General features: G+C 44.9%; 1 pseudogene; it reads left to right on the top strand.

Annotated features, from left to right (window-relative positions):
- The first annotated feature begins 19,262 nt into the window (after window positions 1–19,262).
- On the top strand, window positions 19,263–82,484 carry LOC137648408 (zinc finger protein ZFP2-like; annotated as a pseudogene).
- The last annotated feature ends 25,016 nt before the right edge of the window (window positions 82,485–107,500 follow it).

The raw sequence follows: 107,500 nt of genomic DNA on the forward strand, positions 1-107,500 counted from the left end.
AGTTGTGGAAAGTCTTGGTGGATTGTTTGGCTACCATGTGCATGTTTTTTTTTTTAGTTAAAATGTCGTTCATCACCACGAGGACCTTTTTACCGCGAGTGCCCCTTTTTCATTTTTTTTCATTTTTTTGCCAAGTCATTTTTCCGTAAGATATTGCCAAATAGTGTCGTAAAACTTTTGCTTGTTTAGTGTTGGAAAGTGTGTCTAGATGATCTGGCTACCCATGCATGACTTTGTTTTTGTTAGATACGACGTAGTTATTGGTATATTGGGTATTTAACTGCGGTTACCAATTTCTGTTTTTTTTTCAATATTTGTAAAAATTACTACGTAGTAAGGAATTGCCGTATATTATTCATTTTTTTTTCATGTTTATGTGTTAGAAAGTGTGCCTTGATGGTTGGGCTAACACGTGCATGTCTTTTTTTTTATCTGAGATGTCGTATATTAGAATGTCGGGCATTTTACCGCGAGTGTCCCTTTTTAATTTTTTTTAATTTTTTTGCCAAGTCATTTTTCCGTAAGATATTGCGAAATAGTGTCGTAAAACTTTTGCTTTTTTTAATGTTGGAAAGTGTGTCTAGATGATCTGGCTACCCATGCGTGATTTTGTTTTTGTCAGATACGACGTAGTTATTGGTATATTGGGTATTTAACTGCGGTTGCCAATTTCTGTTTTTTTTTCAATATTTGTAAAAATTTACTACGTAGTAAGGAATTGCCGTATATTATTGATTTTTTTTTTCCTGTTTATGTGTTAGAAAGTGTGCCTTGATGGTTGGGCTAACACGTGCATGTCTTTTTTTTTTATCTGAGATGCCGTATATTAGAATGTTGGGCATTTTTCCGCGAGTGCCCCTTTTTATTTGTTTTGCATTTTTTTGCTTAGTCATGTTACCGTAAGGAATTGGCAAGTAGTGTCGCAAAACTTATATTTTTATAGTGTTGGAAAGTGTTTCTAGATGATCTGGCTACCCATGCCTATTTTTTTTTTAGCCAGATATGGCGTATATATAAGTATGTGTTCGATTTTCCTGTGATTGCCATTTTTTCGTTTTTTCCCATTTCTTTCAAAATTACTACGTACTAAGGAACTATCACAGAGTAATATTTCATTTATATGTTTATTTGTCGGAAAATATGCCTTGATGGTTTGCCTAGCACGTGGCTGAATTTTTTTTTTTCTGAAATGCCGTATATTAGAATGGCCATTTTTCCACGAGTGCCCCTTTTTATTTGTTTTGCATTTTTTTGCTTAGTCATGTTACCGTAAGGAATTGGCAAGTAGTGTCGCAAAACTTATATTTTTATAGTGTTGGAAAGTGTTTCTAGATGATCTGGCTACCCATGCCTATCTTTTTTTTAGCCAGATATGGCGTATATATAGGTATGTGTTCGATTTTCCGGTGATTGCCATTTTTTCGTTTTTTCCCAATTCTTTCAAAATTACTACGTACTAAGGAACTATCACAGAGTAATGATTCCTCTAGATGTTTATTTGTCGGAAAATTTTGTTTACTTTTTTTTTGATTGAATATCATCAAATTTTTTTAGCTAAAATATTGTTTTACATTTTTTTTTTCGATTTTATTTCCCTTCAAAAAAAATTTTTTGGGTCAGAATTTTAATTTTATAGTCGTAAAATAATCGACAATTATCCAGCAACCCACCATACAATTTTTATGCATATCCAATAATAATTAGATTAGTAAATAACACCTTGAAATTGACATACCCTTCCTACATTTCAAGTGGCAGATTAGGGAGTCTGAGTCAGTGTGGTTGGCGGCCATTTTGTGGACATATCCGAAGCGTAAGCTGCCCTATCTATATATATTCTTGTTCCCTATAGAATTTGTGATATTTTGGTATATTTTTACATGCATAAATATCATATTATATATTAAATATATGTATTTTTTTACGAAATTTCCAAGTACTCAAAAAATTACCTTTAGATATGGCCCCTGATATAAATGTAATTTACAAAATAATGAAGATTTTTTTACATATTTCTATTTTAGGATAACATATGTTTATTCCCTAAAAAAATTAGCCACTTCCTATTTCATTTGGGTACCCAAAAAAACTCATGAAATTTGGACAATTTTTTTTGGCCAAAAAAAGTTACCCTTTTTTTCTCATTTCAGATCTTCACCTCCATGGGTCTGAATTCATCCAAAATACATCAAGATGTGTCCTAAACATTCAAGAATCAATTCCTAAAAGGATTTGTGTATATATGTATAAACTTTTTTTTTATGAATTTTTATGTCAGGTCTTTTTTTTTCTACTTAATTTTTTAAAATATTTATAATAAATAGTTTTTCTGCAGATGAGTAGTATTTATCTTTACAGTTGTTTTAAGCATTCATTGAAGTTTTTTTTGGCAAAAGAAAAAAGGAGGTTACTGCAAAAACTGATTTTTCAAGAATTTTTTTTGGCGTCGGGGTCGTTCGCGTCCGAGTATACCCTTAAAGGGGTGTCCGAGGACCGTACCTATCCAGGGTTAAATAGTTTAAAGAGTAAATAATGAGCAGGGTTAAGGGGGTGACAGTTATAGAAAACAGATTTTGACACAGGAAAAATCATTTTTTTTTCTCTGTGTGTGAGATAGCCATGTCGTCCTGATGGAAGTTCCTCATTGGCCGCTTCTACTTAGGATATTTCTACGTGTGATATACCAGAGAAATTCTATCTTAGAGGTATCGATGTAAGACATCGAATTCATTTCTGTCGCTTCCGGATCTAAGTATGATGCTACACACCAGTTAAGCTTCTTGTTGAAGCCCGTGGTAAAGAAATTGATTTGCAGTTCCGGGACTTGCCCTAGAATGAAACAGAATGATTTTGTGTCCAGAGACCATTCTGTTCCCTGAGGATTGGATCTCGACAGGGCGTCCACCGTCCCATTGCGAATCCCATAGAGGTCAACTGCTGAAAGATGAAATTTCCTCCTTTTTGCTAAAGAGAGAATGGCTAGGATTACATGGTTGATCTGAGGAGATCTAGAGCCCTGTCCGTTGACGCAGTGTACTATTGTATTGTTGTCGATGACTAATTTGATGTGATTTCGTCTTTGGGCATAGTCTCTTCAGAGTCAGACACAATGCTATAGCTTCCTGAACATTGATGGGAAATTTATGAAATGCAATCAAACACTGACCCTACAATTTTTTGGAAGAAACATACTGCTGGGGAACCGTGTACACAGTCTGAGGGATGGCGGCAACTGAGGCAAAGCGACAGGAGGGGATTTCCTTCCCTTAAATTGACTTCTGGGCTTTTTCTCTTCAGGTTAAGGTTCTTCATTGGGGATAAATTTCGGTTTAGAGAACATAACCCACTTGTCTATAAAGCTCTTATTCTCCTGAGCTGCTTGGTCCATGACTTCTTCAACCAATTTTTCAGGGAAGAGATCCTTCTCCCAGATATTAGAGTTAATCAGATTTCTAGGTTCATATCTGATTGTAGCAGCGGCTAGGACGTGTTCTCTACATTATCTCCTGGCTAGGAAGAAAGCATGTAGAACCCTATGAAAACATGATTATTTGAGTCTTCACCAAGATAGGGAAGAGATCAGATTTGGAATAGTTTCCAAGAAGCATCTCTAGATAAGATTGGAAGGCTAAAGAAGCAGAAAGTCTCTTTTTAGCTCCCAATTCTCCATTTAATAGGGATTTGAGATTTCTATGCAGTTTTTCATTAAGTAGTTTGCCTCAGATGTCTTTATATAGTTTTCCAACAGTGAAGGTATGTTGGACATCCTTCCAGTTTTTCAAATCATAAGGAAGGGCTAGACAGACAGGTTTACATTCCTGTAGCACTGGGAATGGCCTGCTCTCCATTATTGCTTTCATCACGCCCTCTAAAGTTTAGAGGCAAAAGGGAAGACAATATCCTTGGGTGCCACAAAGGTGGCCTGTTTCCTGCCAATGGCAAAAGGTTGGGTATTGTTTAATTCAGCAGTCTTTAACTAACTAAAAAAGAGAGATTGAGCCTTGCTATGGTCTAGAATGATTGTTTCCTTAGGGATTGTATCATCACTAATGGACGCTTCCGAGTGCCTGGTAGTAAGGATAACTATCGATCGATGCAAAGCATTCCAAGTCTGAAACTGGCTTAGTACCCAAACCATCCCCAATATGGAGGAACCCTTCAGTTAAGGCCATATGCTAAGCCAAGGGTTCTTAACTGTGCAATTTGGTAGGCTTGAAGCTGGGATTCCTTAGAAAAAGGTGCCTTTTGTAAAGCTTCTATCCTCGCTGTTAGCTCCGCTTGAGAACGTTCATTTTTGGCGGTTAGGTTCTCCATGAAAGCTTTCTTGAATGCCATTAATTCCATGTTACTAGGAAGGGAAGGTTTGTCTAAAGTTGGAATCATGGTGGAGGCCGAAGCTGGTGCTTGAGCAGCAGTGATGGGAGAAAGTAAAGAGGCACTAGGAGCTGTACTCACATGATGTACAGCCAATAACTCTTCTGAGGCTTCCGTGGTCAGTAGGATCCTCTTCCTCTCTGACGACACAGAGGTAATAGTCGACATGTTTTCGGCATCCAGGCTCATGACTTGCAGAGCGTCACGGACTTCATCATATGCATGATCTGCTTGTACCGTCGGGAGTTGAACCTTAGGTAATTGATTACCAAATGCAGAGGTCACCTCAGCCTTGGGAAAGAAAAGGTCCTTCAGTTCCAGGGAAGGAAGATAAGGGACATTTTGTTGAGAGTTCTTCTGGAAGACTCCTACTCAGTGTCGGAGCATCCTCCGACTTTGATCTCGAACGTCCAAGGAGACGTCATTGGCATAGATGGTGGTGTTAAGGAGATCCGTGTAAACCTGGCATTTGGTAGGTTCCTAGAATGCAATGGATCCCTTGGAAATAAGAAAATCAGCATGTTTATGGAAGGTCTTGTGACTGCAGGGTGACTTGACCAACCTGGTACAGGCGACCTGTAAAGAATAAGCATTGCAATGAGTACATATCATTAAAAATCATATTTTCCTAAATAGAACCCATCCTAACTTAAATAAACATACCACCTAAAAAATGGCTAAAGTTTGAACATAATCAGAGCACATGCAAAACTGCCCAGAAATCAATAGAGATTTATGAAGCAAAATATAATAACAGTGTTGTAGGAATATGGAGGAAAGGTTCAAATCAGAGGGACGCCAGAACCTCCAGAGTAAGTCTATTGGAACAAGCTAAGAAGGCAAGTTCACACATCATACTGTCTAGACCTGCTGTCAACAGCTGCCCCAACCAAAGCTGGGTCAAGGCAGCAACTATTTCTAGTAGCCAATAAACGACCGACCAGTCAATATCCCAGGCATGTCTACATAAGGTGGCAGACCCATTATAAAGTCAACAGGGGGAGAGTGAACAATCACATAGGGAAGGGTCAACACTTAGGAAAGTACAGGAATGAAAGGCAGCTAATAAATGAACCTGCCAAGACCTGATCATTATCATTAACTTATAAAAAGTGGGGTGTAGCCGGTAAGATAATAAGAGCCGTACAAGTCAGCCAAGATGCTAAGACTTAGAAATTCAAAGGATTTCCTGACAACCAGGCAGGATCCAATCGAACAACTTCAGAGGACAATATTCCTCAGGTGTGTGATAGGAAAGAGCAGATGACTAATCTAAGGCTGCACTTAAGGTAGCGAAGGGAATGACCCATAGCCAACACACAGGCAGTGCTAGAAGAACTCAAGCTGACAAGACAGGAAGCAGAGACAGAAGGCAGCACCTCTGTCTAGATAGGCTAACCAGGCAAGGGAGTCAAGACTCAATAGCAAGAGGGACAGCACAAGAAGTGAGACTGCAGACATAGAACAGGCTCTGCAAAGGCGGCAGAAGAGGACCCCAAGGGGTACCAACTCTACATTTATATAGGGTTAGGCTATAGGGAGAACTGTGCAGGCAAACCTAGCCTACTGAGTGGGTGAGGGAAAACTCAAAAGCTAGGGTAAGATGACTAGACAAGAGGAACATAGTTCCCAGTACAGTCAGGTTATGGCCTAACTAGGAAGGGGAAGGGGCAGAGAAAACACCAAAGGGTGATCTCTAAAGCAGCAGAGAGATTTTGACCAGGGGAGGTGAAAATCTTACCTACATAGGGTAAGGAAAGAGCTTAAAAGTAGGCACACTAACAGGCACAAGGATAAGGGAAGAAAGGGGTGGTGATGGGAGACTTGGTAAATGGTGAGGCGGCATAAGAAGGCCCAACAGCGACATTAAAGCAGCAAAATTTTTTCAAGGGGCTGCCATGATAGTGCACTTAGGAGAAGTCCTCATAACCAGGCATAGCCTACCAAAGACTAATAGGGAAGCCTAATAATTGTTAAGGTGACACAAGGGGGTCTACTAGCTAGCATCAGAACAGGGAGTAATGCGATCCAATGTGTAAAAATAAGTAGACACAGGGAACAGCATCCCAAGAGCCGTGCCACCTCGCCAAACATATAGGTTAAGTGGAAAATGAAAACCGTCACTCTAGGGCAGCTCAGAACACTATCCAACTACAAGAAGGACCTTCAGGACCGCAGCTCCCTGCCATGACGAATCGTCAGCATGGGAGGATAGACAGCCTCACCCAACCAGTGAGATTTGGTAAAAGAAGAAGGGGATGGTGCATGAGTGAAAATTTACCAGGCATGACCGCCCGCTAGCGTAGGCTAGCCTAAGTCAATTAGGGAAAAATCTCATAAAACACTGGATGGTGACGCAAAATTCTCAACTCAGTTGATGAGGAAGAAGCTGATGCATTCATGATAAAATATCATTAAAAAAAACCAAGAAAAACAGGCAGAAACTCTCCCAGCGACCGTCAAAAATGGCGACTGCGAAGGGGTATGTATCAACAGGAAACGTGTTAGTTGTAGTACATTGAGATTGCGAGTTGTAACGTCTTTCTTGCCCACGTATTCTACCTTTACCTTATACTTTGAGGCAAGGTTAACTCTATTCGGGGAGGGATAACCATAGCTTCTTATTAACACATTCCTGATTTATACCGGATATCTCTCGGGATATTCGTTCCATTAAAACTACGTTGATACCTCAGAGGTAAAATTTTTCTGGTGTAACACTCGCAGAATTATACCAAGTAGAAGCTGCCAATGAGGAACTTCCATCAGGACGATATGGCTCGAGCCCAAAAAAGTCAAGGATGAAATGATACTGATGGTTTAATGTTACATTCAACCATTATACATAATGTAGGTTATGCAAAATCTACTAATAAACTTTACTCGACAATAGAAAAACATTAACAGGAATATGAAGATAATAGTCAGCGAACAGAAAATAAAACTATATTTAAGATGTATCATATTGTAGAAATTTACAGTAGTACACAAAAATCCACCGAATACTCACAGCCTACCAAAACTAATGGATAAATATACAAACTTGCTACAAAGTAGAACGAATTGTCTTTCTACAGCAAGGGACAGATGGCGTTGGATAGTTTCAGATATAAAAGGTTGACAGAAAGTAAAATGTCAGCCACTTATAAGTAATAGAAGCTTTGCCTGAAAACCAATCTGCTTACAGAAAACTATGCTCTATGGAGACAGCCATCTGCTCTGTTGTAAATATGCTGGAAATGATGGATGAAAATAAATATGGTATCTTAATTCTGCTCGATCTCAGTGCTGCTTTTGATACATTGGTACATGAACTGATACTAAATGATCTACGGTCCATCGGCGTTGAACATCAAGCCTTCGAATACCTAAAAGACTACTTAGGTGTTAGAAATTACTGTGTACAAATTGAAAACTCTTATTCATCTTATGAACCTTTAAACAGAGGGGTACCCCAGGGGAGTGTACTTGGCCCAGTCTTATTCTACATCTATACTATTGGTCTATCGAAAATACTACAAAGGCATGACGTGAAGTTTAAACTATTTGCTGATGACACAAAATTTTACTTCTCCATAAATGATATACATAACACTACTGAAACTCTAAACCGAATGCTTGATGGTGTTAGAGAATGGATGACATTTAAACAACTAAAATTAAATGAGAATAGAACTGAATTCATGGTGGTGGGCAAGAAAAACCGTCTGAGAAACTTAGATGATATTCAAATGAACATAGATGATAACTCGGTGCTGTTATCTAGTAAAGTTTGAGATATAGGTGTATTTCTTAACTGCAACCTATCTCTAGATGCCCAAATAAATATTATAATAAAAACTGCTGATTATCATCTAAGAAATATTGCGTTTATAAAAAAGTACCTAGACGAAAACTCTGATAAGAAACTTGTGATAAATTGTTATTACCAGGATTAACTATTGCAACTCTATCTATTACAATTTACCAAAAGTGCAGCTTAAGAAATTACAAAACATAATAAACAGAGGAGCAGGACTAATAAGAGGCGTCCCACCTAGAGACAGGATGACCCCTATAGGCCTACTAATTGATTTACACTGGCTGCCGATTAAAGCGAGGATTGAATTTAAAATATGTAGGTAATTGTTTACAACAGCACGCTCTCCATTTACTCTAACATATGCAATCCTGCAGTGCTTATCTTCTTGAGGGTGAGAAAGGTATAAGAAATGAGTTACCAGCTACAGTGGATATAAATGTGTTAAGGTGGTTTGGCCATGTTGAGAAAATGGAAACTGGCTGTCTGCTAAAGAAGGTGATGAATGCAAGAGATGGTGGGAGAAGTATAAGAGAAAGGCCAAGGGTTGGATGGATGGATGGAGTGAAGAAAGCTCTGATTGATAGGAGGATAGATGGGAGAAAGGCAAGAGAGCGTGCTAGAAATAGGAATGAATGGCGAGCGATTGTGATGCAGTTCCGGTAGGCCCTGCTGCTTCCTCCGGTGCCTTGGATGACCACGGAGGTAGCAGCAGTAGGGGATTCAGCGTTATGAAGTTTCATCTGTGGTGGATAACGAGGGAGGGTGGGCTGTGGTACCCTAGCAGTACCAGCCGAACTAGGTTGAGTCCCTTGTCAGGCTGGGAGGAATGTAAAGATGTGAGGTCCCCTTTTTTTGTTTCATTTGTTTGATATCTGCTAACCCCCAAAATCATGGGAAGTGCCCTGGTATATGTATGTATGTATTATCATTGACACAGATAGCCGGCATAGGCGGCGGACCTATAATACATCACTCTCAAAAGGGCACTTTTAATACAGTAACAAAAGGGGCAGGCGCTTGGACACCCCTAGTACCCACCCACTCTCTGCACGTCCCTGAAGTAGAGTAGTTATTAGAGTAACTAGATCTTCCATTCCTCACTAACAACAACAGGCCCTAATAACCAGTCACAATGAAGATCCATACGATGCAAGTGAATACTAAGATTGCCCCTAACCCCACGAACGGAAGCATACTTCTCAATAAACAAATGCTCAATCATAGGGACAAGATCCCTCAAAACGAGTGACTGGGCACAACCAGTATCACGCATGATACAAACAGGGTGCAGTGAACCACCAGCAGCAGCAACAAACCCCTTAGCAGTGCATGGGTTGTGAACCTTATCAACAGGTCTGGAATTGACAGTCTTCCTGTCAAAAATGTGGTAATTTCTAGTGTTAACTTCTACTGGTAGCACACCATAACGAGACTTTGGTAGAGTTACAAGATTCACAATTTTATCTTCTTCTTTCCTCAACGGCAAACATTCAGACACTGTGTGACCTGGTTTCTTACAATATTTACGGACTATATAACTGCTAGTAATAGAATTAGTATTAATTAAAACTGCTTTTAGACTTGACATGTGAATCAGAATTAGACCATTGATTTACATCATCAGTACCTATATGATTATCTGTATTCCTATAGTCTTTTGATCTATTAAACCTTTTATCACTATACCTATACTCTTTATGGGCCAGTACATAGCCCTCAGCACATACGGCTTTTTGCAAAGGGTAGATAACTTTCTTTCACTTGAGCATACCTTAATGTTCTCACTAACACATTTCTTAAACTGTTCAATTAAAACAATTTATCTTAATCTATCAAAATCATCCCTACATTCTCCTGCTTCACACCATATATCAAACCAGTCTGATTGTTCTATATTAAATTCTACATATGTCTGCTTATTTTGCTTTGTCCAACTCCTAAACTTCACCCTATAAGCTTTGGGTCTTAATTCATAGGCTTGTAAAAAAGCATTTTCCAAGATTTCATAATCATGTAGGCCTACTATATACTCAGGAATAGAAGCATAAACTTTTTGTGCCCTACCACACAAAATCCCTGATAACATATACAACCAAGTTTCTGCTGGCCACTTACATTTCTTAGCTTTTGTCTCAAAACAGACAAAATATTAATTTAAATCCTTTTCAGTAAAAGGAGGTACAACTCGATCTTCATTAAAAGAAAATTACTTACCTAGATTTAGCTGGATCACTAGAACTAGTCTGCTTATTTTTTCAAGTTCTAACTCTCTTTGAACATTAAGCTTATGAAGCTTTATCTGAGCTTTCCTATCTTTGAGTCTCTTCTTGGCTTCTAGTTGTTCACGTTTTAACTGTGCTTTTCTTCTCTCATGCTCAGCCTGAGCTTCTAACTCTTTTTCTCTTAAACGAGCTTCTATTTTAAGCCTTTCAAGTTCCACCACAGGTAAAACAGAACACACTGATTCTCTATCCATTGTATCTAAGACATCATGAGGTGACACATCGCCTTTAACCAAATGTTTAACTAACACATGTTTAATATCCCTTTCCTTCATTGAACTTTTAACATTAAGCTCAGGATGTTTGCCTAAACTCACTAAGCTAGATTTCTTGAGATCACTTAACTTCTCAATTTGTGGATCCTCATAAAATTCGAAAAAACACGATGGTACTAAACTCTGACATGTTTGCTGGCTATTTTAACAAGTAACAACATACGTTTGCTTCACGAACGATGTTGGAATTACAAACAGAATAACACTTCAGATACCAAACTAGGCCCCCAATTCTGTTACGTTCATCTATTGTATACGACGTAGATTATGCAAAATCTCCTTAAAAAAATTTTTTAAACAATAGCAAAAATTTAACAGCAATATGAAAATAATAAACAACAAACAGAAAATAAAACAGCATTCTAGATTTAACATAAATATTTACAGCACTACTGAAAATTCACAGAACACTCACACCAGACCAAAACTAACACATTTTTGACGGGCTGCCAACGCAAGAGCCCGTGTCCAGTAAAATGCTGGACAATCTACCAAGCAAGGTTAAATATCCCAACGCACGGCCGATGCAAAAGCCCATGTCCAGCAAAAGGCTGGGCAATTTATCAAGCAAGCAAGGATAAACATATGAACTGCAAAATGGAGGAACTAGGAATTGCAGCCCAGGAAGCAATGGGAATACAAAAACATCAGGGGCACAGACCTACTACACTGATAGTACTGTAGATCCTGATATTCAGACAATAGGAGCTGCAGTATATTCCAATAACTTTTTGGCTTGCTGGAGAACATCCAACAATGCCTCCACTATGCAGACAGAGCTTGTTGCAATAAAACAAGCACTAAAAAACTCCATTGAAAATGTAGGACCTGTAGTCATCCATACTGACTCAAGATCCTCATTGCAAGCCTTGCAACAGGAGAAGAACAAGGAAACCAAGCCTCTACTAGCTGATATCAAAGCCCTCCTATATCAACACAATTAAAGAGACAGACCTGTGACTCAACTGGATTCCCAGTCACATTGGAATACCAGGGAATGAGAAAGCAGATGAGCTAGCCAAAAGCACCAGACACATAGACAGAGTATAGATACACATGGGCCACGGACCTAGTGCCTCCCCCATTGACAGACATAAGCCAAGAGAGCAGGCTATATGCCTCCAAAGATTCAGGCTGGGGTATGAAGCAAATTGGGAGATGTTGGAAAATAATAATGAAAGATCCTGTGAATATTGTGACCTAACACCACAACAGGCCCTCCTGCACTACCTGCTAGAATGTAGAGAAACAACAACGAACAAACGAAAGTTGTTACCCAGCAGCACGAGTTGACTTTCCAAACTTTTATAAAGCAAGGGAGAGATGGCGTTTTGTAGTTTCAGATATAAAATGTTGACATGAAGAAATATGGCTCCTTCTTCTAATGATGAATACTGATTCAGTCTTCTTTGTATTCTTCAAAATACTTTATCGGTATGTGTAGTTATTAAAGTCTAGAGTTACAGAGGGTGTAGCTGAAGAAGGTCTCCAACACAAGGAATGTTCAGTCAGATCTCTCTCGTTTCTGCCTCTCCCTGATCTCTAAAATAGGCTGCAAATGGGCAGCATAAGGCTGTATACTCATAAAAGCATCTAATGATCTTTTTGCAAGCTCAAGAACTCTCCTATCGAGTACAAGGAAAACAACCAGCTCTGTGCCAGTTTGGTGGCAGAAATTTTCAGCTCTGACATACACTGTTGACTTTCCAATAAGCTCTTATAGCGAAACCTTCATCTGGTGTTTCTGTTATAGCAAGGAGCACCAGCACAGTCAAGACTTCTGTCATTTTGACAAGAAAAATGCAAGGAATGTACTTCATACTATGATCACAAGTGAAAATTTGTGTTCTTTGCTCTCAAGCTGGCTGCCGAGCTGGGCTTGCAGCTTGATTGGGACTGTGTCCAGCACAAGATATGGTGCAGATACATTGATTAGAATCTGTACCACGACATCATATAACACCTTGTCACTAGAAGGAATAAGGAGCCTCCATTGCACAAGAAAGCCTTATAACTGAAACTCATCAACATTGAGTTCCCTCACTTCTATACCCCAGGAGTTCTCTAGAAGATGCTGAAGACACTTGGCAGGCCACCTAGAAGACTTAGTTTTAAACCGAATACAGATATCAACTGCATGAAGACTGCACCTAATAGATATTATCAGGAATGTGATCGTCCTGTTCTTGACCCCTCTCCTCAACGAGTGAAGATGCCACCTGCCAAGAAGAAAAAGAGTAGAACAACAGTGAAACCACCTACTGCCACCTCCAATGCCACACTACCTACTAGCACTCCAACAACAGAAGAAGAAGCGTCAACCATGGACCTGGATCCTTCCAAAGGCACTCGCCCTCCTGCTTTGGCTGATACACATCAGCCAGACAGCAATTGCACATCTAACCTAACACAGCTACTTACTGAAGTCACTGCCACACTCACCCCAACTGTTGGGCTTACTCCAGAACTTGCTAAAGCCACTGCAACACTCACTCCAACTTTTTGAGTCTGCTCCAGAGCCATGGCCCACCTCTATGGATCCAAAGCACTTGCTAAAATTCAAGTTACCAGCCGTAGAAGGCGTACCTTCCTATGCAGCAGTTGCTGCCATTGCGGCCTCGAACCCAGGAATAAAGATATCTGCCAGAGCCAATCTAAAGGGTGACATGATCATTACACCTAAGGATATGGATAGGGCTAGCCTTTTCCACAGAGAAACCTCCCTGGCCTATCTTGATCCTGTCAGGAAATTGAGGAAAGCAGTTATCTCCAAGTATTCTGTCACTATGCCACTATCCTTCATAACTGACTACAATAATGTTGCCCATGCTGAACACCATTTGGGCAGCCATAAGAAGCCTACCAAGAAAGTCACACTCACCTTCATTGGGCCAATCCCACCGTCACTGGACCTCGGACTGTGGGAAATTTTCCCCATAGAGGAGTTAGACATCGACCCGCTACGCTGCTTCAACTGCCAACGTTTTCGCCACCACAAGGAGAACTGCAGGAGCCCAATGGTCTGTGGAGTCTTCAGCCGCTAGCATCACACCCAAGAATGTATTGACATCTAAAAGAACAGGTTAGAGACCCATCCGAAGTGTCCCAATTGTGGTGGATCTCACCATGCTTGGAACAGGTGTCCAGAGCAATATAGAAGATTGACAGCATTAGCCTACAGACCGTCCCACCTACCATTGCACCAGCTGCCCCGCCACAGCCACCTAAGACCCAAAGAGCTCCACGTTCCAGGACTCCATGTTAGACTTCCACTGATCCTGACCTAGTCACCCCCACTCCTGTCACTGCGGTCATGCTCATGGGGCTGAGCGACTGCACCTCAATACGTACATTTATACCCGTGGGGCTGAGCGACTATAGGTCCTTTCTGAGGGCATGTCTTGGTTGTGTATGCTCGTGGGCGAGCTGATTCTCTAGCATATGTGTCTAGTAAGTTTGAAAATTAAGATTGCTCTGGTCAGAACAATACACCTGAGCAGATTGTCATGAGCCGAGATCTAGTAAGACCCTGACCACACTGATTGGGTCTTCCACCTTGGGGGCTACGACTGACTGCCTAAGAGCCCCAGCATGGAATAATATCCGGGCAATCTATGTAGGCACGCACGCACCTGTCTTTTTATATAAGGAACAATACTCTAGAGAATTCTGGATCATTCAAGACTAACATTATGCAATAGCGATGCTCCAGGAACCCACTCTCGAATCATCCTCTTGAACTCACGGTAGTCAGACGGCCGGCGCCGAAGTACAGTAGTTATGAAAAGTGTCTAGAACTCCTGTTCCAGAACACAATGATATTTTGAGTTACAAATACATTAACATATATAAAAATTGATAATTTATTTTCTTATTTTTACATCAACATATATGAAATAAAACGAATTGTTTTATTTTTATCTCAACATACATGAAAAATAAGCCATTTACACAAGTTTTGTAATATAATATACATAAATTTAACCTAACATATAACACTTAGGAGTATAAATTAATTATAAAATAATAGAGAGCCTTGGCTTACTTTCTGGATCTATTATTAGTCCTGAAAAGGAAGTTGAGAGCGATGCCTCGAATTTTGTTTTGAACCTTGTTTTTGTTGTTCTTTTGGGTAGACAGACGGAGACTGTCTCGAGACAATTGCAGTTCTCTAAAGATTGTTTTCCAGATCATTTATTAAGGTTTTACAAGAAAACGTCATTTGAAAGGAGATTTATAATCTTCCAGAATCTTCCAGTATTCCAAGCAAAAAAAAAGAAGGCTCTGACTCGAGGAGAAATGTGAGGAAAAAGATTCGTCCTGGAAAAGTCAATTGGGAGGAAAACGTGGATTTTCTTCAAAAGTGTCTCAAACAATAAAGTTATTGAAGGATCCATATTATGGGTTCGATGATGATGTGGTTATTAATTGGGGTGTGCAGGGGGAATCTAGAAGAGGAAGGGAAGAGCCTTTTGGGAAAGAGATGTTGATCACTAAACCATCATTCTTGAGATTATTTGATAGGTGTGAGAGAGAGAGAGAGAGAGAGAGAGAGAGAGAGAGAGAGAGAGAGAGAGAGAGAGAGAGAGAGAGAGAGAGAGAGTTCTTCTGCCAAATGATATTTCAATTTTGTAACTAAGAACATTACTACTTCCATGAAACCAAAATACTTGATGTCATTGTTGTGAATTACTTTGAGCCTTTTATTGTGAAATTTATTTCATGAGACTCGTTTCAATTTCCTGTGTGATGGACGTTCTTATATTTTATGAAACCCTTTGGATGGGAGGATGCAAGTTGCACGATTAGACTGGTGCCTTTGAAAGTCTTTGCTTCTGACTCTTATTGACTAATTGGGGTTTGATGATCGAGAGAAGTAAGTAAGGAAGGGAGAAATGAAGGAAGCAAGCAAGGAAGCAAGGAAGGAAGGAAGGAAGGAAGGAAGGAATGAAGGAAGGGGAGAACATTCAGAGACATAATCAGCTGTTTTATGATTGACACTCCGAGTATTGAATAGAAATGATGAAAATTTGATACTTCGGTAGATTCACATTTTCCCCTCCAAGTTAAAATAATAGAGACAAAGTTTTTTTGTTAGGAGCTTTTTTATACTTATGTTACATCTTATCAAACTTTATTTTTCTATCTTCTTTATTCTAAGGTTTGTTTGGTCCTTGTGTCTTTGCAATCTGGAATAAAACAATTGATTTATCTGTTTGTATCCATATATTCAACCAAACTTATTCATAGGGAGATTTTTCCTTTGCAATTGTAGTGTTTTATTAGGAGTGGTGCTAAATTCGCTGATATTTAAAACCAAACTCAGGAACCATCATTGGAAATTTCCTTCTTACAGTTCTCCAAAGGTTATTCCTGTTGGAGTAGACCCATCTGCTTCCTCTAGGACATATCCAGTAATATTCTATGTTTGTTAGTGTTTGTTATTTTTAGTATGGGATAAGATGATATAAGCTCTTCTGAGAGTTCATGTTATAATAGGGGAAATGTTGGAGTTCTGTTCCTAAGCAGTTTGTATGGCTCGAGAGTTATTTGATTTTCAAAAACCTTTACTGTGAATCTGTTATGTCTTCATGATTTACCAATGTACCTGTCAATATAGAAGACCATTATATTTGGATAATTTAGTTTTGAAGTAATATTGGTGTTTGTGTTTGCCGACGAGAATATATTTTGATGTGATGATTCAAATGATCATCTCATCTTTTATTCGTCAATAATTCTGAAGGAAGAGACAAGGGAGTTTGTGTTATGGATGTTACTCAACGTTCAACACCTTAATGAATATCTGAAGTTTAGACATGAATAAATTCCATAAATGATTTCTAGAGAAAAACGTAAAAGTTAAATCAAATAAGTTCGGTTTGAAGAAAACTAATCTATGACCAATGAAAAGCAAAACAAGGAAGCGAGGAAAGATAGAAGAAGTATCACATTTAAGGAATGACCAAAAGGAAAATATCTAAATGAGCAGAAGAGTCGAATAGTGTTTGTTGCATAACAGCATTGGTGTTGCTGCAGGCGAAGAAACCATTACTACTAACTCACGAGAAGTTGCAACGATAGAAATGGAAGGATAGAAACAGTTGAGGAATATAAATACTTAGGAAAATGGCTCTACTCAGAAAAGAGAAACTATAGTCGTAGCATAAGTGAAAGAGAAATAAAAATCGAATACATGATGCAAGAAGTCAGGAAGTAATAGAGTAGGAGATTTAATGACATTGCTGGTGAGAATAAAGATCCACGAGACAGTAATAGTACCTACAATGTTTGCAGATATTAAGACATGGGGTGTAATAAAAGAAAAAGAAATAAAAGAACTAGAGGGTGTACGGTACAAAATTATGAAATAAATGTTTTGACAGGCTAGCTACCACAACCTATTGGGGGCTAATAGCAGCAACACAAATATGGCCAGTTGAAAAATATGAAAGAGTATAAAAAGGTGATGCTTTTTCATAACATCGGGTGATAAATGGCTACTAAAGGAGATAGTGGAAAAGAAAATAAAAGAACCATATGGAGAATGTTGGGGAAAAAGATCATAGAAATATGCCAAAAATATGATATTGAAATTGAAGAAGTAAGAAAGTATAGAACTCAAGAAATAATAAAAAAAATGGAAATAGCAAACAAAATGGAAAATAAAGGTAAAAGAAAAATATAAGAAAATAAAGCAGAAATGACCAAAATGAGGTTTCTGAATAGTAATGGCAGAAGAAATTACATAAAAGAACTTACCACTAAGAAAGCAGGAATAGCTATGAAAACAAGGTTAAATATGCTAGAATTAATTTATAGAAACAGGAATGATCAGGATAGACTTTGTGTGTTGTGTAGGGAGGCAGAGGATACTACTGAAAATATTTCTAACTGTAATGAATTAAGAAAATTTAGAAATAATAACATAGAAATCGGGAATTTAGTAACCTCAACTAAAGAGGTCGCTCGGTGTAATGGAAAGGTCCTGGAAGTTCGAAGTAAAAAAATGCAAGCTGTGCTGTCTGTGTAAGAGGTGATTAATGTTGATGAAATTTCAGCAGATTGCAGCATTTTGCACCTACTACGCTTTATATAGTTTTGTGCCCACAATCATAGTGTGATGGAGATAGTAATGAGGAACCTGGAATCAGACACGTTTCCAAAGATAATCAAGATTAGCGATTTTCTTTACCAAAAAAAAAATGAAAAATTTCAATTATTTTTGTAATCTGGCTTAAATACATTTTATATGTTGAAAATTTAAAATCTAAATGATAGTTATATATTAGACAAGCATGCTAGCATGAGTTTTTAACTACTCTATTGAAATAAATTTATCTTTTATATAATTCTCATAGTATATGGATATCGACTTGAAGCTGATTAAGAATATATACTTATTATTTTAAAATATGTATTTTTGACCAAAAATGTACAAATATTTGCTATACATCAAAGGTATTATCTCCATTCTTTACAGAAGTTGACAAATACTCTTTATTTCATTGTTATTATTTATAGTTATTTCAAATCTCCATAGCTTTCTCAAAGTCGTTATTTTCACTTGAGAATTTGGCGCTAAATTCAAACTCTAACAAAAGATCTTAACTATTCCAAATTATGAAAAAAATATCTAGCTTTATTATCCACTTTTCTTTATCAAACTTAAACATTGATGAAAACTAAAGCAATTTTATTGAAAATTTCACTATGTTTTATCCAATTATTTTTTTTATTTTTTTTACCATGTGTTCTTGCTAAATAGTCAGCTGGTTTTGATTTTACAAACTGATATTTACAATGTACCTTTAAATTATCGTGTTTTAAAAGTAAAGGGAGAATTATTGGCTTAGAATATATAATAATACGAAATTTCAAGGTACATTTACGACATATCCTCTAAAATAAACATTTATTAGGGATAATTCTAAAGCCTATACAATAAGTATATTATAAGCAATGTAAAGTTGGCAATTTTAGTTGTTTTAACTGTCAATAAGTGTCCATAGCATCACCGTGTCCATGGATATTTTTCATGTTCCCAGCGTAAGGAATATATATATATAAAAATATAGCTTATTAATCTAAATATATCAGAGATACGTTAAAATTTGATATTAATAGTATTTAAGAGTTGCATTCAATATTTACAGTATATGTGGTTTTGATTGTATTTTGTCTTTAGGCTTGTTGACAGCTTCTATAGGTCTCTCTGTCATGGCGTCTGCTTCTAGGGAATTCTCCCCAAATACGGAAAATCTGGTATATTCAGGGACGAGTTTTGTTTAAAAATTATGCTGCATTAACCGAAATCTTAGTGTTTATTGTTACAAAAAAATCTATGAAATCAATTAGATTCTATATTGTAACTATAAGATACAATAGCATAAATGAAACGTATTTTACATTGCGCTAAAGACTGCTAGGGGGAAATTTGACGGTTCTTTCACAAATTGTCAGTTTGTTTAGGGAGTCTTCTAGAAGTTCTAGGGATTAAGTCCGACTTCATTCTTCTCTGTATAACCATAACAATAAGACAGGTTATGACGTCTTTCTCAAATTACCTGCCAATTAATTTCGTTGATTCTTCGTTACTTCACCCTATATTGTGCACAAAAGTAAGTTTATATTGCCAATGAATCTCTTTAGTGTTGATTATAGTTACGTAATTACAAAAGTACAAGTTAATTTTATGACAGGACTGACTGAAGCCCTTATGATGACCCCAAGCAACATTGGATTGATGGCGTCCATTGGTCCACAACAGCATCTGTGCCTAGTGATTACTTTTGCTTGACCATTTCATGCAATTTAAAGGCATAACTAACTGAGTGGTGGTTGCAAATTCACGAAATGGTCCATATTCAATTTTCACTTATTAAATTTCAATTGTATTTTTTGTGCCATATTGGTTTTATTATAGTTTAGTACAATATTAATTATGACATCATAAATTGCAAAATCTTATGTCCTCTCTAAATACAATATTTTCAACCCCATGACCTACTGTAGGCAGCCATTGTAATGTGGATACAGACTTTAATAATGAATATATATATATATATATATATATATATATATATATATATATATATATATATATATATATATATATGTATTGTTATTTAAAATTTTGGATTTTATTATAGTTACGGACAGAGAGAGCTTTTTTACTGACAAGTGTTGCCAATAGATGTAGCCCATTTTCATTGAAAATGCCCCTTATTTTCACTGCAAACATAAACTCGATTATCTAAGAAACTATAAACAATGGGTTAGCGTGTGCAGCTCAGCATGTACTGCTTCAGTATGTGGGAACTTGGTATTTTTCTTCTTCCGCGAGCGCACGGCGGAGCAAAAGACATTAGACATCTAAAAAAATAAAATATTCTTGTTCTTAGACGGTCCAACATGTTTCCGGGTATATTTGCTGTTGAAATAAAGTTCAGATTCAGTGAAAACTCATTATTTACTTCAGACAAAACTTTCCTGTTCAAAAGGTTGTTCTGTCTGTAACTATAATTTTACAAAATTCTGTAAATTGTACAATATTTTTAAATATAGAACTTTATATGGGGTGTGTGTTTGATAGAGGCCACCTGTATGTATGATGGCTAAGAATATGACAGTGTAACGGGGTGTCCCAGTGCCCGTTAGCACCCCCATTAGGTAAGTAGGTAAGGACACAACTTGTATGTTAGGTTAGGGGGTGGCGGGGAGTTTAGGCTTGTTGGTGTCCATATTTAAGGCTCGTTGGAGGAACTGGCGCTGATATACAAAGGTTCCACTATATGTTATTTTAGTTGCTTCTGCTTTGATAACTTAAATCGAGCAAGACTAGAATTTGAGACTTACTATCCAAACAATACACGACCCTAATGTTTTATTATTAGTTTCCACGCCAGTTTTGAGTTGGACGCTGATAGCTGCTGTTCTTTTCGGTCGACCATACAGCTATTTTGAAATGGCCGAATCTTTTGCATTTCAAAAGCCTCGGCCAATCACCCAAACCTTGAAATTTCCAAAACAGAAAAAAAAAAAAATTCAATCAAAATCAGCAGGTTAGATTCCTCCCTCCATTCTCGCTTTCCTCTTCACTTTAGGGACTTCCTGAAATTTACTGGTTGATTTCAACATGTTTATTGGCTAACATTTCTATTACTTTTTTTTATTGTATCATAACTGCAAAATACTCAGGCGTCCATCATGACAAATTGTAAGCGAAACCATGGCAGATCAGCTACCAATTTTAAAAGTGTTTTGAATGTTTTTGATTGCGACAACTAGCTGAAACCGATGGTCTTTAATTATGGTAGTTGACTCTCCACAACTCAAAAACTTTTAAAATTAAAAGCAGATAATATATTTGTATCAACTCACATGAAAAGTAGCAGTAGAGTTATTTTGGGGTTTAAAATACATCTAGTGCTACTGAAAAATATTATTTAAAAGTAGGCTACATAAGCTATTTGACATTAGTATACCATTATCAAACTCAAAAAAGCAGCCAAATTTGAGGTTAGGTTAGGCTTAGATTAACTTAGATTCTTGTCTGTCAACAGTTAATGCAAGATAGGCTACCTTAATTAAAAAAATAATTTGTTCTCTAACCGAAATACAAACCACGCTATTTACATAGGGTATTACTTTCGGCGTTGCTGAAATGACGAGCCATTAGATTTTTAAAGAGGGTTAACTACCCTCTCGCTAGCTAGCGAGGGGGTAGGGGAGGGGTAGCTACCTACCCCTACCCCCTCACACACCGGTGAACTGATTACAGTAACTTCGCTTTTGGCTCGGACGGTGGGCAGACGTGTCTGTTCCCGTCCTCGCATGGCAGCCATTAATGTTTTGTCTTTACTTAGTTACTTACTTTTCTTATACTTAATATATATATATATATATAAACATTCTTATGTTTATGTATATATTTAAGTATAGAAATACAGTAAGTTTAATTTCAGAGTTTGTTCTGTGTGTTTAGTGTACGACAACAACTCCGTGTAGTTCCAGGCCCCCGCGGTGACATTTCATGGGTCGCGATCTCTCCCTTGGTCCTTCGGTCCGTCTTTCAGCTTTCGATTCTCGGGCGCCGTGGGGAATCGTCATCGCTGGACTTTATTTATTAATCTGTTTTTTCCGGTGTTCCTCCTTCCCTACGGGGAACGTGGATTATCAGTGAAGGGAACATGGGAGTTTAGTTTGACTACGGTCTCTCTCTCTCTCTCTCTCTCTCTCTCTCTCTCTCTCTCTCTCTCTCTCTCTCGAGGTCGTTCACCTTTTTATTACTACTACGTATTACGGTAGCTTCCTCCCCGTTGCGGGTTGAGTTGCTTCTCCGTTTATTTTGTCTCAATTATTTTAATGAATCTAATTGTATTTGTTAACTTTTCAGCTTCTGTGTAGATCGCTTCCCTTTGGGGTTCATTCGTTCTTCTTTTTTCCGTAACTGAAATACAAACCACGCTATTTTCATGTGGCATCTACTTCGACGTAGCTGAATGACGAGCCATAAAAGTTTTAACGAGGGTTTACTACCCCGCCGCTAGTTAGCGGGTGGTAGGGAGGGGTAGCTAGCTACCAACCCACTCACACACACACACACACACCGGTGAATGCTTTATTTTACTTTTGGCTCGGGAAGAGAACAGACCTGTCTGCTCTCTCCCTCGCTTTTACTGCCATATTTAATCTGTTTTTGCCTTTTCTTTTTCAGTGTGTTTGAAGTTGGCCTCTACTATGTGTACTTGCCCTGGACTTCCCAGCTGCCCTTGTGGGAGCTTTATGTTGGCGGTCGACACCGATCCCCACACCTTATGTCCTCACTGTAGGGGCCAGCGGTGTGATAGTGGTAACGTGTGATTAGAATGTAGGGAGTGGTCTACTTCCCAGTGGGAGAGGTTTGCCCGGCGCCGGAAGAAAAAGTCCAAAAGGGATCTTTCTCCTTCAGAGGCTTATTTGAAGAGAGAAAATTAGACCTCTCTGGGGATCGTTCGGGATCCTTCGGATGATGGTCATCCTTCGGGACACAGTGACCAGTCTCCCTCCAGACCTGCTGACTTGCCGTCACCCTCTGATGTTCCAGATGCGCGTGGCGCGCCACCTGATCCTGCCACTGCGCAGGCATCGGGCCCTTCGGCGCTGAAGGGTTTTGAGCGCAAAACCGCGCCTCTTGCCCTCAAGCGCCAGGTTCTTCCTGCACGCCCTCCTGCTGCTGCCGCTGTTCCTGCCTTAGCGCCGCAGTGTTCACCTACGCGCGTGGACGCCCCTGTTCCTACTACGCGCCAGTGTTCCCCTGCACGCTCACATCCTTCTGCGCCCTGGCACCCTCCAGCAGTTCCTGTGACAGCGCGCCAGCGCCCACCTGCGCACACGCTTCCACATGCGCTCAGCGTTCCCTGGGGCCTGCCTCGTCGCGCGCAGTCCAAGAGGTTCCTTCGCTAGCGCACAGGCGCTCACAGGTTCCTCTGGACTCACAGTGCCCGTCTGGAGTTACGCGTGAAGAGCACCCAAGCGCAGTTCCAGTTCCAGCGCTCGCCAACGCGCCAGCGCGCTTCCACATCACAGCGCGCCGCCCAGGAGTCTCCTAAGCTAGTGCACTGGCGCTCACTTGCACCCCAGGGCTCTCCTTCCAGACAGCGCGATCCTGCACACGTTCCAGCCACGCACGACGCTCCGGTTGCGCGCCCCGTTCCTGTCATCAAGGCGCCTCATGCAACCCTCCAGCGCACACCTGTGTGCCCTCATCAAACCGCGCGTCCTGCTCGCCCACCGCAGCAGCACACACCAGTGCGTCCACATCCTGATGCGTGCCATGCGCGACCACGATCGCCTGCGCGCCCACAGGTGAGCTTGCCTTTCCTGTCGGACCAGCGCCGACGCGCCATCCCTTCCTCGTGCTGTCCTGAACCGGCGCTTACGCGCCCCCGCCCTGTTCTCCCGGATACGCGCTCAGGCACCCCTGTTCTCTTGCGCCCTCCAGGGCCGCATCAGGATGCTGCGCGTCCTGGCATCCAGCCGACTCCCGTTCCGGCTCCTGTGCCACACGCCCTCGCCATCTACTACGCGCGCCCGCTCCAGCTCCTGCGCGCCCACGTGCGTGCTCCAGCTCCTGCGCGCCCACGCGCCTGCTCCATCGGCAGCGCGCCAGCGCTCCCACGCTCCTGTGACCTCGCCTACGTGCCACCCCGCTTTTGCGCCCGCTTTCGCCCATGCCGATGCGAAGATTCCTGTGTCACGTGATCCTTTCACGCGCAACCCTGGCCATCGCCCATCATGTGACCTCCAGCACGAGCGCCGCCAGGCGGACAGGTCTTCGTCTCGTTGCCCTCCCCGCAAGCGCAGACCAGCGTGCTCGCCGGAGGAGGGGCGCTTCCCGGACAGGTCTAAGGACTTTTCCTTTTCAGCTTCACAGGCGAACTCGCTTTAGTCGACTCCTCCAAGGGATCGAACGATCCCCTTCCCTCCAGAGGGAGTGTCTGACAGCGCGACTGTCAGCCGGCAGCCCTGGTTCGGTACCCTAGTCAGAGCTCTTGTGCAGGCGATGAAGCCCGCCCTATCTGACATGGGTCTCAAATCAGTTGCAACTTCCTCCCCCCTGAAGAGGAAGAGAGGAATCTCTCCCGTGGAAACACCTCCAAGGCCTATTTTGTCTCCTTGCAGATCCTTGCGCAAGGCTCCCCCCTCCTCTAGACTTTCTCTCCCTCCCCCGCGGATGAGGACTACCCATCCCCAAGAGAGTCTGACGAGCTGGACTCCGCCTCTCCCTGAGGAGTCTTTTCGTCCAGGGGTGGAAAGGAGCCTGCACCCTTCGTTACTCGAGTCCTGTATCCCGCCCAGGAAGGAACCGAAGGACTCTAAGTAGATTCCTAAATCGTCAGCAAGGATCAAGCAGGAGCCATCTAGACCTTCCGAGGATGTCCACGAGTCCCCCCAGGAAGAGCCACTGGGGACGGGAGACTTCGCTGCCAGTCCTTCAGGAGGAGAGCACCAAGAGTCAGAACATGCATTCTGGGAAGTCCTGACCCTCATGAGGAACCTCAACGGAATCCCAGACCCTGAGATTCCTCCTCGTGAAGGTAAGGACACGGTCCTGGACCACGTCTACGGCACCCATAAACCCTCTAGGGCCAGTGTAGCCTTGCCCTGGTCTCAGGGGAGGAAGAGTGCCAGGGACAAGGTCAAGGGCCAGCTCTCTGAGCTTGCCTCCTCCAGCAGATCCAGCGCCGGTAACAAGCTCCCCCCCTCCTCCTCGAGTCCATCAGAGGAGGTACTTTGAGATCCTTGAGGAGTCTTGTTTGGGCCTTCTGATGCATCATTTTCTGGAAGAACTCACCAGGGGAGTCCCTTTTGAGAGACTCTCCAACCGGCACGTGTCCTTCTCGGCCACTGAGATCCTTAGCCAGGAGAAGGTCGCTAAGTGTGCCATGCAGGCAACTTCGTGGCTTGACATCTGGCTGGGGTCTCTGGGCATCCTGGTGCAGTCTGAGGACCTCTCCAAAGAAAATACCAGGAAGGCACTGGAGACTTTCTTACTATCAGGCACACGGACCATTAAGTTTCTGGCCCACCAATTCTCGTGCTTGTGGGCCAATACGATTCTCAAACGTCAGTACGACGTGGCTGAGAGGTTCCACCAGAAGGCTCCCAGTTCGGAGGTTAGCAGGCTCAGACACACTTCCGTGTTCGGTAAGAGTTTGTTTGAGCCTAAGGACGTGGAGCTTACCGCTGAGAGGTGGAGGAAGTCCAACCAGGATTCCCTCATCCATAGGGCCCTGACATCGAGGCCCTACAAACCTCCAGCGGGTCAACAGCCCCATCCAGCTAAGGACACGATGAAGACCACTGCAGCGAAGCCGAAGATGTCTCAGCCCTTTCCTGCCAAGAGCAGAAGGAGCAAGAAGTCCTCCAGGGGAGGCAACAACCCTAGAGGTAACAGCCGAAGCCGTAAATGCTAGGGTTGGCAGTACCCCTGCATGTCTACCAGTGGGGGGATGCCTACAAAGTTGCGCGACAAGGTGGCAGCAACTCGGGGCAGATGCCTGGACGATTTCCGTGATCGCTCTGGGTTATCGCGTCCCATTCACAGCCTCTCTACCTCCCGTGACAGCGAATCCAGTGTCGTTGAGCTCTCTTGCCATGGGATCGGCAAGAGGGCAAGCCCTTTGGGCAAAAGTCCAGACCATGTTGAAGAAGGACGCTCTCCAGGAGGTTGTAGATGGGTCCCCAGGCTTCTACAGTCGACTCTTTCTTGTGAGAAAGGCGTCTGGAGGCTGGAGGCCAGTCATCAACCTCTCAACCCTGAACGGGTTTGTCAAGCAGACTCCGTTCTGTATGGAGACGGCAGATACGGTCAGACTCGCAGTGAAACCACAAGACTTCTTGTGTACACTGGACCTGAAGGACGCGTACTTCCAGATCCCAGTCCATCCGTCTTCAAGGAAGTACCTAAGATTTTGCCTAGACAACATGATCTACCAGTTCAAGGTGCTGTGTTTCGGTCTCTCCACAGCCCCTCAGGTGTTCACCAGAGTGTTCACCCTCATCTCTTTGTGGGATCACAGGATCGGCATCCGTCTCCTCCGTTATCTGGACGACTGGCTGATCCTAGCAGACTCGTAGGCGACCCTTCTTCGCCACCGAGACAAGCTCTTCGAAATTTGCCAGGATCTACAGATCATGGTAAATCTCGAGAAGTCCTCTCTGCAGCCCTCCCAGAACTGATATATCTAGGCATGATCATAGACACCAATCTCCACAAAGCCGTCCCATCAGACGACAGGATAGCAAGGCTGAGGAAGGTCGCGAGACTCGTCCTCAATCGAGAAGAACTCCCAGCCCAATCGTGGCTACGTCTCCTCGGCCACATCTCCTCCCTGGCCCGTCTCGTTCCCAACGGTCGCCTCAGAGTGAGATTCCTCCAGTGGCGACTCAAGTCCCGGTGGAATCAAGGTCACGATTCCCCGGACATTCTGCTCCCTATGGGTCCTGCGGAACGGACGGACCTCCAGTGGTGGGTGGCGGACGAGAACCTACGAAAGGGAGTGAACCTTCTCATCCTTCCTCTGGATTTGATGTTGTTCTCGGACGCATCAAAGAAAGGGTGAGGGGCCCACGTTTTGAACCACAGGACCTCAGGCCTGTGGTCAGAATCAGAAAAGTACCTTCACATAAACCTGCTAGAAATGAAGGCCGTGTTCTTGGCGGGCTACTCTGTGGTGGCGATGAGCGACAACACCATGGTGGTGGCTTATATCAACAAGCAGGGAGGTACCTTTTCGGAACAGCTATCCCATCTTGCAGTAGAGATCCTGAGATGGTCCGAAGTCCACTCAATCTTGCTAGCGGCTTGCTTTATTCCAGGCAAATGAAATGTGCTCGCCGACAGTCTGAGCAGAGCGACGCAGATAGTGAGTACTGAGTGGTCTTTGGATCCTCAAGTAGCCAACAAAGTCCTGACTTTGTGGGGTTCCCCGTCGGTGGACCTGTTTGCTACACCACTGAATTTAAAGCTCCCGCTGTACTGCTCCCCAGTCCCGGACCCCAAGGCTCTCTGGCAGGATGCCTTCCAACAACGGTGGGACAACGTCGATGTGTACGCCTTCCCCCCATTCTGTCTGATGAGGAGAGTGCTCAACAAGACCAGAATATCGGTCAATCTTCTAATGACCCTGTTAGCTCCGCTATGGCATCACGCAGAATGGTTCCCAGACCTTCTGCAACTCTTCACGGAGGTTCCGAGAACTCCATCCACGTCACGAGCTACTCAAGCAACCACACGCCAACATCTACCACAAAGCCGTAGCTTCGCTTCGACTTCATGCCTGGAGACTATCCAGCATCTCACAGAGAGAGGATTTTCGCAAGTTACGGACAGGATGTCTGGTCACCTGCGTAAGTCCTCCGCAGGGGTCTACCAGGCAAAGTGGTGAGTCTTCTGTGGTTGGTGTCGTGTGGTCTTTGGACTCTCCAGTACCCAACAAAGTCCTGATTTTGTGGACCTGTTCACGACAGCCTTGAACTTCAAGCTGCCGCTGTACTACTCCCCAGTCCCGGACCCCAATACACTCTGGCAAGATGCCTTCCTACAACGGTGGGAAAACATTGACGTCTACGCCTTCCCCCCGTTCTGTCTGGTGAGAAGGGTGCTCAACAAGACCAGAATATCGGTCAAACTGTCAATGACTCTGATAGCTCCGCTATGGCATCATGCAGAGTGGTTCCTGGACCTTTTGCATCCCCTGACGGAACTCCCGAGAGAGCTTCCCCCCACGACACGTGCTACTCTAGCAGCCATACTGCAACATCTACCACAAAGCCGTAGCATCGCTTCGGCTTCATGCCTGGAGACTATCAAGCACCCCCACACAGAAAGGGGCGTCTCGCAACAAGTTGCGGAGCGGTTGTCTCGACACCTGTGAAAGTCATCCGCAGGAGTCTGCCAGGCGAAGTGGAGAGTCTTCTGTGGTTGGTGTCGTGGGAGAGGTATCTCTCTCCTCGATGCCACTATCCCAGCAATAGCAGAATTATTGTATACCTGCGGGGAGGAAATGCGCCTTTTACTCTCGGCGGTGAAATCCTAGCGCTCAGCCTTAAGCCTGGCCTGCAGGCTGAGAGGAATAAACATTTCCTCCTTGCTGGATCTTTCTTCGCTCATACGAAGCTACGAGCTTACCTGCCCCCAGTCGGAAGTGAGACCTCGTCCATGGAACATGGTTCGGGTTCTTAGGGCTCTTAAGAGACCTCGTTGCGAACCATTATGCCAGGCTTCTGATCGTCACCTGACTTGGAAGGCGGTGCTCCTGCTCGCTCTGGCCTCGGCCAAGCGTGCCCATTTAAGAGGACAGGGGGAGGTAACATTGAGGTTCGTCCCTGAGTTGGTTACTAGACTCAAAATCTTGAAGCCCGGACCCTCATTCCGACTCCTTTAGGATTTCGAGTCTCCGTTCTGTAACAGATGACCCAGACCATCTCCTACTATGCCCAGTAAAGAGTCGGAGGTGTTATCTTAGAGAACAGCTGCAGTTCGTCCTCACGTGCAAGCCCTGTTTGGGAGCACAGGAAAGACGGAGAGGAGGGTCACCAAGAATACCTTTTCAGCCTGAATTCGAAGGGTCATCCATCACGTCCTGAATCCAGACCCTCCTCCGTCACGTCGCCTTAGAGCACACGACGTCAGAGGCATAGCGACGTCCCTGGCCTTCAAGAGGAACTACTCTGTGACGCAGGTGCTACAAGCTGGAGTCTGGAAGCATCAAATGACCTTCACAGCCCACTACCTGGAGGGCGTGACCCACAGGAGCTTCGATACATTTTCTATCGGCCCCGTGGTGGCTACACAACAGCTGGTCTAACCTCAGGCTCCTTAATGGACAGGTAGCAGAAGGTTGAGGGCATTGTTACCCAGTTTTAGTCTGCATGAATGAAAGAAGTATGTCTAGCCCTTACTTCTTTCTTCATCCTCCCCTCTCTTGGGGAAAGCAGCCTCCTGAGTTCTCTGCATAGCTGACCTCAAACCTCTGCAGGTAAACCATGCTTCCTTATGTTCCTAGTATTAAGATAATGCTGTCGCGTCCCCCATACCCTGACGAGGTGGTATTGGGAATGTCCTCCGAGAATTCCATCTAAGGGACTTCAGGTCAACTTCCTAGGACAACTCGCACTTCATCCCTCCAATCACAAGCTTACGTAGGCCGCACGTTCCTTGCGAAGCAAGGAACTTGCGAGGTGCAGGGACTTTTTCTCGAGTGCGGCTCACTCGGATTCTGAGCCCCCGAGCAAAGCCAAAGCCAGTAAGGCTGGGGCTTTCCACCCTTCTTAAGGGGTAAGTCACCCCATGTAAATAGCGTGGTTTGTATTTCAGTTACGGAACAAATGACAAATTCGGAGATAATTTGTATTTTTCCTAACCATACAAACCTTAGCTATTTACACATATTTGCCCGCCAGCCCTGTCCCCCACGTCAAGTCCTACCTCTAAGCGAAGTAAATCAGTTCACCGGTGTGTGAGGGGGGAGGGGTAACTAGCTACCCCTCCCCTATCCCCTCACTAGCTAGCGAGAGGGTAGTTAACCCGTGTTAAAAATCTAATGGCTCGTCATTAGCTACGCCGAAAGTAATACCCCATGTAAATAGCTAAGGTTTGTATGGTTAGGAAAAATACAAACTATCTCCGAATTTGTCATTTTCCCTAACTACAATTTGGATCAACGTCTTTTCAACATACTTGCGTTGACGTTTTTGCAGCATAAATAATATAGCAATGCAGATAGAGAAAAACTGAAAATTGCATCAGTAGAATAAATTTTCCATACAGTTGCATGAACGACGGATCTTTGACATGTTATGTTTTAAGTGTCTTATCTAAGGGAGGTTTTACTATCTGTAGTAATGTTGTTCTGTTGCTCAAAAGTGGCACAGCCCCTTGAATTATTTTAACTAATTGCTAATCACCTACAAGATCTAACTATAAATGGTCATGCAAACCAATTTTTATCCTGGTGTTTCGTTTTCTTTTTTTTTTCTCCATAGGAATAAATCCTTTTCCGAGACATGACGGGAAGTCTGTGGTTTAATTAATCTTAACCATGCGTTGATCAAATAGATTTGCAGCTTTCTCAGGAGAGACAGTACAAGAATAACGGCCAAACTACAGTGGTGGATTGTGAGTAAATCTTATAGAAATTTTTTTGGAAGTATATAGTTCATTTCTTCGTAAATATATTGGATAATTGGATAATTTTGTACTTATTTTGCCTTTTTAGAAATTTTGCTTTTCTATTTTCAATTACTTGAATGGTTTTTTGCCAAGTACTTTGGGGGAACCACTGATGGCATTGGGACCACAAGCAGCCACTTAGTTTCCCTATGCCTTGATCCATCCCTGGATCAGGATACATTATCAATCAGGTTATATCTATTTGACGCTGAATAGACATTGTTGGTAGCAATAGTTTGCCAGCTGACTAACTTCACGAATTCATTTGCTCCTATATGAATACAAACCTTCGTTCTTTATTAGTGTGTCCTATCAGCATGGCTGGAATTTTGACTTAAAATTTATAATGTGTCAGTAATTATTGGCTGTTGGCCTGGAACCCCCTCATACAGTGTTGCTCAACCCATCACCGAGGATGAAGGAAGACAGTTGAGATTACGAGCTACTTTGCTTGTACCCAAGAGTGGGTTACTATGTGCTCGACTGCTTCTAGGAGAGCACCACCTCTTCTGTTCACGATTATATACTCTTATACTAGACCAATCTCACTTGTCAGCAATCCTGCCACTTCTGTTCACGATTGCACGCTCGTAATTGAATGCCACCGCATTTGATCACACCCAGAAATGGGAGCACCTCCTCTCATGCTTGCAATGGATCACTCACTATCACAGCTGTTTGTGAGAACACTCCCCTTCCTGAGCTCCATTTCTCATTCATGACACTTATAGCATTCACATGCTCGCCCGCTACTATTTATTCGTGCACAAGTGGGCTCACCTGTTGGCATGCTATCTACTTTTCCCACGCAACCTTCAAGAATGCTATGCTCATCTGAAAAGAGCTCATAATTGCCTTCTAGTAAGGCGAGAAACTTTATAAATCTTTGTTCCTAACAAATTTCGCTAGGCTAGAGATTTCTTAACAAGAACATTTCTTCCCTGAAGATACACATTGGTTTTTGATACAACTAACACACCGGCTACCTTTCCTCTCCTTCTAGAATGAACATAAACACTACCAGTAGGATTAAGGGCTTTGCCCTTCTCATCCTTTCATGCACAAGTATCCCTTAGCTTTTAGGAGAATGAAGGGAAAATATGCGTACCAAAAGTTGTTTCTTTTGGGAACACGTCATTACACAATGTTTGCCAACTGTTGATCTCAACCAAATGCTACTGTATATTTTTTGGTGACTTGCATGCTCTTCCATTATACAATACAATAGAAAAGGGACCTAGGACCCTTCTCATTGCTTGTAAATCCTACGAGAGCTTACTGGCATGAACCCAAGGTTTCCCTGTGCCCTGCAGTTTTGTGATTTGAACTTAGGGGAACATTCGGATTGTTTGCTCTCTGCAAGACATGTTGCTTGCCTCGCCCTTGCTCTTCACAATTGGCGTTTTTCCTTAGGATTAGTAGTTTGTTGCAATTGTCAAATTTATGAGATATGGAACTCCACGATCATTTATCAATTGAAAACACTACTTGTCCCATAACTGGAATACAAGCCTACGCTATGTTTTTAAACACAAGACTTACCCGGTTGTTATATATATAGTTTACGTCCCCGATGTCAACGGCAGAAAATTCGAAACTCGCGCCAAGCGCCAGTTGGATAGCCAGGTGTACCACCCCTGTACCCTAGCGAGGTACCTGGGAACCATTCCAGTGACCCTCATATATTCCCTGCCATCGCTAGCGGCGACATGTGAATTCTACTCCGTCATTACTGATCGTTTTTTTTGGTGAAGTACTAATGTTTGGTTATTGACTCCCGTTTGTTATTGATCTCGCTTTGAGTATTTCTTGATTTAGATTGGATTAGAAGATTTTTGACCTTTGCTTGTCTGAATTTTCTTTAAAATTTCAAAATGGCCACCCCGCCCCCATAACTTTTAGGTTATGTGTGAGTAGTGGGTGTAAGACCCGAATGGCTAAAGCCTCACTTGACCCCCATTCTCTCTGTGTTGCATGCAGAGGTAAAGAGTGTGATTTAGGTGATCACTGTGATGAATGTGTTTTACTGTCAGAGCATGAATTGATTGAGTTTGATAGATACAGGCGTAAACTCAAAAGGGATAGATTGAGGCGTAGTTCTTCTCGCTCATCTAGAGATATTTCCTCTTCCCATGTCATTAATCCTATTCCTTCACCTGTAGTGGTAGATCCCGATCCCACTATAGCAATTGCTAATGAACCATCACTAAAAGATATGTTAGTGGCGATTCAAGCTCTTGGCGCTAAAGTTATATCTTTGGCTGCGTACAGGACACAGTTGATGTCCGATGTGCTACAATTGAAAGGTGAAAGTGCAAGTGCAGTGGAGGGTGCGCCTGCTCGTGTCTGTCGTCCTACTAGTCTTAGACCTCTTCCAAGCTCCCCAACCCCTGGGAGAAGGAAACACGAAAGGCGAAAGGAGACGAGAGGCTTTAATATATGAGCAGACGTCCCCTCGAACGTACCTGTGGGCGCCTCCCAAGACGTTCGCTCTCACCAATGAAAAGGTGAGGTTGTGTTTTTCGTCGTCTTCGGATGACCCCTTGCCTAAAAGAGGCTGGAAGCTTGCTTCCAGACCTCTTAAGAGGACCTATGATAAGGCCTATCAACATCCTGCTAGTTCAAGACCTGGATGTAGTCACTGGGATATTCCAGAGCCATTAGAAAGTCCTTCGATAAAACGTCGTTATAGAACGCTGGACGTTTCCAAGGATCCTTCTATGCAGTCGGGAACAGGCTTAACCTCATTCCAAGCTCCCAAGCAACCTTCAGACTGGTTTTCGCCTTCTAGGCGCTCTGTTCCGTTTAGCGATGAGGAGAACATTGTGATTTCATCACCGATTTCACAACGTTCGGATCCTAACTTTGCCATGCTTCAAGACATGCAAAGCAGGCTCTCGTCCTTTATGCAAACCTACCAGTGTAGCGACAAATCTCATATCAGCACACGTGTCAGTTTTGGTCGTGATCGAAACAGCGAACTAGGACGTATTCTCGAACGCCCTCGTAATCGAGGATCTAAGCTTCCTGCTAGCCGCTATGAACGTCCTTTAGGAAGTGATCGTGATCGTTCTCCTAAGTCCGCAGTCGACAGTTCTTTTATTGATCGCGAACGTTCTTACAAGAGCAAGGAGATCCTTCCTTCAGACAACGTTCTTCAAAGAAAGACGTCGGACATCCTCTTAAACAGGTTATTGTACATCCTTGCAAACGTGTTACCGAACGTCCTGAGAAACAGTCTGGTGTTCGGTCTTCGAAAAAGTCTTTTGAACGTCCTTCGATACAGGCTCCTGGACTTCCTTCGGAACAGGCTTCCGTCCGTCCTTCGGAACAGGCTGCCGAACGTCCTTACAAACTGGCTGCCAAACGTCCTATAATTCAGGAAGTTTCTCTCTCCGCTAATTATTTTAGTGAACATCCTTCAGGTCGTGTTTCCGAAAGGATAACAGTTGAACGAGTCGCTGAATAACAAGCGGTTCGTAGCACTGAATGCTTGTCAGGAGTTGACAGCAAGCGTTTTTCAGAAAATGATCCTGAACGTCCTATCCTTTATCATATTTCGGATGTTAGTTTGGATTACGATGAGGTTCTCTCTTTTCAAGACATCGATTCTGTTCAAGTGCAGGAACTTCCTGTCTCCGATCGAGCTGATCGTGAGCGTTCGGATGAGCTGCAAATGACTCTGCCGCCTGATTCTATTCGCAATGAGCCTATTTCTATTGCTGTTGGCACTCAGGATATTTTTGAAAGAGAAACTGCTCTTAACCCTACTGCTCCCGAAGAAACGTTGCAAGAGAAGGAAGTAGAAGGCCAGCTTTCTCCTAGTTCGATGGTGTTTCAGAAGACGAGGACTCAGTTTCTTTCAGTCATTCTGCCGATCTGAAAAAGTTAATGAAAGTTTTTACGGAAGAGCTCTCAGACTTTTTTGTGCCTATGGCTCCACGTTCACCTCCGTCTGAGTTCACTGTTGGGAAAGCCTCTAAGAAAGCCCGCTTTACTAAGATGGTATTATCGCACTCGTCTAAGAGAGCTCTTAAATTGATGGGTGACTGGTTACAGTCTAAGAAAGCCTTAGGAAAGATAACTTCTTCCTTTCCTCCGGCTAGACTGGCTTCGAGGTCGAGTATCTGGTACGAGACAGGAGAAGTTCTCGGCTTGGGGATTCCTGCCTCTGCCCAGGGAGATTTCTCAAGCCTCGTCGGTCGGCCATGAGGAAGACCAAGATTTCTTGGTCTACTTCGGAGATGGACCACCTACTCAAGGGAATTTTTCAAGCCTTTGAAGTTTTTAACTTTTTAGACTGGTCACTTGGGGCTTTGGGTAAAAAAGTTGAGACTTAAAGAGGGGGATACTTCTGCCCTGGTCAATTTGATGTCGTGCATGGACAAAGCTTTAAGGGATGGATCTAATGAACTAGCAGCTCTATTTTCTGCAGGCATTCTTAAGAAAAGAGATCAACTTTGCTCTTTTCTTTCGCCGGGGGTTACTCCCTTCCATAAGTCCAAACTTTTGTATGCGCCTCTTTCTCCATTGCTGTTCCCACAAGAACTTATCGGGGAGATTTCTGCAGCCTTAGCTCAAAAGGCTACTCAGGATCTTGTCTCCAAGACAGATAGAAAGGCTCTTCCTCCCTCATTTACAAGTCGCAAGCCTAAGGAAGATGCTTTTCCCAAGTTTTCCCAGCCCTTTCGAGGGAGATCTTCCAGGAGGGGTAGTTCCAGACCTGATGCTAGAAGGAGTAAGAGAAGAGGCTTCAGAGCAGGGCAAAGCAGTGTGTGACTGCTTTCGCCTTCAGGCAGTAGGTGCCAGACTACTCAAATTCTGGCAAGCGTGGGAGAAGAGAGGAGCAGATCAGTGGTCTATCCAGATCTTGAAGGAGGGTTACAAGATCCCCTTTCAACCTTTCAAGGGAGCCCTCCTCTGGTCTTAGTTCCTGTGGATCTCTCTCCCAGATACAGAGGAGGTGGCGAAGAGACAAGCTCTATCAAACCAAGTATTTCTTATGTTAGAAAAGGGGGCTATAGAGAAGGTACAGGATATTTGTTCACCAGGTTTCTACAACCGTCTATTCCTGGTACCCAAGAACTCGGGGGGATGGCGTCCAGTTCTGGACGTGAGTGCACTGAACAAGTTCATCATGAAAACGAAGTTCTCTATGGAGACTTCGAAGTCAGTGCTAACAGCAGTAAGGAAGGGCGACTGGATGGTCTCATTAGACCTTCAGGACGCGTACTTCCACATCCCTATCCGTCCGGGCTTCAGACCTTACCTAAGGGTCGTCTTCATGGGAGATGTCTTCCAATTTAGAGCCCTATGCTTCGGCCTTTGCACAGCACCTCAGGTCTTTACGAAGCTCATGCTAAATGTGGCAAAGATCCTCCATTCAAGGGGCATAAGAGCCTCCCTGTATCTCGACGACTGGCTTCTCAGAGCGCACTCTTACGATCACTCCCTGAAGGATCTTCAGACAACTTTGGACCTTGCGAAAGAACTGGGTCTCCTTGTAAACAAGGAAAAGTCTCTCTTGGTTCCATCTCAAGAGATTTTATATTAGGGGATGACGATACGGAGTCAGATTTTTCGGGCTTTTCCGTCTCCCTTAAGGATAGAGCAAGCCAAGTTGAAACTAACATAGTTTTGAAGCAAGAAAGTATGCTCAGCAAGGAAGTGGATGAGTCTTTTAGGAACCTTCTCCTCCTTGGAACAATTTGTTCCACTAGGAAGACTGAATCTTCATTCTCTCCAGTTCCATCTCAACAGCCATTGGGACAAGGAGAGGGACTTAGAAACGATGTCCATTCCTATCACGAACCCCATCAAAGACTGCTTTCGGAGGTGGGAAGAACCAAACAAGTTCCAGGAAGGTTTCGACTTATCAGTAAAGAGCCCAGACCTTGTGTTATGCTCCGACGCCTCGGACACAGGATGGGGAGCAACCCTAAACAAGTTAGAAGTCTCGGGACTATGGTCAGAGATCCAAAAATCCTTGCATATAAACCGCAAGGAGTTGTTAGCAGTGCTATTAGCCCTCTAAAGTTTTGAGGAATTAGTCACCAACAAAGTGGTTCAGGTCAATGCGGACAACACGACAGCATTGGCGTACATCTCAAAGCAAGGGGGAACACACTCGATATCTCTGTACGAGACGTCAAAGAATCTCCTTGTGTGGGCAAGAGAGAGGAACGTTATACTGCTGACAAGATTCATTCAAGGGGAGAAAAAAGTAATGGCAGACAGCCTCAGCAGACGAGGTCAGATCCTTCCAACAGAGTGGTCTCTCAACCTTCATGTGTGCAAGAGCTTGTGGCGTCTTTAGGGTCGCCCATGCATAGATCTCTTTGCAACCTCGAATACGATGAGGTCAGAGGCATATAGCTCCCCTGTTCCGGATCCAGAAGCAGTCCACATAGACGCTTTTCTTTTGGACTGGTCCAATCTAGATCTGTACGCCTTCCCACCACACAAGATCCTGTACAAAGTAGTACAGAAATTTGTAACATCCAAAGGAACCAGGATGACCCTAGTGGCTCCCTATTGGTCGTCAAGAGAATGGTTCACAGAGGTACTGGAATGGGTGATAGACACTCCAAGATACTTCCATTAAGAGTAGATCTACTCAGACAACCCCACTTGGAAAGATTCCATCAAAATCTCCACGCTCTTCAGCTGACTGCCTTCTGACTATCGAAAGACTCACTAGATCTAGAGGCTTTTCGAAGGAGGCAGCTCAAGCCATTGCAAGAGCAAGAAGAACTTCGACTATCAAAGTCTATCAATCTAAGTGGCAGGTTTTTAGAGAGTGGTATAGAATCAACTCTCTTTCCTCATCCAGTACCTCTTTAGCTCAAATTGTGGATTTCCTGCTATATCTTCGAAGGAAGTGCAATTTCTCCTCCTCTACTATTAAAGGCTATATGAGTATGTTAGCTACTGTGTTTAGGCATAGAAACCTTGACCTTACTTACTATAAGGATCTGCAAGAACTTCTCAAGTCTTTCAAGACTACAAAACAACGAAACCAAGATTCTCAAGCCTGGAATTTGGATATTGTTTTGAAAAATCTTATGAGCGACAGGTTTGAGCCACTGGGTTCAACTTCTATGAAAGACCTTACTATGAAGACTTTATTTTTGGTCAGTCTTGCAACAGCCAAAACGGTGAGTGAAATTCATGCGTTTAGCAAAAACGTTGGATTTCGTAATGGTAAAACTGTCTGTGCCTTACAATTAGGCTTTCTTGCCAAAAATGAACGCCCTTCTCAGCCTTGGCCCAAAGCATTCAAGATTCCAAATCTTACAGATCTGGTTGGAAAAGAGGTAGAAAGAGTCTTATGCCCAGTAAGAGCTCTGAGATGCTACTTGGATAGAACAAAATATTTACGAGGCAAGTCTGAATCTTTTGGTTCTCAGTCAAAAAGCCCTCTTTACAGATGTCTAAAAATGCCTTGTCATATTTTGTCAGGCTTTTGATTAAGGAAGCACATATTCATTGTAATGAATCAGACCTTGGACTTTTAAAGGTCAAGACTCATGAAGTCAGAGCAGTAGCAACGTCGGCAGCATTCAGGCAGAACAGATCACTACAAAGCATAATGGACACAACCTTCTGGAGGAGCAAATCCGTGTTAGCATCATATTATTTGAAAGATGTTCAGACTTGTTACGAGGACTGTTACACTCTGGGTCCATTCGTAGCAGTGAGTGCAATAGTGGGTGAAGGATCCACCACTTTGTTCCCATAATCCCAATAACCTTTTCTTCTCCTGGTACTTTTAATTGCTTTTTATGGTTGTTTGTGGAGATTGTGTCAGTCTTCCACGATCATTGATTTTATCAGGTGGTCAAATTTGTTCCTTGAGAGCGTCCGGAACTGGTTATTGGAGGAGGTTCTGTCATAATGAGATTTTGACACCGGTTCGACAGTCCCTTCGAGATCTTCAGCCCACTGGGAGGATTGCTGGATCTCATAAGGCTAGCAGACATAATGAGGCAGAGTATCATTGAAGTCAGCTTCCTTATCAGGTACGAACCCTTAAGTTTGTTTTAATTAACTCTTAAGTAGATTTCCAGATATGCTAGCAGTCTAACCCTTCACCAAAGGTGTTAATCAGCTATATATATATAACTACCGGGTAAGTCTTGTGTTTGAAAATGATTTTTTCGGTAATAAAATAAATTTTTGAACATACATACCCGGTAGTTATATACAATTTGTTCCATAACCGAAATACAAACCACTCTATTTAAATATGGTATTACTTTCGGCGTAGCTGAATGACGAGCCATTAGATTTTTAACGAGGGTTAACTACCCACTCGCTAGTTAGCGGGGGGGGGGGGGGGTTGGGTGGGGGGGGTAGGGGAGGGGTAGCTAGCTACCCCTCCCCCCTCATACACCGGTGAACTGATCCACTTCGCTTTTGGCTCGGGTGATGGACAGACGTGTCTGCTCTCATCCTCGCATTGACAGCCTTAATCTTTTTTGCTTTCTTTTTCAGTTTGTGTGTTTGGAAGTTGGCCTCTCTCCTTATCATGCGGAAATGCCCTGGTTTACCCGACCGCCCTTGTGGAACTTATATGTCGGCGGTCGAGACGGACCCTCACACCTTGTGTCCGTTCTGCAGAGGTCAACGATGTGATAAGGATAAAGTGTGCAGTGAATGCAGGGAGTGGTCTACCTCACAGTGGGAGAGGTTTTCCCGGCGACGGAAGAAGAAGTCTAAGGGCGATCTTTCTCTTTCAAGGGTTTCCTTGAAGAAGGAAAATTCCAAGGACTCTTCTTCCGTTGCCCGAACCTCCTCCGAAGCTCCCTCTCGATCGGTCTCTCGTGAGAGGCCGTCGAGTGGTAGCGTAGGCCGTTCTTTTGTTGACCGACCTCGGAGTTCGGGAGAGGGAGTTGCCTCCCATAGCGAGGCAGCTCCTCCTCCTCCTCCTGGGGAGGATTTATCTGTTTCTGTTTATAATGATGATATATTGCAGCTTTGGGCTTCCCTGGGGCTTAAGGGTTCTCCCTCCAGGGAAGCCCTGTTTGACTTGATCCAGTTGGGCGCAGCTGTCAAACAGTCGCCGGTGATAGCGGAGGTTCACCCTCTGTCTATCGTCGACGTTGTTGTGGCAGAGGCTTCCGACGGGTCGGGTCAAACCCCTGTCTTGGGTGCTGATGTTGCTGAAGGGTCAGTTCCCCCCTCCGAACATCCTTCGATGGAGGAGCTGAGTCCAACGGTCTCTCCTGCTGGTGAATCTCTCCGTTGGGGGAGTTCATTGACAGAGACTCCTCTTCGGGGGACCGACGATGGTGTTCCTGCTCCCAGAGGACGTATCCGTTGCAAGGCTCGCCCTCCTCTTTGCAGTAGAGGCCTTCCTTCTCCCCACAAGGGAGTTAGGAGGCGCCTCTTCGGCTCCTCACCCTCGCCGTCCCCCGCAGAGGATCCTCCTCGTCGTGAGTCGACCGTTGCAGCCGCATCTCTGGACCTCTCTGCAGATCGTTCGCGATCTCCTACGCCTGCCAGATCTGCTGATCCTCCTTCTCCATTTGTGGCAGCTGATGGGCAGTGGGCGCCCTCGCACCCCGTTATTCAACGGGCACCGGTCCCTTCAGGGCAAAAGGGCTTGTCTCACAATGTGAGCAAGTCCCTTAAGTGCCAGGTTTTACCTGTGCGCTCACGATCTCCTGCGCGCTCGCTCGCAAGCCTTCTCCTGCTCCTGCTGTTGCTGAGATTCATCCTGTGCCGGAAACAACATGCCATCGATCTCCTACGGCAGAGTCGACATGTCAGCACTTTCCTGCTCGCCATCGATCTCCTGCTTACTAGTGCTCTCCTGCTCGTAAGCGCTCTCGTACACGTCAGCGATCTCCTGTATGCCAGCGATCTCCTCCTTGCCAGCGCACATCTGCATACCCTGATCCTGATATGCGCCACGCGCACCCACGATCTCCAGCTCGCCAGCAAAATTCCCCTGTGCGCCATTGCTCGCCCGCGCGCCCACGATCTTCGGATCTGGGCGTAGAAAAGAAAGCCTCATCCTTCGCCTTCTCGCCAACGTTAACCTGCGTGCCCTCAGAACTCGCCCCCTCGTTAACCCTCGCCTACGTGCCATTGCGCGCAGTCACCTTTGCGCCCACAGGTTCCAGCTCCTACCTTGCGCACTTCAGAGGTGGACGGGACAAGACGTGCCCACGAGCAGTCTCCTTCACGCGCTTCTAAGTCTGTCTTCTTCAGATCGCGCATCTGCACGCCAGCGATCTCCGGCGCCTCAGCGGGCCATCACTCTCCAGCTCACCCACGTGCCCACGAGCCTGCTCGCAGAAGATCACCCGCACGCCCATGCGCAACCTCACCTGTGCGCAGTCGCTCATCTGCTCGCCCTGCGCGCCATCGCTCTCCTGTGCACCATCGCTCGCCTGCGCTCTGTCATTCACCTACGCGCCGTCATTCTCCTGGTCGCCAACACTCGCCCGCGCACCCTCGCCTGCGCGCCCATGCGCACCCACGCGCACAATTGCCCGCGCACCCTCGCCCACGCCTCCATCTCCGTGCACCCGAACCTGGGAGTGTTCCATCGCTCAAACGCCAGCGCGAGCCCAAGCGCGATTCCCTCCAGGTTTCGCAACGCGAGCTTCCTAGCGAGTCTTCTGGAGCGAGAGCAGTCAGGTCATCTTCTTCATGGTCCCCCCCCAAAGGCAGAACAGCGCGCTCGTAGGAGAAGGGGGGGGGGTCTTCAGAGGGGTCTAGGCACCAATCATCTTCCCTTTCTTTTCAGGCAGGCCCTGTTGTATCTACTCCGAAGGATCGCCCGATCCCCCTTCCCTCCAGTGGGAGTCTCTGACACTGCGTCTGTCAGTAAGCAGCCATGGTTTGGGTCCCTTATCAGAGCTGTCGTCCAGGCTGTTAAGCCTGCCTTCGCTGATTTGGCAGCTCTGACCCCACTGAAGAGGAAGAGAGGAGTAGATATCGTGGTGACTTCTCCCAGGGTCAAACTGGCTCCTAAGAAGTCCGTAAGGAAGGCTCCTCCCCCCCCTCAGACGTTCTCTCCTTCTCCTGTGGACGAAGCTTTTCCGTCCTCGGGAATCTACCGAGGTGAGACATTCTCCCACCGCACCAATGGGAGAAACCCCACCTTGAGTAGGAGAATCGTCCCGTGTTGGGGCGGAGAAGAGCCCTCAGACTTCGTTGCTGGAGTCCTGCATCCTTCCTAGAAGGGAACCAAAGGACTCGAAGACTATCCCGAAGTCTTCTTCCAGGATTCGACCAGAGCCAGCGAGACCCCAGGAGAACGTCCAAGTGTCCCCCCAAGTAGAGCATCTGGGGACAGGAGACTTTGCTGCCAGTTCACCAGGAGGAGAGCAGCAAGAGTCAGAACATGCTTTTTGCCAAGTCTTGACTCTGATGAGGCATCTCAACGGGTTCAAGGACCCTGAGATCGCCCCTCGTGAGGGCAAGGACACAGTCCTGGATCGAGTCTTTGGCACTCAGAAACCCACTAAGGGCAGTGCGGCTTTGCCTTGGTCCCAAGGGGTGAAGAGTGCCAGGGATACGGTTGAGGGCCAGCTCTTCGAGCTCGCTTCCTCCAGCCGTTCCACTGCTGGCAACAAGCTCCTCCCACCTCCTCGTGTCCAACAGAGGAGGTATTTTGAGATCATGGAGGAGTCATGTTTAGCTCTTCCACTCCACCACTCTGTGGAAGAGCTTACCAGGGGAGTCTCTCTTGAGAGACTCTCCAGCCTACAAGTGACATTTTCGGCAACAGAGATCCTGAGTCAGGAGAAGGTCGCAAAGTGTGCCATGCAGGCCAGGGTCTCTGGGCATCCTGTTGCATTCCGATGATCTTTCCAAGGAAAGCACCAGGAAGGCCCTGGAGACCCTCCTCTCGGACACACGTACCATCGAGTTTCTGGCCTACCAAGTTTCGAACTTGTGGGCTAATACTATCTTGAAACGACGAGATGCGGTGTCTGAGAGATTCCACCAAAAGGTCCCCATTACCGACACCAGCAGGCTCAGACATTCTTCCATGTTGAAGAAGAACGCTCTCCAAGAGGTAGTCGACTGGTCCCCAGGCTTCTTCAGTCGACTCTTTCTTGTAAAGAAGGCGTCTGGAGGCTGGAGACCAGTCATCGACCTCTCAGCCCTGAACAGGTTTGTCAAGCAAACCCCGTTCAGCATGGAGATGGCAGACACGGTCAGACTTGCAGTGAGACCGAAACACTTCATGTGTACACTGGACCTGAAGGAGACGTACTTCCAGATCTCAGTCCATCCGTCTTCAAGGAAGTACCTAAGATTCAACCTAGACAACAAGGTATACCAGTTCAAGGTGTTGTGTTTCGGTCTCTCCACAGCACCACAGGTTTTCAGCAGAGTATTCACCCTAATATCGTCGTGGGCACACAAGACCGGCATCCGTCTCCTCCGTTATCTGCACGACTGGCTGATCCTAGTAGACTCAGAGGCGACCCTTCTTCGACACCGAGACAAACTTCTGGGACTTTGCCAAGATCTAGGGATCATGGTAAATCTCGAGAAGTCTTCTCTGCTTCCCACTCAAAGATGGGTATATCTAGGCATGATCATAGACACCAGTCTCCACAAAGCCCTCCCATCAGACGACAGGATAGCAAGGCTGAGGAGGGTCACGAATCCTTTCCTCAGACAAGAAGAGCTCCCAGCCCAATCGTGGTTACATCTCCCTGGTCACCTCTCATCCCTGGCCCGTCTAGTTCCAAATGGTTGCCTCAGAATGATATGTCTCCAGTGGCGACTCAAGTCCAGGTGGAATCAGGGTCTCGATTCCCCAGACATCATGATCCCTATGGGTCCTGCGGAACAGACAGACCTTCAGTGGTGGGTGGCAGACGAGAACCTTCGAAGGGGAGTGGATCTTCTCGTCCTACCCCCGGATTTGATGCTGTTTTCGGACGCCTCAATGAAGGGGTGGGGGGCCCACATTTTGAACCACAGGACCTCAGGCCTATGGTCAGAATCAGAAAAGTGCCTCCATATAAATCTGCTAGAAATGAAGGGCATATTCCTGGCCCTTCAACGGTTCCAACAATACCTGGCGGGTAACTCTGTGGTAGTGATGAGCGACAACACCACAGTAGTGGCTTACATCAACAAGCAAGGAGGTACTTTTTCAAAGCAGCTATCCCATCTCTCAGTAGAGATACTGAGATGGACCGAAGTCCACTCGATTCCACTATCGGCTCGCTTCATTCCAGGCAAGAGGAATGTGCTCGCCGACTGTCTGAGCAGAGCGTCTCAGATATTGAGTACCGAGTGGTCATTGGATCATCTAGTAGCCAACAAAGTCCTGACTATGTGGGGTTCTCCGACTGTGGACCTGTTTGCTACAGCGCTGAACTTCAAGCTCCCGCTGTACTGCTCCCCAGTCCCGGATCCCAGGGCACTCTGGCAAGATGGCTTCCAGCAACGGTGGGACAACATCGACGTGTACGCCTTTCCCCCCGTTCTGTCTGATGAGGAGGATGCTCAACAAGACCAGAATATCGGTCAATCTCTCGATGACCCTGATAGCTCCGCTATGGCATCACGTGGAATGGTTTCAAGACCTTCTGCAACTCCTAACGGAACTTCCGAGAGAACTCCCTCCACGACTCGAGCTACTCAAACAACCACACGCCAACATCTTTCACAAAGCCGTAGCTTCACTTCGACTTCACGTCTGGAGACTATCCAGCATCTCCTCACTGAGAAAGGATTTTCACAACAAGTTGCGAACAGGATGTCTGGACACCTGCGAAGGTCATCCGCAGGGGTCTACCAGGCAAAGTGGAGAGTTTTCTGTGGTTGGTGTCGTGGAAGGGGTATCTCTCCACTCAATGCTACAATTCCAGCAATAGCGGAGTTCTTCGTGTATTTGCGGGAAGAAATGCGCCTTTCAGTCTCGGCAGTGAAAGGCTATCGCTCAGCCTTAAGTCTAGCCTTCAGGCTCAAAGGAGTGGACATTTCTTCCTCGCTGGAACTTTCCCTGCTCATACGAAGTTATAAATTTACCTGCCCTCAGTCGGAAGTGAGACCTCCTCCATGGAACGTGGTTCGAGTTCTCAGGTCTCTTGAGAGACCTCCCTATGAACCATTACGCCAGGCTTCAGATCGCCACCTAACTTGGAAGACAGTGTTCCTACTAGCTTTGGCCTCGGCCAAGCGAGTCGGTGAACTTCATGGTCTCTCTTATGACATCGCCCATTTAAGAAGATGGGGGGAGCTAACATTCAGATTCGTCTCTGAGTTTGTTGCTAAGACTCAAAATTCCGGATTTCGAGTCTTCGTTCTGTAACAGATGACCCAGAGCATCTCCTACTGTGCCCAGTAAGGAGTCTGAGGCTATATCTCAAAAGAACGGCTGCAGTTCGTCCCCAAGTGCAAGCTTTTTTTGTGAGCACTGGGAGAACAAAGAGGAGGGTCACCATGAATACCATCTCTGCATGGATTTGTAGGGTAATCCATCTGTCCCTGAATCCTGACCCTCCTCTATCACGTCGTCCTAGAGCACATGATGTCAGGGGCGTAGCTACGTCTCTGGCCTTCAAGAAGAACTTTTCAGCGACGCAGGTTCTACAAGCGGGGGTGTGTAAGCGTAGACGACCTTCAAAGCCCACTACCTGCAAGACGTGACACACAGGAGGCTCGATACGTTCTCTATCAACCCTGTAGTGGCTGCACAACAGCTGGTTTAAAACCTCAGGCTCCTTAATGGACAAGTATCAAAAGGTTGAGGGCATTGTTACCCAGTCTTAGTCTGCATGAATGAAAGGTTTGTCTGGCGCTTATTCTTTTCTTCATCCTCCCCTCTCTTGGGGATTGCAGTATCCTAGGTTTTTTTGCACAGCTGACCTCAAACCACTGCAGGTAAACCATGTTTCCTTGTGTTCCTAGTATTAAGTTAATACTGTCACGTCCCCATACCCTGACGAGGTGGTATTGGGAGAGTCCTAGCCTAAAGTTTCCATCTAAAGAACTTCAGGTCAACTTCCTAGGAAGAGTCAAACTTCATACCTTCACACACAGTTTACGTAGGCCGCAGCCCTTGCACAGCAAGGTTATAGTGAGGTGCAGGGACTCCTTATTGTTGAGTGCTGACACACTCAGATACTGAGTCCCCGGGCAAAGCCAAAAGCCAGTACTGGCTGGGACTTGCCACCCTTCCTAATGGGTGAGTCACCCATACTAAATAGGGTGGTTTGTATTTCAGTTACGGAACAAATGACAAGTGCGTAGGTAATTTGTATTTTTCCTAACTATACAAACCTTGGCTATTTAATCATACTTGCCCGCCAGCCCTATCCCCGTGAAGTCCTACCTCTAAGCAAAGTGAGCACAATCACAGGTGTGTGGTAAGGGGGGAGGTAGCAAGCTACCCTCCCTACCCCCCGCTAACTAGCGGTGGGGTATTAAACCCTCATTGAAATTCTAATGGCTCGTCATTTCAGCTACGCCGAAAGTAATTACCCATATTAAATAGCCAAGGTTCGCCTAGTTAGGAAAAATATAAATTACCTAAAAAATTTGTCCTTTTTGCCGATTTGTTTTGGTGATGTACAACACTTTGGTTTTGACGCACGCTTGTTTGATTCTGCTTTTGGATATTCTTGGATTAAGTTTGGAATTAATAATTTTCACCCTTGCATGTTGTTTTCTCTCATAAAATTTTCAAAATGCCCCCCCCCCCCCCCCCACCATAACTTTTAGGATCTGTGAGAGTGGGTGCAAGACCCGAATGGCAAAGGCCTCTCTTGATCCCCATTCGTTCAGCGTTAAATGCAGACGTAAAGAATGTGAGTTGGGTGATCGGTGTGTTGAGTGTGTTCGTTTATTAGAGCAAGAATGGCTTAAGTTTGATCGCTATAGGCATAAACTTCAAAGAGATAGATTGAGGCAAAGTTCTTCTCGTTCTTCACTGAAGCTAATCTTTCCCGTGTAGTGGTAGATTCTGATCCTACTACTGTAACTGCTAATGAGCCTACTCTTAAAGACATGTTGGTGGCGATTCAAGCTCTGGGCGCTAAGGTTGAATCGCTTGCAGCGGCAGGACGCAGCTTATGTCCAATGTAAAGCAGTTGAAAGGTGAAAGTGCCAGTGCAGTGAAGTTATTTAGTGCTGTGGAGGGTGTACATGCTCGAGTCTGTCGTTCTTCTAGTCTTAGACCTCTTCCAAGCTCCCCAACCCCTGGGAGAAGGAATGTCGACTGGCAGAAGTAGACGAGAGGCTTTAACTCACGAGCAGACGTCCCCTCGAACGTACCTGTTGACGTTTCTCAGGACGTTCGCCCTCACCATAAGAAAGGTGAGGTTAAGTTGTTTTCGTCGTCTGCGGATGACGTGGTACCTAAAAGAGGCTGGCGTCAAGCTTCTAGACCTTCCAAGAGGTCCTTTGATAAGACCAACCAGTGTCTTACTAGCACAGCAGTGCCTGGTTGTAGCCACTGGAGCAGCCTATAGCGGTTTCCATCATCAGTTGAGAGCTCTCCTGCTAAATGTCCCGTTATCGCAACAAGTGGATCCGAACTTGTCCATGCTACAAGAGATGCAGCAAAGGCTCTCTTCTTTCATGCAGAATTACCAAGCCCCAGACAGTAAGAGAGCAGCGGTCCTGAATCCTGAATGTCAGGAAGCTTCTCTTATGGATGCCAGGCGGCGTAAGACCATCAGTCAAGAGGCTCTGGATGACAATCTTCCTTTCGTCTCTCCCTTGAAATATCATGACATTGTTTTTATTAAGGAAAGTAGATATGTTCTTGTACGCAAACATCAAGCAACCCAACGTGGAGTGAAATGTCTATCAGCCAGATGTGACATAGAATATCAGGCTCAAGACAATGAGTGGCCTTCTCAACATGCCTTGAAACTTCCTCCAGAATGTGTTCCCGAACGACCTTCCATACGTGACGATAAGTGTGCAGTGGTTCGTGATGTCGAGCGTCCTCTTTTACAAAGCGCCGAGTGTCCTTCTATATCCTTGAATATCCTTTAGGATGTGATCTTAAACGATGAAGAAAAAGTAACGTCGAGCGCTCTTTAGAACCAGGCACCGAACGCCCTTCTAAGCACAAAGGTGAACGACACTCAGGACGTGAGCTCGAACGTCCTGCTAAACGTGACGTCGAGCGTTCTGCTATTCAGGACGCCGAACATCCTTCTAAACAGGACGTTAACCGTCCTACAAGACGCGATATCGAGCGTCCTCCAGGACGTTTCACCGAGCGGCAAGTAGTCAGGCAGGACGTCGAGCGTCAAGCAGTACGCAGCGTTGAGCGCTAGTCAGGATGCAACATCGAGCGTTTTTCGGAACGTGACACCGAGCAACCAACTACTTCCAGCATTGCTGGTAATCAAGTAGTGAGACTTGATGTTAAGGAGGAGGACCACACACCACGTTGACACTGGTTTTGTTACAGGTCATGATCAGGAACAAGTTAGTTCCGATCGCTTTGATCGCGAGCGGTTGGCTGAGCATCAAGCGGTAGTAAGGAGGAAGACCACACACTTCACGGTGACACTGGATTTGTCACAGGTCATGATCAGGAACACATTAGTTCCGATCGCTTTGATCGCGAGCGGTTGGCTGAGCGTCAAGCAGTAGATCTACTTAGCGACAGACGTGATGATCCAAGTTCTGCTGCTCTCAGAGGTCAAGAACTTCATAAGACGGATCCAGAACCCAATGTTGTTGCTCCCGTTGGAGCGGGACCAGAGGAGGACTCTGATGATCACCTCTCTCCTGTTGAGCCGTTTAGGAGGTATCAGAGGATGAAGACTCAAAATCATTTCGTTCTTCAGTAGATCTGAAAAAACTCATGAAGGTTTTTAATGAGGTATTTCCAGAATATTTTGCTCCCGTTGCCCAACGCTCTCCACCTTCAGAATTCACTCTTGGGAAGGCGTTAAGGAAGTCTCGGTTTACCAAGATGGTCTTGTCACGGTCTTCTAAGAGGGCTCTAAGACTGATGGGAGACTGGATGAAGTCCAAAAAAGACCAAGGAAAAGTTGCCTTCGCGTCTCCTCCAGCTAGACTAGCATCTAGGTCTAGTATCTAGTACGAGACAGGAGAAGTTCTCGGCTTGGGAGTACCTGCCTCTGACCAGGGAAATTTCTCGAGTCTTGTTGACGCTCCTCGTCGGTCGGCCATGAGGAGGACCAAGATTTTCTGATCTACCTCGGAGTTGAATCATATGCTCAAAGGCGTTTTTAGAGCCTTTGAAGTTTTTAACTTCCTTGATTGGACTTTAGGAGCCTTGGGCAAGAAAGTTTCCACTTTTAAAGAAGGGGATACTTCTACCTTAGTCTATTTAATGTCCTGTATGGATAAGGCATTAAGGGAAGGTTCTAATTAGATTGGACTTTAGGAGCCTTGGGCAAGAAAGTTTCTGCTTTTAAAGAAGGGGATACTTCTACCTTAGTCCATTTGATGTCCTGTATGGATAAGGCATTAAGGGAAGGTTCTAATTAGATTGGACTTTAGGAGCCTTGGGCAAGAAAGTTTCCGCTTTTAAAGAAGGGGATACTTCTACCTTAGTCCATTTGATGTCCTGTATGGATAAGGCATTAAGGGAAGGTTCTAATTAGTTAGCGGCATTCTTTTCAGCAGGAATTCTTAAAAGGATGGCTCAGTTGTGTTCCTTCATGTCACTGAGAGGTACTCCTTTCCAGAAGTAAGAATTATTATTTGCTCCTCTGTCTTCCTTGCTGTTTCTACAAGAGCTCATAAGGGAAATCTCGTCCGCCCTAATACAAAAAGCCACACAAGATCTGGTCTCTAAGACAGCTAGAAAGGTCCTTCCAACCTCGTTCTCCAGCCCCAAACCTAAGGAAGAGACTACTTTTCCTAAGTTCTCTCATCCCTTTCGAGGGAAGTCTTCCAGCAGGGTTAGCTCCAGGCCCGATGGAGGGAGAGCTAAGAGGAGAGGCTTTAGGACAGGGCGAAGTAAAGTCTGACTGCTTTCGCCTTCAGGCAGTAATGGCCAAACTACTCAACTTTTGGTGAGCTGGGGAGAGAAGGGGAGCAGACCCTTGGTCGGTACATCCTCTCAAGGAGGGTTACAAAATCCCCTTTATAGAGAAATCTCCTTTGGTTTTAGCTCCAGTGGATCTCTCTCCTAGATACAGAGAGGAGGCAAAGAAACAAGCGTTACAAACTCAAGTGTGTCTAATGTTGGAGAAGGGGACGATAGAAAAGGTGCAGGACTTACATTCTCCAGGCTTTTACAACCGCCTGTTCCTGGTAGCCAAGAACTCGGGGGGATGGCGTCCAGTCCTGGACGTGAGTGCATTAAACAAGTATGTCCAGAAGACGAACTTCTTGATGGAAACTTCAAAGTCAGTCCTGGTAGCTGTAAGAAAAGGCGACTGGATGGTCTCATTAGACCTCCAGGACGCTTATTTTCACATCCCAATTCATCTGAGCTTCATGCATTATCTAAGGTTTGTATTCAAGGGGGAAGTTTTTCAATTTCGAGCCCTATGTTTCGACCTCAGCATCGCTCCGCAAATATTTACGAAACTTATGCTCAATGTAGCTAGGCTTCTCCATTCACGAGGCATCAGAGCCTCCCTGTATCTAGATGATTGGCTTCTCAGAACTCACTCATATGATCACTACCTGAAGGATCTCCAAACAACTTTGGGTCTGACGAAAGATGTGGGTCTCCTTGTCAACAAGGAAAAGTCTCTCTTGATACCATCACAAGAGATTCTTTATTTGGGGATGGTGATTCGGAGTCAGGTTTTTCGGGCTTTTCCGTCTCCATTAAGGGTGGAACAAGCCAATTTGAAACTACAATCTTTTCTAGGGAAGAGGATGTGTTTCGAGCTAGGAAGTGGATGAGTCTAATAGGAACCCTCTCCTCGTTGGAACAGTTTCTCTCTCTAGGACGGCTGAACCTTCGTCCTCTCTAATTTCACCTCAATCACCATTGGGACAAGGAGAAGGACCTAGAGACAATGAACATTCCAATTACAGAATCCATCAAAATCTGCCTTCAGTGGTGGAACGAGCCAGACAGATTCCAAGAAGGTTACCACTTAGCCCCAAAGAACCCTGACCTTGTGTTGTGTTCTGACGCCTCGAACTCGGGTTGGGGAGCAACACTACACAACTTGGAAGTCTCGGGGTTGTGGTCAGAGACCCAGAAGAACTTCCTTATCAACCAGAAAGAATTGTGGGCAGTTCTGTTAGCCCTCAGAAGTTTCGAAAGGTCAGTTCTAAACAAAGTGGTGCAGGTCAATGCTGACAACACTACAGCATTGGCTTACATTGCCAACCAAGGAGGAACTCACCCGATGTCCCTTTACGAAACGGCAAGGAGTCTCCTTTTATGGGTAAAGGAAAGGAATGTGGTACTGATGACAAGGTTCATTCAAGGAGAGAAGAACGTCATGGCAGACAGCCTCAGCAGAAGAGGTCAGATTCTGTCCACAGAGTGGACGCTCCATCAACAAGTCTGCAAGAGTCTGTGGCAGCTTTGTGGCAGACCATGCATAGACCTCTTCACGACCTCAAAAACAAAAAGACTAGAGACATATTGCTCCCCGGTATCAGATCTAGAAGCAGGCCACATAGATACTTTCCTGTTGGATTGGACCAATCTAGACACGTACACTTTTCCAATATTCAAGATCCTGTACAAAGTGGTACAAAAGTTTGTGTCACACGAGGGGATCAGAATGACCCTAGTGGCCCCCTTTTGGCACTCAAGGGAATGGTTCACAGAGGTACTGGAATGGATGGTAGACACACCAAGAAGTCTTCCATTAAGAGTAGATTTACTCAAACAACCCCTCTTGGAAAGGTACCATCAAAGTCTCGAAGGTCTTCAGCTGACTGCCTTCAGACTATCAAAAAACTCACAAGAGCTAGAGGTTTTTCGAAGGAGGCAGCTAAAGCGATTGCAAGAGCAAGGAGAACGTCAACCATCAAGGTTTATCAATCCAAGTGGGAAGTCTTTAGAGAGTAGTGTAGAGTCAACTCTGTTTCCTAATCCAGTACCTCTGTAGCTCAGATTGTTGACTTTTGTTACACCTTCGAAGGAAGTGCAGCTTTTCAACCTCGACCATTAAGGGATACAGAAGTATGTTAGCGACTGTATTCAGACACAGAAACCTGGACCTTTAACATAGTGACTCATAAGAACTACTTTAATTCTTTGATACAACAAAGCAACGGCGCCAAGATCCACCAGCTTGGAATCTAGATATTGTTTTAAAGTTCCTTATTAGGGACAGATTTGAGCCCTTACATTTGATCACCTTGAAAGACTCTACAATGAAAACTCTGTTTTTGGTTAGTCTTGCAACAGCCAAGAGAATTAGCGAAGTCCATGAGTTTAGCAAAAACATTGGTTTTCGAGATAGTAAGGCTGTCTGTTCCTTGCAGTTAGACTTTCTCGCCAAGAATGAGCGCCCTTCTCAACCTTGGCCCAAGTCTTTTGAAATTCCGAATCGGTCGGATATAGTTGGTGAGGAGTTGGAAAGAGTCCTATGCCCTGTGAGAGCTCTGAGATTCTTCCTGGACAGAACAAGAGATTTGCGAGGCAATTCGAAAGCTCTATGGTGCTCGGTCAAAAAGCCCAAGTTGCAGATGTCTAAGAATGCCCTGTCATTTTTCATCAGACTTTTAATTAAAGAGAATCATGCACATTGCAATGAGGCAGACCTTAGACTACTAAATGTCAAAACACACGAGGTTAGAGCCGTAGCAACATCAGTAGCATTCAGACAGGATAGATCGTTGCAAAGCATAATGGACACAACCTTTTGGAGGAGCAAATCTGTGTTCGCTTCACATTATCTGAAAAGTGTTCAGACTCGTTATGAGGACTGCTACACTCTGGGTCCATTCGTAGCAGTGAGTGCAGTAGTGGGGGAAGGATCTACCACTACATTCCCATAATCCTAATACCCCTTTTCTTCTCTTGGAACTTTTATTTGTTTTTATGGTTGTTTCTGGAGATTGTGACAGTCTTCCACAATCATTGATTTTAGTCAGGTGGTCAATTTTGTTCCTTGAGAGTGCCCGGAACTGGGTATTGGAGGAGGTCCTGTCGCATAGAGGTATATACACCAGTTTGACAGCTCCTAAGAGATCTTCAGCCCCATGGGAGGATAGCTGGATCTCATAAGGATAGCGGACACAGTGAGGCAGAGAATCATTGAAGTCAACTTCCTTATCAGGTACAAACGCTTAAGGTTGTTTTGATGAACTCTTAAGCAGAATTCCAACTATTTTGGCTGTCTCTAACCCTCCACCAAAGGTGTTAATCAGCTAAATATATAACTACCGGGTAAGTCTCATGTTTGAAAATGGTATTTTCATTATAAAATAAATTTTTGAACATACTTACCTGGTAGTCATATATGATTACAGTAAATTCCCACCTTCCTCCCCTCTAGAGATTAGAGGCATGGAAGATATGAGGAATCCAAGAAAAGTTCCTAGGTACCTCGCTAGGGCGCAGGGGTGGTACACCTGGCTATCCAATCGGTGATTGCTGCAAGTTTTGAATTTTCTGCCATGACATCAGGGAAATAAGCTATATATATAACTACCGGGTAAGTATGTTCAAAAATTTATTTTATAATGAAAATACCATTTTTGAAAACCTGGTAAGGATAAGTTGTTCCAAAACTGGAATACTAACCAACGCTATTTATAGGGGTATTACTTTCGGCGAAGCAGAAAAAAAAAGAGCCATTAGATTTTTAGTGAGGGTTAACCACCTACCCGCTAGTTAGCGGGGGAAGGATGTTGGGGGTTAGAAGCTACCCCTCTCACTTACACACCTGTGACTGTAATTCACTTAATTTTGGCTCGGGGGGCGGGAGGGAGAGACGTGTCTCTCCCCTCTCCAACTGACCAGCCTTTTGACTTTTTAATCTTATGTTTGTTACGTAATTGAAATACAAACCATGCTATTTAATATCGGTATCACTTTCCGCGTAGCTGAAATGACGAGCCATTAGAATTTTAACGAGGGTTTACTACCCCATCGCTAGTTAGCGTGGGGTAGGGAGGATAACTTGCTACCCCTCCCCCCTCACACACACCTGTGAGAGCTCACTGCTCACTTTGCTTTTGGTTTGGGTGATGACCAGACGTGTCCGTTCCTACCCTCGTCTATATTGACGGCCATTAATCTTTCTTTGCTTTTTCTTCTTGAAAGTGTGTTTGGAAGTTGGCCTCTAATATGCAGAAGTGTCCCGGATTACCTGACCGCCCTTGCGGAACTTAAATGTCGGCGGTCGACACAGACCCTCACACCTTGTCATTTTTGTAGGGGCCAACGGTATGAAAGAAATAAAGTATGTGGTGAGTGTAGGGAGTGGTCTACCTCCCAGAGGGAGAGGTTTACCCGGCGCCGGAAGAAGAAGACCAAAAGGGATATTTCTCCTTCAAGGGTTCCCTTGAAGACAGAAAATCTCAAGGGCTCTTCTTCTGTAGCCCAAACCTCCTCCAAAGATCCCACTCGATCGGTCTCTTCCGAGAGGCCGTCGAGTGGTAGCGTAGGCCGCAGTTCTGGTAACCGATCTCAGGGTTTGGGAGAGGGAGTTGCCTCCCATAGCAAGGCAGCTCCTCCTCCTCCCCCGGGGGAGGATTCCAATTTTGATAATGTGTCTAACAATGATTTATTACAGCTTTGGGCTTCCTTGGGGCTTCAGGGCTCACCCTCCAAGGAAGCCCTGTTTGACATAATCAGGTTGGGAGCAGCTGTCAAACAGTTGCCGGCGGTAACAGAGGTTGATCCTCTGTCTATCGTCGACGTTGTTGTGGCAGAGGCTTCTGATGAGTTAGGTCAAACCCCTGCTACGGTTGCTGATGTAGCGGAAGGCTTAGTTCCCCCTCCGAACATCCTTTGAGGGAGGAGCTAAGTCCAATGGTCTCTCCTGCAGGTGTTTCTCCCCCTCGGTGGAGTGCACTAACGGAGACTCCTCTTCGGAGGACTGCCGATGGTCTGCTGCTGCCAAAGGACGTATCAGACGTAAAGCTCGCGCTCCTCTTCACCGTAGAGGCCTTCTTTCACCCCACAAGAGTGTTAGGAGGCACCTCTTCAGGTCTTTATCTTCGCAGTCCCCCCACAGAAGATCTTCCACACCATGTTCCGACCGTTCCTGCTGCATCACTGGACCTCTCCGCAGATCATTCGCGATCTCCTTCTCCTGCCAGACCTTCTGACCTACCATCACCGTTCCTGGACGCTGATGCGCTGTGGGCGCCCACGCATCCCGTTATTAAACGGGCACCGGTCCCTTCGGGGCAAAAGGTGCTTTCTCACAATGTGAGTAATTCCCTTAAGCGGCAGGTATCCTCTACGCGCCAACGTTCTCCTGCGCGCGATTGTGTGCAAGCGCTCTCCTGCTGCACTCCAGAGTTCTCCTGTTCCAGGGACAACGCACGAGCCCTCAACTGCTCGCCAGCGCTCACCTGCGCGCCATCGATCTCCTGTTCGCCAGCGCAATCTGCGTGCCCTCATCCTGCTGCGTACCGCGCACGCTTACAATCTCCTGCGCACCCACGATCTCCTGCTCACCAGTGCTCTTCTCCTGCGCGCCAGCGTTCGCCTGCGCTCCAGCGTTCTCCTGTGCGCCCACGATCTTCAGATCTGGGCGCAGGAAGGAATATTCCTTCTTCTCCTTCTCGCCAGCGATCTCCTGCGCTCCACCTAACACCGTTGTACCATCGGACCCTGCCTGCTCGCCAGCCTTCTCCTACGCGCTGACGGGCACAGTCTCCATCGCGCACACCTGCGTGTTCTCCTGCACGCCCAAGCGCTAAGGGTATTTCCCCTACGCGTGCGCGCCCAACGCTTTCGCCTTCTAGAGCTCATCGGGACCCTGCGCGTCCACGCGCTCGTGAGCAATCGCCTCCACTTGCTGGAACGCTTATTCAACCTACTGCGCACACTACAGAATGGGCCCTTGCGCGCCACCGATCGCCTGCGCGCCCATGCGCTCCATCTCCTGCGCACCATCGTGCGCCAATGCGCTAATGCGCCCACTCGCCGGTGCAGCATCCCTCGCCTGCGCGCCAACGCGCCCTCTTGCCTGCGCGCCAACGCGCCCTCTTGCCTGCGCGCCAACGCGCCCTCTTGCCTGCGCGCCAATGCACCCTCTCGCCTGCGAGCCATCGCTCGCTGGCGCGCCATCGCTCGCTGGCGCGCCATCGTTCACCGTCGCGTCATCGCTCGTCGGCGCGCCATCGCTCGCCAGTGCACTATCTCTCGCCCACGCGACCACATGTGCCCTCGCCATCATCCCCATGCGCACGTGCGCGAATATTCACCCGTACGAGAACAAGGCAAGACCTCATCGCGTGAGCGCCAGCACGAAACCCAGCGAGATTCTCAGTGTTATTCACAGTGCGAGGTTACGCGCGAAGCGACAGGAACACGTACAACCAGGTCTTCATCATCCCGTTCCCCACCCCCCCCTACCCCCCGCAAGCCGGAGAACTCCGGATAGGTCCAGGAACCAACCATTGTCTCTTTCTTCTTTTCAGGCAGACCCTGTTGTAGTATCTACTCCTAAGGATCTCCCGGTCCCTTTCCCTCCAAAAAGAGTCACTGCCAGTGCTACTGTCAGTAAGCAGCCATGGTTCGGGTCCATTGTCAGAGCTGTCATGCAGGCTTTTAAACCTGCCTTCTCTGAAATGGGAGCTCCGACCCCCCTGAAGAAAAAGCGAGGAGTAGAAATCGTGGTTACCTCTCCTAGGGCCAAGCTGGCTCCTCGGAAGTTCTTGAGGAAGGCTCCCTCGCCCCCCACTGACCTTCTCCCCCTCCCCTGAGGACGAAGATTTCCCGTCCTCAGGGGATTCCACCGAGGTGAGGCGTTCTCCCATCCCACCAATGGGAAAAGCCCCACCCCATGTACGAGAGTCGTCCCTGGTAGGGGCGGAGAAGAGCCCCCCGCCATCGCTGCTAGAGTCCTGTATCCCTCCTAGGAGGGAACCGAAGGACTCAAAGACCATCCCTAAGTCGTCCTCAAGCATTCGTCCAGAGCCAACCAAACCCGCAGAGAACGTCCACGACTCCCCCCAAGAAGAGCCTTTGGGGACAGGAGACTTTGCTGCCAGTCCTTCAGGAGGGGAGCCGAAGGAGTCACAACATACTTACTGGCAGGTTCTAACCCTGATGAGGAATCTCAACGGGTTCCCGGATCCGGAGATTCCACCTCGAGAGGGCAAGGACACGGTCCTGGACCGAGTCTTTGGCACCCAGAAACCTTCTAAAGCCAGTGCGGCTTTGCCCTGGTCCCAAGGGGTGACGAGTGCCAGGGACAATGTTGAGGGCCAGGTCTCCGAGCTCGCTTCCTTCAGCCGTTCCAGTGGCGGCAACAAACTCCTCCCGCCTCCTCGAGTCCATCAGAGGGGGTACTTCGAGATCATGGGGGAGTCTTGCTTAGCTCTTCCCTTTCACCATTCTGTGGAAGAGCTTACCAGGGGAGTCCCTCTAGAGAGGCTCTCCAGCCAGCAAGTGTCCTTCTCGTCGACGGAGATCCTTAGTCAGAAGGTCGCGAAATGTGCCATGCAGGCTACTTCAGGGCTAGACGTCTGGCTAGGGTCTCTCGGCATCCTGATACGTTCCGAGGATCTGTCTAAGGAAAGTACCAGGAAGGCCTTGGAGACCTTCCTACTTTCGGACACGCGCACCAACGAGATTCTGGCCCATCAAGTCTCGAACTTATGGACCAATTCCATTCTGAAACGACATGATGCCGTGGCTGAGAGGTTCCACACGAAGGTCCCCAGCGTCGAGGTCAGTAGGCTCAGACATTCTTCCCTCTTGGGAATGAATCTGTTTGAGCCGAAAGACGTGGAATAGGCAGCTGAGAGGTGGAGGAAGTCCAACCAGGACTCTCTCCTACATACGGCTCTTACATCTAAGCCCTATAAACCTCCAGCACCCCAACAACCTTGCCCGTCTAAGACGACGAACCTGGCAGTGGCAGCAAAGGCAACTGTGTCGAAGCCCTTTCCTGTCAAAGACAAGAAAGGCAAGAAGTCCTCCAGGGGAGGGAAAAATCCTAGAGGGAGTGGCCGATGCCGTAAACACTAGGATTGGCAATCCCCCTGCATGTCCACCAGTGGGGGAATGCCTACAAAGTTGCGCAATCAGGTGGCAGCAACTCGGGGCCGATTCCTGGACGATTTCCGTAATCAGTCGGGGATATCGTGTCCCGTTCACAACATCTACCTCCCCTGACAGCGGATCCAGTGTCGTTGAGCTCCTTTGCCATGGGTTCGGCAAGGGGCCAAGCCCGACGGGCAGAAGTCAAGACCATGTTAAAGAAGGACGCTCTCCAGGAAGTTGTCGACGGCTCCCCAGGCTGCTTCAGTCGACTTTCTTGTAAAGAAGGCGTCTGGAGGCTGGAGACCAGTCATCAACCTCTCAGCTCTGAACAGGCTTGTCAAACAAACCCCGTTCAGATACCAGTCCATCAGTCTTCAAGGAAGTCCTCAAGATTCAGCCTAGACAACAAAGTTTACCAGTTCAAGGAGCTGTGTTTTGATCTCTCAACAGCACCTCAGGTTTTCACCAGTGTGTTCACCCTGATTTCATAATGGGCACACAGGATCGGCATCCTTCTCCTCTGTTATCTGGACGACTGGCTTATCCTAGCAGACTCGAAGTCGACCCTTCTTCGACACCGAGACAAACTTCTGGGTCTTTACCAAGATCTAGGGATCATGGTAAATCTCGAGAAGTCCTCTCTGCTTCCGACTCGACGACTGGTATATCTAGGCATGATCTTGGACACCAATATCCTCAAAGCCTTCCCATCAGACGACAGGATAGCAAGGCTGAGGAGGGTTGCAGATCCTTTCCTCAGACGAGAAGAACTCCCAGCCCAATCGTGGTTACGTCTCCTCGGTCACCTTTCATCCCTGGCCCGTCTAGTTCCGAATGGTCGCCTCAGGATGAGATCCCTACAATGGCGACTCAAGTCTCGGGTGAATCAAGGACACGATTCCCCAGACGTCATGGTCCCTATGGGCCCTTTGGAACGGACGGATCTGCAGTGGTGGGTGACAGATGAGAACCTACGGAAGGGAGTGGATCTTCTCGTCCTCCCCCCAGATTTGATGCTCTTCTCGGACGTCTCAAAGAAAGGGTGGGGGGCCCACGTTCTGAAACACAGGACCTCAGGCCTGTGGTCAGAATCAGAAAAGTGCCTCCACATAAATCTACTAGAAATGAAGGCCGGCTTCATGGCCCTTCAACAGTTTCAACAATACCTGGCGGGCCACTCCGTGGTTGTGATGAGCGACAACACCACGGTGGTGGCTTACATCAACAAGCAGGGAGGTACCTTTTTAGAGCAGCTATCCCATCTAGCAGTAGAGATACTGAGATGGACTGAAATCCGCTCGATTCCACTATCAGGTTGCTTCATTCCCGGCAAGAGGAATGTGCTTGCCGACAGTCTGAGCAGGGCATCCCAGATAGTGAGTACCGAGCGGTCTTTGGATCGTCTAGTAGCCAACAAAGTCCTGAGTTTGTGGGGTTCCCCAACTTTGGATCTGTTCACGACAGCATTGAATTTCAAGCTTCCGCTGTACTGCTCCTCAGTCCCAGACCCCAAGGCACTCTGGCAAGATGCCTTCCAAAAACGGTGGGACAACGTCGATGTGTACGCCTTTCCCCCGTTCTGTCTGATGAGAAGGGTACTCAGCAAGACCAGAATATCGGTCAACTTTTCAATGACCATGATAACTCCGCTATGGCATCACGCAGAATGGGTTCCGGACTTTCTGCAACTCCTAAAGGAACTCCCGAGAGAACTCCCTCCACAACACGAGCTACTCAAACGACCACACACCAACATCTTTCACAAGGCTGTGACCTCGCTTCGGCTTCACGCCTGGAGACTATCCAGCACCTCCTCACAGAGAGAGGCTTTTCGCAGCAAGTTGCGGAAAGGATGTCTGGACACCTGCAAAAGTCATCAGCTGGAGTCTACCAGGCAAAATGGAGAGTTTTCTGTGGTTGGTGTCCACTTGAGGCCACTATTCCAGCAATAGCGGAGTTCCTTATGTATTTGCGGGAAGAAATGCGCCTTTCAGTCTCGGCAGTTAAAGGCTATCGCTCAGCCTTAAGTCTTGCCTTCAGACTCAAAGGAAGGGACCTTTCCTCTTCGCTAGAACTTTCCCTACTCATACGAAGTTATGAACTTACCTGGCCTCAGTCGGAAGTGAGACCTCCTCCATGGAACGTGGTTCGAGTTCTCGGGTCTCTTAAGAGGACTCCCTTTGAACCATTACGCCAGGCTTCTGATCGCCATCTGACTTGAAAGACTGTGTTCCTACTTGCTCTGGCTTCGGCCAAAAGAGTCGATGAACTTCATGGTCTCTCATATGACATCGCCCATTCAAGGGGATGGGGGAGAGGTAACGTTGAAATTCGTCCCTGAGTTTGTTGCCAAGACTCAGAATCCAGGAGTGCCAGACCCTCGGTTTGACTCTTTCTGGATCTCGAGTTTGCGTTCTGTAACAGATGACCCAGACCATCTCCTACTGTGCCCAGTAAGGAGTCTGAGGCTCTATCTTAAGAGAACAGCTGCAGTTCGTTCACAGGTGCAATCACTGTTTGTTAGCACCAGGAGGACAAAGAGAAGGGTCACTAAGAATATCATCTCAGCCTGGATTTGCAGGGTTATCCATCATTCCCTGAATCCCGACCCTTCTCTATCACGTCGCCCTATATCACATGATGTCAGGGGCATAGCTACGTTCCTGTCCTTCAAGAAGAACTACTCAGTGACGCAGGTTTTACAAGCAGGGGTATGGAAGCGTCAGACGACATTCACAGCCCACTACCTGCAAGACGTGACCCATAGGAGGCTCAATACGTTCTCTATCGGCCCTGTAGTGGCTGCACAACAGCTGGTTTAAACCTCAGGCTCCTTAATGGACAAGTAGCAGAGGGTTGAGGGCATTGTTACTCGGTTTTAGTCTGTATGAATGAAAAGGTATGCCTGGCCCTTATTCTTTTCTTTTTTTCTCCCCTCTCTTGGGGAAAGCAGCATCCTGTGTTCTCTGCAGAGCTGACCTCAAACCACTGCAGGTAAACCATGTTCCCTTGTGTTCCTAGTATTCCTAGTATTAAGTTAATACTGTCACGTCCCCATACCCTGACGAGGTGGTATTTGGAGAATCCTAGCTTTAAAGCTCCATCTAAAGGACTTCAGGTCAACCTCCTAGGATGGGTCACACTTACTTCCTTCACACACAAGCTTATGTAGGCCGCAGCCTTTGCAGAGCAAAGCGCTAGCGAAGTGCAGGGGCTCCTTATCATGGAGTGCTGACACACTCAGATACTGAGTGCCCGAGCAAAAAGCCAAAAGCCGGTAATGGCAGGGACTTACCACCCTACCTAAGGGTTAAGTAACTCATATTAAATAGGGTGGTTTTTATCTCAGTTACGGAACAAATGAGAAATTCGTTAGGTAATTTGTATTTTTCCTAACTATACAAACCTTAGCTATTTAATCAAACTTGCCCGCCAGCCCTGTACCACGGAAAGTCCTACCTCTAAGCAAAGTAAGCTCTCATAGGTGTGTGAGGGGGGAGGGGTAGCAAGCTACCCCTCCCTACCCCCCGCTAACTAGCGATGGGGTAGTAAACCCTGGTTAAAATTCTAATGGCTCGTCATTTCAGCTACACCGAAAGTAATACCCATATTAAATTGATAAGGTTTGTATAGTTAGGAAAAATACAAATTACCTAACGAATTTGCCATTTTTCTTTTTTTTTACAGTGTATGATAAAATATTTTATATTTTTATATATATTTGAAGCTTTCTTTACAGTGAATTTTGCTGTTTGTGACAGCGTAGTGCGGCAGGTTCTCAAGGGTAGAGAACCTTTCTTTACGACCTTCCTACTTTGGACAACGCACATCCCGTAGGCAAGTGGCCTTCCAAGTGATTCTGCTGCCACCGCAGGGGAGTTGTCATCATTTGGAGATTCCTCCGTTCTAATATTAACAACACCCTCCCCTGTATGTGTTCTTAGAGGGAATATGCTTGCGGCCTTCACAGAGCTTGACTTTGGTCTTGCTGTTTCTCACTGACAACGCCGCTCACTGTGTGTGGGCAGCCAGCGAATCCTCTGCAGGGGAAACACCTTTCCCGTTCGCAGGTTCAGTTACGCTTGCGAATGGTTTTATTTTTTAGTTAAGTGAAATAACTTTTTGTAATTTAACTTTTCAGCTCCGATTTTGCTCTCAATCTGGGGTAGATGATCCTACAGCCTTTTCTTACTGGCGGAGGGTGCGCATGACCGTAGCTTGTCCGCTCCCCCTGTGGGAACCTCCTTCCCACTGGAGGGCTGATTAGTTCTCCCAAGTAGTTTGTTTTGTCAACTGAATTAATCAATTGTAATTCTTGTTGTTACAGTTTTTACGCTGCCGGTGTCCTTCTCCCATTGATGGTGGCTGGGGAAGGGAATGCGCAGTCCTTAATTTGTGTCTGTTCTCTCAGGGAACTCCTTGCCCATCCGCAGATTAGATGCAAAGGAGATTTTTGGTTTTATTTTTCCTCAGTTAGTGATGAAATATTTCTTCGTTCAGCTAAGATATCCAATGTAGAAGAGCAGTGCCGTTCACTCCTGTGAAATTTGCTGTCAGTGCGCCATCACTTTCCTGTTCTGCACCTGTGGCCGCTCCTGATCAACATGCTAGCCTTGAGGAACTAGCTCCGGCTACGTTTGCTCAGGTTGTGCTCGATGTAGACCTTCAACTTGAACAAGGCTTGTTGATGGAAAGCAAAGAGCTGCCCGGAGGTCCACATCCAGGGTTTGGGCTACTTTCCCTTCCGAGGAGAGTTATCCTCATCAGGTGTTGGGCTGTCCTCCCTTCCGAGGTAGAACTTCCCATCATCATCTCTGTCTAGTAACCTTCCCGCCTTCGGGTAGAATTGCTGACAGCTACATCTCATCAGCTGTTGCAGTTTCTTCGCCAAAGACTTGGCTTCTTCCCCCCCTGCTGATCCAACTCTTGCATCAGGGGCAGAGCAAATTCTGAGGTAAGTTTCTCCTGCGGGTGATCACCTCTCTCGTTCGCGAGAGAGACTACCTTTAGAGACACCCCTTTGGAGACCTTCCAACTGAACAGTTTTTGTCATCAGCAAGCTCGCCGAGTTCGAAGTCCTCTTCGTCGCCTCAGACACGCTCTCTTACCTTTGGTAAAGAGACGTCTGTTTAGTTCGTTGTCGATATCTGCCAAATGATCGCCTTCAGAGGAACTTTAAGGACCTCGCCATCCTCCCACTCCTCAGCTATTGCTTTCGGGACGAGTCTCGTTAGTCTTGCCATTCTCCCCCTGGTTCCTATCCCTCACCTGTCTCACCGGAGGCTCCTCGCACTCGCCGTTCACCTGCCCAACGTCCTCTCGCCGTCGAACTGATGTTCGTGGCCCTTCTGACCATCAAATCTTGATTCCTGACCTCCTCGCTGTCTTCTCGCCAACCGCCGATCGCCAATTAGTCATTTTCCTATTGTCAACTTGTCTATTGACTGCTTGTTCTTTCGCTGATTGTCGATCTCCAGTTCGCTGATCGCCAATAGGCAGCTTGCCAATTATAAGTTCGCCAATCATTAACTCACCGATTGTCGAACGTTACTGCTGTTCCTCAGCTCACCGATTGTCGATATCCAGGTCGCCGAGTGTCATCTCAGGTCTCCTCTCACTGATCACTTACCTACAGGTCTCCAGTCACCATCTCACCGATCGCCAGCTCGCCGGTCTCCAGTTCACAGCTAGACTATTCGACAGCTCGCCATTCGCCAGCTTGCCTATTTGCAGCTTCTCGATTGTCAGCTCTCTGATAGCCAGCCTAACTTGCCAGCTCGCTGATTGTAAGCTCAACAATTGCCAAACGCAAGCTCAGTGACCGCCGAACGCTGGTCGCCAAACGGATAGCCGATCGCCTGCTCACCAATTGCCTGTTTGTTCTTTCACCGATCGTCAATCACCAGCTCGCTGATCGCAGATTTTGCGTTGGCCACCTGCTGATCTCCGATCGCCACTTCGCCAATCCCCAATCACTAGCTCGCCAATCGCCAACTCACTGATCGTCGAACCACACTGCCGTTCCTCAGCTCACTGATTGTCGATTGCCAGCTCGCCAAGCGTTGTTTCAGATCTCATCGCCGAACACTGATCGCCATGCCAATCGCCAAGCTGATCGCCAATCCCCTGCTCGCAGATCACCAGTTCGCCGATTCGCCAGATTGCCAATTGCCACTTCAATGGCTAGATAACCTCCAGCTTCTTACCGATCACATCGATCGCCGATCAGGGTTAGAAGACTCGTCGTTCGCTATCTTGGCATGTGACATCGTTCCGTTCGTCAACTTGACATTCACATACTGACTGTTCGCTGTTCGGCAGCTCGTGTGCATCGCTAAACTAGTTCAAGATCATCTTCTCCCCTCTTTCTTGAGCTTGCACTACTTCGATAGCCCTCCCATATAGAGTAGAAGGAGTTGTTCCCAAGTGTCTCTCTTTGGAGAGTGCTCTCATCTAGATAACATAGATTGTCATCTCACTCCTCTCTTGGGCTTATGCAACTTTGGTAGCCCTCCCACGTAGAGTTGAAGTGAAAGAATCAGTTGAAGTGAAAGAGTTAATGCAAATTTTTTTCTGGGAACCTAATCCAGCACTCCATCAACACAAACAGGGTTTCTTCGGTTCCCAAATTTTTTATCACCTGCGAACTTCAAAAAAACCTGCAGTCATGTTGACAGGTTTCTTCATTAACTCCAGCATGTTCGTGGACCTTCATTCCTCATGAACACATATTTACTGCCGAACTGTATGGCATATTAACCGCTATTGAGAAAATAGCGTTGGAGAAGGAGGGTAATTTTACAATTTTTAGTGATGCAAGGAGTGTCCTTCAAGCTATGGAAGTTTTTAATTCTAATAACCCTCTAGTTTTAAAGATTTTAGAATGGCTTTTCATTATTGGACGGAGAGGTATAACAGTTCAATTTTGTTGGGTTCCAGCACATGTAGGTGTGTCCGGGAATGAGAAGGCAGATTCACTGGCTAAGGAGGCTGCATCAGAGTTGCTGCCAAGAAGGTATCCCATTCCCTGTGATGATTTCTTACCTGACATCAAGAAATTGGTTTGCAATAAATGGCAACAGCAATGGGATAGTCAAGATGGCAATAAAATGCGAGAGATAACAAATGACATATCTCCTTGGAGGTATAATATGATGCCCCGAAAATGGGAGACGTCTCTTTGTCGTCTCCGTATTGGTCACACTCGGTTGAGACACGAGTTTCTGCTGAAGGGCCAACAGCAACCGTATTGTGACGACTGTGTAGTACCTCTAACAGTAAGGCATTTGTTGACCGAATGCTCCAATTATAACAACTTGCGGAATAGATATTTGTTTGAGGCTCGAGGTGAGGGTGGCAGGTTCATCCTTGCCAAGATTCTTGGAAATGATGTGTCCTACCATGCAAGTGGCATTTTTAGATTTCTTTCAGAAGCAGGTCTTCTGAAAAATTTTTAACTTTTATGACATTCAATTTTTATGATTTTAATTGAATACTCTTTTTATTTTTTATTTTATTTTATCTTTTATTTTTGTATACATAAATTAAATGTTACTGGCGTCAATGACCTCAGATGTCAGGATGCCTGAAAACTTTAAATCAATCAATCCTCATGAACATGCGTTCTTCACCCTCAATGCTTTCCTTCTAAAAAAGGAGGCAGATCCCTTAAGTGTGTTCCTCACCCTGCATCCGGAGGTACAACCCCATGGGGTTACCACACTCCCTCATTCTCTCGTTAGAAGGATAAATTCATTGCTGTCTAACGTGACAGCTATGGCAACATAGTTGTTAGAGTCCCGGTTAACCGTGGGATGGGCGAAGCACTAGAACACCAGAGGTTGCCGGCATCTTGCATACTTCCAGTCTCTGTTCGCCTATACGCTCTCAGACCTTCGTGTGAGCACCTTCAACCTCCATCTACGAAATCCTTGCCCAAAGAAACATAGGCTCGACCCTTCATGAGACTCAGTTTTGCTTGTGAATTCGGACAACGACTGTCGTCCGTAACTGGAGCTTTCCCTTTGACCAGAGTTGTTTAAGAAGATTCTCCTTTCTCATCCTAGAGCGATGTTTACCAGTAACGGTGAAACCCCTCTTATGAGCTCGAAATACTCGGCTCATGTTTTCGCCAAGGACAGAGAGTCCACATCCCACAAGAGATACTCTCTTGTCTTTTCCATCCTCCTTTAGGAAGTGGGAAGTGGTCTCTCTTTATCCTCGCTATTGGAACATCTAGTCTCATGGGAAGAAACGGTTCGTCAAGATACCGCCGAGCTTCTTCACTCGTCTCATGGGAAGAAACGGTTCGTCAAGATACCGCCGAGCTTCTTCACTCGCTTCTTACAGAAGCCTCCAGCTTAGCCTTTCCTCGTGGAGCGAGTTTGTTATTCAAACCCTGTCATAGGAGGGAAAGGCTTGTGATCATTCAAACAGTTAGCCCATGGCTTCCTGTGCAGGATCAACCAGTAGGACTGATGCTGATAATCCCCTTTTGGGAACATCACTCTTCAGCCTGTCATGTCAAGGAAGGGTGCATCAGTTAGCTAAACACCGAGGGTAGTCACAGGGGTTTCTACCCTAAGGTTAACCTTCCCCTTCAGGATCAGCCTCATCTCCAAGACTTCGGATGACTGTGTAATTTTAAGTGTCTCGAGCTCCTCTGAGACATTTCAAGTTTACCACAATCTGAGGACTAGAGTAATCTCAGGAGAGACCCGACTGTCATATCGAATACGAATATCTATAGACATGGTTATCAGCCTGCAGAAACTTTTGAAAGTTCGACAAGACCGCATCAGTCTCCGTCGAATCCAAACTTAGTCAGGAACAGCCAGATCAAAGTTTTTTCGGCACCAAGTATCTTCCTTCCCTCTGGCTGTTTACAAGACCCGAGAAAGAGACTGTCCTAATAAGGAGGTTGCCAGTGGAGAATCCTAGTAGCAGAGGGTTGATTTCCCTCTTCAGATACATCAAAGAAAAGGGGGGAGGCATGCTGTACCACTCTGCCTCCGGGCTGTGGTCAGAGTCCAAACGGGACTGCCTCTTAAAACCTCTCAGAAAGGAAGGCAGCCTTCCTGTGGGCAATAGGTTCCACCCCCTTTGAGGGGGACTCATTTTTGAGCTTGGACTAGTTTCTAGTACAATGCCCGACGTTTGCCTTCAACTTGGGCTAGAAGTCGGGGATGGGAAACAGAGAGTGCAGCCAAGAGTATCGCCTCTACGAGATGGAACTCTCCCGTCCGTTGTGGAGAGAGTAACAGACTGTGGCATCAAATGTTGATCGTGACTTTCCCTTTTGCAGAAAAGACTTCCTTCTCCTGTGGGTCTCTCCTTCGGAGGATTATTCCAGCGAAGAGAGAGATTCATCTACTCCCCTGCCAAGTGGGTAGTTCCTCCACCAGCCATTATGCAGCAATTTTCCTGCTTGCTGGAAGGATCGTCGACATTGGCAGCAAAGGGTGGGGGCCTTTCCTATCCGTGAGAGAATTTTCCTTTTCCTAGTTTGTCTCTTCTTAGGGGGATCCCTCCCACGGGAATTGGGTTCACATTCTCTGCCATTGCCCTTCAGAGGAGGCCTCGTCATCAGAAGTCAAATCTCGTTAGAAGACTCGTCTTGCCTACTGACGTAGATCCTGAGAGATCCTACGGGAATTTGTGTCTTCCATTCCCCACTCTTGATCTTTGGGAACAGGCCATTAGACTCATCTCGGCAGCTAGACTTGTCCTGCCCAGCAGACTCGTCTCAAGACAAAACTTGTCCTGTCCAGAAGACTCGTCTCATCAGCGAGATTTTCCTTGCCCAGGAGAGTTCCCGATAGAACCCCCTCAGCAACTCTAACAGTCACATGCGAACAACTTTCACAGAACAGTGTCTTTGCTCTGACTTCACCCTTGAGACTATCCAACTCCTCCTCTCTCAGGGAGTCTCTCCTGCAACATGTTGCAAAGAGAATGTCTGGGTAACTGGGTCAATCTTCGGCTTCAGCCAATCCAGGCTAAGTGTACTGTAAATTAGTATCATAAAAGGGGTATCCTTCTCCTCGATACCACTATGCCAGAATTAGAGATGTTCCTCGGTTACCCGTAGGAGGAAAGCGTCTTTTTGGCTCGGCAATGAAAGGCCGCTGCTATTCCTTGACCCTCGCCTTTAGACCGGAAGGAATCAACCTTTCTTCCATGTCGGCATCACGCCACATATGGATTCCCGAGCCTACAAATCCTTATTAGGAAAGGAGACCTCATTCCAGGATTCCAAGCAGCAGAGGTGTGATTCTCGAAAACTAATTTATTTTTGAGAAACACATTAGTTCTGTTTCTTCTTCAATTGCACAAAATGATTGGCTTATTGAGAAAGTCGTTTAAGATTTTTGGTGATCAATCTATTCTGAAGAACTTTTAATTTTTTCATTCTACCTTGTTTTGAGTATTGTTCTCATATCTGGTCTTCAGCTGCTGATTCCTATCTTAATTTTTTGGCCAGGAACTTACAGTCCATTATATTTCTTAGTCCGGATCTAGATACAGTCGGTCCTTGTTAATTGTGGTTTCATGCTTTGCGGCCAAGAACGCAATACCTATTAAATAAAAATTCTCATAAATATCTTGATGGAATTCAAGCCACGCGATGATTTCAAATAGCCCGCTCTACTTTACACTGGGAGCGGTGCGTACCACTATGTATCTCAACACTCAGCTGGTCCTAGCTCTCTCTGTACAGTGTATATCCATTTACTATGGTAAAAAAATTACAGCTCTATTTGAAATTAAACCTGATTTTGATTAAACTGGTGTTTCACTTAACAGTTTCCAATAATAATGCATGTAATATTCACATTTTTATATCGTATTTATAATTAAAAACAGCTAATTATAATTTCATGCATTGTTTACATTAAAACAGCTAATCAACCCTGCGTTGTCTCTCCTCAACCTCATTTTTCGGATCAAAAACCTCCTTATTATTAAGGCATGCTACGGAAGGATATTTCATATTTACTAAAACAAACAATTATTATTTGATCTATCATTTTCCAATTAGCATTTGTTCCGTAACTGATATACAAACCACGCTATTTAATAGGGGTATTACTTTCAGCGTAGCTGAAATGACGAGCCATTAATTTTTAAAAAGGGTTTACTACCCACACCACTAGTTAGCGGGGGTAGGGGAGGGTAGCTTACTACGCCCCTCCCTTAACACACACCTGTGCTTGAGCTCACTTTGCTTTCGTCTCGGATGGTAGTCGGACGTGTCCGCTTTCATCCTCGCCGTCATTTGGCAGCCATTTAATGCTTTTTTGCTTTTTCTTTTCCAATTTTGTGTGTGAAGTTAGCCTCTGCGAATATGCGCACCTGCCCTGGGTTTCCCGACCGCCCCTGTGGAACATTCATGTCGGCGGTCGAGACCGATTCTCACGCCCTTTGCCCCTCCTGTAGGGGCCAACGGTGTGATTGTAATAACAGGTGTAGTGAATGTAGGGAGTGGTCTATCTCCCAGTGGGGGAGGTTTTCGCGACAACGGAAGAAGAAGTCCAAACGGGATATTTCTCCTTCAAAGTTTTCTTCTTCCGTTGTCCAAACCTCCTCCGAAGCTCTCACTCGATCGGTCTCTTTCGAGAGACCGTCTAGTGGTAGCGTAGACCGATGTACTATTTACCAAACTCGGGGCTCGAGAGATGACGTTGCTTCCCATAGCGAAGCAGCTCCACCTCTCCCCCCGGGTGAGGATATGTAACTAATCCCCCTTTTTCAGCTTTGGTCCTCCTTGGGGCTTGAGGGTTCACCCTCCAAGGATGTTTTACTTGACTACATCAGACTAGGTGCCGCTTTCAAGCTATCGCCGTCACCGACAGAGGTTGATCCTCTGTGTCTTGTCGATGTTGTGGTGTCAGAGGTATCCAATGCAGTATCGCCCATCACCTCTGCCTTTTCAAACCCTACGGTAGCTGACAGCTTAGTTTCTCCCGTTTCTGTTCATCCATCGAGGGAGAAACTAAGTCCAACAGTGTCTCCTGCTAGTGTTTCTTCCCCTCGGGGGAGTTCACTTACAGAGACTCTTCTTCGGAGGACTGAAGAAGGTCAGCTTGCTGATCCTATTGATCCAAGAGGGCGCATTCATTGCAAGGCTCGCCTTCCTCTTCGCCAGAGAGGCCTTCCATCACCTGCGGTGATGAGGCACCTATTTGGTTCAACCTCTTCGATGCAGTCCCCCGCAGAGGAGCCTCGTCAATGACCACCGACTGTTCCTGCATTGGTCCTGGACCTTTCTGCAGATCGTTCGTGATCTCTTTTGGTGGAAGGTCGTCCTTTTAAAGGACACGTCGACCTTCCAGCCGACAGACCTGCCGACCTGCCGTCACCCTTCTTGCACCCTTCTTGCTACGTGACAACAAAACCTGACTATCACGCTCTTGAAGCTCGTCAGGCCCCGTCAACAAACCCTAAAATAGGGCATCAAGGGCGTATGCACCAAAGCGCACATACATCCCAACAGAAGCGCAGCTGTTCTACGCACTATGCAAGCACTCATGCGCATGCGCGCCCACGTTCTCCTGCATGCCAGGCTTTGCCTGAGCATAAAAATACACGCCCACGCCCAGCTGCGCGCAAAGCCTCACCTGCGCGTCAGCGCACTCCTGCGCGCCGTCAACCTCCTGCGCGCCAGCGCTCTCCTACGCGCCAGCGCTCTCCTACGCACCAGTGATCTCCTGCGCGCCAACGCCCACGCCCAGCAGTCATCTCTCCTGCGCACCCATGATCTTCTGATCTGGGCGCTACTGGGAAGTCACGTGCCAGCGCTCACCATCGCACCAGCACTCGCCATCGCGCCAGCTCTCGCCATCGCGCCAGAGCTTGCCATTGCGCCAGATCCCGCCATCGCGCCAGCGCTCGCCATCGCCTGCACACATCTACGAGGATACGCGCGCACACCCCGCGCCTTTGCCCATCCTCTCCTGCAGTTTCGCGCCCTTATTCTGATGCGCGCCCACGAGCAGCTCAGGCTTCAACTGCGAGGCCCCTTTCTAGGGGTCTTTCTCCTGCGAGCGCGCGCCCTACGACTGGTTCAAGTACGAGCGAACTCTCACCCGCGCGCCCGCGCACTCAACGCCTTGATCCTGCGCACCCACGCGTGCGCGAATAGTCTCCCACGCACTCGTGCGCGCTAACAGTTTCCCGCACACGCTCCTGTTCGCCCACAGTCTCCCGCACGCGCTCCTGTGCACCCACAGTCTCCCGCACGCGCTCCTGTGCACCCACAGTCTCCCGCACGCGCTCCTGTGCACCCACAGTCTCCCGCACTCGCTCCTGTGCGCCATCTGTCTCCCGCGCGCCCACGCCCGGTGTCTCCAGCACGCGATTCCCGGTATTCTCCTTCGTGCGAGCACCATTACATTCCCCCGCACGAGCGTCAATATCCTTCCGCGTGCGAGACTGCTGAACTACCCATGGCAAGGTCGCCATTGCCTCATTTCCCTACCCAGCGCGCATTGTGGAGGAAGGGAAACATCTAGAGGGGCCCACGATCCCAAAGCCTTTCCAGGCTAACCCACCAATGAGAACTCCTCCCAGGGATCCTTCAATTCCTGTCCCTTCAAGGGGGGTATCGAACAGCACGTCTGTCAGCCAACAGCCCTGGTTCGGAGCACTAATCAGAGCCGTAACGCAGGCGTTAAAGAGTGTCTTCTCTGAATTAGGTCACAGATCCTTGGCTGTTTCTACCCCTTTGAAGCGAAAAAGAGGAGTTCTAGACGCGGTAACTTCTCCAAGGGCTAAATTGACTCCACGCAAGCCTTCGAGGCAGGTTCCTTCTTTCCGCCTGACAATCCCTCCTTCCCTGTCGGATGAAGAATTCCCGTCTTCAGGGGAATCACGCGAGGAGAGACTTTCCCCCATCTCACCAATGAGGGAGACCACGCCTCGCGCTGAGATGTCTTCTCAGGTGGGGACTGGAAGGAAATTACCATCTTCGTCAATGTTGGAGTCTTACATCCTTCCCAGGAAGGAATCTAAGGACTCTAAAAAATTACCGAAGTCCTCTTCTAGGACCAGGATGGAGCCATCTAGCCACTCGGAGAACGTCAGCGACTTTCCCCAAGAAGAGCCTTTGGGGACAGGAGACTTCTCTGCAAGTCCTACGTCAGGAGGAGAACAGCAAGAGTCAGAACATGTGTTCTGGCAAGTTCTGACTCAAATGAGGGCTCTCAACGGGTTTTCTGAACCAGAGATTCCTCCTCAAGAGGGCAAGGACACGGTCTTGGACCGAGTATTCGGTACTCAGAAACCCTCCAAGACCAGTGCAGCTTTGCCCTGGTCTCAGGGGGTTAAGAGTACCAGGGACAAGATCTCTGTACAGCTCTCCGAGATGTCCTCCTCCAACCGTTCCAGTGCCACCGACAAGCTCCTCCCAGCTCCTCGTGTACAGCAGAGGAGGTACTTCGAGATCCTTGAGGAGCCTTGTTTAGCTCTTCTACTTCACCACTCGGAAGAGCTTACCAGGGGAGTCCCTCTTGAGAGACTCCAACCAGCAGGTCTCATTCTCGGCAACCGAGATCCTTAACCAGGAGAAAGTGGGGACCTTAGATATCCTGAAACATTCTTAGGACTTCTCCAAAGAACGTACCAGGAAAGCTATGGAGCCTTTTCTTCTCTCAGGTACTCGCACGATCGAGTTTCCTGCCCACCAAGTCTCGAACTTGTGGGCAAAAACCATTCTGAAACGTCGGGATGCGGTAGCTGACACATTCCATCAGAAGGTCCCCAGCACCGAGATCAATAGGCTCAGATATTACTCTTTAGAGGGATCCGTCTTCTTTGAGCCTAAGGATGTGGAACAGGCTGCTGAGGGGTGAAGGAAGTCTCATCAAGACTCCCTCCTTCATAGGGCTTTAACATCTAAGCCCTATAAGCCTCCAGCCCCACAGCAGTCCCGTCCAGTCAAGACCGCTAAAACAACGACAGTAGCAAAGACAGTGGTATCTAAGCCCTTTCCTGTCAAGGATAGGAAAGGCAAAAAGTCCTCCAGGGGAGGCAAGAATCCTACAGGGAGCAGCCGAGGCCGCAAACACTAGGATAGGCAGTCCCCCTGCATGTCCACCAGTGGGGGGATGCCTACAAAGTTGCTCAGACAGGTGGAAGCAACTCGGGTGGATTCTTGGATGATTTACGTAAACAGTCAAGGACATCGCATCCTGTTCATAACATCTCTACCGCCCCTGACGACGAATCCAGTGTCATTGGGATCGGCAAGGGGGCAAGCCCTTCGGGCGGAAGTTCTCTGCAAGAGGTGCTCGACGAATCTCCAGGCTTCTTCAGTCGACTGTTCAGCATGGAGACGGCGGACACAGTTAGACTAGCAGTAAGACCGCAAGACATCATGTATATACTGGACCTAAAGGATGCGTACTTCCAGATCCCAGTCCGTCCGTCTTCAATGAAGTACTTAAGATTCAGCCTAGACAACAAAAAATACCACTTGAAGATGCTGTGCTTCAGTCTCTCCACAGCACCACAAGTTTTTACCAGAGTGTTCACCCAAATATCATCGTGGGCACACAGGATTGGCATCCGTCTCCTTCGTTATCTGGACGACTGGTTAATCCTAGCAGACTTGGTGTCATCCCTTCTTCAACACCGAGACAAACTTCTGAGACTTTGCCAAGATCTGGGGATCAGTGTAAATCTCAAGAATTCCTCACTGCTTCCCACTCAAAGACTGGTATACATAGGCATGATTATAGACACCAATCTCCACAAAGCCTCCCCATCAGACAACAGGATAGCAAGGCTGAGGAAGGTCCCAAAGCATTTTCTCAGATGAGAAGAACTTCCAGCCCAATCGTGGTTACGTCTCCTCGGTTACCTTTTATCGCTGGCTCGTCTAGTTCCCAACGGTCGCCTTAGGATGAGATCCCTCCAGTGACAACTCAAGTCTAGGTGGAATCAAGGGTACGATTCCCCAGACATCCAGATCCCCATGGGACTTGCAGAACTGACGGATCTCCAGTGGTGGGTGGCAGACGAGAACCTACGAAAAAGGAGTGACTCTTCTCGTCCTTCTCCCGGATTTGATGCTGTTTTCGGACGCTTCAAAAAAAGGGTGGGGGGACCAACGTTCTACACCACACGACCTCAGGCGTTTGGTCAGAGTCAGAAAAGTACCTCCATATAAACTCCTAGAGATGAAGGCCGTCTTTCTGGCCCTTCAACAGTTCCAACAGTACCTGGCAAATCACTCTGTGGTGGTGATGAGCGACAACACCTTAGTAGTGGCCTACATCAACAAACAAGGAGGTACTTTTTAGCAGCAACTATCCCATAAAGCAGTAGAGATAATGAGATGGGCCGAAGTCCACTCGATACCACTATCGACACGCTTCATTCCGGGCAAAAGGAATGTGCTCGCCGACAATCTGAGCAGAACGTCTCAGATAGTGAGTACCGAGTGGTCTTTGGATCATCTAGTAGCCAACAAAGTCCCGACTTTGTGGGGTTCTCCGACTGTGGATCTTTTCGCAACGGCCCTGAACTTCAGGCTCCCGCTGTACTGCTCCCCAGTCCCGGACCCCAAGGCTCTCTGGCAAGGTGCTTTCAAACAACGGTGAGACAACATCGACGTTTACGCCTTTACCCCGTTCTGTATGATGAGGAGGGTACTCAACAAGACCAGAACATCGGTCAATCTTTCAATGACCCTCATAGCTCCGCTATGGCATCACGCAGAATGGTTCCCTTACCTTCTGCAACTTCTAACGGAGCTACCAAGAGAACTTCCTCCAAGACACAATATACTCAAACAACCACATGCCAACTTCTTCCACAAAGCCGTAGGTTCACTACGACTTCATGCCTGGAGACTATCCAGCATCTCCTCTCTGAGAGAGGATTTTTGCAACAAGTTGCTGTCAGGATGTCTGGACACCTGCGAAAGTCTTGGGCAGTAGTCTACCAGGCAAAGTGGAAAGTCTTCTGTGGTTGGTGTCGTGGAAGAGGTATCTCTCCACTCAATGCCACTATTGCAACAATAGCGGTGTTCCTCGTGTATTTGCGGGAAGAAATGCGCCTTTCAGTCTTGGCAGTGAAAGGCTATCGCTCAGCCTTAAGTGTAGCCTTCAGGCTGAAAGGGATGGACATCTCATCATCGCTAGAACTTTCTCTACTCATACATAGTTATGAACTTACCTGCCCTCAGTCGGAAGTGAAACCTCCCTCATGGAACGTGGTTAAAGTTCTCAGGTCTCTTTAGAGACCTCCCTATGAACCATTACGCCAGGCATCAGATCGCCACCTAACCTGGAAGACGGTACTCCTGCTAGCTTTAGCCTCGGCCAAGCAAGTCAGCGATTATTCATGGTCTCTTGTGTGACATCACCCATTGAAGGGGATGGGGGGAAATAACCTTCAGCTTCGTCCCTAAGTTTATTGCTAAGACTCAGAATCCTGGAGTGGCGGATCCTCGATTCGACTCCTTCCGGATTTTTAGTCTCCGTTCTGTAACAGATGACCCAGACCATCTCTTACTATGCCCAGTAAGGAGCTTGAGGCTATACCTCAAAAGAACAGCTGCAGTCTGTCCTCAAGTGCCAGCACTATTCGTCAGCACAGGAAGGACTAAGAGGAGGGTCACCAAGAACACCATCTTTGCATGGATTCGTAGGGTCATTGACCTAGCCTTGAATCCAGATCCTCCTCCGTCACGTCGCCCTAGAGCACATGTCGGGCATAGCTACGTCCCTGGCCTTCAAAAGAAATTTTTCAGTGAAACAGGTCAAGTTGGGGTGTGGAAACGTCAAACAACGTTCACAGCTCACTACCTGCAAGACATAACCCACAGGAGGCTCGATACGTTCTCTATCGGCCCTGTGGTGGCTGCACAACAGCTGGTTTAAGACCTCAGGCTCCTTATTGGACAAGTAGCAGAAGGTTGAGGGCATTGTTACCCGGTTTTAGTCTACATGAATGAAAAGGTTTGACTGGCCCTTATATTTTTCTTCATTATCCCCTCTCTTGGGGAAAGCAGCATTCTGGGTTCTCTGCATAGCTGACCTCAAACCACTGCAGGTAAACCCTGCTTCCTTGTGTTCCTAGCATTAAGATTAATACTGTTACGTCCCCACACCCTGACGAGGTGGTATTGGGAAAGTCCTAGTCTACAAGTTTCCATCTAAAGAACTTCAGAACAACTTCCTAGGACAAGTCACACTTCATCATACCTTCACACACAACTTGCGTAGGCCACAGTCCTTGCGTAGCAAGGTTCTAGCGAGGTGCAGGGACTCCTTATTTCATGGGTGCTTACACACTCAAATAACGAGCCCCTGGGCAAGGCCCAAAACCCATATTGGCTGGGACGTCCACCCTTCCTAATGGGTGAGTCACCCTATTAAATAGCGTGGTTTGTAATCCAGTTACGGAACAAATGACAAATTCGAAGATAATTTGTATTTTTCCTAACTATACAAACCTTAGCTATTCAACCAAACTAGCCCGCCAGCCCTACCCCCCTTGAAGTCCTACCTCCAAGCAAAATGAGCTCAAGCACAGGTGTGTGTAGGGGGGGGAGGGGCTAGCAAACTACCCTCCCCTAGCCCTGCTAACTAGCGGTGTGGGTGTAAACCCAGTTAAAAATTAATGGCTCGTCATTTCAGGTACGCCAAAAGTAATACCCCTATTAAATAGCTATGGTTTGTATAGTTAGGAAAAATACAAATTATCAACGAATTTGTCATTAATTTCAATAGTTTTATTTGAAATACTTTTGTCATATTTTCTTTACTTGTACTGTGAGTTGAATCGCATAACATTTATGGGAGTTTCATTCATGTTGCCAATGCAAGATATTTTATAGTTTTTAGCTCTGTGGTCCTTGATTATAAAGCTTCAACAGAGACTTTGCAAAGAAACAAAGATTTCTTTTATTAGTTAGAGAGAGAGAGAGAGAGAGAGAGAGAGAGAGAGAGAGAGAGAGAGAGAGAGAGAGAGAGAGAGAGAGAGAGAGAGAGAATATGAATGATTTGAAGTTTTCTGGCATCCTAACATCGAATAAGTGAGAACTAATTCTGTAATGAGTTATAAATGTATTGTATGAAAATTATGATAGATTATAACACATCAGTGAATATGTAATACTATAGTAACTATATTTAGTAAATGTTTTGAATTAGTTAAGAAACCGTATACACAATGCTCTTTGTTGTTGATTCGTTCAGACGACTCGTAGCATACGCTGCTACACATCAAAGAAAGTAAATATTTAGAGAGAGAGAGAGAGAGAGAGAGAGAGAGAGAGAGAGAGAGAGAGAGAGAGAGAGATCAGCTGTTGAAAAGTAATCATATGCACTGTTTTTGTTTGTTTATTGAAAAGAAACAATTATCATAGAGATGTGTAAGGTTTTAGTTTCTAAAATGAACTGTATTTCTGTTAAAGAAAGTATAGATATAACACACTGCTCAAGAGACAACCCATAAGACATTGCGTCATACTTCAAGAAAATACGTAGCGGCTAGGCTACGAATTGTGTAACGAAAACACCGAACAGTTACAGTAAGTACTGTTAATCTGTATTGTAGTAAATTATTGTATATACATTACCGTAATATACACCACAGATTCATTTAGTATTAGGTTACAGTACAGTATTACTAGATTGGAAGAGCTTCTGCTTTACAGAACAGTAATGGGATGATGAGGACTCGGTAAAACTTTACCTTAGAACAATACTGTAATGTAATCGTACGGTGCCCAGTATGTAGTGTACATATGTGCGAATGTACTGTACACTGTCCACATGATTAGAAACTGTTGTAAAAACGAAATTAAAACAATATTAGGCAGTATTTACTGTGTTAATCATCAGCTCGGGCACCTGTTCTTGGCAAGGGGCAGTTACTCTTTAGGTAAGGAGTTAGCCCACTCTAGTGCAGCATTTATTCACGAAAATTCCCTTTTCATGCCTGTGTCTATAACCTAACTATTGCAAAGGAGGGCTGACTATTAATTTCATCACCGTTGTTCGGTTAGTTTGTTATACATATTGCATAAGATATTTCCTAATTCTGATCATCCTTCACCTTCAGATCTTCCTGGACAGTAGCACCCTGTTCGTAATACTAGGTATGCACTTGATTCTGTTAGGCAGGCCTTCTCCATCATGAGGCTCAGTACTACACAGGATTCTAGAACCTTTATTCCAGCTGTGTCTTAGTTGTGGAATGTTCTTCCTAATTGAGTAGTTGAATTGGTAGAACTTCAAAAGTTCAAACTCCCAGCAAATGTTTTTATGCTTAACAGGCTGACATAAGCCTGGGTTCATGAATTTATATGAACGATATGTTTTAATATCACTATTCTTAAAATATTTTATGGTTTTAATGTCTTTACTCTTCTTAAAATATTTTATTTTAAATTTCTATTACTTTTCATGTAGTTTATTTATTTCCTTATTTCTTTTCCTCACTGGGCTATTTTTTCCCAGTTGGAGCCATTGGGAATACGGTATATCATTCTGCTTTTCCTACTAGTGTTGTAGCCTAGCTAGTAATAATAATAATAATAATAATAATAATAATAATAATAATGATGATAATAATGATAATAATTATAATGATAATAAAATCCCATTGCAATGGCTCAGGCTGGTTTACTCAGTTTCCCTGGTCCTCTTGGGATAAAGGACAATTCTTAAGAACACCTTTGATGTTTCGACAGCTGGAAATGTGTATTTGGACCCGTTGGTCAATTGATGAATGTTTTCCTTCTGCAACCTCCCCTGACTATCTCCAGCGCCTACTTCACGTTATGGGAAATTTTACAGCTTACCGCCAGGTGTTCAATCCCTCAGCGAAGCAACACATATTGAAAGATTTAAACACCAGAATACATGTCTTCGTGCACACCAACACTAGCAAGCCACCTCTGACGCCTCCTTACACAGGTCCTTTCCTCATTATCCTTCACAAAACTGAAGGCATTTTTAATTACCGTATATTTCAGCGTATAAGACGACCCTATATACTGAAATTTAACCATCAAAAATTGGGGGTCGTCTTATACTACCGTTATAAAAATCACACCTTGAATTCTATGTCTGGTTTATCAGTAGGCTAGCCTAGGTTGAGGTGAGATAACCAACGACACACATGAAATGATTTACATTAATATATAAATGTATAATGAAAGTAATGAAACAATTTTTACCGTATATATTATTGGCATATCTACAAAAAGGGCATAAATGATAAATTCGAGAAATAATTCCAACTTTTAACCATACGAGCACAGCTGAGAAAATGTAAACATTGAGTATTGGTTGCGTTGTTAGCAACTTTTTCTCTCGCTAACCTTTCAGTAATTTTAATGCTATTGTTAATTACGATAGTAATAACATATAGGATATCATATTATTTGTTTGTTTAAAAATTATTATTTTTAGCTGTAAATAACAATTTTGAATTACAAACGGTACAATCTTTATTTCTCATAAAAAATATGGTACATTACAGTATTACATTAAAAACCTAAAAATTTGTAAAACTTTATTTTTAATCAATATTAAACATCAAACATGTATAAATCTAACACCACTAAAACTCCTCACAGTTATCACTGTCTGTTTCGAAAAGCTGTTCGAACATATCACGAGATTTATCATATACGGATTCATCGTAAGGATTCCAGTCCGGTTCCGGTAAGTCGACTTTGGCTTCGTCGTCGCATTCGTACAATAAATCTGTCTTCACTGCCATCCATGGCATTTGAGATCCCGTATTTTAAAAATTATTTTATGATACTTTCCACCTTTACATTATTATATGCTTTTATAACAAACTCGCAAAGAACATCAAAGAACATAAAAGAAGAAGAAGAAAGAGGAAGAACGGGCATTTTGTACGTGAGCAGCTGAAGAGCGTAAGCAAAACAATGCAGGCTAGGAGACGCGTGTTCTAGGAAAACAATAAAGGATTTGTTTTGTTATTTCATTTATTTTTAATTTATATGGATACAGTAAGTAATATCATCATCTTTACATAACCTATATTTCATAAGATATCTGGTGTTGCAAAAGCTAGCCTAGGCTATACACAGATGGTTTTATGATTGAGCAGTCGTCTTATACTACCGATATGAGATAAATTCATAAAAATTTGCTCAAATTTTGTACCTCGTCTTATATGAAGGTCGCCTTATACGCGGAAATATACGGTAACATTCATGGCAAAGAAGACTGGGTCTTCATTGATCACTTAAAACCTGTTTATCTCCTACAAGATAGCACCCTTGCAGTTTGCCTCTCTATTTCACATGTATATGCTTTTTAGGGGGGAACCATGTACCGCACATCTTTCATACTCGCTTGTACAATGTAATGCTAGTGCTTTTTTTTTTATGTCCCGCGCTCTCCCGTAAATAGAAAAAATCTGTTTAAGGTTGCCATTGCATGTTTCACATTTTTGGAATTTTTTATGCCATGGTTGCCCTCAACCATTTGTGTATAAGCTCATTATCTTGTTGAATAGTCACTTATGTTCACCTCGTCCTTCTGTTAATAGCTAACAGCTACCTCGTGACGCTACTAGCCCATTATTCATGTACCTTCTCTGTAATTCTTATTAGCATCCCCTGTAGGGGTTATGGTATCTCTCTACATGGGATAGTACAATTCATGTATGACTAAGCGTCTATCTTTCCCTCATTATAAAGAGATATGTGGTGATAGTGGCCTCTCTTGGCTTTTATACAGATCAAAACTGGAACACTTCCAGGTCAGGGAAGTTACAGACCCTTCCAGTTTTGGTTCCAAGGAGACTTCCAACCATCTAATCAGTGAGCCTCCCTAATTGAAGGACTCATGTTTATATGATTATGAAAAATACAAATTACTTTTAACATTTGTTATTTTAGTTTAGAAAATTGTCATTTTATTTCAGAAAACTCCAACATTTTCATCTTGCCCTTCTCCAATGATAGTTGTTCTTTTATTTCAGATTTTTCATCTGAAAGGAAATAAACATCCAACACTTGTGGCAGGATTGTGTAAACTGCTGGATATATCTGCAAGAGATACTGGACTGGGAATAAAGGAGAAGGGTCTGTGTTGGTTCATGCTGCAAGATTTTGATGCACAGAATAGTATTGAAGAGGATGTCATCCAGTGATAAAGAGATGATAAGGAACTCTGAATCATTAGAATTTCCAATAAAAAGCGAAATGGAAGAATCCTTTTCACACGCTGCTTTCAATTTGGAAAATAATGATGTGGTAGACATTGCCAGGCTCTTTGAAGATGACTCTCTTTTCATGGATCCAGACATGGAATTCAAAGCAGAGCCAGAATTTGAAGCAGAGCCAGAAATATTTGAGTCAACCGAAGGTGACATGAAATATTCTTTCGACTCAGATGCATCAGAGAGTGAGGAGGATGTACAAATCAGCAAAAGGGAAGTCAATAAAGAGGAGAAGGAGAAGAGTGTAAAGACAGGTGTGAAAAAGGATTGTGGCATACAGTTGGGATCCAGTAAGAAAAAGGACAAAGGAAAGGGAAGAGGAAGAGGGAAAGAATGTTTGCAGAATAAGGAGGAGCATATCGAAAAAAGTGGCTCTGAAAAACCTCTTTGTAAAAATAGTTATTCTAAATTTCACAGTGATGTTGGTATGATGTTTAGTGGGAATTTTAAAGAAAAACAATTAATTGGAGTACTTAAACCCACCAACACTCACAAGCTAATTCACACTGGAGGCGGTTTCAGTTGCAAAGAATGTGGCAAAACATTTTCTACCGAAATTGGTCTTAAAGCACATTATGGGACTCACACTAGGAGGCGGTTATTCAATTGTAGTGAATGTGGCGAAGGGTTTTTTTGGAAAAAGGATCTCGTAATACATTTGAGAACGCATGTTGGAGAGAAGCCATTTAAGTGCAGTGTCTGCGACAAAGCATTCTTTCAGAGAAGTCATCTTACAACGCATCATAGAATTCATACTGGGGAGAAGCCATTTAAATGCAGCTTCTGTGACAAAGCATTTTCTCGGAAAGACAACCTTACAGAGCATCATAGAATTCATACTGGGCGGAAGCCATTTAAATGCAGTTTCTGTGACAAAGCATTTTCTCGGAAAGACAACCTTACAGAGCATCATAGAATTCATACTGGGGAGAAGCCATTTAAATGCAGTTTCTGTGACCAAACATTTTCTCAGAAACATCATCTCATAGAGCATCATAGAATTCATATTGGGGAGAAGCCATTTAAATGCAGTTTCTGTGACAAAGCATTTACTCGGAAAGACAGCCTTACAGAGCATCATAGAATTCATACTGGGGAGAAGCCATTTAAATGCAGTGTCTGTGACAAAACATTTTCTCAGAAACATCATCTCATAGAGCATCATAGAATTCATACTGGGGAGAAGCCATTTAAGTGCAATTTCTGTTGCAAAGCATTTTCTCGGAGACATCGTCTTACACAGCATCATAGAATTCATACTGGGGAGAAGCCATTTAAATGCACTGTGATAAAGCATTTTCTGAGAGACATGATCTCACAAAGCATCATAAAATTCACACTGGGGAGAAGCCATTTAAATGCAGTTTATGTGACAAAGCATTTTCTCAGAAAGTCAGCCTAACAGATCATCGTAGAATTCATACTAAGGAGAAGCCATTTAAATGCAGTTCCTGTGATAAAACTTTTAACAGGAAATCACAAATGAAAAGTCATATGAAGATTTGTGCCAGAAAAAAATTGTAAGGAATTGGGGAAGTCGGGTTGAAAAGAAGAGATTCCTGTTACAAAGGGATTAAATTGTCATATTTCCTGGACTCTAGTTGTACTCTCTGTTGTTAGTTTAGTTAACTGGAATTGAGTCCATTCCTTTGCAAATGATTCTGTATGGAACTTTTACAAACAAGTTGAATGGAATTTTGATCAAGCAGCAGAAACATGTTTGACTGAATGAGATCTTCCTTGGTGATCAGCTTCTTGTGATGTTTTCATATCTTGTTAACTAGTTTTCCACCTCCTCGTCATACAGTATTTAACAAAACTGGGGATACCTGAATTCAGTGATTATCGTTTGAAAGTCACTAACTGGCAGCTCACATTCTTCACGTTTCTAATGAGACTAGGTTTCTGGGACAATGCATTTTGAAACTTCACTCAATAGAAGATACAGTTCATTAAGCATGATTTTAAGAATTTGTACTATTTTTTTAGCAAAATATCATCTCGATCATTATGGAAAAATTAACCCAAAAATCTTTAACTATGATAAAAATAGAAAATAGAAATACTTAATGTTCCTGACTTTTTAGCAACCACAGTTATGTATTTAATGTAAAGAATGCATCGGAGATGCAGTTGTGGGCGAGGTCTAACCGGACATCAACTGATAGTCTCATCGTGGCACTCTCACAAGCAAGTCATCTGTCAAATATGGTTAGAGCTACCCAACAGTTATAGGATAACTGTAACTAGTTAAACTTATTTCACCAGATTCTCCATAAAATATTGATATAACCAATCTTCTTAACATCAACGAAACAACTGTTTATAGAAGGCTAGACGATACAGTGAGGGAGAAAAATTGAAAAACCATCCTAGGAGGTGAGAGACCACGCTGCTGCACAACAGCAGAAGCAGCTTAAGAGTTATAAAGCCAATAGCATAGGCCTAGACTCCAGAGCCATCGTATCATCATCATCACCATTATTATTATTATTATTATTATTATTAGTATTATTATTATTATTATTATTTTTATTATAATTTATGGTACGTTGTTATTGTATTTCTTTAGAATGTGCCCACAACACATGTGTCTGAATATGCCTGACCTGATTATAGTTTTCTGTTCGTAAAGTAAAAGTAAAATAGTAGAATTAATTGTATTTCTAATAGTGAAGATAACTCACCACCTCTCTTATTTATTTATTTACTTTTCCTCACACTGAAGAAACCCATTGGGAGACTAGAATTATGTAAGTAAGCTATGACTTGTAATAATTTATTGCAAGTTTTGAATTCAAGATCCTAACTAACGTTTGTTTCGTACACAAAACAAAATAAGCAAATAATAAGTAATAATTTTGAAATCATACCCCAAATGCATAAGTTATTATCATTAGACTATAGGGGGCTGTTTAAATTTTTCTCCATCTAGACATCCTCTTTCCCAATTTGAATCCTTTTATCTAGACAGACTATTCAAAGACTAGTCTCACTGACTCTCGCTTAGTCACGTTAACAAAGAGATTTGTGCTACAGTAACATATTTGATATTTGTTCTGAAATATCATTTTAGCTTGAAATGTTTTTTTTTAATCTAACACTATTTAATGCTAAAATTACCCATAAAAAGTGACTAACAATGTCTCATGCATACACATGTTTACAGAGTGAAATATAAGATTTATTACTGATTGTCAACTTAGGAACAATTCTTGTCTGAAGCAAAAATAAGAAAATATCACCATTTTGTTGCATACTGTACTGTACCTCTGACTCACTAATTATTCACACCCTTTCTTACATAAGAATTTTTGTCAGTTAGAACTAACCTGAAGAGTATTTGTGGAAATTAAAGAATTAAAGGATATATTTGGACAACAACAAATAAAAGTGTTCTAAATGCATTTGTCTGGTGATCTCTTGTGCTGTATGTGCTGGAGGAGAAACATCATTACTGCGGTACATCTTTCTTTTATGATCTTCGAACAAAGTGAAATTTTACTCAAATGATATAATTTTATGCTGATTTTGTTTTTTTTATTCTAACTTCTATTATTTGTTTACTCTTATACGTCATTCAAACCTTCGACCTTAGATTCGATTATGACTTCAAGCAGCAGTAGTAGTAGTAGTAGTAGTAGTAGTAGCTGATGAGTAGGCCCCCAGGTAGCTTAATTATGTTACAGTTTCTGTGGTACCTGCTGTTAGAAAATACACTTTTTCCCGTTGGGTGACATTTCCGTTGCTGTGTTTGTGACGACAACAAGAATCTGAGGTGCTCTGTTAGCAGACGGCTGCTGAGTGTAGAAGGGAGGGGCAATGCGCTCTTCTTCCCTTCCACAATATCACATAATCACTTCACTATGAATATAATAGCTTTTTTACACATAGATTCAGAGTGCTTTACTATTATTTAGAGTAAAATAATATGAATATAATTCAGATAAACTATTCTATAATAACTTCATAATGAATAGAAGGATTTTTTGTTTGTTTAGAATGAAATACAATAGAGAATAAAGCAAGCTTTCGAAAAATAAAAAAAACAAAGGAACATACAAATGTAAGGTATCAAAGTAAGTGACATATCTTGTATGCAACTGCTGAGGATGGATCCGCTACCTCGTAGTGATACAGACAAGCCAGTAAGTCCTTGAGTCCCCACCACTGGTGTCTTTTGTTGCTCATTCATCCCCTGTGTTTCCCAATACTGAATTTTCTCTAACAGCAAAGTACTGTGATACTTTAACATTGCTGAGGGATCAGGTTAGTTTATTGAATGTACATATTGTGCACTTCTCCATTCTGACTCTACTCATGATCATCATTTCATACCTTTCAAACTAATCTATAATCTCTCCAGTCAACCCAACCATCTTTGACCGGCTGACAATCTTGGGACAGGCTGTGCCAAAGCTAGTGGTGCAAAAGACACTACAAGTTATCTTGCATACTCTTCTTGTGCATTGATAATTTGTCAAACTTTGGCACTAGTTTTCTTACCAGATTTGTGTCCTTGCTGATAGAAAGGTTCCTTTTCAATTTGAATCATGAGGGAAAGTTCAGACTTGCTAAGTACAAAATATTACATTACTTTGAAGTTGTTCTTAAATTGATATTTTTATCAGATGGACTATAAAGAAAAAGGAATGTTTTTGTGTCTGTAAAATTGTAAATTAACTTTGAATATTTGTTCTAATTTTTCATGCTTGTTTGTATGTAACTAAAGCTTGTTTTTCAAATATTTTTATGCCATAACAAATAATTGTTAATTTGAGATATTGCATTTTTAACATGCTTTTTACAATTTAATAAATATTATTTATAACAATTTTCATATTTCATTTACACTTTAGTTTCTTTCACACTTCCTTATTATGAAATGAACAGGTCTCAATAGAAAAAGCATTTAGAATTTGAGATATTTACTTCTGGATCTGACACATTGGCTGTTAAGAAACAAGTATTCAAAGAAGAAGAATATAAGCCTTGGTGCAGAGGCTATAGCACTACCCAAGACTAGGGAACGATGGTCACATTGGAGTGTCCGTCCTCCTAGAATAGCTGGAGGAAAATAGCCGCTGAACAATTACAGAGTAGTAGTTAAACCCTTAAGCAAAGAATTGCTTGGTAATCTCAGTGTTGTCAGGTATATGAGGACGGAGGAGAATATGGAAAGAATGGGCCAGACTATTCGGTGTATATTAAACAGATGGACAAAAGTCTCTCATTATTACTTATATGTTGTTTACATGTAATTCCTATTTTTTTCATTTTATTGTTTATTATTAACTCTTACCTGGCTACTTTCTTTATTGGGCCCTTTAGACTTGTAGCATTTTGCTTTTTAAGCCAAAGTTGGACTTTTCTTTAAGAGATTACAATACAATATTTATGTACACTTTTTATTAAGATTCAGTCTATACATTTAGAGAAAAGGCAGTAAACTACCCTGTGTGTATGCTTCTTCAGGAATGCAGCATTTACTAGAATTTTAGGATTCATTCATAAACTAACAAAAAGAAATAGTACAATATTTTATCCGTCCCTAATTCACAAACAGCAATGATGATGTTCTGCTGTAAATCTCATGGTTTGATTTAATCTTTCCTCGTTAGGTAATTTTATTTTCAGATCAGATGTTATTCTTATATTTTTATACTGACTTTTTACACCGTTCCATGAGAAGAAACCAATGTACAGGGCCTAACTTGTGTTCTATATCTTGGGTTCTGCAGAAGTTGGTATTTACAAAGTTTATTCGCAACTAATTGGCATCCAAAAGATCCACACTCATTAAAAGTATCTTATGAATCTCCCAATGTCTTTTTTGACACCAAAGGAAATATTAGAAAGGCTTTGAACAGTCAGGTAAGCAGAAAAAAGAGGTTGGGAAGAGATATAAAAAGCTATATTAATATTCCAAGTAAGCATACCTGTAAACAAGCTATGGTGCTACTATAGCGAGTGATCTACTTCCCGTTAGTACTATAGCGTGAGGTTTACTGCGGAATTATTCATCCCTCATAGATAAAACACATTTCATACATTTGTTTAAGCAATAAACACTTAATTTAAACATATCTTAGAAATGACTTAAAAAGATAACTGGATTTTTAATTACATTAAAAAAAAGGAATAAAGGTAAAAATAAACATATGAGATATTTCTATACATTTATTCTAGCGATACTCTTTTCGTACAACAAACATGTTTCCATACATTTATTCTAGCGATACACACTTCGTACATCTAAGAATGACACAAATAGATCATTGAAATATTTTCTCATCACCTTCCAGCAAAAATGATCAAGATGAGACTGGAACAGCTGACGACTAACACCTTGCATTCTCTTCAGAATCATCGTTTTGTATATCCAATACAAAGAGAAATATTAATTCTAATATTTCACAGAGACTTCGGTTGCAATGCAATTTATTGTTCATGTCCATATAATGGAAAAATTGATTTCCTGTAGGAACAGACAGTTTAGTTTGACAACCCTTTCGAGGGCAACGTAACACAGGCTTGAATTCTCCTCCTCTGTTACGCTTTCTTTTTTCCTACACATCAGAACCACATTTATGGCATGGATCTGCTTTTTGAACTGTATCCAAGAGATTGTGCTCTCTTAAAAAGGTGAGTGCTGCGGTTTCTGTCAGAATGACTCTTCTATAAAACTCCTTCAGCAACATTTTTAGTACCCTCAATCGATGATATCTCTTTTAGGCCAAGGGAAAAACTGATTTAGGAGCTCCGTTTGCTTACTTTTATATGGGCAGGTCACATGGACAGGTCACGTTTTTGATGGATTTGGGCAGTTCACATCTTCGATGGTTAGCTGCGGGTCTCTGGGACGCTGGTCAGGCGGTAGACCTCACCCTCCACCTGGGTAGGCGACATATGGCGGTAGACCTCACACTATAGTAGCACCCAAGCTACTGTCTCTACTGATCAATCTTTAAATCTTGAATTGATTGACAGAAAAGGTAAGAGCAAATCTTGCCATAGGCTCACTGTTATACCATTGATTGTTAGAATACTGTTTTGAGTGAACTTGTATTTTATACGTGGTTCAATTTGACTTCCGTCTCTTAAATCAGACATATTTTAGAATACCATATACAATGTTCTTCCATATATTGCAAGGGCAAGGTGTAATTATACACAACTGCAATTCTGCAAGGTTAAGTTCATCATTTCTTTCGAATTTTAGAAAACTCTCTTGCACTGCTCCTGCATAATATAAAAAAATAGTTTGCTCCGTTACTGAAATACAAACCACGCTATTTAAGAGGGGTATTACTTTCAGTGTAGCTGAAAGGATGAGCCATTAAAATTTAACGTGGATTTACTACCCACACCGCTAGTTAGCGGGGGTAGGAGAGGGTAGCTTGCTACATCCCCCCCTCACACACCTGTGCTTGAGCTCACTTTGCTCTGGGCTCGGGTGGTAGTTGGACGTGTCTGCTTTTATCCTCGCCGCTCATTGGAAGCCATTAATGATTTTTTTTCTTTTTCTTCATAACAGGTTTGTGTGTGAAGTTAGCCTCTGCGATTATGCGCACCTGTCCTCGATTACCCGTCCGCCCCTGCGGAACCTTCATGTTGGCGGTCGAGACAGACCCTCATACCCTTTGTCCTTACTGTAGAGGTCAACGGTTTGATAGTGATAACAAGTGTGGTGAGTGTAAGGAGTGGTCTACCTCACAGTGGGAGGGGTTTTCTCGGCAACGTAAGAAGAAGTTCAGGCGGGATATTTCTCCTTCGAAGTTTTCTTTGAAAGGAGAAAAACCTAAGGACTCTTCTTCCATTGCTAAAAACTCCTCCGAAGCTCCCACTCGGTCGGTCTCTTTCGAGAGACCGTCGAGTGGTAGCGTAGACCATTGTACTGTTTTCCAAGCTCAGGGTTCGAAAGATGGCATTGCCTTCCCTAGCGAGGCAGCTCCACCTCTCCCCCCTGTGGAGGAGCTTTTAGCACTAGTTGGAGAATTGGTAATGTTACTCCTCTATGTAAATGTGTTTGTGGTAGCTCAAGTCCCACTGATTACCACCCAATTTCCATAACTCCCATATTATCTAAAGTTTTTGAACGTCTTCTGGCAAAACGTCTTAATAGGTTTGCTGAAGGTAATCATCTTCTCCCTAGTTTGCAATTTGGTTTTCGTAAAGGCCTTGGAGCCTGTGATGCCCTTCTTACAATCTCCAATGCTGTACAGAAATCCCTTGATTGTGGTCGGGAAGTTCGTATGATTGGCCTTGATTTTAGTGCTGCCTTTGACCGTGTTAATCATGAGGCCCTTGTTTTCAAACTGAAACAGTTGGGAGTGGGTGGGTTGTTTCTTAGCATTATTATTAATTTTTTAAGTAATAGATCTCAAAGAGTTGTTGTTGATGGGCACCATAGTGATTATAGGAATGTGATATCCGGTGTTCCACAGGGTAGTGTTCTTGGCCCATTACTTTTCATACTATATACACATGACATGTGGTTTGGCCTAGAAAACAAGCTTGTTGCATATGCAGATGATGCTACTCTCTTTGCATCAATTCCATCCCCTGAATGTAGATCTAGGGTTGGTGAATCCCTTAATAGAGATTTAGCTAGAATTAGTACATGGTGCAAATTATGGGGTATGAAGTTGAATCCTAACAAAACTCAAAGTATGATTGTAAGTAGGTCAAGGACGGTGGCTCCTCAACATCCGGATCTCAGTATTGATAATGTTTCTTTAAATATGTATGACTCTTTCAAAATTTTAGGTGTGATTCTCGACAGTAAATTTACTTTTGAGAAACATATAAGGTCTGTGTCTTCTTCAATTAGCACAAAAAATAGGCTTATTGAGAAAGTCTTTCAAGATTTTCGGTGATCAATCTATTCTGAAGAAGTGTTTTAATTCTTTCATTCTACCTTGTTTTGAGTATTGTTCTCCTGTTCGGTCTTCAGCGGCTGATTCTCATCTTAATTTGTTGGACAGAAACTTACGGTCTATTAAATTTCTTATTCCTGGTCTAGATATTAATCTCTGGCACCGTCGTTCAATATGTTCATTATGCATGTTGCATAAGATTTTTCATAACTCTGACCATCCTTTACATTCAGATATCCCTGGACAATTCTATCCTGTTCGTAATACTAGGCAGGCAGTTAATTCTAATAGCCAGGCCTTCTCCATCACGAGGCTCAATACTACGCAGTACTCTAGAAGTTTTATTCCAGCTGTTACCAGGTTGTGGAATGATCTTCCAAATCGGGTGGTTGAATCAGTAGAACTTCAAAAGTTCAAAGTTGGAGCAAATGCTTTTTTGTTGACCAGGCAGACATGAGTCTTTTATAGTTTATTTATGACATATTTGTTTTTGATGTTGTTAATAGTTTATATATGACATGTCTGTTTTGACGTTGTTACTGTTTTTAGAATGATTTATTGTTAATTTGTTCTCTTCATTTATTTATTTCCTTTCCTCACTGGGCTATTTTTCCCTGTTGGAGCCCCTGGGGTTATAGCATCTTGCTTTTCCAACTAGGGTTGTAGCTTGGATAGTAATAATAATAATAATAATAACCCATCTTTTGCAGCGTTGGTCTTCCTTGGGGCTCGAGGGTTCGCCCTCCAAGGATGCATTACTTGACTACATCTGATTGGGTGCCGCTGTCAAGCAATCGCCGACCGCGGCAGAGGTTGATCCTCTGTCGATTGTCGATGTTGTGGTGCCAGAGGTATCCAATGCGGTATCTCCTAATACCTCTGCCTCTTCAAATCCTGCAGTAGCTGAAGGCTTAGTTTCTCCCGTTCCTGCTTAACCAACGAGGGATAAACTAAGTCTAACAGTCTCTCCTGCTAGTGTTTCTCCCCCTCGGCAGAGATCACTTACAGAGACTCCTCTTAGGAGGCCTGCAGAAGGTCAGCTTGCTGATCCAATGGCCCCCAGAGGGCATATACACCGAAAAGTTCGCCTTCCTCTTTGCCAGAGAGGCCTTCCTTCACCTGCGGTGAGGAGGCGTCTCTTTGGTTTGTCATCGTCGTTGCAGTCCACCGCAGAGGAGCTTTTTCAGCGATCACCGACTGTTCCTGCTATGGTCCTGGACCTCTCAGCTGATCGTTCGTGATCTCTTCGGAGGAAGCTCGTCATTTTAAAGGACACGTCGACTTTCCACCCGTCAGACCTGCCGTCTCCGTTCCTGAAGGCTGATGCGCGCTTCGCGCTACCGAATCCTGACTTTCATGCTCGTCAGGCATCGAACCCTAATACGGGGCATCAAGGGCGTATGCGCCATCGCGCGCATACTTCCCGCACGCGCTATGCCGATGATGGGCATAGGCGCCAACGTTGACCTGCGCGCCAGGCTTTGCCTGAGCAAGTGTGCCCACGCTCACCTGCGCATCAGCGCGCTACTGCGCGCCATTATCCTCCTGCACATCAGCAACCACCTACGCGCCAGGGCTCTCCTACGCGTCACCGCTCTCCAACGCGGCAGTGCTCTCCTGCGCGTCAACGCTCTCTTGTACGCCAGCGCTCTCCTGTACAACAGCGATTTCCTTCGCGCCATCGCTCTCCCGCGCGCCAGTGCCCACGCACAGCGATCATCTCTCCTGCGCGCCTACGATCTTCGGTTCTGGGCACTGTTGGGAAGTCGAAGGTGACTTTTCCTACGCGCCAGCGCTCACCAACGCGCTACCAGCTGTCTCCAGTGCTCCAGCGTTTTCCATCGTGCCGACACGCGCAGTCTCCAACTTGCGCCCACGAGGATACGCGAGCACCCATGCCCATTGTCTCCTACAGATGAGCGCCACCATGCAGACTTGCACCCACGCGCACGGGCTTCAACTGCGCACCCGCACGCCGGGGGTATATTTCCTGCTCGCGCGCGCCTAAGACATCTGCTGGGGCGCGCGAACTATCGCCCGCGCGCCCGCGAACTATCGCCCGCGCGCCCGCGAACTATCGCCCGCGCGCCCGCGAACTATCGCCCGCGCGCCCGCGAACTATCGCCCGCGCGCCCGCGAACTATCGCCCGCGCGCCCGCGAACTATCGCCCGCCCGCCCGCGAACTATCGCCCGCCCGCCCGCGAACTATCGCCCGCCCGCCCGCGAACTATCGCCCGCCCGCCCGCGAACTATCGCCCGCGCGCCCGCGAACTATCGCCCGCGCGCCTGCACGTTAAACGCCCGGATCCTGCGCGCGAACTTTCGCGTGCACCATCAATCTCCTGCGTGCTCTCTTATGTGCCCAGAGTGTCCTTCCCGCGCTTTTACGCGCTATCATTCTCCTGCGCGCCCGCGCACCCACTCGTAATCGCCCGCGTGCGCGCAGGCACACTCATCAGCAGTCTCCCGCCCGCGACCAAGGGTATTCTCCATCGCGCGAGAGTCAATACCTTCCCGCGCGCGAAGTTGCTGGACAACGCACGGCAAGGTCGCCATCACCGCATTCCCCTCCCCGCAAACGCATAACAGCACGCATTGCGGCGGAAGGGAAAAATCCAGAGAGGTCCAGGATCCCTTTTTCTTTCCAGGCGAACCCAGGTGTGTCTGACAGCACGTGGAAGTGTCTGACAGCACGTGGAAGTGTCTGACAGCGCGACTGTCGGTCAACAACCTTTGTTCGGTGCACTAATCAGAGCGGTTACGCAGGGTTTCAAGCCTGTTCTCTCTGAAAAGAAAAAGAGGAGTTCCGGACGTAGTAGCTTCTCCGAGAGCTAAGTTGACTCCACGCAAGCCTTTGAGACAGGTTCCTTCACCCCCCCCTCCCAGACTTTTTCTCCTTTCCTGTCGGACGAGTACATTCCGTCCTCAGGGGAATCATGTGAGGTGAGACGTTCCCCCATCCCACCAATGGGGGAAACCCCACCTCGCGCCGAGAAGTCTTCCCGGGTAAGGGTGAAAAGAACTTGCCACCGTCTATGTTGGAGTCCATCATTCTTCCCAGGAAGGATTCGATTTCGGTACCAAAGTCCTCTACAAGACCTAGGACGGAGCCAACTAGCCACCTGGAGAACATCCGCGAATCTCCCCAAGAAGAGCCTTTGGGGACAGGAGACTTCGCTGCAAGTCCGACGTCAGGAGGAGTACTACAAGAGTCAGAGCATGCATTTTGACAAGTTCTGACTCTAATGAGGGCTCTCAATGGGTTTGCTGACCAAGAGATCCCTCCTCGAGAGGGCAAGGACACGGTCTTGGACCGCGTATTTGGCACTCAAAAATCTTCTAAGGCCAGTGTGGCTCTACCCTGGTCTCAGGGGGTTAAGAGTACCAGGGACAAGAAAGCTGTACAGCTCTCCGAGTTATCCTCCTCCAACCATTCCAGTACCGGCAACAAGCTTCTAACACCTCCTCGCGTACAGCAAAGGAAGTACTTCGAGATCTTGGAGGAGCCTTGTTTAGCTCTTCCTCTCCACCATTCGTTGGAAGAGCTTACCAGGGGAGTCCATCTTGAGAGACTTTCCAACCGGCAGGTCTCGTTCTCGGCAACCAAGATCCTTAACCAGGAGAAGGTTTAGAAGTGTGCTATGCAAGTCACTTCATGGCTTAACATCTGGTTAGGGACCATAGGTATCCTAATGATCTCTGAGGATTTCTCCTAAGAATGTACCAGGAAAGCTATGAAGACATTCCTCCTCTCAGGCACTTGCATGATCGAGTTTCTGGCCCACCAAGTCTCGAACTTGTGGGCAAACACCATCCTGAAACGTCGGGATGCGGTGGCTGAGAGGTTCCATCAGAAGGTCCTTAGCACCTAGATCAATAGGCTCAGGCATTCTTCCTTAGAAGGAACGTACCTGTTTGAGCCTAAGGATGTGGAACAGGCCGCTGAGAGGTGGAGGAAGTCCCACCAAGACTCCCTGCTTCATAGGGCTTTGACATCTAAGCCCTATAAGCCTCCAAAAACCAAGCAGTCCCGTCCGACCAAGACAACTAAACCAACGGCAGCAGCGAAGACAGTGGTGTCTAAGCCCTTTCCTGTCAAGGATAGGAAAGGCAAAAAGTCCTCCAGAGGAGGTAAGAATTCTAGAGAGAGAGCAGCCGATGCCGCAAACGCTAGGAATGGCAGTCCCCCTGCATGTCCACCAGTGGGGGGATGCCTTCAAAGTTTCGCAGACAGGTGGCAGCAACTCGGGGCCGATTCCTGGACGATTTCCTTAATTAGTCAGGGATATCGTGTCCCATTCACGACATCTCTACCTCCCCTGACGACGAATAAAGCTCCCTTGCCATATGATCAGCAATGGGAAAAACCCTTCGGGCAGAAGTCCAGACCCTGGTGAAGAAGGGGCTCTCCAAGAGGTCCTAGACGGATCTCCAGGCTTCTTCAGTCGACTCTTTCTTGTAAAGAAGGCGTCTGGAGGATGGAGATCAGTCATCGACCTCTCAGCTCTATTAAATAGCTAAGGTTTCTATAGTTAGGAAAAATACAAATTATCTACGAATTTGTCATGCTCTGTAAACCCATACTTCTATTGGTAAGAAATAAATTATGTTTATTCCGGCACTATATACAGACCTTACGCTCATTGCATGTGAGTGTTATTATTTCAATGATAGCTGAAACGAGTCATTAAAGCTTTAGTGAGGTGTAATTACCCTCTGCTAGTTAGCCTAGGGGGTCAGTGGGCTTAGACCAACCTCCCCACTCACACAAGCACTAGAAACCAATGGTCCCTTTTTATTTCGGCTTGGTAGCGTACATACGTAGTCTTGCTCTCCCATCAAAACCTTTTAACCAGTTTATGATTAATTCATTAGTTTTTTCAGCTGGTGACCAAGACTTTCCTTTCGTGCGAACTCAGTAGTTTCCCTTAGGGCTATTTGGTTGAAGGAATGTTCCCTAATTATTATTACGGTATTATTATTACTTACTAAGCTACAACCCTAGTTCGAAAATCAGAATGCTATAAGCCCAAGGTCTTCAAGAGGGAAAATAGTCTAGTGAGGAAAGAAAATAAGGAAACTACAAAAAAAGTAATTAAAAATTATAAAATGTTTTGAGAAAAGTAATATGAAAATAAATTTTTCATAAATAAACTATAAAAACTTTAAAAAAGACAAGAGGAAGAGAAATAAGATAGAATAGTGTGCCCAAGTGTACTCTAAAGCAAGAAAACTCTACCCCAAGACAGTGAAAGACCATGGTACCGAGGCTATGGCACTTTTCAGGACCAGACACAATAGTTTGATTTTGGAGTGTCCTCCTAGAAGAGTTGCTTACCATAGCTAAAGAGTCTGTTCAACCCCTATTAAGAGGAAAGTTGCAATTGAACAATTACATTGCAGTAGTTAACCCCTTCAGTGAGGAAAAATAGTTTGGTCATTTTCATGTTGTCAGGTGTATGAGGACAGAGGAGAATATGTAAAGAATTGGTAACTTATTCGGTGTATGTGTAGGCAAACGGAAAATAAGCTGTAACCAAAGAGAAGGATCCAATGTAGTACTGTCTGGCCAGTCAAAGGACTCAATATCTCAGCGGTAGTACCTCAACGGGTGGCTGGTCCCCTGGCCAACCTACTACCTACAAAGGGAAGTCCTTGTTTTGACACTTTTAGGTCTCTCTGCTAGGGAATGGTTCTGAAAGTGTTAGTTTACTGCAGAACTTTTTGCTTCTGCTCACCCTTGTTTCTGCAGCTACGGCGTAGGAACGACAGCTGTGGCAGACTGGTTTCTTATGGAATTTTCCAGACGGAGTGATTACTTCAGGGGAAACCAGAAACTAGCTTCTGCTACATTTCACAGGCAGCACTTTGTGTCGAACTTCAACTTGAGCTCAGCTTGTTGACAGGAAGTAGAGAGCGCACCGGAAGGTCTGCCTCCAGGAATTTAACAACTTTTCCTTCTTAGGGAGAGTTAACCTCCACAAGGTGTTGGGCAATTTTCCCTTCCAAGGAAGCGTTACCCTCCACAAACCACTGTCCAGCAATCTTCCGGCTTGGAGGGAGAATTGCCAACAGCAGCAACAGTCATTGGTCTCCTTTCCTTCTCGAAGGGGAGAGATTGCCTTTGCCCGGGTGGTTTCCCCCTCAGGGGATTACTTTGCCGGAAATTGAATTTGTTTATGCCCTGCTCTTGCTATTTTGAGCAAAGCCCTTCTGAGCTTGGCGAGAAAGAAGTTAGGTGGCTGCTTCAATTTTTGCTCATCGCTGCTGTACCTTCAGGGTATAAAACGAGTCTCTATTGCAACTTCCCTTTGGAGATTTTTCAGCAAATGGTGATGACTGCTGACCACTTGCGGCCACCGCCCTTCCCTTCAAAAAGTCTCATAAGCCTTAATTCTTCGGAGTTATTGCCAACACCGTGCCATTGGGCAAAACAAAGCTCCTAAGAGCTTTGTGAGGCCAGGTCCTTCGGGACTTCTGCCTCATGGTGTCCACCTCTTTTGAAGTAGAAACTACTTCTAGGCTATAACTCTTTGTTGTTATTTTTACGTCAGGCCTTTTGGGGCACCAGAGCTTTGTGAGGCTAAGTCCTTCAGGACCTGCTCCTCATGGTTGCAATCTATTACGACGGAGAAACGACTGTTTTTCAAGTCCAGCACAGCCTTTTTCATTCCCTTCTGAGAGGAAGAAATGAGGCTACAGTATTCACTGACATGGTGTGTATGGTAAGATGAAAATGGTTTCTTCGGTAAGACAGTTTCACAGAGAAGTCCTGCGCAGTACTGGGCACCCACCCACTGAGCTCTAGCGAGGTGGGTGGACGCGCTCTTCGGCCTGATGAAGGTCTGCGAGCAACTCAGGTTGCTCTCCTTAGTGCCCATTGCAAGTTTGTGAGACCCTACTTTGGTAGCGCAAAGAGCTTCAGCTTACTGTTGCCTCAAGTGTGCGCTGCTAAAAAACCTCTATCCACCCTTACAGGTAATATTCAACTCTCTCATTGCTAGCATTTGCTAGAGCCCAGCAGCGTTTGCTAGCACCTGGCAGTGTTTTCCTGCGTTCCTTAACACCCAGTAGCATTCACTAATGCTCACTAATGCTCGCCAGCCCTCGCTGATACTTGGCAGGGCTCGCTGATACTCACCAGTACCCGCTGATACTCGCCAGCACTCTCTGGTACTTGTTAGTGCTGTTGCGGGATGTCACAAAAACAACCCATACACCCTTGATTACTCTAACAGACATTTGTCTCCTGAACACAAACTTTCCCCTTATGTTATAAGCAATGGGACTCTTGGACAGAAAGGACATAAAAACAAAACATAACTTCATAACTATATTTTTTAATCCTAATATATTCGAAAAATACTGCAACTCAGTATTAATACATAAATAAATACCCACAACCTATCAAAACCGGATATAGACAAATGTATACTGGATTTTTGGGCTCAACTCATGTCGTCCTGATGGAGTTCCTAAGGTAGCTTCTAAAGGATATATTATATACTACAGTGATATTACCAGAGAATTACCCTTCGGGTCCCAGAATTCTAACTCCTGGAGCGAATATCCTTAAATTCTCTCAAGGATATCGCATATATCAGAGGACCCATTCTTGACATGTCACATAGCAATCTCTACCCCAAACTGCATTAACGCTTCGAGGGGGAGGGGGGGACGTGGCAAAAGAATAGAAGGGGCCCGTAAAAAGGTTACCCCCGTTCCCGTACTACTATTAACAACCACCCCAGCGCCATTCCCAGGATGGCGGACATTCCTAATTTTGTAGCGATTTCGCTTAGTGGTGTTCCCTGTTGATCTAACTTTTCGATCGATTTTCAAGGATTTATTATGCATTCTTCGACTTCTTTCGCCTTCAGAAAGTTGATTATTGGGTCTTTTAAATGAATAGTTTTTTAGCTTCCTTTTCACAGTGAAATTTGAGTAATTAATTGTGTTTGAGCTAGCCTGTACTGGAGGTGCTATGAGCGCTGTCGTTCGTTGGGCATGTTATTTAGTTAGCAGAACGACCTCCCGGTTTTTAAATAGCTTCATATTTCATTAATTGATTATTTTTATGTTAGCTATTTAGGCAAAATATATTTGTAAAGATATTTACATCGTGCATATTTTTTCCTTTCCATGTCGATCGTATAGTTAGAGTCTCGGTGAGTGAGGTAACCGAGATCTCGTCTCACCTAGGTTTCTAACCTAGGAGTGTTATTTTACGTTATACACTCCCTGGTTACCCTTATGTACGGTGATTTCAATTAATCAGAGATAGATATCTCTTTTAATTGGATGAACTTTACCCCTCTCAAAAAGGGAGTTTAAGGGTAATCCCTCTTCCCTCTGAGTGTAGCCTCAGGCTACAACCTTAGCGGGTCAGCCTCGAATTTTCAATTCAGGCATGACTTTTCTACGGTTTTTTCTGGCCTTCCTCCGTAACCGCAGTTGCAGGTTTTTGGGGTTTTGGCCAAAATCTCAGAGTTTTTAGTCTGTGGTTGGTAGCTACCTGGCAAGTTGAATAGAATTCTTTTGCTACGTTAGGCTACCGACATAGGAGGCTAGACCTCCCTAGGCCACTCCTGAAGGGTCTGTACGATATGACCCTTCTTCCTGTGACCTAGCAGACTAGTAATGTGTTAGTGGACCCTAGGCTGAGGAATAGATTCTTCTTATGCTTAGAGGACACTGGCACTCCAACCCCGTTTCCTTTCCTTTCGAGGTGGTGGCGAGGGTGCTACCAACCTCTTATTTGTATCAATCTATCCCTAGGCTAAGGAATAGAATTCTTTAGCCACCTGGGATAGTTCTAATGCAGGAACGGAGTTTTTAGGTGGGGCAGGACAGGCTAAGGCTGGCTCCTGCTGTACCTTTCACAGGACCCTGTTTCCCTCCCTTCTATCCCTTCATGTTGGCGATCCCGGCAACCTAACTGTTACCGGTAGGTTGCCGGGATCATCCAGACTCCCCCTCTTTCAGTGGATAGCTGCCGGCCGGCATTCTTAACATCTGTCGGCCGGCAGTAATGACAGGTGTGAGCTGCCAGCCATTTTTGTTGCAGGCTGGCAGTAAAGACTACTGCCGGCCGGCAGTAGAGATTGCTGCCGGCCGGCAGTCATGGTGACTGCTGGCAGGCAACTAGGCAGCTGCCGGCTGGCAGCTGCTGGCCATGTTGGCTGTAAGTGGGAAGTCCCTTCTGTTTATAAAGGTTCTTCAACTCTCTCTTGAACTGCTAGCAACAATGGCTACTGCCGGGGTGCTGCCTACCAGGCCGGCCGGCAGTACTGGCCAGCGGTGCTGGCCGGAGAGGTTTAGACAGATCCTTGCCGGCATCAGTACTGTAGCTGGATGGAAGCTTGAATTTTATATTCTCCCCTTCCATTTGAACCTCCTTTCTGGAGAAGGTAGTAATAGTAGACTTTTACATCCCTTTTACTGTATATATATATAGGCTGAGGAATAGATTCTTCTTATGCTTAGAGGACACTGGCACTCCATCCCCGTTTCCTTTCCTTTCGAGGTGGTGGCGAGGGTGCTACCAACCTCTTATTTGTATTAATCTATCCCTAGGCTAAGGAATAGAATTCTTTAGCCACCTGGGATAGTTCTAATGCAGGAACTGAGTTTTTAGGTGGGGCAGGACAGGCTAAGGCTGGCTCCTGCTGTACCTTTCACAGGACCCTGTTTCCCTCCCTTCTATCCCTTCATGTTGGCGATCCCGGCAACCTTACTGTTACCGGTAGGTTGCCGGGATCATCCAGACTTCCCCTCTTTCAGTGGATAGCTGCCGGCCGGCATTCTTAACATCTGTCGGCCGGCAGTAATGACAGGTGTGAGCTGCCAGCCATTTTTGTTGCAGGCTGGCAGTAAAGACTACTGCCGGCCGGCAGTAGAGATTGCTGCCGGCCGGCAGTCATGGTGACTGCTGGCAGGCAACTAGGCAGCTGCCGGCCGGCAGCTGCTGGCCATGTTGGCTGTAAGTGGGAAGTCCCTTCTGTTTATAAAGGTTCTTCAGTTCTCTCTTGAACTGCTAGCAACAATGGCTACTGCCGGGGTGCTGCCTACCAGGCCGGCCGGCAGTACTGGCCAGCGGTGCCGGCCGGAGAGGTTTAGACAGATCCTTGCCGGCATCAGTACTGTAGCTGGATGGAAGCTTGAATTTTATATTCTCCCCTTCCCTTTGAACCTCCTTTCTGGAGAAGGTAGTAATAGTAGACTTTTACATCCCTTTTACTGTATATATATATATATATATATATATATATATATATATATATATATATATATATATATATAGTATTAGGTAGCCTGTTTTCCATGCTATCTCTTTTTCTTTTAGCTAGCAGGTTAGATGTGCTAGCATTAGCTAGCTATGCTGATGACATACTGGCTGTACTACAGTATATGTTTATACGGGTAGTTAGCATTTTACAGTATAGCATATACTGTAAATAGAAAGCTTCTGTATATTTCATGCTAGTAGTGCTTTTCCAATATATTTGAAAATCCTACCCAAATATTTGTGGAACCCAATCTCATATTAAAAGAATTTAATTCTTCAATAGTCTGATTAGTAATCAGTCTTCAGATTACCATTGCAATATTAAAATTTTAAGGACTGGAGATTACACTCCTAACCCTTAAAGGGCAGAGCCCTTGTCCTCGAGTCTCCATGATTAGGAAACTCTATGTTTTAATGTTGTAAGGGGGGTCACAGCAAATAAGTTGGGTGGGATATATACAAATATATGTTTTTCCTTTCCATACTATATATAATTATACAGTAGCCAGTATATTGCAATATAGTGCATACTGCAAATAGAAAACTACAGTATACAGTAACTGTTTCTAGCATATCTTTGGTATCCTCATGTGAACTTATGCTGCAGCCACTTTTACAATGAAGGAATAGCGTTTTTTCGTTAGACTGACTGAGAAATCAGTCTTCCGTACCCCACAGTATTTAGTATGAAAGGGACAGTGAAGTATTCACTTCCCTATCCCTAGGGGTTTAAAAAAAAAAACCTTTTTCAGTTGGAATTCCTTCTAAAAGGCAATTCCTATCACTTAATACTAAGGGGAGGTACCAGCATTTGCTTGCAAAGGATACACAAGTATGTGTCCCCTACTATCCCTTTATAGCTTGCTATCCTAAGCTATTCTGTTAAGATATGACTTTTGATTTATTGTTTATCAGGGACATAATCAATCGTATACTCATTTTGTTTTCCTTTCTTTACAGGAGGAACGCCAGATGTCATGTGTAGCAGTCTTCTGCAAAACTAAGAGTAAGTGTTTTTATGTACATAATGCATGCAGGTTCCATGCCCCCTGCAATATTATTTCCGGACATCTGCAGTATTGGAACCCACAGGCCTGCAAAGTATGTCGGGCCCTTTTGTCCGAAGGTTTCAAGAATCCCAAGTCGGTGGAGACTAGGGATGCAGGTCGTTTCAAACTACGCATCTGGGTGAGAGACTTTCAGAAAATCTCTCTGGGACCTTATCTGCCTAATGACAAGATGCATAGGTTACTATTTCCAACGGTGAGTAAGGAAATAGTAGTATCCCAGACACGAGGTACATTTCCCGATGGCCAGATAACCTTCGGGAAGGAGGGCAAAAAGCGCCCACGGGAAGAAGGGGAGAATGTCAGGTTGGAGTTATCTCCGTCCCAACTGGCTCATGAGCCAAGGACATCGATATCTCCGCCTTCTATCCCTCTTTTAGATAGAATGAACCAGTTATGGGCCCAAGTCAAGAATCTAGTAGAAAATTTGTGCAAACAGAGCACAAAGCAGGAAGCGAAAAGCAAGGTAGAGCTTGCTGAAGCTCCACTTATCGCTCCTATAGGTTCGTACAAAAGACTCGTAGATCAAGACCTTCTGACATGCTCCACAAACAATCCCTGGAGGTTTGCGGAGCTAATGCCGATTTTAAACGGCAAACTCTACATCTCGGAGAAGATAGGTGCTGTTCCTTTGGACAAAATCCAGTTCTGGCCAAGCTTTGACGCTTTCCCGAACTGTTTCATTAGACTGAAGGATGAACCAACATTAGAAAAAGGAACGGAGTCAAAGGAGGTTATGATTCTCTACAATGATAAAGCACAGGCTATCCTATCAAGCTGCATAGAAAAGGCAGGTTACTCGGTGTCGAAGGTATCCACTCCGGGTAACAAGCACTCTTCCTTCCTTGCTCCTGCTTCAATTTCATGCCCCTTTACGGAGAAGGCTTTCAGATATGTCACTGAGGCAATAGATACAGGTAAACCGTGTCCTACACTCAAAGAGTGCGAGCCTTTGTCACTAGCATTTCCCAGTCAAGAGAAGAACTGGAAGGAGGCCCATTTCACCTTTTCAGTAGGAAGACTTGAGGCGGATATCGCCAGTCGACAATTTAAGGAAAATCTTCCAAAATTATCTAAGTTTCTCTTACAGGGCAAACAAGAAACAAAGGAGAGAATTGCAGCCTTCTTATCTCTACAGAACTACATAGAGTTCTGTTCGGCTTATCAAGATACCCCAGACATGCTTAAGGTTTTAGCCAAAATTCATATGGCTACTTTGGTAAAAGACCTTTATGCCTTTATAAAGGCTAGAAGATCATGTAGGGAGTTTGTGTTAGCTAACGCAACAGCGAAACACGATACAAGAAAGCTAATATCTTCCAACATCTGGGGTAAAGACCTCTTTCCTGACGAGGTAGTCAAGGAAGCGATTAAGAACGCCTCTACGGAGAAAGCAGGACTTCTCCAAAAGTGGGGCATCCTTTCAAAAAGAGAATCTTCTACGGTTGTGGGTCCCCAACCTAAAAGGAAGATGGAGATGTCTGGACATCCATTTCAAGCAGTTCAACAACGATCCACAGTTGCACTGACCGAGACATCACAGACAGATGGTCGAAAAAAGATTCCTACTGATCAGTCGAAGCATAGGAATGCTTTTAGTAGGAGGGAGATTCCTTTAGGATCGCTGGACCTTTGATCCTTGGGTCCATGGCCTAATCAAGATGGGACTAAGTTGACAGGTGGAGATATCTCTACTACCATTTCCTCTACTCCTCCAATTATCCTATACCCTCCTGGAGGAGTTTACCTGAGAGCTCTAGAGCATACAGGTGGTAAGGAAACTTTAGTCCACCGAATTCCAGGGAAGGCCGTTGCGTGTTTACGAGAAGGACTCAAGAAAATTCAGAGTCATTCAGGACTTATCGCCACTCAACAAGTCCAAATGAAACAACTAGTCCAGGAGGTTTATCCTCCTGAACATAAGGACCCCACTGCAGAAAAGGGTGCCTATAGTTTTACCAGACCTGAAAGTCGTCTATCGGCAGCTTCCAGTCAATCACCCTTTCCCCTCCTATCTAAGATTCAGGTTACACAAAGTAACGCACTTCCTAGGGGAGATACTCGTCAGACTAGACAGAGTCCTAGCTGCCTTCATAAAATTGGCAGACACAGTCATGCAATATTTAAGCCTAAGAAAGGTTCAGGCAACTTTGTTCCTGGACAAGAGGCTGGGGTGGGCAGCACCCAAGCTGGCTGGTCTATGGACATCCGTAGAAATGATCCGGTTCCCGGAACATCGTGGATGAAAGATAAATTTCAGATTCCCAAAACGAGAACTGGGAGGAACCCTGTTCTCTCTCCAGTTCACAATAAAGGTAGGCCCTGTGCTAGGGGCACGGCGGCAAGATGCGCTGGGAACCTGGAAAAAACAAGTATCAAACGCTCGAAGAGGCCTAAAAAGACCGATTGCGGTCCTTCCTTAATCGCTTCCCTAACAAAGATCAAAGCCCGAAAATCTTAAGACCATGTTGGTCCAGTCATGAGTAGGGAAACTCTCTCCAAGCAGATCAGATTGTCTACAGTTGATCTGGGACTCCGAAGCGATAACGAGACGCTGCAATCGACGATGCTAGGAAACGTCTCATACAGTTTAAGTGTAGTTAGCCATCCCTTACCTAAAGAGATGGCACCTTTCAGCAGTTCACATACAACCAATCTGCAATGTGATAGTGGATGCTCTACTCAGGCTCAGGCCGATAGAGTTAGAATGGTCCACGGACGCAGACCTATTCTCTCCCAGATGGGAACAAGTCCCCGAACTGCAATCCGACCTCTTCATTACGAGCGCTGTCATGGAACTGCCTTGATGTGTAGCCCCATACAAGGATCCTCTAATTTAGATGATAAACATCTTGTCTCTGAAATGGAAGGGATAGACTTAGGATTTCCAGTTCATCCCGTCCAATTACCTGCTGAGAGTCCTCAACATGCTGAGATCTTTCCAGTCGGGACATCTCCAGAAGGTTCAGAGATTAGTTGCCTTCAATTTATTATAGAGAACCCAAACCCTTCATTGCATGATTTTCTTGCCCTAGCGGTTGAGAAAAGTTTTGGTATCTCAAAAGGCAATATAGAATTCTTAGAGGAATACAAGTCTAAGTCAACTAGAAGACAATATGAGTCATCATGGAAAAAGTGGGTTGCTTTCGTAAAAGCAAAAGGACCGAGAGAAATTTCAATGAACTTCTGCATGTCCTTCTTTATCCATCATCATAACCAGGGTTTGGCGGCCAACACGATAACTACGTGTAAGTCAGCCTTGACTAGACCTCTTCTATATGCCTTTCAAGTAGACTTGGCAAACGAGATCTTTAATAAGATCCCGAAGGCATGTGCGAGGCTTAGGCCTGCTGCACCTCCAAAGCCCATCTCTTGGTCTTTGGACAAGGTCCTACATTATGCCTCATCCTTGAACAATGAAGATTGTTCGCTTAAGGATCTAACCCAAAATGTTATTTTTCTGTTCGCTATTGCCTCAGGGGCTAGTGTTAGTGAAATAGTGGCCCTCTCTAGGGATAAGGGCCACATTCAGTTCTCAGAAACAGGAGAACTGAATCTCTTCCCTGATCCATCCTTTCTCGCTAAGAATGAGCTACCCACCAAAAGGTGGGGTCCCTGGAGAATCTGCCCTCGGAAGGATGATGTGTCTCTATGTCCGGTAGAGTGTCTAAAAGTCTATCTTCGTAGAACTTCAGACTTCAGGGGAGGACAGCTCTTTAAAGGAGAAACCTCTGGATCAAATTTATCCCTTAAACAACTGAGAGCGAAGCTCACCTACTTTATTAGTGAAGCGGATCCTGACAGTACACCCGCAGGTCATGATCCTAGAAAGTTTGCTTCATCACTGAACTTCTTTCAGTATATGGACTTTGAGCGTCTTCGTTCATACATTGGATGGAAATCATCCAGAGTGTTTTACAAACACAATGCAAAACAGGTACATGAACTGAAACGCTATGTAGTGGCGGCAGGTAGTGTATTGGAACCTGCCCCCTAATTACTGTTATAAACACTCAATGGTTTGGTCTTCAAATGTACTCGCACATATACTGGGTGTGAATCATCCACAGTGTTCTACAAACACTATGCTAATCAAGTCCCTGATCTGAATCAGTATCTGGTGACTTTGGGTAGAATACTTAACCCGCCGTCTAATTCTACGATGAACAGCAAATTGACTGGGACTGTCAATTAAAAGGAGAAGAGGTCATCCCTCTTAGGGTGTGACCGCCTTTGATCAAGTGTTACCATGGCGACACTAGCTCTGTTCAAAATCCCAGGTGTGGAATTATATAGATGGCACTAGTGCCGGTGTACGTAGTACACAGTGCCGATAAAAGTAACCAGTTCAGGTATTTTGAAGAGAATTTGTCCTTAATTCTCTTCAATCTGAGAGTGGCACTCATTATTTCTTGCTTCCCAAGAAAGAAATATAATCTCTGTACAGGTTACATGTATAGTTCCGTAATCATGCTACATTCATTTAACTTACTAGTAAACGTCTATTAGAATGTAATTGCGTCCTAACTCGCCCGACCATTGCATGTTTTAAGTCCAGAGTATGTACTTTTATATATTTGTATGCTCACAAAGAATGGAATTACGAAACACTGTTAAGTATTTGGCAATTTTCACAAACTACGAGACGGTTTGTTCATCTGGTGTATTCTTATGTTTGTCCATACAATGTATGCTTACCTTGAGTCCCCCTTTCTACCGTCTTGAATGACTCTTCCCTGTAGGGGGCAGGAAGCACTAACATCGGAGATGATTAGTGATAATGACTGATAATGGTAACGTCATTTGTCTTGATTGATCCAAATGATCATAGAAAGGTTGTCCCAAGGTTAAGGCACTGATGAAAATCCACAGATATATTAATGCTCTGGTATACTTCCATCAGGACGACATGGCTTGAGCCCTAAAAACGGATTTTGAGCGAAGCGAAAAATCTATTTTTGGGTGATATCGCCATATCGTCCTGATGGACCCACCCTTCTTTCTTAAAAGAAAAGATCTTCACAGTTCCCTCCCTGAGAGACTGTATCTGTAGCTCCACGCTCAATGCTACAAGGAATGTCCGCCATCCTGGGAATGGCGCTGGGGTAGTTGTTAATAGTAGTACGGGAACGGGGGTAACCTTGTTACGGCCCCCTTCTATTCTTTTGCCACGTCCCCCCCCCCCCTCCAAGCATTAACGCTGTATGGGGTAGAGACTGCTATGTGACGTGTCAAGAATGCGTCCTCTGATATACGCAATATCCTTGAGAAAATTTAAGGACATTCGCTCCAGGAGTTAGAATTCTGGGACCCGAAGGGTAATTCTCTGGGAATATCACTGTAGTATATAATATATCCTTTAGAAGCTACCTTAGGAACTTCCATCAGGACGACATGGCGATATCACCCAAAAATAGATTTTTCGCTTGGCTCAAAATCCGTTAATTGTGGACATTGGTATCATGTCGCCACACTCTAGACTGAGACGTCTAAACAAGAGTCACAGCTTTCTTGACTCTTGGGCCAATGAGGACACTGCAGTCTAAATCTTGGAGCAGTTAGATCAATCATCAATATCCTGTTCTCGTCGTGGCTATAAACTTCATCAGTCCATCAAGAATGATTCCAATCAATGATTGATAGAGAGCAAAAGTCGTTATAATTCGGATCAAAGCTTCTAGCATAAGCCTTAACAAATCCGTAGTTGAGTCCGTTCCATTTCGCTAGCCTTACCACAATAACTTCCCTCATTGAAAACCATCACAAAATCAAAGGACGAAGGAGGTAGTGTGATTGATGAAATAAGTAATAACTTCCACGCTGGTAAAAATGATAAATAAATCCCAGCATTCAAGCACACAGAACTGCCTGTGGCTGCAGTCAAATAAAAAAAAAATCGCTCAGGACATTCACCACTAACCTAAGCTAGCTAAAAATATAAAAAAACTCAATTTTACCAACAGTCTTTCTCACAACAAACAATCAATAAACTAACTACTCTCTCTCTCTCTCTCTCTCTCTCTCTCTCTCTCTCTCTCTCTCTCTCTCTCTCTCTCTCTCTCTCTCTCTCTCTCTCTCTCTCTCTCTCTCTTTGGATTTGGTAAGCAAGAAAAAAAGGAAAAAAAATAAAACTGAAATTAATCCTCCACAGTGCTCGCTAATACTCGTCAGCACCCACTGATATTCGCCAGTACTTGCTGATACTTGCCAGCACTTGCTGATACTCGTCAGCATTCAGTGATACTCGCCAGCACTCGCTGATACTCGTCAGCACCCGCTCGGGGATACTCGCTAGTACTCCATGATACTTGCCGGTGTTCGTTGGAAATCCTGGACAAACTTTCCTAGTATTTGTGTTCTTTATGGTCTGGTCCAATTTGAGAGATTATGCTTCTTCATGGGAAACTCAATTCTCTGAGCAGGTGTACACAACTGCAAGCTGTTTTTTTAACACCTCATAGAGGCTGAAACAAACTCTTTTGATTGCGCATGCTCGCTCACCAAGACAAAACC

Source organism: Palaemon carinicauda, chromosome 10, assembly GCF_036898095.1.
Source record: "Palaemon carinicauda isolate YSFRI2023 chromosome 10, ASM3689809v2, whole genome shotgun sequence".
NCBI lineage: Eukaryota > Metazoa > Arthropoda > Malacostraca > Decapoda > Palaemonidae > Palaemon > Palaemon carinicauda.